The 144,179-nt window shown below is 42.3% G+C and overlaps 2 protein-coding genes across 12 annotated transcripts; both read left to right on the forward strand.

Annotated features, from left to right (window-relative positions):
- The first annotated feature begins 6,504 nt into the window (after window positions 1–6,504).
- BAZ1A (bromodomain adjacent to zinc finger domain 1A) lies at window positions 6,505–109,981 on the forward strand. 10 transcript variants are annotated; one of them, XM_025181948.3, is made up of 28 exons: window positions 6,505–6,663; window positions 7,319–7,467; window positions 15,089–15,367; window positions 28,785–28,928; window positions 37,375–37,476; window positions 40,472–40,559; window positions 42,323–42,457; window positions 43,102–43,204; window positions 49,376–49,542; window positions 53,666–53,761; window positions 57,033–57,171; window positions 57,627–57,773; window positions 61,925–62,020; window positions 62,165–62,389; window positions 68,908–69,073; window positions 69,385–69,498; window positions 71,136–71,260; window positions 72,682–73,293; window positions 75,866–76,032; window positions 76,215–76,369; window positions 83,584–83,732; window positions 88,724–88,804; window positions 91,114–91,361; window positions 91,451–91,677; window positions 92,808–93,292; window positions 105,113–105,267; window positions 108,435–108,522; window positions 108,995–109,981. In XM_025181948.3, exons 2-28 carry the CDS (start codon window positions 7,355–7,357, stop codon window positions 109,183–109,185), a joined length of 4,797 nt encoding a protein of 1,598 aa, XP_025037733.3. In that variant the 5' UTR covers window positions 6,505–6,663; window positions 7,319–7,354; the 3' UTR covers window positions 109,186–109,981. The 10 variants fall into 10 exon arrangements, with proteins under 10 accessions (XP_025037733.3, XP_025037734.3, XP_075783052.2 ...); XM_025181949.3 differs by having other exon boundaries at window positions 105,113–105,258; XM_075926936.2 differs by having other exon boundaries at window positions 6,510–6,667.
- Window positions 109,982–132,107: 22,126 nt separating this feature from the next.
- Window positions 132,108–137,395, forward strand: CFL2 (cofilin 2). Of its 2 annotated transcripts, none has more exons than XM_006117673.5 (4): window positions 132,108–132,379; window positions 133,956–134,263; window positions 134,356–134,432; window positions 134,520–137,395. In XM_006117673.5, exons 1-4 carry the CDS (start codon window positions 132,377–132,379, stop codon window positions 134,630–134,632), a joined length of 501 nt encoding a protein of 166 aa, XP_006117735.1. In that variant the 5' UTR covers window positions 132,108–132,376; the 3' UTR covers window positions 134,633–137,395. The 2 variants fall into 2 exon arrangements, with proteins under 2 accessions (XP_006117735.1, XP_006117736.1); XM_006117674.5 differs by lacking the exon at window positions 132,108–132,379 and adding an exon at window positions 132,617–133,070.
- Window positions 137,396–144,179: the final 6,784 nt, after the last annotated feature.

A 144,179-nucleotide genomic window follows, 5' to 3' on the forward strand; every position in this document is an offset into this window, starting at 1 on the left:
TCTGTCAAATCTGCAGTCAAAGTGTTCTTAAAATGAACATGTGGTGAGTCATCATCCAAAATTCTACATGAAATATATGGTACAATGCAGGTAAAAAAGAGCTAGAGACATAGAATTCTCTCCAAAGAGTTCAGTCAGAATTTTAATTAACACAACAATTTTTTTAACAACTGTCATCATCATGGAAGCATGTCCTCTGAGATGGTGGCTGAAGCATGAAGGGGCATATAAATGCTTAGCATATATGGCATGTACATACCTTGCAATGCCTTCTACAAAAGTCCCATGCAAACGCCTGTTCTCATTTTCTGGTGATATCAATAAAAAGTGGGCAGCATTATCTCCCATAAATGTAAACAAACTTGATTGTCTTAGTGATTGGCTGAACAAGAAGTAGGACTGAATGGACTTATAGGCTCTAAAGTTTTGCATTGTTTTGTTTTTGAGTGCAGTTACGTAACAAAAAACCTATGTTTGTAAAGTTGCACTTTCATGATAAAGAGATTGCACTACAGTATTTGTATAAGGTGAGTTGAAAAACATTTTTAAATCATTTCGAAGTTCAAATATTTGTAATGAAAAATATAAGTTAAAGTGAGGAGTGTACACTTTGTATTCAGTGTTGTAACTGAAATCAGTATATCTGAAAATGTAGAAAAGCATCCACAATATTTAATAAATCTAAATTGGTATTCTACTGGTAACAATAAAATTGATCAAAATTTTTATAACAATTAATTTGTTTGAGATAATCACGAGTTAACCGCAATTAATCAACAGCCCTAATTTTTATGTCTGTTTTTGTAAGCAAGTAGTTTCTAAGTGATGTGAAACTTGAGGATACACAAGAAAAATCAGGCCTTATCTACATCAGTCTACATAAGCTATGCAAAAGTCGACATACTCTCTGTGTCACCTTGCATGCAGTAAGGTCAGCAGGGAATGCTCAGAGATTGATTTATGGTGTCTGACTAGATGCAATAAATCCATAGCTGGTGGACTGATGCTGCAGCATCAATACACCTGGTAGTGTAAACAAGGCCTCAGATTCCTAAAAGGGTACAGTAGTCTGGAAAGGTTGAAATACACTGAGTTAGGGTCTGGCTGCATTAAAAAAGCTACAAAAGTGCAGCTGCACCCACTGCAGCACATCAGAGTAGACTACATTACCCAGCACTAACAGGAAGGATTCTTCCATCAGTAAGTAAACTACCTCCCTGAGAGGTGGTAGCTAAGTTGATGGAAAAATTCTTTGGTTGACCTAGCACTGTGTACACCAATGTAAGATCTATATATCTACACTTCGTAGGGAGGTGCAGTTGGATTTTTCACCCCCCTGAGAGTTATAGTCTGAGGGGTTGCCATGTTAGTCTATATCTATAAAAACAAGGAATCCTATAGCACAGTGGTTTCCAACCTTTTAAATCACAATATCACTTTTTCAATATAAGTGTAATGTAAGATCTACCTCAAACCCAAATACCCTTGCCCCCCTTCCTTCCTGCCCCTTTTCTGAGGCCCTGCCCCTATTCACCCCTTCTCCGAGGCCTCACCCTGCTCACTCCATCCCCTTTCCTCCCAAAACTCATTCACTTTCACCAGGCTGGGGTAGCGGGTTGGGGTGCAGGCTCTGGTCTCGGACCAAGGGGTTTTGAGTGTGGGAGGGGCTCTGGACTTAGCCCAGGGTGTGGGATTGGGGTCCAGAGGGGTTTCAGGGTACAAGCTCTGGGAAGGAGTTTGGGTGCAGGGGGACGCACATCTGGGGCAGGAGGTTGGGTGTAGGAGGAGGTTCAGGGCTGGAACAGGGGTTCAGGAAGCAGGCTCTGTCTGGGCACTGTTTAACTGAGACAGTTTCTGGGTGGTGGAGCAATGAGGTTAAGGCAGGCTTATTCCTGCCCTGGCCCTGCAACACTCCTGAAAGCAGCTGGCATGTACAGCAATGGCTCCATGGTGCCATGTGCTGCCCCTCATCTACAGGCCCTGAGCCCACACATTCTACTGGCCATTACTGATCAGTGGGAGCTACAGGAGCACTGTCTGCAGGCAAGGACAGCATGTGGAGACCCCCTGCTCTGCCTTTCTCAGGGGCTGCAGGGACATGCCAGCTACTTCCATAAGCAACAATTACCACAGGGAGAATTACTCCAGCTGCTATAGGTTAGGCATTTTAGAACTCAGTACTGAAAGAATTAAATTTAAGTGTAAGAGAGAAATTAAAATTATGAAATGCACAGATCAGTCAAAAACCAAAATAACAGACTTTGCAAGCAGTACAAGAAGTAACAACAACTCCCCCCCCCCCAAGTTTGTGCTGGATTGGGAGATGAGCATAAAGGACAGGGCATGTTTGTGAGAATGACAAACACACACAGTGTGTGAGAGTGTCAGAGATTTTCATTGCCAACCTCCCTCCATCCCCTTCTTTTTGTAGAGATGGGGTACAGAAGTGGGGGGAGAACATCAGCATTCCCTGTTTTCTCCCTCCCACCCCCTGCACAGCAAGTAGGAGGCTCCCAAGGTGGCAGCTCCAAGGCAAAGGGCAGGAGTAGCATGAGGTGTAGGGACAGCATTTGATAGCATCCTAACCAAATCAGTCAGGATCACCTGTCAGAGGCTCCAAGATCTATCAGTCTATTCCAATCCACTGGTTGGTGACCATTTCTGTAGCACCTTAAAGACTAACTGTTTTATTTGGACATTAGCTTTCGTGGGTAGAAAAACACTTCATCAGATGCAACAAATAAATCTGTTAGTCTTTAAGGTGCCACAGGACTCCTAGCTACACCAGACTAACACGGCTACATTTCTATCACTATTCTACACAGGGTATGTGATTTATAGCACAAGGTAATGGGATTAGCTGCTGATGAGTTGTAATTTGGGTTGTTGCATTCCCACAGTACTACCAGCTAATGCACCAGGATCACAGGAGGGAGCTTCAACTAACCCCTTCTTGAGTTTAAAGCACCATTTAATCTGACCTACAGTTTTTTGTGTGGGGACATAGATGAGTTAGGTGTAACATTCCAACTAACTGTGTTAAGAAATCACAACCTGGCTGAGTTAAGTCTATTGAGATAAATAGAGAGAAGTTCACACCTCTCCAAACTTTTGTTTCATGCTCTTAACGGATAGATGTTATTTCATCAGCTACACTAAGACAATGTCTACACTGGAAGAGGTAAAGGGATGGCTCAAAAGTGAAAATGCAGAGTATTGTGACCACACTTGCACTGGCTTTCAGAGCGCTGCACTGTGGACAACTATCCCACAGAGCACCCCCTCCTCTTCTGCAGCTCAGGGCCGGATTAAGGGGGGGGCTAGCCAGGTAGCTGCCTGGGGCGCCAACCTATGGGGGATGCCTGATGGCAGCTGTAAGGGGCACCATGCACCGCCCCTTAGAGCTGCCATCAGACACCACACGCCCAATTGCAGTTGTAAGGTGCACAGCGCGCTGGGGCTGCGCATGCACCGTGCATTCATCACGCACCCGCTGCCCGGGGCGCAGGAATGGCTCAAGCCAGCCCTGCTTCTGCTGCTGACTTTTATGGGAAGGCAAAAGGAGACCAGGGTCATCCTAAATCATTTCACGTCCCAGCAGCCCATGTGCTTCTGTCTGTATTTGGCCCCATCTTTGAACAGCTTTTGTGCTGTGTGCTCTGCCTCCTTGGTCTGTGGGAAAGGATCCCCAGCTGTTGAAGAAAATGCTGATAGGTCTCACTAACACGGTAACAAATGACACCAGAATGTTGCAAATAACCAAACAACATGCTTTAAAGGCAGGTGGGATTTTTTAAAAGATTTAAAGAAAAAATGTGCAAGTATTTTAAGACGATTCCAGAACCTCAGCACAGTGCATCTATGATTAACCTGTATCTGCAACCCCCATAATTTCATATTGCCATAACCCCTATTCTTTCTTTCCATTACCCCTTTCATTGCCCTCATTTATTATGTTAAGTCTTAGATTGGATGATTCACCGCAAAATAGAGAAATAAAGGAACAAAACCTCACTGTTACCATCTTTCCTTTTCATGCTTGTCCCCACCTTCTACCTGCCTGGCTCTCCCCAGTGGGAGTCCTATTCTGCCCTCCCTCCCTGAAGTCCCATGCACATTTCTACCTCCAAGGCCAATTCCATCCCTCTCTTCCCAGCCTCCCCGTGCTTTGTTGCCAGACTTGCCCAACTCCCTTTTCACCCCAGCTCACTCACATGGAGAGAAAGTTTTGTTCATAGTGCCAGCCCCACAATCTCTGGCAGGAGGAGACTCCGCTTCTCTCCAGATGGTGGTGGTCCAGGCTGCTGCACCCTCAGTGACAGTCTGTGTGACTACACGCTCCTGGGGTGGAGGGTCCAGGGTGGAGATGGAGCCCTTAGCTGCCTGGCTGAAGAGTGAATGGGTGACAGGGAAGGGCTGAAAAGCCCACTGGCCAGGCACTGGGGAGGGCCAGAGGAGTCTGTACTGTGGGCAAAAAAGTGAAGTCCCACCACAGCCAGCAAGGGGAAGCTCTAAAATCTTGGCTTTGTAAAAGCAGAAATAGTTCAAAACTCAAAGCTAAATATACCATCCAACAGCTTCACTGTATCCTGAATAAATGCAAACAGCACCTCTGATACCACAACCCTACTACTCAACCCTCACAGGGGAACAGCTGAGAGAATAAATGAGAGGGAGGAACAAAGAGGAGGGAAAGAGAACGAGAGAGAGAGAGGGCAAAGGAGACAGGGAAAGGGAATCCGTTTTTGATGTCATAATTCTATCAGATCATGAATTTTTCATGGGTGCCAACTAGTTATAAAATAATGCAGTACTGACAACCTTAAATGTTCAAAAATCATAGTATAACTCCAGAATAATGGAATTTTAATAAGTTATTAATATAGGGCTTATTTTATTTCCTTCTGTCTTTTCAGTTTTCAGGGTGTTAATTTTCCAGCTTTTGTCTGCAGCCCTCAGTGGTAGAAACTTTTTCTTAAATTAAAGCTGAGATTCCCATCTAATTGTGTCTCCAGGAGTTAGAACTTTAAGAAAAATGTGATATATTGCAAAAGTTGCCATGAAATCACAAGAACTAGCAAAGCTGAATGCCATTCCCACAGTATTTGTTTTTGAAACACTAAGATTTTGCTGCAAAACAGACAAAAACATGATTTCAGTTGTGCTTATTAAATACTTTTTAAAAAATTGTTTGCAATCACATCTCTGCCCTCTACTACAAATTAATTTAAAATGGTAAACGAAGGCCAATGGCAAATGGGGAAAATAAATGGGTAGAATTGGAGCTGACTTGTGGGCATCCTATTAATAGTTTAAGCTAAACATTTTATAAACTAAATGCAAGGAATGAACATAACTTAAAATGTCAATGACCAAAATCAGATTTTCTACCCATAACAAAAATTCAAATTCTATGATTCTATATAATGGCAACTTTCATTTAGGCTTTTATCCTGCAATTACACTAGTGCAGACCACTACACTTGCATGAAATGTCAGTGAAATTAGGGATTCTTGATAAGTACAGGAACTGCACAAGTACACCTATTGCAGGAACAGGACTTTAGATTGTATATTCCTATTTGGGAACTAGCCCTTCAAATACTTATGAATGTGACTGATTTACTGAGTAAATAAAGTTATTAATGTGTTTTGCAGGACTGGAACCTTAGATGTTAAGATCATCAGGGTATGGCATCTGGCAAACCTGAGTGTTTAATCAATGTTTAAAATACATGTATTGAAATAAAAATCAATTTAAGAATAACAATAGGGTGTGCTTTGGTAGGGTAGTACCTAGCTATTCTTAGACCAGCTGAGCTGAAGGTAGCAGGTCATGTTTTGTGGCCCAGAGACCCCTAAACTGTGTATAGGAGTTACACTTGAGATAATTTTAACCACAGTATTCTTGAACACAGTTCCACCTGAACTCCTCTGGAAATGTATCATTTTGGTCTTAAGTAATGGAAGAGAGACATTTCTCCACAATTGTGCTAGCCAACACTAAAGCCTTTGAGATTGCAATTTATAGGAAAGAGATTTTTATAAAGTACTGATATTTCTATCCCTGATGAATTGAGTATGCAATGGGGCCAGTGACTTTTCCAAGGTTAAGAAGTAATGAGATTTTGTGTGAATGCACAGAGAGAATTTTTGAAGTAGCAGCCGTAATTTCTGAAAGGAGAAATGTGCTACTGTGTCTGAAACGTCTTTATTCCTGTCTTTGAATACGAATTCCCCTTATCAGCAGCTTTTCCTCGTATCCAAGTGGCTTGTCATTTAAAACCCAACCTGCTTGGGTACCAAGCAGTGAGGAGGATCCAGGTCGTTGCCCCCGATCGGTCACCCCCTCACGCTATAGATCTTTAGGCTGATAATTCAAAAATGGAGGATGAGTCCTCTCAGCCATTAATTAATAATGTAGCTCTCTGTCTTCCTGTGTGACACACACGAGAAGGCACTGAGCGGCCAATAAAGATGTAGGGTAGAGAAGTGAAAAGCTCCTCCCAGCAGCTCTTCCTCATTGAGCTGAAGTAGATCAAAAACTTCCCAGGAGCTGAGGGGGAAAGACAGCAGAGCAAGAGGAGGAAAATAAGCAAGGAGGAGGAGATCTCCGTACCCCCCACCCAGGCAAAAAGGGGTCGGGACCCTATTAAACAGACGGTAGGTAAGAGGAGGAAGACCTCTTTATATACCACTCCGACGGGCGGACAAGGAAGTTCCCATTACGCACCCGCCGGGAACGAGAAGGGTGACCCCACTATGCCCCTCCCGGCCGGCAGAGACGCGGACGTGGGGGAGTCCCACTGGCCACTAGCCCGGCAGGAAGCGAAGGAGGAAGAGAAGTGATCACCGCTCCCCTCCCCCCCGGTTTGCTGAGTAGGGGTTGGGAGGAGGCGGCGAAGGGGGAGTGGAAGTTGGTGTCCGACCCGGCGTGTGCAGGTCAGAGGCGGGGAAGGGGGTGACCCCGTGGCCGGGGAACCGGTGGAGACAAAGCGCGATCGCAGCAGCCGGGGTATCCCCGAGCCGAGCACGTTGTGTGACTCCAGGGGGAGGGGGCCGCCTCCGCCTGCTGCTCGGCGTCATGGCCCCATTGTGAGGCAGGAGGAGGAGGCGGGGGAGGAAGGATCCGTAGCTCCCTCCTCGCAGTCCCAGGCAGGCAGCGGCGTGTCAAGCACACAAAAGGCTGCCGCCGCCGCCGGATTCCCAGTAGCGCCGCGACCCGAGCTGCTCCCCTGGGGGGAGGGACACGCCGGGCCCCGCTCCCTCCTCCCGGGCCGCCGCTCGCACTCACTCTCCTTTTCCCTCCAATTTGAAGCGGGCCGGGGCAGGAAGGAGCGCGCGGAGCGGGGCGATGCCGCTGCTGCACCGAAAGCCCTTCGTGAGGGAGAAGCCCCCCGCCGACCTGCGGCCCGACGAGCGCGTCTTCTACTGCAGGGTCACCAACGAGATCTTTAGGGACTACGAGTAAGAGACGACCCCCCCCCTCCTGGTCCGCTTCCCCTTCCCCGGGCGGGCCGGGCAGTTTAACCTCCCGAACGGCTGACATCTGGGGTGGGAGGGGATTCCCTGCCCGGCGTCCCGGAGACACTCCGCTGGGAGCGCTGTGGGCGGCGAGCCCTGCTTCTCCCCGGCTGGGGAGGGCGCCCCGCGGAGACCGGGATCCCCTCCCCGAACCCGCCTCACCCCCGGGGTCCCGTGAGGCCCCACGGGGAGGCCAGTCGCCACCCTGGCTCCTGGGGCGGCGGGGAAGCAGCGGGCGAGCTGCCTAGCGTGCGGTGTCACTATCCGGGCGCCCCGGCCGCGGGCCGCCAGAGGCAGCCGGGAAGTGAAAGTTGAGCGGGAGGCAGTAAGTGCCTGGCCCGGCCCCCAGCTCCTTCAGGGGCGCCCGAGCCGCATGTCGGCAGCTACTAGGCCTCGCTGCGTGCGCCAGCCCCGCCCACAGCCCCCAGAGAAGGGGCACAACGGTCACCGGGCCGCTGGCGCTGAACAGCCGCGCGCCTAACTCGGGCTCGGCGGCGGCCGGGCCGCGGTTTAAATAGCGCCGTGGGGGAGCGGCGGCCCCTGAGTGCGGGTCGAGCAGCCTGACATGTGCTGCTGCCTCACTATTGTTGTCGTAGCAGCCGGGCCGGGGTTGTGGGGGGCGCACCACGCGGAGCCATTTCAGCCCCCACCCTCTCATTAACCCTTTCCTTGTTCTCGCCCGGGGTTGCCGCGCTCCTGCCGCGCCGCCAGCCTCGCCCCCGTCAGCTCCAATGCACTGCCGGGTTGAGAGTTGCTGAGTGACCGTTTGAACTCCCTCCCAGCTCCTGGTCTTGAACGTGCCCTGTCTCGGCGCTTGCATCAAGCAATAGTTGGGGGGTTCTTTCATCAGCTTTGCAGCCCTGACACTCGTCCTTTGAGACTGAGGAGGAGGATTGCTGGGGGCGAGGATGTTGTATCTGTCCCTAAGGGCATTAATGTCAGGGTATTATAGTAGCATCTTTAATTCCACTTTGCAGGCTTTCTGCTCACAGCAGCCTCTTAAGGTAACTGAGATTTTCCGTGTCAGAGGAACGCCAATTTAATGCAGTAAAAATCACCCAAAACAAACCCAACGCAGTTTCCAGTAGTGTGCAAAGCCGCAGGTTTCCCCACCAATATTTATAGCTTGACAGCCATTTTTCTATTAGAATGTATTTCCCCTGTTCTTGTGTAAAAGACCAACAGAGATTGTGAAACAGTGTTGTCAAATGTACAAGACCTATGCAAAAAGCAGGAAAAATTATATTTCTCTGTTCTCACTCACTTATGCTGATTATGATTATTTTGTAGCAGCAGTGGGTAAAAATCTTTAGAAAGATAAGATTTTGTTTTAAAGCTGACTCTTTTAACTTTACAATCTGATCCAACATTACTTATAAGATATGAATGTTAATTAATCACTTCCACCCACCCACAAAATGTTCCCAAAAATCAAATTTTGTCTTACGTTTTTTTTTTAAAATAAATACTTTCTTTTGCAGTATGTGAAATTAGAGCACATGTAAATTTTACCATGCTTGGACTTGTTTTTGCTACTCAAATAGACTTCACCAAATAATATCTTAAGAGGAGTTGGATTGAATAATTTTGAAAGGGTCCTTGTGTTTCCTAAATTGTAGTGGAGGAGAGAATTAAAAAAAAAAAAGCCCGTAAAGAAAGTTTATTAAGTGTAGTTCAGAAGTGTCTGCAATAACATATCAAGGATATAAAAGGCAGGAACATAAGGACCTACGTTTTTCTACAGAATATAAGATTTCTCTTAATTCCACTATTTTGAAAATGTCTTTCATAAATAAAATTAGGGTGCATTTACACCACACCTAAACTTGAAATAAGATACGCAATTTGCACAGTGTAAATTGTGTATCTTATTTCAATTCTAATTTGAAATTTGGTACATCTGCACAGCGCCAAATTTTGAAAAAACCCGCACTATTTTGAGACCTCTCTTAACCCTTGTGGAACAAGAGTTACAGGGATGTTGAAATAGTGTACCCGTTATTTTGAAAAATATTTCAAAATAACAGGCGGCTTGTTAAGATGCGGAGTAGCTATTTTGGGATACTTCTGGTATCCCAAAATAGCCATGCTGTCTAGACGTACCCTTATTGTTATCACAGTATTATAACTGACTCTCATTAACAACCCAAATTAAAATCAAGTGTATATGTGTAGTTTAGAAAGACACTCAACAGAATGAAGCTTTAGTACCTCTTTCATAACTGCATGGAAGAGTTGTAAAGATTAAAAAAAAAAAAAAAAGTCCTTCAGTATTTGGAAAGGGCCGAATTCCATGTTTTAATCTGGTTCCTAGGCTGGCTGGATCTAGAAATACATACTACACTCAGTTCTCAATTACTCTTTGCTCAGATCTGATGGCAGCTTGCAAGGATTAAATATGGCCTTCATGTACTAACTAAACTTTTAGTTACTATTTGTCATATTAGATATCACTCAGTGGGAAAATACTCTTTCACTTTCTGGACCATTGCTATATCTGCACTCACCTACTCTATTTCTTTTCCCTTTCCTTGATCTTTGATGGTTAGGCTGAGAAAAGGGAGTACAGCAATTCCTCATTTAACACGTGCCAGCTTAACACGTTTTTGTGATAGCATGATTTTTTTTTTTAAGGGAACATTTTTTTAATTACATGACTGTCCCCGGAATAACACCATTTCCCCAGGCGGCCCGTCGCTGGCGGCTACGCAGGGCTTTCCCTGCCTCCCTGCAAAGCGGCAGAGGGTTTGCCGCTCGCCATGCCGTTCCCCGGCGACTTCCTCCCCCCGTTCCCCTTCGCTGGATGCAGAGCAGGTCCTGGCAGACCCATCACAGGGGCATACTCCCAATCCAATCCCCCTCCCCTCTCCTCCCCTTCCCTTCCACACAGCCAAACACCTTCCCTCCCTGCTGTAACCCAGTCCCCTTTCTCCCCCAACCTTATGTCCCGGTCCCAACAGACATCACCACTTGAAACGCAACCCCCACTTTTTCCATTATTTTCAATGGGAAAATTGACCCCACATAACACGTTTTCACTTAACACGATCATTTTCTGAAACATATCTATAGTGTTAAATGAGGAATTACTGTATGTTTTTGTTTTAAATCAAGTGGGCAATGTGTTTTGAAATGTCATTTAACACCTTTTACTGTCATAGTTTAACACCTTTAAAATTGTGTTAGCTGGTTGTGATGTATTCTAACTGAGAACTGAAGATCACCATCCACTGTGTTTTTAAAGGTGGTAGAAATCTAGTCTCTACTAGGGATGCCAAAATTAGTTTATATTGGCAAACGTGTAACTGCTGACATTTTCAGTAGTTAAACGTTTACATGTGGGAAGGAGGTAGGTGACTCCATTCCCTTCCCCTGCGCTGCTGCCTCAGATACAGGCTCATTGGTTAATCATTTACATGTTTACACTATCATATCCCTAATCTCCACTAATTGTAAAGTGATATTTAAAAGTGCATTTAAAAGTGCATAAGCTAATACATTTGAAAAACTTTTTTTTTCACAACTGCACAATAAGCCAGTGGAACTCATTGATGCCAGATATTATTGATGCCAGTGGTTTAGCAGAATTCCAAAAATAGTTGTATGTGTAAATGGCATACATTATGGTGACAACTGATTTGCTGCATTCCAGCTCTGGGAGGAAGGGGACAGAGCATGAATCAGGCAATTCTTATGCTCCAAAAGTGCAGGGAGGAAGAGGGAAGAGCAGGGAAGTGCGGAGCTCCGGTCCCAGTGTGTGAGAGGCGCATGGGAGAAAAAGACAGCCAGAGGGTCTGCAGACTGTAGGTGGAGCCCCATTGGGCTGCATGCAGCCAGTGGAATGCAGTTTGCCCATCACTGTTTTAGAAGCGCATTTCCTTTTTTTGCAAATGATTTTTTTCTCCATTTTGATGTGTGAAAAAACTTGCACAAAATAAAAGTGAACTACAGTGAAAGAGGATACAAAAAGTGGTGTTGTAGAGTGACTGAAAAAAAAGTTTTCCTAAAAGCTGTTTCATTCATGATAATCTGAGCTTTTATGTGTAACAGATGTACTTGTAGATTTTACTTGAGAGGTGTGAGGTTTTTTTTTTTTTAAGTTAATAGTATTCATTTCAATAACATGTCTGTCCTTACAACTCCATTAGGAAAAGGTAGTAACCCTGAAAGGGAAGCTGTCACTTTGATTTTTGTTTCATGTGAATACATTTTTAATAGCTCCAGTTTCTGCATCTTTTAAACAGAATATCCTGAAACTTGTTTGTAATTTGTTTGAATATATTTTTTCTGATTTTCTGTTGATGATTTTTAAGAGTCTCCTGAACAGAGGAAGAATTAAGTGATAGGGAAATAGTGAAACTGTGCAGAAAGGCCTCCATCCTGCAAAGATTTAGTAAATATTAACTGTATGCATCAACAGTTACTTCTAGTTCATAAATTAAGCGCATACATAAGTCTTTTCAGAATTGGGGCCAAAGGTGCTGCTAAACACCCAAAGTAGAGATACTGATGTTCATTTAAGGAAATCTTCCGAATGTGTAGGAAGCCCCCATTTTGAAGGGGTGTGGCAGACTAGCTGGGAGACATGGTCAGACTTTCAATTGCCCTGTAGAGTCTCAGCTTTCATTACAGTAGTGTTTGTGTCTGGCTGTTATGGTTGCAGTGCAAACTTTGAGCAAGTAAAGCAAATGTAACAGATTCATGTGTGTCTCACTGAGTGTGTAAAGAGCCTGAAACAATAGCTGTCTGGTGTGAGCTACCCCATTCACTTCACTGGGTGCTAACTCTGATGATAATGATAATACTTTAAATGTCACCCATGTTAACCCAATTTCACTCATCGTCAAAGCATGCATACAAATGAATTGCATTATGAAGATGTGTAAAAAGTGTATCCCAAAGTATGGGGTGGCCATGATAGGCTAGCCTGGAATGACACAGACAATGTTACATTTGTCCTGTGTCTGAATTTATACAACACGGTGTAGGATTGAAGGGCAGAGGGGGAGAAGACTGATTGATTTAATTACGTGGAAGTGGCCTTCTACTCTTAAATGTTTAGGAAACACTGCATTCAGGAATAAGTATCACACTGTTAGTTGATCCACAATATGTAATATTTTAACATAACTATAATCTGCTAAGTGGCTTTGAGTCTGTTTACTTTTTAAAAAATCAACTATTCCATCTAGAAATGAATTTAACAAACCACTATTTTTGCCAGGTTCATCAAAATATTGTGATTAGCTCATCCTGCAAGAGCTGTTGAATAATCAATACTATAGATATTATGCTGGTGTACTAAACAGGAAGTAATCCAGTATAACCATGGTGCTTGCAATATTACTTGGAACACTGAAAGGGGGGGGGGGAATCAGCATTTGTGAAATTGAAAAGGGAGATGGGACTCTGCAGAAAAAATAAGTTAATGCTTTTATAAGAGCAATGCAAAGAGCAATGAACAAAAACTATTTAAAAGAAGTGTTTGGCATTATTTTTTTAACTTCCCTAATGATGCGCTAGAATACTCAAAAGCACTAAAGTGTTTTGACTGCTGAAAAGCAAACTGGAACTTAAATGAACTTAAACCGTTTTAAGAAGAAAAACTGAGACTATTATATGCTTGTGCAATTTTAAATGCTGATTTTGTAAGTATATATGTGGATGGCAGTGTTAAATTTATACCCATGATTAATCTCATTGAACTTAGTGGGACTGTTATTTAAGAATGGCCATATTGGGTCCATCTAGCCAAGTATCCTGTCTGCTGACAGTGGCCAATACCAGATGCCCCAGAGGGAGGGATCACAACAGGTAATCGTCACGTAATCCTTCCACTGTCATCCACCTCCAGAGAAACAAAGGCCTAGGGACACCATTTCTACCCATCCTGGCTAATAGCCATTGATGAACCTAATTTCCAGGAATTAATCTAGCTCTTTTTTTGAACCCAGTTAAAATCCTAGCCTTCACCACGTCTTCTGGCAAGGATTTCTAGAGATTGACTGTGTGCTGAGTGAAGAAAAACTTGCTTTTGTTTGTTTTAAACCTGCTGCCTATTAATTTCATTTGGTGACTCTAGTTCTTCTAATCTGGGAATAAGTAAATAACTTTTCCTTTTTCACTTTTTCCATACCAGTCATGATTTTATAAACCTCTATCATATCCCCCCTTAGTCTCCTCTTTTCTAAACTGAAAAGTCCAAGTCTTTTTAATCTCTTCATATGGGACCCGTTCCAACCCCTAGTCATTTTTGTTGCCCTTCTCTGAACCTTTTCCAATGTCAGTATCTCTCTTTTGAGATGAGGCAACCGTATCTGTACGTAGTATTCAAGATGTGGGCGTACCATGGTTTTATATAGAGGCAATAAGATATTTTCTGTCTTATTCTCTATTCCTTTTTTAATGATTCCTAACATTCTGTTTGCTTTTTTGACGGACTCTGCACACTGAATGGATGTTTTCAGAGATCTATCCACAATGACTCCAAGATGTCTCTCTTGAGTATTTGTAGCCAAGTTAGTCCCCATCATATTGTATGTATAGTTGGGATTATTTTTTCTAACGTGCATTACTTTATATTTATCAGCATTAAATTTCATTTGCCATTTTGTTGCTCAATTACTTAGTTTGGTGAGATCTTTTTGAAGCTCTTCACAGTCTGCTTTGGTCTTAACTATCTTGAGCATTTTGGTATCATCTGCAAATTTTGCCACCTCACTATTTACCCCTTTCTCTAGATCATTTATAAATAAGTTGAATAGGATGGGTCCCAGCACAGTCTCTTGGGGGACCCCACTAGTTACCTCTCTCCACTCTGAAAATTTACCATTTATTCCTACCCTTTGTTTCCTGTCTTTTAACCAATTATCAATCCACAAAAGGACCTTCCCTCTTATCCCATGACAACTTGCTTTACTTAAGAACCTTTGGTGAGGGACCTTAAAGTATACTATATATACACAATTACTCATGTATGTGGACTTATTTGCGGGTCCTAAAGACCTGACTTTGCCCAGTTAAAATCACTGGGAGTTTTGTTGCATGTAGACTGTAGTGAGCAGATTTTGACCCTACAACAGTAGATTTATCAAGTACTGAAAAATTAGGGTGAACAGAAGTGGCAAAATGACCCTTTGAGTATTCCGTAATGAAGTGAGAACCAATAATGATGTGTTTTAGGTAGGGATGTTAAAATGTGTTTAATTATGTAAATAGTATAATCACTGAAAATTTGAACGGTTATATGCAGGGGGCAGGCGGCTACAGGAGATCATACACGTGGGGAGATGGCTTAAAAGCTGGTTTCCTGCATTTACCAGCTCCCACTTGCCTCCCGCCCCCATGCTTCTGCCTTTGATACAAATGTAATGACTGTAATTTAATTCTGGCGATCGTATTACTATCCACAACTGGAACAGAAGTAGTGTAGTGTTTTACTTTTAGACTTGTAGTGTGTTTTTCGCTTAGTTGGGTGAAATCTTGTAACACTGTATTAATTTTGGCTAAACTATAGGGATTAGCTAGAGTTCTATTAACTTTTCCTTTTTTTTCTTCATTATAGTGACTTTTTTGAACGAACCATTCTGTGTAACAGCCTCGTATGGAGCTGTGCTGTCACAGGTAAACCTGGACTCACATATCAGGAAGCACTTGAATCCGAAAAGCGAGCCAGACTTAATCTCCAGAGTTTTCCAAAGGCACTCATAGTTCCAGTTTTGTATTTGGCCACTCTTACACATCGCTCACGACTTCATGAGATCTGTGATGAAATCTTTGCTTATGTCAAGGATCGATATTTTGTTGGCGAAACAGTGGAAGTAGTTAGAAATAATGGTGCAAGGTAAACAAATTTTCAGTGCATTATTAATGAAATGTGTTTATACTATACCTATTTTTATTATTGATTTTTACAAAATGTGGAGTTATCAGTTCTGTAACACATTATTTGTAGGACAAGTACAAATCTCTTGCTAACCATGGGTACGTCTAGACTACAGGCTTTTGTGGACAGAGGCTTTGTGGACAGATACTGTCGACAAAGCTTCTGTCAACAAAGAGCGTCTAGACTACATCCAGTTATGTCAACAAAGCAAGCTGCTTTGTTGACATGAGAGTGTAGACACAAAGGACAGTTTAGATGCTTACATCCCTAATTCCGATAGGGTTTTTAAACTTTCTGCTCATACAGTATATACAAACATGTTGGGAACTGATAACAGTGCTTCTTTTTTATCCTATCTTTGTATGAGTTACAGAAGTTTTTAGTTAAGGAAATGAGTGGTAAAGCCATTACTATTAAGGGTTTGGAGAAATCCTGAACTTTATTGTTCTCAAATGTGGTAACTTTTGTATTTGAATCCATTAGTTTATAGTTAGCTTAAGTCTGTTAGTTCGGTTGAATTTTCCCTTACATTATGTTGTTTCTCTGAAGGGTCTGGAAATGTTTAATTTCAAGTCATAAACTTTGCAAAGATTTCCACATGCTTAAAATTACATATTGAATAGTTCAATTGGTGGGACTACACACAGTGTAAATAATTTATTTTCTGGATTGGGCTTTTGTGCTGTTAGCCTCCCCAGACCATGAAGTAGTAAGATGGCATTACCCAGCATTAGATCCATGACAAAATCCTTAATATGTTAGAGGGGGCAGGGCCAGCATATTTATTGGAGGCCCACCCTTTCATATGGTTTCTGGTTTTTCCTTTTTTGCCTGGCAGTACAGATATAGAAATAGTTGTATTATGGAGTGAAAATAAGATTTTAATCAAATGATTAAAATATGCATTCAGGTGCTCAAATGCAATGTTGGTGAATTCAGATGTCTTTTGAATTTGCCAAATATGCTCCTGCATTTTGTCATCTTCTTGGACCTAGTCTGCACCCCTGACTGATGTAGCTATGCCAGCCTAACCTGTTATGTGAGTAGTTATGTTTATTGAAGAATGCTCGTATCTACACATTTCTTAGGAAGGTGATGTACCTGCTTGGTTCGAAAGCTCTCTTCTATGAATTTAGACTGCATCTGTGCTAGAGGTTTATGCTAGAACAGATAGGGCAGTTAGGGTGATGTAGCTAAGCCAGTGTAGTATAAGATATACTTCAGAGTCTCTACTTCAAATCACTTGTTTTAGTTGAGCACTAGTTTTGATGTTACACATTATTTAAGCTTGTTTTATACAGAATGGTGGTTGGTCTCTTCTGTTTGTTAGTTGTAGACTTCAGACTTGGCTGAGCTGGTGGTCAGAGATTTTTCACTCTGCCTTTTCTGGATGTGTGGCTCAAGACAGAGAGCAAGAATACAACTTCAGGAGGTGGTGTTGGTTCAAGAGAATGTCCTAACATTATTTCCTCATGGTTAGTCTTTTATAGTTTGTGTTACCCTGCTTTGCCTTGGGAACTACCTTTTGTTCAGTTAGGGGTCCTAACATGTTGACTATAGCTGATTGATATCTTGATCTGAAGTCGGCATGGAATATTCCAGTATGAAGTGGACGCTTTTTTGCAAAATGTTTGTGATCACTAACAATGTCCTTTTTGGAAATGGACTTGAGAGTCCCATGTGAGAAGAAATTGGCAGCACTTACTGTGTAATGGAATAAGACCCATTTTAACCTTACTAAATATAAGGTTAATCATCAATTACTCTTTCACACATGACCATTTGTTTCTTGTGACAGCTGTTAAGCATGATGAGGGAAAAGGAACTCAGAAGTAGGCCATGGTCAGCCTGAGTGCACGGACTGCAGTGCCCTTGCAGCTAAATTTAAAGCCACTTCAGCATTCCTTATTAATACTAAAGTTCATTTAGACATTGACCAAATATCATTAACTAGGCCCAAACTCAATCAGGACAATGTTCCATATAGCTGTGTGGTTTCATATTGAACTATAAACCTTTTATAGGGCAGGCCTTTTAGATCCGCTATGAAGAGGCTGACTTTTTCTGAGTGATCATCTATAAGGAAGTACTCATGGGTTTATAGGCTGAGGCAGTATTAAGCAAACATCTACCCTATCGACTGTCTTCTCCTTCCACACAATCACTGAGTCCCAGTTGGTAAAGTTGGGTAGAAAGAGTTTCTGCAGGATGGGAAAGAAGGGAGACTAAGTTGTTGCTTCCCTTACTCAAACTCCCACACGTATTGACTCCTTTGGTCATTGGTCTCCTCTAATCCACTGTTTCTCAAAGTGGGCTGTGGTCCTGCCTGGATAAGCCACTGGTGGGCCTTTGCCGTTTTGAAAGTATTTGTAGTGAAGTTCATTGTTTCCAGCCTAGGGGAACTGCAGGAAGTGGTGCCATGGGCCACACTGCCCACCCTTGTTCTATGCCCTATTAATAACTAGTGTGCAAGCCATTGAAAATGTGGATAGTGTTTTGCTTTTCTTTGAAAAATAGACTAATAGGAATTCTTGATTGGTCTGTCAAGGGGCCGGGACTGTATGATTAGATTCCATTTATCTCTCTGAAAATGTGCCTTTTCTATTAGTTAGTTGCAGACCCATCACCACCCCTCTGCAACTGTTATAGAGAGGGTTGCTCTAGAAATAACAGGTGCTGGTGCATTGGCCACAAAGCGGTTCCATGACTTAGGAGAAGAATGATATTATTGCCTGTGCCTAGCTATTGCAGAACTTTCACACATCTTATTTGCTGGGAAGAGTAATTGCATCCAAATTAGTGACTTCATTAAAATGTGAACAGATGTTTAATTTATGGTTTACAATTATTAGCTGCATGTCTCGAGGAACATAAAGTAGATAAATATGTATACCTTTCACAAAGTAATATTTGGAATGTGAATCCTTCATTCACTTTTGCTAAACGCAGAGATCATGTAAAAGAGTAGAACATTGCAGAATCTTGAGCTCTGGTTGTCTTAAAATATAAGCTGTTGTGTAACATGGCTGTTCCAGGTCCTAATTCAGCAAGCTACAGGTATTTGAAGCACCTGTAGATCTTGAAGTCCTTTGCTGCAATGGGAACTTAAACTCTTAAGGTATTTTATTTTGAAAGCTATGTTGCGAATAGATATAAAGTAGACAACCTCAAATATCTCTTCTAAACTGATTTAATAGAATTTACTGGAGATTCTCAGAAAATGAATTATGCATAAGAATAATTGTTATATGGAAGACGGAGCACTGCTCTTCTTTTCTAACTTACCTCCTCACTCTTTTTGTTCCATTTATCTTCTCACATGTTGCTCATGGAAGCTTTATGAGTTACCTATTAGACAGAGGATGCAGCTGTTGTAGCCAAAAATATATAAAATGAGTAAGCTGGACTATCCAGGTCAAAAGGCATTACCCTTTTCCTCTTGCCCTAACTTCTGGGAAGTGTGAGGATATGGGGAATCTTACCAGAGTACTGCACCTATATCCATATGGTGTTCCATATCTTATGACTGCTAGGGATGTCAGCATGTAGCCTTGGCTTATCAACTACATGCACTCCCTGCAGAGGCATCAGGGGGAGCAATAGCCAGTGCCCATGAGGAGCTGGCTTTAAGCAGGATCTACATGAGCAGTGTATCTGCCTCCCACCCCATCATCATCATGTGGAAGATGTACAGTGGCTGCAAGCTGGAGCCAGTACATGCGGGAAGCTTGCTTTTAGCTCTCTGTGCATGCCAGCTCCGCAGACCCGCCTTTCCCCCACCTGCTACCTCTGCAAGTGGGGGCAGGCAGAAGCTGATACTTGCCCTCCTTGCCCCCCACGCTGTTTCCTCTATCTCAGGCAGCAGTGGAAGGGTGGGGGAAGCTGCTGCGAAGCAGCATCTGTCCGTGGGAAGCGGAGCAGCCTCTGGCTACAGGGAGCTTGGACCCCTGCGAAGAGGGGCTGCTTTCACCCCATGCTGCCTCCTGCCTGCCACCCCATGCTGCTGCCTCTGAACCAGGAATGGAGCAGGAGTGCACTGGTTGCCATCCCTGCCCCCTGGGGACTATCGAATAGTCGTGTTACTGGTCAGTTTTCATGCAGTTACATGACTATTCAATTACACTATATCTAACACCCCTAATGTCTGCCTCTATGTAGCAATGGGTGTCTGATAATGAAATAGCCTCCTCTTTCTGCAACCCCTCTGGCTGCTGCAAGGAAGAAGCAGAATTCCTTCACTCTCCTGTTTTACCCTCATTCCATCCCAAAACCTCCTGGCTACTACTACATATGTGTGTGTCTTCTGTTCTTCTTTTTCACTACTTTTCATCTCCACAGCCTCCATTTTTATGTCCTCTGTCTAAATGAATAGGTCTAGTGCTTGCTTCTGGTGCTGTTCATAGTCTTATCAATCAGCAGCAGGTTGAGACTGACTTGTTATCAATGATTCACTGACAAAGTGGGAGGGTGTATTAGCACCAGGGTCAGTTCTGGATGTGGTAGTGTTCAGAATTTTCATTAATAACTTGGATAAGTCAATGGAAAATATCCTTATAAAATGTGAAGATAATACCAAAACCTGGGATGGATTGCAAGCACTTTGGAGAACAATAATTAGAATTCACAACAACCTTGACAAATTGGATAATTGGTCTAAAAGCAGTAAGATGAAATTCAATAAAGACAAGTGTAAAATTCCTTTGCTTAGGAAGGAAAAATCAAATGCACAGCTACAAAATGGGAAATAATTGGTTAGGTAGAAGAACTGCTGAAAAGGATAAGTGGGTCATAGAGAAGCACAAATTGATTGAGTCGTCAATGTAATGTAATTGAGAAAAAGGGTAATGTCATTCTGGAATATATTAACATGAGTGTTTTATGAAAGACAAAGTAGGTAATTGTCCTGCTGTGCTCAGCACAGGTGAGCAATGTTCCCTCTAATTTTGTCCATCCATATGAGGACTTTCTCATCCATGTGTGGAATAATTTTTTTATATATAGTGAGACATGTGCAGCACTAGTAGAAACAAAAAAACTAGCTGTAGTGTAGACGCTCTGTTAATCTGCTGTGCAGCATTTGAATCTCTCCTGAGTGGCTGCATAAGCACGCAGCTTAACAGGGAACACTTCTGGTGGAGTACCGGGGACAACTGGGAGTACCAGGAGGCAGCACCACATAGCTGGGTGCTGGGTGGGGACTTCTGCAGGCGTGTCTGCAGAGACGGCATGTGCAGAGAGCCAAAAGCTGCATCCTTGCACATATCGGCTCCAGCGTGCCCCTCTAACTCTCCACTCTGCTGCCTCTTTATCAGAGGCAGCAGCATGTGGGATCAGGGAGGGAGGCGGATCCAGAGCTTGTGGGGATCTTGTTTAAAGCTAGCTCCTCATGAGCACTGGCTCCTGCTCCTCACTCGCTCCATGTTCTGACTGTGGCGCTTCTATCTGTCTGTGTTGCAGTCAAAACACACTTGCCCTGTGTACCCCACTGCTCTTCTGCTTTTTATGGTCCATTTAGCCAAGTATCCGATCTTCCAACACCTGCCAATGCTGGGTGCTTCAGAGGGAATGGACAGAACAGCTAATCATAACCCATTCCCAGCTGTTTCCCTGCTGTACCTCTGCGTCCCCTGTCCCCATGGAGACAGTACTGGTGGGAATCGGCTTACCCCAGTACTGACTCCTGTTCTCCCTCTCCCCCTTCCCCCCCTTCCCCCCGTCTCCTTGCTGCTTCCCTGATAGAAGCAGAAAGGGAAGGAGAAGTGACTAGTCAAGTCACTACTTGACTATCCGATAAGCTTATGCTTATGGGGTAATTGAGAAGTCGCTTAGGGTATGTCTACACTACCACCCTAGTTCGAAGTAGGGTGGTTAATGTAGTCGTACGAACTTGCAAATGAAGCCCGGGATTTGAATTTCCCGGGCTTCATTTGCATGTTGCTGGGCACCGCCATTTTTAAATGTCTGCTAGTGCGGACTCCATGCCCGCGGCTAAACGCGACATGAACTAGGTAGTTTGGACTAGGCTTCCTATTCCGAACTATCTGTACACCTCGTTCCACTAGCGGACATTTAAAAATGGCGGCACCCGGCAACATGCAAATGAAGCCCTGGAAATTCAAATCCCGGGCTTCATTTGCAAGTTCATATGACTACATTAACCATCCTAGTTCGAACTAGGGTGGTAGTGTAGACATATCCCTACATTAGACAGCTGTTACTTAGTAATGATTTTTGGTTAGTGCTAGCCTGGATGGCAGTTTGAGTATATGTTCTTGCAAATGGTTTGTTTTTCTGCTTTACGAACAGGCTATTTTCTTACAAGGTGAATAAAAATCAACATGCAGGGCCCCTTTCAGCTCCTAATGTGGCCCTACATTCAGGAATCCGTGAAAGTCTGCTCATTGTGGCCAAGTCTACTTACTGTGGCACTGACTTTGGCACCACTGATGTCATCTTCATAGATATCCTTCCTGGCACCAAAGGCACCTCCTTTGGTACCAAAAGCTTTTCTGGCATTGGCCTTATCTCAGTTATTTTAGACTGCCTTCAATGGCCTTCATGTTTCAGTTGATACTCATGCAGCCAGAACTTCTGACCTTGGAATTAGCACCACTATGTTCGCAAAAGGAATGGGACATTTTAGATGAATAGGAAGAAACTCCTTCAAAGAAAATATTGATGAATATACAGACGTCACATCTCTATTGATGAATATACATTGATTAATAGACAGAGGTCACATCTCCTGAAAACTAAATTGGTGTTTTGTTGGTCTCTTCCCTGATTATAAACAGCAATTTCAAAAGCTTATGGGAGGAATACTAATACCATCCATCTCCGGACCAGGGATGTTAAATTTAGTTTAATCAGCTAGTCGATGGATTTTCCATTGACCAGTCAACAAGTGGGGAGCCGCAGTGGGGTTAACTCCCAGCCCAAGAGCTAACCCCACTCTGGCTCTGCCTTTAAAATGTATTAAGAGCCTGTCTGAGAGGCAGCAAGCGGGTGGAAGCAACTAGTCAAGCTTTTGCTTATCGGATAGTTGACTAGTCATTTACATCCCTACTCCAGATGAGAGTTCCAGCACCAGAAACATCTGATTTCATATTTGATATTATGGGATGAGGGGCAAAGGACAAAATTACATTCCCCACTATTTCAGATCTGCTAAGTCCAAGGACATCTGAAGTTCTCCCATTTCTTCACTGCTGATGTAGAAGGTAGTTTATCAGATGTACCAAGTAAAATTTAAGGGTCACAGATTTTTGCTACATTATTCAGTAGATTCTATAGTGGTCTCTGCAGACTAGGAAATTGGGTAGAACAGCAAGATATCCCTTTCTTTTCCCACAGGACTTGCCCGTACTTAAAGTGCTAAAGTGGTACAGACACACTGTGCTGCTGTAGTGCTTAGTGAAGATACTACCTACACCAATGGCAGAGCTTCTTCCATTAATGTAGGTACTCTACTTCCTCAAGAAATAATAGTTATGTTGATGGGAAAAAGTCTCCTCTCTCTATATTGCGCTGTCTGCACTGGGAGTTAGGTCGAGATAATGGTATTGCTCAGGGGTGCAGATTTTCCATGCCCCAAGAAGCGTAGTACAACTGACTTATGTTTGTAGTGCAGATCAGGGCTTAGAGGGCGAAGATTGCAAACTAGATGGTTTTGGGAGTAAAGTTTATACTTCCTCCTTATAGGTTTTCTATGTGGCAAACTACGTGTCTTGATACATCTAATTGTTTGGGACTTTACTAACCCTATTTTGCACTCCAAACTGGAGGAACAAAGGGAAACTATTAAAAAAAAGTTGTCACTGAGGGTGTCACATTAGTCAGTATTCATTGAGATTATCATGTGATACCACAGATATTGCTAGTGCTGTGATCACTAGCATAGTTATGAGGCAATATTATTGGCTTGGATCACTGACCTTGATCTGGAATCACAGAAAATAAGTGAAGAACTCCTTTGAAGGGTCAGTCTTTTTTTAGTAATAAAATGGATAAGTCTATAGACAGGATTAGAAGGGTCACCCCATTTTGTTCCCCTCAGTTCTTTATTTCTGCATGGCTTTCCCAGCTCTCCTCTGCCTCAAAGAGAATCTCCTTCTGTACAGTTTTCTGGTTCCATAGATGGTCTCCTTCACAGCAGCAGAACATTTGGTGTGGGAAAAGATTTCAGCTGTCTGCTTCATCCAAGGCTGTTTCTTCAAAAAGCCACAGCACAAATTCTGTTCATTCTTTTACGAAGCATTTTACTCCTTGAACTATGTGTCGTGTTTCAGTGTTTGATTTGGTAAAATCATAGAATATCTCACTCTGCCTTCTTCTCTTGGGGGCACCATTTTGAAACTGGAGTAAATCAAATTTTACAAAGGAAAGTGTCAGCAGAGTCCAAAGGGACAGTTCATATCTGGCTAGCACTGGGTAGATTAACACTCCGGTTTACTGCAAGTTAAATGAGCATGTTGACGAGCCTAAAACTTTTAGACTACGTCTACGCTGCAGAGTTATTTTGGAATAAGCTATTCTAGAATAGTTTTTCCAAAATAGCTTATTTCGAAATAGCATGTTTACACTGCAGGGAAGCCTCAAAATTAGTCTGAGGCAGGCTTCCCTAATGTAGATGTGTTATCTCTATTTAGAGCCCCAAGAGGAATAACTTAGAATGGCCCTGGTGGGGTGCTATTACGAAATAGCAGATGTGGAGCATCTCCACATGCCTTATTTTGAAATAGCTATTTTGGAATAGGCGTTATTCTTCATAGAGTGAGGCTTACAGAAGTTCCAATAAGCAGTCCATTATTTTGAAATTTTTGAAATAACCGAATTGCTGTGTAGATGCTTGCATAGTTATTTTGGAATAACGGCCGTTATTCTGAAATAACTTTGCTGTGTAGGCACACCCTTAGTATGTTCTTCTGCAGCAAGTTGTTTCTACATATACAGCTTGACTGGCCCTGATCCAAGTTTTCTGAAGGCAGAGGGTTTGAATTAGGCCTTCCATTTTCAGAGTTTGTAAAATACATGTTACTGAAGATCACACTAGAATTTTAAAAAGAAACCTAATTAACTCAAATAATTTGTGAGAATTTTTTATAACGTTTAATGAGTCTCGGTTAACCTAAGTTCTTCCTTACCTGGCTCATGTTGAAGTTATCCTTGTTAGAAAGAACTTTACAATTAGAGGGCTGTTTCTGAGAGCTTGCTGTTTTCCCTCTTAGTCAAAGAGGTATTTTGGTATTTATTTGGTATTCATCTGTTTTCTTTTATCTGCCTTATGACCTAAAATAAGATTGGTAACTAAGGGTACAGTTTTGGTACAGAAAATTTTAGTAAATTTCATGGCAGAGGTGAAAGAAAAAAATGAAAAGTCACAGAAAGATCTCCAAATGTTTTCATTTATAATGGATAAATACAGTGTAGTTGGATTATATAGTGGTTTTGCTGTAAGGTGAGACTCAAGAGGAGAAGAGGCATTGTTGGAGAGCAAAGCCCTCTTCATAGTTGTGGCTCCTGTTGTGTGGGACTGGAGTCTCTGTACTCCAGGCATTATGACCTGGCACATGTGGTCGCAGCACCAATCAAGTTTGGCACATCCATGCTCCTGTCTTCATCTTGGGGAGGGGAGGGAGGCTCTGGAAGAACTGCAAAACTGAGTGGAGCCTCTCCCACATTTTCCTTACATTTCCTGCTTGTGAACCTGACACCCTCTGGTGATAGATTCTGTTCGTCGCTTGTCCTGAGAAGTGCCACCACCACATTTTTTCGCAGTTAGTGGGTGGGGACCTGACTGCCAGCAAGCAGCCTGATTCAGAGTAGAACCTGGCCAGTACGCTGCATGATGACATGGATGCTGGCTGGTTCAGGTTGTGGCACATTTCCTTCCAGCCAGGTTTAACAGGCTGTGGGGCATGGTCCCTTTGATTCTCCTGTCTCCAGGATGTGTGAGGCTTGGTCCATTCCCATGGGACAGGAGTTGCTGCTGCTGGTTGTGTGTGGGAAGGGCATGTCACAGATTTTATTCAGATTCACTATTATTGTGAAAACTGTTATCACCATAATATGTAAACTGACTAACTAGTCTGACCTCTTGAATATAACAGGCTACAGAATGTCACCCACTTAGCCTTGTATTAAGTGCAATAGCTTGTTTAATTAAAACCTTTCATTCAGAAGGGCATCCAGTCTTAATTTGAACTCATCAAGAGATGGAGACTCCACCCCTTTCTCTGGTAGTTTGTTCAAATGATTAATCACCCTCACTGTGTTTGAAGGTTCTTGTTATTTCTCTGGATCAAGTTTATAGGGCATAACAGTTGAGCAGAGTCTCAGCTATTGTGGGAAGTGAGAGGATAGACAGTTTTTTTTTCTTCCCTTTGGACCTAGCAAATGGATAAAGAGGTAAATATATGTTGTGTTGAAATGCTCATTGATTAAATATTGGGCAGCTTCCAGGAAAGTTAACCATTTTCAGTTTTTAAATTATTTCAATTTGTGATGATGTATTGTAGAATTTAGTATGTTATGAAATTCAGTCTGTTCTACCTTAAACTTTCATGAGGCTCTTTTAATATTTTTTCAGTTTTAGCTCCCTCTTGTGGCTCTTTAAAAATTAAGCTAAAAATGATAGAATGAGGTTAATGGCTATGACTTCAGAACTGATTAGTGCTTTTAATAGTTTTCTAGTAGAAATTCATTTTAAAAAATGTTAGCCAAATTGAACTGGATAACATTTTCAGGGAAATTTATTTGTTTAGCATATAAAAAACCACTTTGAAACTATGTAGTGTAATTATTTAATAGATATGAAGAAGATAATGCATCTGTATACAGGCAGTTCTTTTAGTATTGAACTCTTCACTCTAAGACAGATGTATGTATTAAGGCACATTGGTTTTCTGAGTACATTAAATGCGAGTACATTTTGGGGTGGGGGAAAAAGGTGAAACACAATTCCCAATTTATTTTTCCTCCCTTGAAACATGTACTGTCTTCTTGCTAGTACAGTAGCAAGCTAATTGAGGACTGGATGAGCATAGATAAATCCATATAGTAACATTGAAACACCGTTATTACCCTGCTAGACTGAATCCTACTAGTCCAATTATCTTTAGAGTTGGCTTGGATAGTAGTTATAGGCCTTTGGGCATGTGTCTGGCAAATCTTGTTGGACCTTTGTCTTTGACAAGCACCCTGTTTCTTCTATTATATTGTAGTAATGTTAATGTGCATGTGAGAGATGATTTTGGGATTCCCTCTAAGGTGTCACTAGGTCTATTTGCACAACAAATATGGTATTAGCAGAAGTAGGGCAGACTTCTCTGAACTACTATGCCAGTGTGCCTGAACCCCTTGCAGGACTCTCTTAGAGGTATTGGAGTAGTTAAATCTTTGTGTGATCATGCTGAAATTGTATTAAAATGCCAATTTATGTTAATTGTAAATTGTAGTTTTTGTGGTTTGGACAGTTATCAACCACTGTACATTACATAGGTTAACCAGCAGCTGTGGAAGGGTAGTTTCCAGCTGTGATTATCATGTGAAGTATTTTAAACAGTGATCTAAAGATGAAGGTCTCTATCCCATTGCCAGTAACCTCAGCTGATAAGTGCCTCCTTTCTTTCCTTACCTCCAGATGATCCCTTTGAAATAGGGATGTAAAGGGATAACTGGTTAACCAGTTATCTGATAAGCATTGCCTTACTGGCCTGCTTATATGGTAACCAGTTAACTGGCACCTGGCCACAATGGGTGGGGGAACTGCTTCATCCCAGCCAGGCACACCACCCTGTGCCGCAGACAAACTGGAGCGGCCCCCACCCACAGCACGACATGTTGGGCTGGTTATCAGCTAAATATATACAGTATTTAGAAAAAATGGACTCTTCATTTCAAACAGTCTGTGTTTCATAAGTTAGTATTCTGTAGCCAAATGACCTCCTTTTGGAAATTGTCCATAAATTGATAATATCTTAGGACCAAGATAGGTTCAAATATTTTAGAAAGCGGGATGTATTAATGCTTAGCTTTCTTCCCCCATTTGGAGTTCTGAGTTTATGGAGGGAAGAGGATGGCATGAATAGCTCGCCCATTCTTTCTTTTACTAAAAGTCCTGCCACTAGTGGCCTCTTGAGGTCTCTTCCAGTTCTATGATTCTGTGAGATTGACAACACACTTAATTGCCTCAATTTTTCTCTTGTTTCCCCTCCTTTTTTTCTGCATGCTTATATATGAGGGAAAAGGGGATTAGTAGGAGGTTTTGTCCATTTTTTTGTTTGTGTTTGTTTCATTCCTTTGCCTTTGCAAGCATTTCCTGTTGTTTAGCTTTCCTTCCCCAGTGTTGGTTCTCTCCAGTTTATTTTCCTTCTTAAGTATTTCGTATCTTGGGTCTGTTGACTCTACATTCACAATGTCTGAAGTGGCTAAGAAAGGTTGGTTCAAGCCCTCTGCTTTGTGCAATTCTGTGATTTCCATTACAAATATTGATGCTCAGTTCCGCTAAAGAAGGTGGTTATCATGTATTTTTCCTTTGGCTACCCTTGCAATCAGAGGATTCAACTTCATTCATTGTCTGTGATGGATCATTTGCTTAGTGCAGACACATCTTTTAAGAGATTAAACTAAAAAACATGCACCCGGGGAAGGATGAACTCTAGTGGCGAAGAATTGTTTATTGTATGGCTATGCAATATATTGAGTGTCGATTAAGTATAGATTTTGAATAACACACTTAATTTTGTTTCTTTTGTAACTAGCACTTATGATAGCAAAGGAATGGATTTGCTTTGTCTGTCATTTCGATGTGTGCCAGATGGAGCCTTAATATGTGTGAGGAGATAAATGGGCCATTATTAAGATTAGATACACAATGATCATTTTATCCTTGTTTATTTGGGTCATGAACCGTACTAGAGGATGATCTTTTCTAGTATAAATACTTTGGCAATGCAAAATCCTTTTCTTTCTTCCTAGATTATTATGAAAATCACTGTAAAAGGTTTCTGTCTTGTTCTAAGTAACAAAGTTCATTTTATTTTTAAAGATAATTGTCATTTGGATAAAATAAGCACAAAAGCTCTTATTATTAAATGATTTCAAAATAAACAAAGTATACAGAAGTAAACAAAATAAAGTCAAGTGTGTATATATAACTAACACATTCAAATGACTTACTGGCCTGTTTAGTCAAGTTAGTATATGTTTAAGGAAGTGATTTAGTTAGAGTTGCAGATGCAGTAAGGTGAAACTCTTATGTAATATATAACCACAGTTTCTATTCTGGGATTACATTTGTCTCTTGAAATAATGGATTCAACAAATTTAAAGCTTTTGTTTTATCATGTTTATAAATGTCCTTCTTTTATTTCAGGTTGCAGTGTAAGATTTTGGAAGTAATAGCTCCACCACATCATAATGGAATGGCCAATGGCCACATCAACAGTACTGAAGAAGACACTATTGTCATCAGTGATAGTGATGATTCAGAAACACACAACAGTTCTGCACAAAATGGGTAAATGACAATTTTTCAGTGTATCAAATATTTTCATTAAATTTTGGAAAATGAGACTAAAGCAGAGTTAGTGGGGCTTCTTGTTATATTTGTCTCAAGAAAAGTGCAGAGGTTATGGTATCAGAATGTTTTACACACAGAATATGAAGTGTGCCGTGCTCCCTTTATAGTTATTTTTATTACAAATATTTGCTTCGTAAAAAACAAAAATAAATAATATTTTTCAATTTGCCTAATATAAGTAGTGTAGTTCAATCTCTTTATTATGAAAGTTGGACTTATAGATATAGCTGTATGTACAAAATATACTATTAAAAAAATAAAAAGTATGTAAAATGTTAGCGCCTAGAAAGTCCATTCAGTCCTACTTATTGTACAGCTTAATAAGTTTCTTTACATTTCCAGGAAATAACATTGTCTGGTTCTTGTTTATAATGTCACCTGAAAGTAAGAATAGGCATTCATATGACACTGTTATAGCCAGGGTCACAAAATATATATGTGCTAGATATGCTAAAGATTTGTGTGTCCCTCATGTGTCAACCATCTGTCCAGAGGACATGTATCCATGCTAATGACAGGTTCTGCCAGAAGTCCTCATTACTTTGGGTAGTTAAATACATGTTCATTTTCGTCATCTGGGTCAGATGCTACTAGCAGAAGGCTGATTTTTCTTTTTGGGAGGTTCGGTTCTCTAGTTTTCATATCAGAGTGTTGCACTTTTAAGATTTCTGAATGTATGCTCCACATTTTGTTCATCTTTGATTTTGGAAGGCACTGCAGATTCTTAAATCTTGGGTGGAGCTCTATAACTATTTTTAGAAATTTCACATTGAAACCTGCTTTGCATTTTGTCAAATCTGCAGTGAAAGAGTTTTTAAAATGAAAAACATGTGCTGGGTCATCATGTGAAACTGCTATAACATGGCAGAATTCAGGTATTCTTCCCCTAAGTGAGTTGAGTCATAAATTTGATCAATGCGTTAATTTTTCAATGAGCATCATCACCAGCATGGAAGCATGTCCTCTGAATGGTGGCTGACTCATGAGGAGCCATAAGAAAGTTCAGTACATCTGGCATGTAAGTATCTTGCAGTGCCCGCTAAAAGCGCCTTATGAATGCCTGTTCTGACATTCATGTGGCATTGTATATAAGAAGCAGGAAGCACGAACTCCTGTAAATAAACTTATTTCTCTTATCAATTGGCTGAACAAGAAGTAGACTTGTAGGCACTTAAGTTTTACATTGTTTTGTTTTTGAATGCAGTTACATAACTAAAAAAAATCTACATCTGTAAGTTGCACTTTCACCATAAATAGATTGCACTACAAAACATGCATGAGGTGAACTGAAAAATACTATTTGTTTTGTTTATCATTTTTACAGTGCAAATATTTGCAATATAAATAAACGAGGGAACTGCCTCCTGCTTGCTACACTTGCCAGTCTCCCCTTGCTCTCTGGCCACTTTCGCGGCCAGAGAACATGATGATGTCATTTTCATCGTGTGGCAGCATACATTTGTTTTTATATATAGAGAGAGAGAATCTCATGTGAATAAGCTGCGATTAATCAACACCCCAGTTACTGTTGATATCTTTTTAGTTTACAGAGTGCCTTATTCCACAGTTTTCTTAATGTATACATTAAGATACATTCGTATCTTAAAAATATGGTTAGGATTTTGTGTACTCTACATTTTGAGGTGTTTTTTTTTTCCCCCTAAACTTATTATATAATAATATATTATAGTTGTATCCAAAGGCCTCAAAAGTGGATAAGAAAGAGTTAAGATTTACTAAGAATGTTTTTATATGATGGACAAAGTCAGTGGACCAGATTGTGGCCTCAGTTGTACTGGTGTAAATTTGGAGTAACTTCATATTGGCAAGTCACTTAGCAAAATTGAGACACATAAACTACTTGTAAAATGAGGATAATTCACTCTTCTGTATAAAACATTGTGAGATCTCTGGAAGAAAAGTACTTTGGAGTTACAATTTATTAGACCTCAGTTTTGCAATTGACTATATGTAGTACTCGGAGCACTCCATTGACTTAATTTAGGCTATATACAGGTAGACTCCCTGCACGGATACAGCTACATCCACATCTGTATCTGCAAAAATGAGCTGTATTGACATCCGCAGATACTGATAATGTGCAGATACCTTTACATATACAGGGCTCTATATACAGGTGCAGCAGTTCATCTTTGTGCTGTCGGTTGCAGATTTATTTATTATTCAGTTGATCTCCGTTTGTAACAAGGTTGCTTCTTGTGTAACTAAACAAATAATGAAGGTAAACCTGTGGAATTTTATCCACTCTGAACGTTTCTAGTGTCATGTAAAGGAGTGTCTATATATTTATATTTATAGAGAATCCTTATGTCTTGAAAAAGATGTGCACTCTCCCTGTTACAGTAGTATGAAATTCAAAGGAGATTGTTTTTAAATTTAGGACAAACATGAGCTGCAGCCCTGAAATTGGCTTTGTGTGGGAAGACCCTAGTATTCAGCCAGTCCCATCAACTTCCATGCATGCAGAGTCAGCTGCAGAATTAGGGTTCATAACCTCACTTCATATTTATTTCTCTAGATTTGTTTTTTGGAGGGAGGGGAAAGAGGTGGAGAGAAATTTCTCACAAACTACATGCAAAGGCTTATTAAGGTTGTTTTGGCTTAATATAAACAATAACATTAATCCATTATAATTTTTGCAGCTGTTTTTATTGGTGGCAAACCTAATCAAAACTGTGTAGTATAAACATAAAGACCAAACAGTTTCTGTTACTAGAAGTTTAAAAATACAAAATTAAAATATTGTGAATTAGATGATTTACCTGGTGTTGCTTGAGTCCTTAACTCAATTTTTTATTTCATTGTATTTTCACACACACAAAAAGTATATGCTTCATTAAAATCATTGTTCTGGGTGGGGCTGGAGATGAGGGGTTCAGTATGCAGGCTGCCCAGGGAGTGAGGACAGCTCCAGCCCTCTCTCACTGCAGCAGCTAGGAACCCGGTGAGAAGTACCTTTCCATGGCCGCTGCTGGTCCAGTGGGCACAGCTGGGGGAAGGATGCTTGTCCCCTAGCTGGGGCAGGTCAAGGTTCATCTGTGTTCCCCAGCCACAGTGAGAAATGCAGCAAACTGTGCACTTTCCCTAAGGGGAATATTCAGCAATGTTCCCATACAAATCGTGGTTGGGGGGGAAATCTTCAGCCCCCTCCAGCCTCCCTAAAGCGTGCCTGGGAATGGGAGGCTTGGGGTTGGGGCTGTCTTGGAAGGGAGGGCAGCCAGCTAGCCCCTGTTACCTGCCTGGTGGTGATTTCGCTCTTCTATATGGTTTTCTGAGAAGCAGTCCCATTCCAAGTAAGGATGTTAACTAATGGGTAATTTACTAGTCAAGTAGTCAGTGGAATTTCCATCGACTATTTGATAGGCATTTCCGCATTCCTCCTTTGCAATATACATTCCAGGCAGGTGGCTTCCTGAGTACAGGCCAGGAGAAGGTGGTGGTTAGGGTTGCCAGATGGTTTCAACAAAAATACTGGACACACTTGACATTACATCACAATCTACATTACCTCTTATTTAGAAAATACTGGACATTTATATTTTCTCAATTTGTTTCCCGAACAGAAAGCTCAAATACTGGACTGTCCAGTTCAAAACTGGATACCTGGCAACCCTAGTGGTGGTTCCCCACTGGGCTCTGGAGTGCAGCGAGGAGCCTCTGCCACCACCTCTGCTGTCCCCTGGTTTGGCCCTGGTCCTCCTATGACTGCTGGAGGGGGCCCGAAAGACTGGGGCTGCGACCAGGGAGGAGGGTCGGGGCTGGGAGAGAGCCGGCAGTTCGAACCCCGTGCCGCGCGGCTACACGCGGCACGGAGTAGCTAGTTCGGATTAGGCACGGGGTTCGAACTGCCGGCATTTAAAAATGGCGCCGGCCGGCTTTATGCAAATGAAGCCCGGGAAATTCAAATCCCGGGCTTCATTTGCAATTGCGGTATGCCTACCTTACCCTCCTATTTCGAATTAGGAGGGTAGTGTAGACATACCCCTAGACTTCCCAAAGTGCACGGTGTGAGGCTGTTGTCCCAAACCATCCAATGGATAAACTCTGCAAGTTTATGCAAATAGAAATACCTAACATAATAGCTACCAAGAATGCAGTGAAACTTTGCTACTCCAGTTAAGGTATCTGATAGTGGATACTTCACTGTGTATAGTTCAGATCAAACAACGTATTAGGCATACTTTCCAACATAGCTTTTATGACTAGAGGAATTCTTACCACTGTACAGTGCAGAATTTGTGCACAGAATTTTCTTTTCCTCCTACAGAAATGGGCTGCTGAGCTGCTCACCACAACCAGAGGTTAATAGAACTAGCGGGCGGTGCGCCCTGCTTGCTACACTCGCCAACCCCCGTTAGGCTTCCTAATCCGAACTAGCTACTCCGTGCCGCGTGTAGCCGCGCGGCACGGGGTTCGAACTGCCGGCATTTAAAAATGGCGCCGGCCGGCTTTATGCAAATGAAGCCCGGGAAATTCAAATCCCGGGCTTCATTTGCAATTGCGGTATGCCTACATTACCCTCCTATTTCGAATTAGGAGGGTAGTGTAGACATACCCTAGGGGATTACAAGGGAGACCTGAGACTGACAGCAAGTCGGGTCTGCTCTGCATTCAGCAGTAGCAGTGGGAACTGTAGGCAATGGAGAAACCCAGCCCCATCTCCCAGCGAAGTTGCTCCTTCGTTGCAGTTGTGGGAAGTGGAGCACCTCAACCTCAGCCCACTCTTCTCTCCTGAGTAACATGGCTGGGAGCCAGGCTTTGCAGAGCTCAGGGGTCTGGGACAGAGTTGCTCCATTTCCTGCTATCACGTTGAATGGTGGTTGGGGAGGGGGGTTTCTGCTTACATCGTCAGGTCTACCACAGTTATTCCCTGGAATCATGTCTTCTACTCGTAAAATAATTTAGCTTTGTATGGGGCATGTGAATTTGGGATCTTGGTGGATGGAATTTAACCCCTGCAGGAGGGTCCACAAGGCTGCACTATAGTCTGTCAGTAGCTACAGTTTTAGTATATTGATTGCAGAAATGGATGCTACCCTTCTTTCTGCCAACTAGCTGGAAATTTGGCCCCAAAAGCCTTTATAGCAGGGTGGGGAACCTTTGGCTCCCTGCTTAATTTCATCCAATCTTCGGCATGTCCCTGCACTGCAGGGCAAAAGCCCTGAACCTTGATATCTCTTCCTCTTCCCCTCCCAACTCGTGGGCTGGCGCTGCACGCATCAGGCTCACAAGAGAAGACCCACATGCTGCCCTCACCTGCAGGTGCCATGCCCACAGCTCCCATTGGCTGGCAACCACAGGCCCACAGGAGCTGCAAGGGTTCTACCTGCAAGTGAGGGCAGTGCACTAGGCCTATTTGAAATCCCAGGGGCAACCTTAGGGACATGATAGCACCTTCCAGGAGCAGCATGGGCCAGGGAAGGCAGGCCCTGCTATATCACTGGGTGCTGCCTGAGGTAAGTGCCCCACATCCAAACTCCCTGCGTCCCAGTTCTGAACCTCCTTCCCATACTCTGCAGCTCTCATTTTTGGCCCCACCCTGAAGTCTAGGAGAAGGCCGGAAACTGTGCTGTCCGTTTTTGCCGACCACAGGGTTGTGTGTGGCCCACAACTGATTTCTAAGGGAGAAGTCAGTGGCCCCGATAGGAAAAAGATTTCTCACCTTTGCTTTATAGAATGTGCTGTGAAGAAGACCATGTATGGTCTCTTGATAGGAAAGTGATTCTTTCCCTATCAGATTAGCAAAAGATTTCCTTCTTTTCATTACAAATCAGAAGATCTGTTTTTTGTGTGTGTTTTTTTCCCCCTGACTTTACATGGGCTCTTCACAATTGTAAATTGGAAATCCAGCTCAACATGGATGTTACAAGCCTTTTTTCATACTGATAAAGTGTTCTATATAATATTATTTTGAATTAAATGGCAGGATACAGTAACTCTCAAAATTCAGAACTCTTCCATGTATAACAAAATAATAACTCCAAACCCTGCTCTTCTCCAGACAAGATTTAGTAATACATTAAGACCTGCAGATTCTAACTGGATAGTAGATTCTTTAGTCCTTTTATAAAAATACAGGGCTCTTCTGATGAGTCATTCTAGGGTCAGGTGTCAAAACCCTGCTTTAGGATTCAAGGTAATTACTGGTAATTTATGCCACCAGTTGTGCCTGGTTAACTCCAGACAGGCTGTAAAGGAAGTGTCTGTTTGGACTAGAGGAAGTTTAGGACTGGGGATATCTTAGAGGAAAATCCTAGGAACCCTTACACTTGAAGAGGAAGTTAAGGTTGAGAGTTTGCTGTGTTTTTTATTCTGAATTCCTACTAAAGCTGAACATCAGAAGGTGGTAAGATTGAAAACTAGCTCAGGGTTTTTCTGATCTATTGAGGACTGAGTAGGGATTCAGCCTTTTACACCTCAATATATATATATATATATATATTTTGGTGGAATAAATTTGTGAAATTGGCCTTTATTTCTTTGTGCCAGTCCTCTGACCCATGTTAATCATCTAGGAAAAACTATTCCTTTACTCTTAAGTTTTCAGTTACATTTGGTGTTGGGACTGTGAACCTATTTAAAATGGATTAAGAAGTTTGGAAAACACTCTGTTTATTTATATTGATTTTGTTTTCTACCTGAGTGTTAGACTGAGGGTTCCCATTTACTTGAGCCCATCTGAATGAATGGCAGCAAATATGGTGGGGGAAACTAGCTTATTTATAATTCATATATAGAAAACACTCTAATACAAATCTTTATTTTAGTTTTCTTACCTTCAGTTTATAGAGCAGTGGTCTTCTCCAACTTTTTTAAGCACAAGATCACTTTTTGAATTTAAATGCGATCCAGGATCTACTTCAAACCCAGATACCATTTCCCTCCCTCCTTTGTGCCCCTTCTCTGAGGTCCTGGTCTCTCTCACTTCATCCTCCCTCTCTCCTTTCTCCATTCTCCCTCCCTTTCATGAGGCAGAGGGTTGGGACACAGGCTCTAGTCTTGTGCTAATGGATTTGGAGTGGTGTTTACTAGCTGGTAACTCCTTCAGAAATCAGTTGCTTAACAAGGAGTGGTTTCTGGTCTTAAAAAAAAAAAGACACATCTTGTATCTGGGTAAGAGACTCTTGTTTCTCCTTTTTAGAGGATGCTTTTTGTATATAAATAGTGCCATATTCTGATAAAGTAGTGTCTAATTTTTAATAAAATCAAATAGTGTTAAAATATTGGCTTTGTGTTTTGGCGATGTTTAGCCTCACAAGCCCAGGCGTAGTAAAACATCACATTGGTGATAAAGAGGTATCCTAGTTTTCTGTAATAAGTCAAAACTCTTTCATTTAAGAAAAAATGCATTTTTCTACAATTAAAATGAATCTCAGAACTTTAGTTTCTCTAGACACAATAATATAGGCATCACTGAACACAGTTTTATTGGTGTACAGTAGAACCCCATTTATCCAAGACTCTATCTGGCTCTCTGTATTAATCGAACCACCAGCTACTTGGGACTAACAGTGGCTGAGCCTCCAACTATCAGCACTGCCTGCAGCTGAATGCCAGAGCCCCCTACTCATCTTAACATAAGGGTTAGAAAGCTCTTTACTGATTCACCCAATATTTGGTTATCCAATCTGGCCCTGGTTCTAATTGAATCATATGAAATGTAAAAACTAAAGGGTCTCTATAAAAATGCAATTTGCATTTTTCCACAGGAAGCTGGTTTTTTTTTTTTTTTTTTTTTTTTTTAAAGGATCCCTTGATGAAAAACATGTAAGCCTTCATAAGGAAAACAGTTCTGTACTGTGCTAATTTGTCATAGATGACAGAGTACATTCTAAGAAACAATCATGACTCTTTGTCCATCGATTTCTCTCCCTCCCCCCCCCCCCAAAAAAAAGCAAAATGTTCAGGAAGAAATGCATTATCTTATGAACCCTCTTGTTTTCAAAATGTTGTCAGAGTATTCATTCTTGTAGACTGGTCCTTTCAAGTGTTGCATTTTAGTTTTTACAGAAGTATAGTTGTTTACCCCTCTCCTTTGCTTGATTTATTTCAGCTGACGGTAACAGCATGAACTTTGTAGTAGGACTTAGTCTAATAAAGACAAATATTTTATATTTTATCTTGTTCTGTCCAGTTTTTAAAATTCATTGTAAGTACACATGTATATGTCTTTTTCATTTTGTTGAGAAGTCCATGAGTTGATTGGCATAAATGGAAGTTATGGGTGCCCTCTATGTGCTAATGTACTTTCCAGAGGCCTGTTTTGTTGGTAAATATAATTTACTTTTAAGATCTGTGTTCCAAAATATGTTCAGAAATGTAATTGTGTCTTCAAACTTGTTCATTTTATTTTACTTTTCAGGAAGAAAAAAGCATTAATTGATCCTTCCTTGTTCAAGTACAAAGTCCAGCCTATTAAAAAAGAACTATATGAATCTGTTACTGTAAAAGCATCTCAGATAAGGTAAAAATACTTTTGTCATATTGTCCTTTTACATTAATTAGAATTGTGCTAGAATTATGCACTGTATTGTCTTTACTATGAGCATATAGTGCATGGTAAGATTATGTTTGATCAATTTAATACTTAGTTTTGCTTCAGCTTTTTAGGTGAGTGTTAAATACATAGTAAAACCTTCTGTCTCTGCCCCATTAATCTTGTGTTTTATTTCTGTAATATTTATAAACTGTGTACATGTTAGCTATATTGACTTTAAATAGTTTGAAACTGGGGAGCTGAGTTCTGCTGTCATTTTTTTAACAGTTGGCATTTTAACAGGGTGTAACTGTTGCTTTCTAAAATGGAAGGTTTTTTTAATAGCCTCGTTCAAAACTGAGATGTTTAAAATAAAAAAATCTTTAAGAGTAAATTGTGCATCAGCTTTCATAGTGTGAAATCGCAGTTATTCTGTGGTTGGACTGCCCTGGTCCCGTGCCCTTGGGACCTGAGTGGTCCTGAAGGACGGATTTTGTCAGACCAGGGGAGGTGATTCCGGGCCCCCCCAGCCTGGTTCGATCCTGGCTCGCTCCCCAGCTGCCACCAGCCCTGGTCCTCTGCCACAGCAACTACTGGTCCTGCCACTGGGACTCTCAGCTCTGCTGTAACAAACTACTGCTCCACTGCCAGTGCTCCTGGCCCCGCCAGCCATGCTGTGACAGCACATTCTCCTCCAGCCTCCGCCCTCTCCCACTTCTCTCCCCTTCCGAACCATGGATGTTGCTGGACAAGGGTGTCCTGGTTGAAAGAGGTGCAGCCCGTAGTGATATTTGATCTGTTAACACAGACTCATTCTGGGACTAAATTATTTATACTGTAACCAATAATCAGAAATACATGTAATAAGAAAAATATTGAGGATGGAAGGGAAGGTCTTGTGGTTAAAACATTGGGCTGTCATTTGAGACACCTGGATTCAATTGCCAGTTGTCACAGACTTGTGTGACAATAGGCAAGCCATTTAATCTTTGTCCTTGACTCAGTAGTTTCTCTCTGTTCAACAAGCACTTGCTTAATTTTAAATGATAGATATAAACGTACTTTAAATGCTTTGCTGAATTAGGGCCTTTGTACCTTACTTTGCCATCTGTGAACTGAGACTACAAACATTTCTTTTGACTATCTCTTTAGTCTGGTTTAGGTTGTAAATAAATCTTCAAGTCAGGTGTTGTCTCTTGTTGACAAGAGTGTGTACAGTACATAGTACAGTGGGGCTCCCGTCTTGGGTGAGACCTCTAGAGCAGCGGTTCCCAACAGCCGGGCTGTGGCCACTGCTGGACTCTGGGGGCTGGGGCACACTGCTCTCTCCTTAGCAGTTGGGAGAGGCATGTCCTGCCCCGCCTCTCAACCAACCAGCGCTGAGCAGGGGCGGGGTCTCCTCCAGCCACAGAAAAGCACTCTTCTGTGTGGTAGGAGGGCTCTGTGCGGCCCTCCCGCTGCATAGGGATGCACTTTTCTGCAACTGGAGGAGTTCCGCCCCTGCACAGTGCTGGTTGTCTGAGAAGTGGGGCAGGACATGCCTCTCTCAACAGCTGTGGTGGGAGGGAAGGTGCTGGCTGTTGGCTCTGGGGGCCAGGGCACACTGCAACGCTGGCAACAGCCCCGGGCTATGTGAAAGGGGCGAGGCTAGTGCTGGGGGGCTCTGGAGGCTGAGGTAGTAGTGGGGGGGAGGGTGCTATGATGGCAGGGCTGGCACTGGGGGTGCTGTAGGGATGGGGGCTAATACTGGAGACTGGACTGAGGGGTCTCTGGCGGGGGTTGGGTGCACTGGTGCTCTAGAAATAGGAAGGTGATACTGGGGAGTCTGGTGGTGGTGGGGCTCTGAAAGGTGGAGGGCTGGCATTGAGTAGTTGGGAATGGGGGCTGCCACTGGGGGTCTCTGACGATGGGAGGCTGGCACTAGGGAGGGTTGGGTTCAGGGGACTTTGGGGTCAGTGGCTGTCGGTGGGGGAGGTAGTGGAAGGGTGGGGGACTTCAGGGCTTAGGGCTGGCACTAGGGATTCAGAGTAAGGATGTTAAATATCGACTAACTGACTGATCGAATAGTTGATGCACTTCAAAGGCGAAAGCACTGCGTGGAGCCTGGGCTCCATGTGGCACTGCCACTTTGAAATCCCTGGCTCCATTTGGCCCTGCTGCTTTGAAATGCTGGAAGGAGCCTGATTCCCCGTGGCATTTCAAAGTGGCAGTTCCGTGTGCAGCCCGGAGTCAGCGGGGGAGTCCCCCGTAGATCCTGAGCTCCATGGTGCGCTGCTGCTTTGAAACCTGCTGCTTTGAAACCCTAGCAGGCTCCGGGCTGCATGCAGCGTTTCAAAGCAGCAAGTGGGGGGGAAGCGACTGGTTGTCTAATGTGACTATCTGACTAGTCCTTCACATCCCCTAGTTCAGAGGGTTGGGCTTTTAGCAGATTGGTAACATTTTATTTGCATATTCATCATTTGCATAATGAACATGCAAATAAAATCTTACCAGTCTGCCAAAAGTTTGTGAATGGGTTTGCTGGTGTCCGGTGTCAAAAAGGTTGGGTACCACTGCTCTAGAGTCCATTGCAGAACAAATAACTTACATTATTTTTGTTTAATATTGGAAGGAAATCTGCAGGGCCAGTTATAGAAATGGTTTTTATGTGTAGATACAATTGCATGCAATCACTTGCTCTTTCTACCCACATTTTTAAACCAGAAAAATCATGCAATTTAAAACAAGTCAGAGCCTGGATATATTAAAAATATATATTTGGGTATAACTTAACATTTTTATGTGGAAATCTTGATTCTCATTACAACTGAGCACAGTAAGAATACTAATTTAAAACTTTACTGAGAAAATAACAGAAGGCAGAAATCATGAGACACTCTGTTCGTGTTTTTATCTGAAGTCTGATCTGTAAATTTACCTTAGTTATAAGTGAATGTAGATTTACGTGAGTTGGTAATGTTGCTTTTCTTTTTAAACATCATAGCCGGAGGAAACATCTCTTTTCTCGTGATAGACTTAAACTTTTTTTGAAGCAACACTGTGAACCACATGATGGAGTCATTAGAACTAAGGTAAACAAGTGGCTAAATTGTAGCAGAGAGAGTATTTATAATCTAAGGTATGACTATATGAACTCATCGTATTTCCTCTTCTCAGACTTTTACTGAAAGGAGGGTTAGCAGCTCTCATTATAAAGTCGTGGTGTTATAATAATTATAAATAGGTAAAAATTTTAGTAGGTTTGCTGCTTTCATCAGTCAAACTGCACAGCTGATCTGTTCTTTAAGCTATATAAGATTCAGCAAGACATCAGTTAGTATCACTCTGTTGTAATCGTGTTGCCAGTAGGGGAGTTAAGAAGTGGGTATTGCACTAATTGTATAGTCAATAGATTTTTTTTTTTTAATTACACGATTAGTCGAGAAGGGAAGGTGCTCAGTCCTGGTCATGCTGGGTCTGGGAGCTTCCCCTGCTGCAGCTCTGCAGTTGAAATGTAGTAAGAGCCAGCTGGGCAGGCAGCCCAGCTCCTACTACATTTAAATTGCCGAGCCGCAGGTGGGAGTAGCTCCCAGACATGAGGCGAGCTTGTTCAGTCCCAGCTTGCACTAGATCCAGCAGCCCCTGTGTGCGTGGTGTCCCAGTGTGAGGCTGGGGACCCCCCCCCCACGTCGGGCTGCTGCTGGAGCAGCCTCTGCCTGTGGCGAGCCTGGGCCTACCATGGGCAGAGGCTGCTTTACGACAATCTCCCTCATTCCCTCCCCTTCAGGCTGCTGCCTTTGATAGAGGCAGCAGTGTGGGGCAGGGGCAGGTGGCACGGTGTAGATGATGCTGGAAAGAATTGTCTTTTAAGCTGTCTCCCTCCCCTCCCCCTGAACTTGCTGCCTCTGATACAGCAGTAACCAGGTTGGGGGTGTGCGTGCGTGCACGCATGTGAATAGTCAATTACCTGATAAGCCTAGGCTTATCGGCTATTTGACTAGTCGACTGCTTGCTTACATCTCTAATTTCCGGTAGGGATGTTAAAATGTGTTTAATTATGTAACTGCTGAAAATTTCAGTGGTTACAAGGTTTTTTCAGAATTTTAAAGGTTTGTGGTGAGATTCTGTGCTGTGTCTCTTAGACATGCAACATGAAATTCACAATGTAGGGGTCTAGGTTACCTGCCAATCCTGTGCTCTTCTATGGCTGAAGAGGCCCTCTGTGTAATTAGGCATCCAGGGCTGTCTAAGTTATGGCAACTGTTTTCCTGCCCTTTTTCCTTCTTGTAGCACTACTCTGAACCTCTGCAGTACTGTGCTGATTTTACTCTGGATATATCCTTTTCAGCCCCACACATGCCTTTGTAAGCAAGAAGTCCTTGGAAGGTAGCCTAATAGCTGTTTCCCACTGTATGCTTGTGCTGGGTGAATCCTTTTCTGGACACATGTGGATCTAGGGCCTTTTTATGTGACGTAAAGGGACCAGAATGAGGGTTAGACTTATCTCTGAATTATAGTCTTGGCAGTGATAAAAGTGAAACACAAATTTGAAACACAAGTTAGTTCAAAATGAATTTATAGTTTTTAAAGTTTTCATGTACATTATGTTGAAGCCAAGTTCTCCTTTAGGCACATGTGCATTACATTTGGTAGAAGCTGCAAGAATAATTTGAGATCTCAATCTCTTACTCTGTATTTTTACCAAGTAATTCAGCATTTGAACCATTGTGGAAGAGAATTATTTTTCTTCAGTTAACAAATATTCATCTAATAACTTTTTGTCTTTCTGAAAGCATGGTTTCCTAATCACATAACTTCATAACAAATATCTATATTTTCGTATTCTTGTATTAAGGCAATGTCAGTTGCAAAATACAAGATAGCAGAACAAGATTTTTCCTACTTCTTCCCTGATGACCCACCCACATTTATCTTCAGTCCTGCAAACAAAAGGCGGGGGAGGCCTCCAAAGAGGGTATCTATTAGTTGTGTAAGTAATAATAAAAATGTTCTGTTAAGATACTTTCTTCCATTACAGATTAGACGGATTCCAAACACATTCTTGTTGAATATTGCAGCCCTGTAGAATCTTCTTTTCCTAACTTTTGGGGCAAAAATTTAAGATTTAAAATTGAACTACTTCTGTCTTGAAAATAAATTGGGGAAATGTATGACCTCTTGTATATCTGGAATAAAAGTAGATCTTGTCTTACATTTGGGGCCAAAAACAGAGTAAACATGATGATTAACCTTTTTAATTTCAGCAGTTGGTGGAAAAAGAAGTAAAGATAAATGGTTCTGCCATCCATGAATGTAGCAAAAAATTAGCTTTCCAATGTAATTAGAGCAGGGTGCAAGTAGTGTCTTGTACAATAAAACTATGTAGTTCTCAAGCACAGGTAATGTGTTCCTAATTACACAGGATTCTAAAACAACTTAAAATTCTTAATTTATTAATTATTAAACTGCAGCTAATATTCTTGGTCTTCCCCTTTATTAGACAAATACCTGAAAAATAGTGTGCTTCAGTGTGAAGAAGTGAAGTACAGTTACTGTTTGTTTATACAGCTCTTGAAAGAATGCGATGAACTGCAATGTATTTTTCCCACCATAGATGCTGTGCTCTTTTTCCAGGAGGACAAGATTGCTAATAAACAAAATACTCCAGGAAATAGAAGTAAAGTGGCACAGGAAAGGGCAAGATTCCAGAAACAGAAAGAAGAAATGCAGGCCATGGGTAAGTTCAGGCCTTCTATGATTATTAAAGCCAATTCCTGAAGACCCAAGAGCTGACTGTAATAATGGCATTTTGGATAGCTGTCTTTTTTAAATGAAAATTGTAATGACTTCCAGTGCCATTAAATAGGATTTGTTTCAATGATTGGGGTTGCTCCCAGCAATGTGATTCCCAAGGTGTCCACACTGGCAAGTCACTTAGTGTGCACTAATTTGCACTTGCTGTGCTGGAGGTAAACCACTTTGAGGAACATAGAGGTGCAGTACTAGCTTCAGCGACGAAGTGTCCCTCCATGTCTTCAGAAAAGGTGAATGCAAAGGCCAGAACATACCCGGCCAAATCCTTGCCTCCAACACCGAGTGCTTCTAGAGCTAGCACTGATAAGCCCAGCATCTCCAGCACCCTGCTGGCAAAGGATAGTGCATCACACAAATGTGTGCATTTCTAACCAAGGCACAAGTCCTTGGCACCGACATCAGCACCAGTACCTGATGCGGCAGTGAAGACCATGCCAAAACTGGAACCAAAGATGGCACTAAAGCCTCCCCATGCTGACATGCTGCCTCCGCGGGCACCAGCACTGCCCCTGGAAGTACTCAAAAGTGCACTGAGGCACTGACTGAACAAACGCAGACTGACACGTGGTGCTGCCTGCATCTTCAGCACATTGTCTATTCCCCCTGATTCCTGGCACCATCCATATGATTCAGTGAGGCAGTTATGAGATCAGAGTACATTTTCTTCCAAACACTCCTCCACAACTTTGAAATGCCCTCCCTGGGAATCGTGCTTGACCAGATCCACCTATGTGCCTCCTTCTCCACACTGGTATGGACATCATTGGCCATACTCCCCACCTCCACACCTGGGTCAATGGCCCCCATGGATGCATGGTTGACTTGCAGAAGTCACCACACTGCACCTTCAACTCCTGCAAAAAGGGCTGCTAAATCTCCTTCGCTCCAAAGTCGTGACACTGTGCCTGACTCCTCAGAACTACCTCAGTCAGAAGAGGAGCAGCCCATGTCTGAGAAGGATGACCAATCTCCCCCTCAACTCTTCTTCATCCCCGGATGAAGCGATCATTCCCACAACCCCAAACACTAAAGCAGTTTCAGGAGCTATTCAAACATGTGGCCAAAGTGTAGTAAATAGGTCTCCAGGAGGTGCATAAGAAACAGCATAGACTTTTCTGCATGTTATAGCCTCCCACATAATGTAAGATAGCATCAGCTGGGTCAAGTATGGCTTTGTCCATGAGGAGAGCTGTCTGGCAGACACCCAGGTCAGCTATGCCCATAAACAAAAGGGAAAATAGAAAATACTTTGTCCCTGCCAAGGGTATGGATTTTCTGTTCTCCCAGTACCTTGGTGGTGGGATGCTGTACATCATAGAGCCAAGTACCTGTAATTCCAATCCACACCCTAGCATAAGGACCATAAGTGTCTTGATATACTTGGCAGGAAGATTTGCGCTACCCGTGTGGTTAATTACTCAGCAGTCCTAGCCAACTATGAACACAAACTAATTGAAACTCCAGCACCTCATGCAATTCCTCACAGAGCAGAAATGCCCCTAGCTTCAGGCCATAATTCAGGAGGACCACACTGTTGCCTGCATGTCACTCCAGGCAGCTCTCAATGTGGCAGACACTGTGGCATTTAGCACTGCTACTGCAATTGTAATGCAGAAAGCTTCATGGCTCTAAGCCTCGGGTGTACTGAGGAAATTCCAACTAAAAGTAGATGATCTACTATTTGACAAGTCACCTCTCTTTGCCGGTAAAACCTGAGTTTTACACACTATGAAGAATTCGTGTACCACTCTCAGGACATTAGGGATGTATACTCTGCCAAACAAGCATCTGCGGTACAAGGCCCATATCCAAGGCCACGTGAGTTATACAGACCCTATGACTTTAGAGAGAGACAACAATAAATGCAGACCACAGTGACAACAATAATCTAACACTAACCATCCAAGCAGCAAACGTGAAGGTTTGGTCAGGTGCTTGAGCAATATCTCCATCATACCACCTTATATACCGTCCAACCTTCAATTCACCCACCAACTACGGCCCTTTTTCCAACTCTGGACTGAGATAACAACATCTGACCGGTGGGTTCCAGAGATTCTCAGTTTGGGTTATTCCACCCCTTTCGTGTCCATTCCCCCCACGGAATCACCCTTCCCTGTCCATTTTCAGGGACCCTTCTCACAAGAATCTTGTTACAACTGGAAGTTCAACATCTGCTACAAATGGGGGCCATAGAATCAGTCCTTTTGGCCTACCAAGGAAGAGAGTTCTATTCCAAATACTTCCTCGTGCAAAAGAAGTTGGTTGGTGTGGTTGAGACCCGTACTAAATCTCAGAAAACTCAACAAGTATGTAGCAAATTGAAAGTTCAAAATGGAACCATCATACTGGTGTTAAATACTGGAGATTGTTGCTCAGCCCTTGACCTCCAAGATGTTTACTTTCACATAACTCTCCATCCAGAACACAGATGACTCCTACTTTTTATGGTAGGCACCTAGCGATACCGTGTTCTCCTGTTTGGCTTATCAACAGTGCTGAGAGTCTTCTCCAAAACCTTGGAAGAAGCAGCGACACACTTCCACCGTGCAGGAGCGATAATTTTTCCCTACTGAAACGACTGTCTTATCAAGGGCATATCCTGCCATAATACACAGAATATAGTCAATACTTCCATTGCTCTCCTACTCAGCTTCGGGTTCCATATCAACTACCAAAAATTCACACTGCAGCCCATGCAGACTCTCGAATTTATAGGAGCTGGACTAGACTCCATCACAGCCAGAGCAACACTGCCCAAACACGGATTTGAGTCCCTCACCACCCTCAAATACAGTACAAGCTTCAACAGTTACAACAGTACACAGCTGTCTCCAAATACTTGGCAACATAGTGGCCACAACGTATGTTGTCACACTAGGCAAACTCCATATGAGGTGCCTCCAAGCATGGCTAGCCACCATTTACATCCCTTCCAGGGATTCCTTACCAAAAAATTATATATATATGTATGTATAGAGAGAGAGTCAGCATATCATACCATGTCCTTTCCTCACTACATTGGTGGACACTGCTGCACAACATAGTTGAGGGCATCCCATTTCAACAACCTTCCCCAACTATAACCACGGACGCCTCCTTTATGGGCTGGGAAGCACACCTGACTCCCATATAGTACAGTAAACTTCCGATAATCCGGCACCTTTAGGACCCAGGGGGTGCCGGATTATCAAATATGCCAGACTATCAGAAGGGGGGGCTATGAGGGGTCTGGAGTGGGGTGGGAGGGGATGCCACTCCAGACCCCTCATAGCCCCCCCCTTACGATAGTCAGGCTCTGCCCCAGGAGTCCCTGATTCAGCCGCTGCTGGTCAGTTTCAGCAGCAGCTGAATTGGGGATGCCTGCAATAGAGCAGCTGGGGTGCTGCCGGGTTGGTCCCACAGCGCCGAGGGGTGGCGCTATGGCACCAACTCAGCAGCACTGCAGCAGCTGAATGGAGGAAGCCTGTCCAGCTGCCCCAGCACTTGCGGGTTCCTGATGGTGCCGGACCATCAGGAGTCCCGGAGCATTGGATGCCGGACTAATGGAGTTTTACTGTACGGGCAAATGGTCCTACCAAGAAACCAAACTCCATGTCAACCTCCTAGAGTTAAGAGTGGTATGCTACACATGCCATCATTTTCTTCCGCGCATCAAGAACAAGATTATCTGCATCCCACCATACAATACATCATGCATGTATTATATCAACTGTCAATGAAGAGCACGGTCCAACTCGCTCTGTACTGAGGAAATTAAACTTTGGAACTGTTGCATTCGGCACCGGATTGCACCTATAGCAGTCTACCTACCGAGAGCACTCAATGTTACGGCAGACAAACTCAGCCATCTATTCTCAGAGCAACATGAGAGTGAACTGGATACAATAGCCCTCTAAAAAGTGTTCTGCAAGTGGAGTCAACCCAACATTGACCTCTTTGCCCCCTGGTCCAACCGTAAATGCCACTGACTTTGGTCCAGGGCAGGCCTGGGGAAGGGATCCCTAGGTGACGCATTTCTCCTGAAATGGGAAGCCTCACTCCTGTATGCATTCCCACTGCTACTCCTGATCCAGCAGGTTCATGAAGATCTGACAGGACAAAGCATGGGTCATCCTAGTAGTGCCATTGTGGTCCAGGCAGACCTGATTCCTGTACCTCAAACAACTGACAGTCTTCACTCCCTACACACTTCTGTCATGTTGCAACCTTCTAACCCAACATCACAGCTGTACTCTCCATCCAGACCTAGTAACACTTCATCTCAAGGACTGGCGCCATCATGGCTCCATGATGCCGAAACGTCCTGCTCTGACAGGATAAAACAAATACTAAATTGACAGTTGACAAGCCTTAACCCTTTTAAGGCTCTTTTAAAAAAGAGTGTCTAGACTACAATCAGTACTTTTGAAAAAGCAAGCTGCTTTTTCGAAAAAGAGCAACCAGGCAGTCTGGATGCTCTCTTTTGAGAAAGCACAGTTTGCATTACACAGCGCTTTTTTTTTTTTTTGAAAGAGCACTTTCGAAAAAAGGCGTTCTTCCTCATAAAACGAGGTTTTCCCTGGTCGAAAAAACTGCCGCGTTCTTTTGATTTACTTTCAAAAGAACGCAGCAGCAGTCTAGATGCAGGGGAAGGGTTTTTTTGGCTTTTTTGTTTTTTTCGAAAAGCCACTTTTTTTTGAAAAACCCTGTAGTCTAGACATACCCTCTGTGGGACATTGTGTCTTCTCCACTGTCTCTGGGACACAGCTCCAAAATCTGCATCCACAAGACGGACACTGCTCTTTAAACACCTAAAGTGGAGCACCAACGGGGACATCACTTGAAGAAGAAGAAAGAGTTAGCTTGTGAAATAACGAAGGTTATTCGAGATGTGTCCCCCTGTGGGTGCTGCACTCCCTCTCCACCTGTACTTTGGAACCTCCTTCAGGGCTATAACCAAGGCAGAGAAGGAATGGAGGTGTGCTGCATGTGCAATCAATGAACACTAATGGCGTGAGGGGACACTACTATACGAGTGGTGTGACAGGGCACTGCAATGCTAGAAAAGATCTCTGATCACCAGCGCAAGGACGCACTTAAACTGGAGCACCCACACTGACACACATCTCAAAGAACCCTTGTTACTACACAAGGTTAATCTCTTTATTGGGATTATTAAAACATTGTAGCAAGTTAACTGAATGAGCATAATTCCCATCCATAACAAAGTTTAAAAAATACAAAATATTTTTGAACAAAACATTTCATTTTGAAATCTACAACAATAGAAATTCATTATATTTATATAAATAAATAAACTGATTTATTTGGAAGTAGTATTTGCTGACCTGAAGAAATGTTGACATCTATAATGTTTACTATAAAGGTATGCTAATAGTGGCAACAATAGCAACAACAAAAATTACATTTGAAATTCAGTCTTTTCAATACAGATAAGATTATAAGGTCATAAGCAATATTGCATTTCCCAATGGGAGCCAGTTGGCAATATATACACTACAAAACCAGCTAAATGTATAAACCTTTTTAATGGATGATCAGAATTTTGATAGGAAAAACTCTGGACTTTTTAAAAGTATTTTTCAGTTTTCATTCCCTGCTTGCTATAGAAATAATGACTTCTGTCATTTTATTCTTTAACCTCCACTTCTAAGTCAGTCCATATTGCTTAAGCAAATTGAAGTGATGACTTTAATACCTGACATGCTTTCTTTCCCCATCATGTATTATCACTTGTGTTACTGTAATCAAAGCATTTGAGCTCATAGGTCCTCTTTGTATATTTGCTCTGTTCCCAACCCAAAGTTTTATCAACTAGGAGAGGCAAAGAACATTTACTATTTTTAAGGTGATGGGATTCTTGTAAACCAGGTATCACTATATTGCAAAGTGAAGTCTTAGGATTCTGATGTTTCAAACACTTGATTTTTCTAGCTGATATTCTTGCTGGTTGGTATAGAAACAATTTAATCTTCACAGCGATTAAATCTTTTCACTTGGTAGTTATCAGTCTACCCATTTAAAGCAGTTTTGTAAAAGTAACCTTATCTCAGTTTTGTAAAAGTAAAATAATTTAGATTTTTCTTCACAGCTTCTGAAAAAGCTAAATTAAAGAGAGAGAAGGCACATGCTATGGAAGCCAAGAAAAAAGAGAGAGAAGATAAGGAGAAAAAGAGAGAGGAACTGAAAAAGATTGTGGAAGAAGAAAGGATGAAGAAAAAAGAAGAGAAAGAAAGACTCAAGATGGAAAAAGAAAAGGTAATACAATTGCAGTATATGAAAGTTTGATGCAATACCTCTGAATCCCACAGATAGAAAGGCTAATGAGCATTTGTGCACTCAGGCAGTGTCAGATACATGTACCTGCAGAACATGTAGGAGAAGGAAAGCATCAAAAAAGTGAGGCTTACAGCTGAGCAGGAGGGGAGTTTCTCCTAGAGGAGAGTAGGGCCTACCAGTGAGTTTCAGGAGCAAGGGGAGCCCACCTCGGAGCAGTGTGGCTAGCCATCTTTCCAAATGCCTGGTAGGGGATGGATGGACTCTGCGGTTCTGATGTGGGCAAGAGGAGCTGCCGGCTAACAATCTGGGTAGCATCATCATGAACTAGAGGTAATTGGACTAAAAAAGGACACCCATGAATGAGCTGAACTCCTGCAGGGAACAGTGAGATTGTCCTGGAGTTGGGAGCTCTCATGGGGGACCCAAGGGTAAGAGATTGAAAGAGGCTATGGGTGAGCATAGTCTGAGGGTAATGTTATCACTGTATGATATGTAGGAAAAACATAGTGGTTTTCTATTTCCTAGGTTACTTGGTTTTTAATGATAGCTAAGTGTATAAAATTAACTTTATAAAGTATTTGGCCTCTTCCCACACAGAATTGTGGGGACAATTAGAGGTTAATTTAGAACTTGCTGTTAAAGGGTTTATCACAAAAATTTTGCTGCTGTTATTGCATGGTGGTATCTGAGATCAGAATTTCCTATTTCAATGAGAATTCATGGTATTTCAGATATCACAGTCTTACTTATTTATTTACAAATGTTGATTAGTTTGGGTTTTTATGGGAATTGCCATACGTCTTCCTGAATATGTCATTAGCCATCTTCTCATTGGATTACTCTGATAACTTAAAACGAGGCCTACGTTGAGAAAATTTTAGTATATTTTGCAAGAACTACTTCTTAATATAAGAACAAATGTGGCTGTGTTACCCATCTTACTATCTTCCCTTAAGGCAAAAGTTTTTTGTATTTTAAGGGTATGTCTTACTGTATTTTAAGGGTATGTCTAGACTACATGGCTCTAGTCTGGACGCTCTGCAGTCGACATCAAAGGCATTTGTCGACCACCCCGGTCAACCTCATCCCACGAGACATAACGGGGCAGTCGACAAATGCCTTTGATGTCAACCGTGGAGCGTCCAGACTAGCGCGCTGAGCTGACAAACAGCTGATTGGCTCGAGCAGCAGCCATTTTAATTTTTAAATGAAGCGGTGATTATTTAAATCGCCGCTTCATTTGGGTATGTCTAGTAAACTAATCTACATGGCTCTGGTGACAGAGCCATATAGTCTAGACATACCCTAAGTGTTGGAGTCCATGTCCTGATCCAGAGATTTATGTCAATAAGTATCACTTGGAAAATAATTATTTTGATGCAATATGTGCATTAAAAATTCAGAAGATACTTATCAACCTTTGTATTTTGGCTATTAGCTTCCACAAAAGATCTCTTATTATACATAGTCAGTAGCTTGATTCCTTTGTGGGGAAACAGAAGACCAATGCATCACTGTTTTTTGGTGTTTTTTTTTACTTTTAAAATTTTGGTTAAGAACCTCATTGTATGGAATGAAAACATACAGTAGATTTCTGATAATCCGGCACTTTTGGGATCCAGGTGGTGCCGGATTATCGGATATGCTGGACTATTGGGAGGTACTCTGGCGGGGGCACTGTGACGGGTCTGCTGGGACCTGCACTGCCTCTGGCAGAGGTGAAAGGGCGGGGACTCAGTGGGGAACAATGCGACGAGGGCCAAACCCTCTACCATTTTGCGGCAGCAGAGAGGGGGCGAGAGGTAGGCAGCTGCTTCAAGAAGTTGTTAGTCAATTACACTACCACCACTCTTTTGATCCTGGACTATCGGGAGTCTACTGGTAAAAGCAGCAGGGAGGGGAGAAGATCTCTTGTCAGTTTCAGCAGCTGCCTGTCACCTGCAGCTCCACCCGTTCTCGGCCCCCCTTCCCGCGCTGGAGGCAGTAGAGGAAAGATAAATTGCGAGCCTGTCACCTGCGGATCCAGCCGGCAGTAGTGTAATTGACTAACAACTTCTTGAAGCAGCTGCCTGCTTCTGGCCCCCTCTCTGCCGTCGCCATTCCGTTCCCCGCCCCGCCAAAGGCAGTAGAGGAAAGATAAATTGCAAGCCTGTCACCTGCAGATCCACCCAGCGGTAGTTTAATTGACTAACAACTTCTTGAAGCAGCTGCCAGAGCACTTCCAGGTTCCAGTTGGTGCCGGACTATTGGGAGTGCCGGACCACTGGATGCTGGACAATTGAAGTTTTACTATACTTTGCTCTGTCCTTACTGTTCTATCCTAAATACTTAGAATCATAGCAAAGTAGGACTGGAAGGAACCTCAAGAAATCAAGCCCAGCCTTCTGTGGTAGGATCTACTTCCTACATCATCCGTAGCAGTTGTTTGTCCAACCTTGTTTTTGAATGCTTCCAGTGATGTGGACTCCACATCTTTCCATAGAAGTTTATTCCAGAGCTTGCTTACTCTTACAAATATAAAGTTCCCCCTAATATAAGAATGGCCGTACTGGGTCAGGCCAGGGACACCATTTCTGTCCCCTGGCTAATAGCCTTTTATGGACCTAATTTCATGGAGGTTATCTAGCTTCTCTTTAAACTCTGTTATAGTTCTAGCCTTCACAGCCTCCTCGGGCAAGGAGTTCAACAGGTTGACTGTGTACTGTGTGAAGAACTTTCTTTTATTAGTTTTAAACCTGCTGCCCATTAATTTCATTTGGTATCCTCTAATTCTTATATTATGGGAACAAGTACATAACTTTTCTTTCTTCACCCTCTCCACACCACTCATGATTTTATATACCTCTATCATATCCCCCCTCAGTCTCCTCTTTTCTAAACTGAAAAGTCCCAGTCGCTTTAGCCTCTCTTCATATGGGACCCGTTCCAAACCCCTAATCATTTTAGTTGCCCTTTTCTGAACCCTTTCCAAGGCCAAAATATCTTTTTTGAGGTGAGGAGACCACATCTGTACACAGTATTCAAGATGTGGGCGTACCATAGTTTTATACAGGGGCAGTAAGATATTCTGGGTCTTATTTTCTGTCACTTTCTTAATAATTCCTAGCATCCTATTTGCCTCTTTGACCGCCGCTGCAGACTGTGTGGAAGTTTTCAGAGAACTATCAATGATAACGCCACAATCTCTTTCCTGATTTGTTGTAGCCAAATTAGCCCCCATCATACTGTACGTATAATTGGGGTTATTTTTTCCAATGTGTGTTGCCCAATCAATCAATATCTAACCTAAATCTCCCTTGTTGGAGATTAAGCCAATTCCTTCTCCTCTTACCTTCAGTTTACATGGATAACAATTGAGCGTGGTCCTGTTTGTAACAGCCCTTAACACATCAGAAGACTGTTAATCAGGTCACCCTTCAGTCTTATTTTCTCAAGAGTGAACATGCCCAGGTTTGTGGGGTGTTTTTTTTTTTTTTTTTTTTTCCTCCAACCTTCTTTCATAGATCAGGCTTTCCAAATTGTCCACCCTTCCTAAATTGCAGTGCCCAGAACTGGATGTGATATTCTAGCTGGAGTTTCACCAGTACCGAGTATAGTGGGACCGTTATCTACTGTGTTGTACATATAACACTCGTGTTAATGCACCCCAGAATTCTGTTGGCTTTTTTGCAGCAACATCACATTGATGACTTGTATTCAGTTTGTGGTTCACTGTAACCCCAGATCCCCTTCAGCAATGATACCAGATAGCCAGTTACTTCCCATTTTGTAATTGTGCATTTGATCTTTTCTTTTCTTAAGTGTAGTAATTTGGACTTGAATTTTATCTTGTTGAATTCAGATCAGTTCTCCAACCTGTCAAAGTAATTATGAATTTTAAACCTGCCCTTCAAAGTGCTTGTAATCCCTCTCAGTTTGGTGTCATCTGCAGCTTTTATAAGCATACTTTCTACTCCATTATCCAAGTCAATATTGAAAATTGAGTTACCTCTTTGAGTACCATTTTACTAAGTAATTAACTTTGGTCAGTTTCATTAAGATACAGAGAATAGTAATAAAATATAACTGATTTCATATCTAATTCTAAAGGTTTCAATTTCAGGAAAGAGAGAAATTACGTGAAGAAAAAAGGAAGTATCTGGAATACCTGAAACAGTGGAGTAAACCTAGAGAAGACATGGAATGTGATGATCTTAAGGTATAAAGTGATTGGTAATTTTAGGGTAACTTCTCTATGCAGCTCATGAACCACAATCCTGATCTGAAACAGCTTTTCTATTGAAATATTGCCTAACTTGTACTTACGGTGTGCGTACATGAAGTTGGAGGCCTGAACTTTTTTGTTTTGTTTTATGTTTTTTTTGTTTAAACTGAGATGTAAGTAGAGATTTGACTTCGGGTCTTCAGATGCAAAAGACTAGTGCACTTACCTTTTGGAACAACTCTCCCAGCTACTTCTGTTTTTCTGAAAATTGAATCTTGAGAAACTTGTCTGGCCATTTTATCCAGATTAGGTACAACACTTTGGTGGGAGTTCTTGCCATTTTTAATAGTTTTTCAAAGATAGGTGCTGAGATGTTAAAGTGCACTTGCTGTGTTCAAAGATACTCAGATTTGCCCATTCCCAATCTTACGAATGCTTTAGATACTGTGGAAAAAAACAGCAAGCAAATGGTCTGGTAGCACTTTATAGATTAATAAAACATGTAGATGGTCCCATTAGCTTTTGTGGGCACAGCCCACTTCACCACAGATGCTGTGGTTTTCTTGCCTATCACTTATTACAGGTCTCTGAATTATGTCTGATGGCTTTCTCTTCAGTTTGAAATGAACAACTGCTTAATAGCATTTATAGGCCAGAGTGGCTGAGTGGATCCTTACTAGACCTATCTGCTGAAACTGTTCAGCCATTGAAATGTTTGGAGGACTGTTCTGCTTGGGGAAAATAAGATATTTACCTAAGTTGGAAATCTATCCTTTATATTACATTTCTGCACAAGTGTTAATTTAACTGTAGGCCTTTAAGTTGAAGGATCCCTTCAATGTCAAGAGATTGTGTTGTGAACAGTTAAATAGCAAGGCTTCATTAAACAACTGGCAAACAGAAGAGCACTGAGAGGCACTTCTAAAAGCACTCTTAGGGCTTGTTTACACTATGAAATAAACTCGACTCTATTATGATCGAGTTCTGGGGCTCCCAATGTTGAGAAAGCAAAGGGCCATGTACCCACTATGGGCTGGATTCAAATGTTCTCCAAGATAGCGCATTCACATTGCCAGAGCCTACCTTGGACTCAGAGAGCAAGGAAGCACCATGGGGACTGTGGCAGGCCAGTCTATACTTCCAGTGTCCGCTGGGTTAAAAAAGCAGCTGCAGGTATGTACAGGGGCTCCTCTTGGCCACATCCCAAAAGGCACTCCTTTACTCCTTCCCCCCCTGCATGACATAAATGGGCTGCATTTGGCATACCTCTTTTTGTACCCTGGTTGTGTGTGTGAATACCAGAGCATGGAGTCTGAGCTGCTGCACAAAAGCTCATGGTTCTTGTGTTTTGCGTCATGGCACACAACTACCACAGTGCCCACATGTTGCTCCACCAGCAACAAGACCAGGAGCAGGAGGATGAGGAGGACAAGGAGGAGGATGAACCTTGGTGTGGCCTGCAGGCCCTGCTCAGGCAAGTCCTGACGCTTATACTGCTGTGCATGCCACTCAGTCCCTTGGACACAGTGGAACGCCGCTTCTGGCGTTGGGAGATGAGCTCAGATTGGTGGGACTGCATCATCATGCAGGGATGGAACGATCAACAATTGCTGCAGAATTTTTGCATGTGCAAGGCCGTGTTCCTGGAACTTTGCAAATGGCTTACCCCCTGGGATGACAGGATAGGATACCTGCATGAGACCCTTTCTCACCTTGCAGAAGTGCATGGCTGTTGCCCTCTGGAAGCTTGCCATGCCAGAGAGCTACTGCTCATTTGGAAATCAGTTTGGGGTGGGGAAATCCACTGTCGGGGCTGTGCTCATACATCCTGCTGTGGAGGATCATGGTTCTGGGGGACGTGGACAATAGTGTGGACTGTTTTGCCGCCATGGGCTTTCCTAACTGCAGGGGGCCATAGATGGAACACACATCCCCATCCTGGCTACCGAACGCTATGCTGCAGAGTATATCACCGCAAGGGGTACCTCTCCATGGTGCTGCAGGCGCTTATGGATCACAAGGGACACTTAACCAACATCAATGTGGGCTGACTGGGAAAAGTACACAATGGTGCATTTTTTGGAACTCCTGCTTCTTCCCAAAAAAAGCATGCTGGCACTTTTTTCCCAGACCGGACAATAAGAGTCTGAGAGGTGGACAAGTCCATTGTGATCCTAAGCGACCTAGCCTATTCCTTGCTCCTGTGGCTCATGAAGCCCTATGCAGGCAGCCTGGATCTCAGTAAGGATGTATTCAATAATAGTCTGAACAGCCGCAGAATGGTGGTGGAATGTGCATTTAGACATTCAAAGGGAAGGTTCAGGAGTCTCGTGACTCACCTAGACTTGAGCAAGTGCAACATCCCCTTCATGATGGCACCATGTCATATGCTCCAGAACCTGTGCAAAAATAAGTGAGGAAACCTTTGTGCCAAGGTGGGGAGTTGAGGCAGAGCACCTGGCCAGGGAGATTGAGCAGCCAGACACCAGCTTCACAGCAAGGAGAGCACAGCAAGGGGCAGTGCCAATCAGAGTGGCCTATCTGGGAAAGATCCACGACTGTTAAATATAAACGATTTTAAAAAAGGGGAGGGGACAGCATTTTTCTTCTGCATTGTAAAGTTTCAAAGTTGTGTTAGTTCGCTCAACTCTGAACTTTTGAAAGAACAACCATAATGTTTTGATAAGAGTTAAACAACCTCTATTTCTGGGTTTTCATAACTCTGAGGTTTAATTGTACGACAAATGCTGAACTCATACTAATTCACTACACTTGCCCTGGCCATTCTGCTTTGGTTTTATATGTTTTGTAAGTCTTACTGAGTATTCTAAGAGCGATATTTTTATTTTATTTTTTTTGTCGGTCTGGACAGTTTAGCAAATTGAACTGTTATAAAATCTTTGAGGACGGTTTGAAGGGGAGAAACTAGCAACTGGAGTTCTTGGAATAACTAATTCTTATTCACTCTCGAGTTTAGAACAAGAGACTAAAGTACACTCATATTCATTAGTTTAGCTAAGTTATACATTTAAGGGTTTACTTTTGAGCTATATACACATTTGATTGCTCTAACTTTTAACAACTATCCTATTACAGATCTTGCAGTACTCTAGTTATTACCAATATTTATGTCAGGTGTATAAAGGACTTACTGATGCCAAATTTATACCATGCACCTTAATGAGAACAAACTTTGTGTGTCTTAAGTACTTGCGTGGTCTGCTGAAATACAATTAAATATTCAGTTGTTTCCTTTGTGTTTCAGGAACTTCCGGTTCCAATTCCAGTTAAGACGAGACTGCCTCCTGAAATCTTTGGTGATGCTCTGATGGTCTTAGAATTCCTTCATGCCTTTGGGGAACTCTTTGATCTTCAAGATGAGTTTCCAGAAGGAGTTACTCTAGGCAAGTTATCATTTGGTGATATACTTTAATTCACACTGTTCTCCTATATGTCTCAGATGTGTGTATTGATGAAAGTTTCAGAATTTCAGTTTACATTTAAAATGAACTATTATTATGTGTCCCACTCTCCGTTTAGTTTTCACATTCATCTTGAAATGGGAGCTCTGAAACGCAGATGATTTCCAATACAGTAGGGTTTAGTCTGCTGTTTTATAAATAATATTTTTTGGAATTCTTAGATGTACACTTTTGTATTAATGTGAACAAATGGGCATTTTTTGTCAACACTTCCCTTCTCAAGCAACCCCTAAAATATATTCTTCTAACACAGTAATTTATTATAAACCTACTTGACCGTTTAAACCTACTATGGAACAAATGTTTTTAATTCTTCACTCCATATTTGGTCTTATAATACTGTGACAAAAGTGACACCTCTTAAATTTTACTCCCAGAAGTTTTAGAAGAAGCTCTTGCAGGAAATGACACTGAAGGCCCACTATGTGAATTGCTCTTTTTCTTTCTGACTGCCATTTTTCAAGCAATGGCTGAAGAGGAAGAAGAAGTGGCCAAAGATCAAATAGCTGATGCTGAGACCAAAGGTCAGACCTCAACTTTACTATTAAACTGAAATTCCAATATAATTAACCTTAAAACTAAATTGCATATACTTTGTTATATTAGCATTTCTTATTATGCATGGCAAGGTATAAAAGTATATTTTGTAGGGTTATGTGTGTGTGTGTGTTTTTTAATGCAACTATGGGGGGGGGGGGGAAAGGCAAGCTTTTCACATTATTATACCCAGCAAAGCACACTGGGTATTTAGCAATTTGTTTAGAAAATTTCAAGGTTTTCCTCTGTCTTCTTCTCCCCCCCCCCCCCCCCCCCGGCTCCTTCAGCAATGCTAGATAATTTTCCTTTGGGTTAGAACAATAGCCATTCTCTCCTGAGTCTTTTTACTAGACTTCATCTATAGTTGTGAGGTATCCTTGACACAATCCTGATTTCCTGCCCCGTCCCCCGTCCTCTCTCCCAAAATTAGAAAGCCAAATACTATTCTCTAGCTATAACTGGGAATTAGTATTCATTTTCTTTGACAGCAAGTCCTAAATATGCATGCATACGTCTGTATATAAAATGGCCACCATTTCCCTATTAGGAAGATACGTCATAGCTTGATTTAGCCACTGTTGTCTCTGGGCTCAACTCTCGGGTAGTAGCAGCAATCTTTAAAGAGGCATACAGTGTCCTTTGAAAATGTATCTTGTAACTACAGGCATCAGAACAAAGTTCTTGTTTTAAGCTGTCAACAAGTTCTATATACAAATTTTCATTTCTGAAAGTTTCAGTTTTGAATTTTCATGCACTGAAACAATGCTGTATGTTTGGGGACACTAAGATAGACTCTGTCCATCCTTGAATTCACAGAGAGGGCTTCCGAATCTGGACAGTCATGTGAATGTTACAATCTAATCAGACTGCTTTAATTTTTCTACCAGAGAGGTTTAAATTAAAACTGTTTTATGGGGATAAAAAAGAAGAATTAGACATATATTGACCATGTCCGTTTAATATTTGATAGTGCTATGTTATCATATTTTTTAAATGGCGAGATGAAGAAAATTGTAAAAGCTGCTTTGAAAGACGAAATAACTTCTAGTCTCTAAGGAATAGAGTTCTTTGCAGGGAAAGCATAACAAGGCTACATCTAAACTACAAAGATTTTTCGAAAGAGGATATGCAAGTTCCATGGGGATTTGCATATCTTCTTCCGATCGCATTTTCGAACCACGGAATTTGCATTATCCTCTTTCGAAAAATCTTTGTAGTTTAGACGTGCCCCAACACTCTGGGAATAATTCAGTTCACAGTAATTGCAAACTTGACACATTCTTTTCATTGTTGATATTTTATTACCAGTTATTGACCAATCTGCAGTATTACTCTTTCTCCCTCCCTGCACTCCTCTAAAGGGAAAAAAAATCAAAACCAAAACCCACAATTTAAAATAGAGTGCAATTTAGGGATTACATTTTGACAAAGCTCTTTTGAATTGCTACAATTTTATTAGTGGGTATTGGTGCTTCTAATTTTAGGAGGTTTTTTTTTTTTTGCATGTGTGGGTTTTTTTCTGGATCAGAAGCAGTTTTTCTCTTTAACTTTGGATGGATGGGATCAATAAGATTCCTTTTGCTGTAACAGAAAGAATCCCAAATGGTCCAAATTGTCAAATGACAAATTGCAGAAACCTGTATTACAGGGAGGAAAATCTCCTTGTATCTTCTTTGGTCCTGTAAGTTTTTTTTTTATTGACAAAACCTACAGTACTTGGTGTAGGATTTTAAAATAATAAACTGAAGTATTTATTGTGCTGTAAAACCCCCTTTTAACAGAGAACTCCTTCTAGTTTGTGAGCTTCCAGGAATGTGTTAATAGAAGACACCTGGATCAGTAAATCACCTGTAATGATACCAGCTACTGAAATGAGAGATCAGAGGTCCACTGCCACAGAAGGCACTGGGCCTCCCCAGAGCTTCTTAGTGTAGATGGGGAGAGCAACTATTGCCCTGCTCATGAAGCAGGATTCAGTATGTGTACTCCTTTTGGCCTTCCAAACTTATTGACTAATAGGGAGGAGAAACCATTGCCTTGCTTCCCCAGAGTTGGGTATTATTTTCTCTACTTAATTCTTTAGTACAAGTGAGAACAGTGACTGTGGGTACCCCTGGCTCCTATGCGTCAGATATAAGACGGAGAGGAAGACTGACTCTTACCCCTTGCTCGCCCATTCAACAAATCAGTTATAGTTTAGTCCTTAATATGTAGTCCTAGTCTGCCAAGTGACTGTATATTAAAAATGGCATAATCTGAAGAAATAGAGCGTGCTCCTTTTGTGTATTTAGAGTCTTGCAGCTGGTCTCTTATGGGTGTACAGAATCTAGCACATTTGGATGCTATTTTAATAAAACTAACTGCTTATTTTACTGAATAAACTGCATTTTTAACGCCTGGTAGCAATGTAGTGCCAACACATTTAAACATGAATGAGATGGATTCTGTTGTCTCCTGCATCAACAGAATACAGGCAGTCCCCGGGTTACGTACAAGATAGGGACTGTAGGTTTGTTCTTAAGTTGAATTTGTATGTAAGTCAGAACGGGTACATATTGTAAGGGAAACTCTAGCCAAACATTTCTCCAGAGCTCAGTTTTATTCTCCCACACTTCACTTCCCTCAGTCCTTTATTCTCAAGCTGAGGTGTCTGCTGAGAAAAGCCGCTCCGTGTCTCCCTGGTCTGCTGGGGGGGGGGGGCGCTAGCTTCGCGTCTCCCTGGTCTGCTGGGGGAAAGCAGCTAGTGCGGGGTTGCCTCACCCCGTTTGTAAGTAGGGATCCGATGTAAGTCGGATCCATGTAACCCGGGGACTGCCTGTAGTTAACTTTCATTATTGTTGATAATGTGTAAAATGGAAAGAATCCAACTTGAGATTGCAGTTGAGTTTTGCAGGGCTTGAATATTCGAAAATCATCATCTTACTTCTAGTTGGTCGCTCATTGTGGGACTGCAGATAGTGCTACTTTTTACTGCTACTTTCATTTGGAGGCTGTGGACTTTCATGTCTTGCTGCTCTTGTTCAGACAATTTCTCTTTCTTTCATGGAAAAATTAGATATTCTTATACAGTTTCTCCTCTGCTTTATTAGCCAGGCAGATTTTTAGCAGTACAGTTTGTTCCGGTTTTAAAAATGTGTTAAGAGTTGAAAAACAGGCAACTCTTAAAGAGAAAACATACAGGAAAAGTGGGTTTTTGTTTTCAAAATTGGAATTTTATGTAAGATATGCGAATGTGCAAAAGTGATCTCAATGTCCACTTTGCAATATCCAGATAAAACTTTCAGGCAACATTGATCATGATGCAAGAATGTTTATTATTTAATAATTGTAAACCCGCTATTTACATATTCTCATTCAGTTTGGACCTATAGCTCCTTTCCCTGTTAACTTGGTGGCCGTAACACTTCATAATGACTTGGACCTGAATAGGGTAAAGTTGTTGAAATAGTGTGCAAGACTGACCAAACTCTGTCAATCCTCTGGAGAACTACCTGTAAGTGCCAAGGAAACTTTGTTTAAGAAGAGGGAATTCAGTTTGCTTTCCAATGGATGAGCTGCTTTTGCTGCTGCTGTATAATATTTGTTTACATCTGGCTTGTTTTTATTTAATTACCACTCTTCTTATACTTGTGTGGAATGTGTAAGTTTTTATATAAAACTCAGATTTTAAAAAAAGATGATGAATGCTATCATCTCAAGTGCTTCAATTTTTTTTTTGGATAGTTATTCAGAAAGCCAAAATTGTAATAAAATAATTTAAATTGCAGGAATGTGGAGGGTAGGATGGAATTTGTGCATTTTTTGTCTTTCAAGTATATTCCCTGGTATTCCATTCCCTTCCCTGTGTCTGTGCATGTTTGCCTAGTGTCAGTGCTTTAGCAACTTTAGTCGTTTGTTGCATTGTGTGAGAACGGCTTTTAGTGAGTGTTGCATGTCCTTAGTGTCTATACTGCTTTGGTGGATGTAGGCAGTGTATATTATAACTTTGATAGCTGAACTAAATCTTGAATACAATGAAGCTTTTGTGAATGTCAAGCCATAGTCTTTGTGTCTGCACTGTTTTAAAAGGCCTTTTCTTTCTTCCCCTAAAAATCCAAGTTTTAATTTGCACTAGAATAAAGTGTTTATTTCCTTAAAGATTTAACAGAGGCTTTGGATGAAGATGCAGACCCCACAAAATCTGCACTGTTTGCAGTTGCAACTTTGGCAGCTGCATGGCCCCAGTTACATCAGGGTATGTGTGGGTTTTATTTTTTTGTTTTGTTTTGTTTCATTTATGTATTACCTTGCTCTGTATTTTTAAAAAAGCACATTTTTACATTACTTTGTATATTGTTGGTCTTGATGTAAAATAACTTCTTACTGTTATTAACTGTAGGCTGCAATTTGAAAAATTTGGATCTCGACAGCTGCACTCTTTCTGAGATTCTCAGACTTCACATCTTAGCATCAGGCGCTGACGTAACATCAGCAAATGCAAAGTACCGTTACCAAAAACGAGGAGGTTTTGATGCGACAGATGATGCTTGCATGGAGCTGAGATTGAGTAATCCTGGGCTGTTGAAGAAACTCTCAAGTACTTCGGTGTATGACTTATCACCAGGTAATAAACCAAAATGAATGCTGTGTTTTACGGTTCAAGCCAATCTCAAGGTGACCGATATCAAATTTAGTCCCATGGCCAAAAGTTATTTAATAACCATTTGTCCTGTGTAAAACAAATTGGCAGTCTCACTTCAGTTTGTCGATACCTACTACCTCAGCTGGAACCCTTATTGGTGCTCTCACTGAGAGGTCAAGGGTTGCATGGGTGTGGAAATAAAATTTCCTTTCCATTCCTACAGGTATTCCTTTCAGGTCAGAGTTCAGATGGGGACATGGCTGGGCAATTTATGTTGCTGCTGCCTATTGTAGAGGACTGTCCCCTCTGGGATTGTCACTTTTTACTTACAATGTCTATATTACTAGGTATTCAAACTTCATTGGCCCTAAACATTTTTTAAAGCTAACTTTTTTGTTTCTAAAACATCTCAGGATGTTGGACACATAGATAACCCTTTTCCTGCTGCTGGGCTCTGAAGGAATCTTTGCTTTGTTCGTGGTGATTTATGCAAATAAATCACTCAGCTTCCCAGTTAAACAATGGGGCACGTGATGAAGACTCAGTATTTGGTTTTTTTTCCACCAAATAAATTGAAGTTTTGCATTCTCTGTACTATATTTCTCAGCTGCAAGTTATTATTGACAATAATAGAAGTGCCTATTTCAAGAAATTCCTTTTTGTGTAGTGTCATTTGCCTCATTTTACATATTCTTTGTGCATTAATGCCCTCGCTTGGATGTAAATCTAAGTGTTTTTTGGCTGGGTCAGCTTATGTGTTTCAAAACCTCTTGCTCCTACCCTCTGCAGCATATAGCATTCTTTGGGAGACTGCATTAAGGGCATGGCTTTGTGGAGGAGAGAAATAAAAAGAATACAGTTGCTAAATAACTACAGTCCATCAAATGAACTCTATTCAGATTTGGAAGCAGCTTGATTTATTTGGCAGAAAGAGCTACTCATCCACCACTATACAGCTCCGGACAGTGAACTATGCTGCTGTGTTAGCAGTATACATTCAACATTTTTACACAAATGTCCACCTTTATTGACCACCTGCCTGACGACAAGAAAGAACAATACAAGGCCAATATAAAGAAGAGTTCCCTCCTCACCTGCACAGTGCTCCAAGCTGCCGTAGGTTCAGCAGATACTGCTGCATTCCATCTCCACAGCAGCGGTCATGCGTCGCACCTCTTAGACTTACTTACAGAGATTCAGGATGTGGTGGAAGATTTGCCTTTGGAAGGCTCCAAGCTCTTTGCATACTCCACAGATGCAGCTCTCCACACATTTACGGACTCAAGATCCACCTTAAAAACCTTGGGGATCTACATTCCTGCAACCAAGAGAAAACAAGACACACGATGAAGCCTGGAATCAATCAGTGATTCCATAATACTCCAGATACACAATCCCACAGATGTTACGATCATAGGCACAAACAGCACCAGACCAGGTGCAATCATCTAGTTCATAACCATCAACACATCCGGACAAATATTTTGAAGAGTTGGTCAAGGGACATATAGCCCCAAATTCTCCACTGCATCTTACCATCGCTTCTACCCCACTTGGAGACTACCTAGCTTTCTTCTATATGGTCTGGAACAGCATCACAACAGACAAATAGGTGTTGGAAATTGTGCAAAGAGGTACCTCATTTCTCCCTACTCGTCCCTCTTCAGGAATCCATCTCACAAACTGCCCTTATGCAGGAACTAAATCACATGCACTTAAGGGCAATGGACACGTATTACAACAACTGAGTTTTAATTACAGTACTTCCTCGTGGCCAAGAAAATGGGAGTGGAGACCCATCCAGGACTTATGCAAAATGAACAGATTCATTCACACACAGCATTTCAAGATGGTTACGCTGGCCACCATAATCCCTGAACTGGAGAAGGGAGATTGGCTATTAACCTTCAAACTCAAGATGTGTATTTTCATATCGCTGTACATCCCTCACACAGACGATACCTCCAATTTATAGTCAGCAACTACCATTTCCAGTACAGTGTTCTTTCTTTTGTCTGTCCCCTGGATCCTTTCCAAGATCCTTGCAGTCATGGTGGTGCATGTATACAAGTTGGGAATACTTATATTCTCCTACTCGGATGACTGCCTTCAAAAAAGACCATCAGACTGCACGAGCAGTTACCTTTACTGTGAACCTCGTCACCAATCTCAGCCTACAACTCAGCCTTTAAACGTGCACACGGACACTGACCCAACAGCTCAACTATATTGGAGCTCATTTTGACTGCACTAGGACCATGGCTCACTTCCTCATCAAAGGTTCTTTGAACTCCCAAACCTTGTTTCAGTGGCACAAAACAGCCCACAAGCAACTGTCAAACTGCCTGTAGTTACTCAGTCACATGGCAGCAGCTATGTTCATAGTCTGTCACACTCAACTTCACATGAGACCCTTACAGCCTGGCTAAGATCACTATACAGACCTCATTATCACCATATCAATAAACTGCTCGCTAGCCTAACCGAAATCATATTATCTCTGTGGTGGGGGACAGTTGGGACTGATGTCTACAGCCGAGTCACTATCCAATGCAACTTGCCAACCATAATGATCACTATGGATGCTTCTCTCATTGCTAGAGGGCCCATGTGGATTACCATACCGTTGGGGTGCACTGGTCTCTTAAAGAGTCCAAACTTCATATAAATCTCCTTGATCTCTAGGCTGTCTGCAATACATATCATCACTTTCTCCCTCTCACCCACAACAAAATGGTTCAGATCTTTACACACAATCTTACAACAGTGTCTTACATCAACTCTCTGGGCAGAGCCTTCTATTACCCATTACGCACAGAAGCAGCACAACACTGGGATTGGTGCATTCCCTGCAGCATAGACTTTATAGCAACCTACTTGCCAGGCACAGACAACACAGCAGACATTCTCAGCCAGCACTTGCCCTAAACTCACGAATGGGAAATCTGCACCAAGCTGCTTACCCCACTATTTAGGCACTGGAGTATCGCACAATAGATCATTTTGTGACCAAATGCCCTCAGTACTGCTCCTGCACAGGTCTTCATCCCTGTTCTTTAGGGGATGTTTTCATCTTCAAACAGGATGCACCTCTGCTCTACACCTTCCTACCTGTACCACTTCTTTACTGGACACTTCTGAAAGTTAAGCAGGACATGGCGAAAGCCATCCTGGTGGCTCCAAATTGTCCCATACAAACTGGCTTCCTCTACCTACACAAGTGACGACGTTTCTCTATATGGTGTCATGCCCACCATACTTCACCCGCGACTGCTTTGCTTCCTGTGATACTGGATTATCTATTCTCCCTAAAAGATACAGACCTTTCCCATTGCTCCTTAAAGGTGCACCTTGCTGCAATCACCACCTTCCATACTACTATTTCTCTATTTTTGTTTATCCCAACACCAGATGCTTTATTAAGGGAATACAAAATACATATTCCCCACCAAGTCTCCAGCACCGCCATGGGATCTCAACCTAGTGCTATGGGCACTCATGGGCAGGTCATTCAGACCTTTGGCCACTTGCTTGCTACTACATTTATCAATGAAAGTAGCTTTCTTTGTGGAAGTCACTTCAGCCAACATGGGTAGGGGAGTTGGGAGCCCTTATGATTGGATTCTCCCCCCCCCCCCCCACACACACGCAACTTTTTACAAAGACAAAGTAGTCCTTCAACCACCTCCAAAATTCCTTACTATGGTACCTTCTTCCATCCACTGCAACAAGCCAACATACGTATCTGTTGTTTTCCCAAAACCACATGGCATCAGCAGAGAGGTAGTTCTATGTAAGCTTGACTTACGCAGAGCACTTGAATTCTATATAGACAGGACTAAAATGTTCCACAAGTCTTTTAGACGTAGTTTATTCCACAGACAGGTCACGGGGCCAGACTATCTCTAAAAGCAATGGCTGTTCAAGTGGATTTTGGAGTGCATCCAACTCTGTTACCATAACAGTAACCAGCAACCTCTTAGTCCCGCACATATACTCCACCAGAGCATTAGCTACATCAACAGCCTTTCTGAAAAAAGTCCCCCTAAGTGACATATGCAAAACATCTATCTGGGCTTTGGTCCACACTTTCACCAAGCATTACGTATTAGAGAAACATTCAACCTCTGATGCACATTTTTAACACTGCGTTGTTTGCTATTCACTCCTAAACCCCTACGTCCCTTTCTCTGGTAACAGTCACTGCTCATTAGTCACCTAAAATGGAGCACCCTTGAAGAGAAGGTTACTGCCCTGTGCAGTATCTGAGGTCTTTGAGATTGTTGTCCCTATGTGTGCTCCATTACCTACTCTTCTCCCCTCTGCCTCAGAGCATTCTTTGGTCCTCTGCAGCAGAGAAGGCACTGAGGGAACAGTTGGCTGTGCATGTGAGATAGTGGCTCTAAACAGCGCATGCTGACTGTCCCGCATGCACAACCTACCAAGAGTATTGCTACCACAAATCTCTGATGAAGTGCAGGGATGCACAGACCTCTAAAGTGGAGCACCCACAGAGACAGTCATCGCCAAGAATCTGTTTCTGCACAGGTGAGTAACCTCTTACTGACTCTTCAGTAGAAAGTACTGAAACGATATCAGTGGTTGTTGTGTAGACATCCCAAGAGTGTATTCATATAGTGAATCCTCCTCATTGATCCACAGTTAGAGAGAAATTAGGAAGTTGAGTCAATCGATCACTGTGATATAATCTGCTATTTCTAGGTTGCTCTGTATATTTTGCACCCACACTGTACTTTCTGAGATGCCTTTTAGCCATAATGGCCAAGCCCATGTGTAATGCATGCCTGCTACCTTCAGATTAGTACTTTGTCATTGGTGTAGCCTGTGACTTTTTTTCTCCTGGGAGAAAGTGCTGTCTAGTTAATGTTCTTGCCAGATACTGCCACATGTACTCTGGGTCACAAGGTGAATGAACAAATGTTAGTTCAGAAATTATGTCACTGCACACATCAGCTTTAAGTTGGTATCCTCTCACTAGACTATTTTTATTTAATTTTTAATTAGTATTTCCTTTTATCTAGTATGAGACATAATATTTAAGACTTAAATTGCATTCTGATTGATAAATCATTTCCCAGGTGTCAAACATTTCAAACAAAGCTTTGATTTAAGGCAGGCATGTCAAACTCAAAGCCTACTGAGTGATGCATAAATTGATAGCTTTCAGGGCCACCAAAGAAAATGTACTTTATTACAAAGTCATAATTACTTATTATTATAGATTATGTTTTACATATATTTTTTCAGATCTTGTTTTAATATAATACAATAATTTGATGTGTAAAATTGTTGTTTGCTCATATAAAATAATTTTTAATTTAAATATAAATATAAGGTACTTTTTTATATGATACATAACTTGTTTGTTGAAATAATAAAAGCAAGTATAGACCATGGTTAATCAGATAGAACAGGCTTCTGTGAAAATTTCAGATACTTTGTAAGTTTGAGATTTTGCATAAACATATAATTTTTTGGAATTGCTCAAATAAATATATATTTATTGATATAAAATGAATATACATTTTGTGATTTTTATTTGGGAATAAATAAATAAACCAAAATATTAACAAAATAACCCTTCTCTCTTCTCCGGAGCCAGGCACTCCCATATCCCCCGTTCTAACCCAGTCTCCCTCCGCTCCCCCAGAGCTAGACCCCCCCGAACCTAATGCCTCACCCTTCACAGGCCCTCCCAGCCCCCCCCAACCTAATACCTGGATCCTGGAGTTGCCATTGCCGCCGCCACACATTTCTTCCTTAGGGGCAGCATTAGCATAGTGGCCAGCTGTGAGCATGTGCTGGGTGCAGTGCCCAGAGCAGCCCCAGCCGTGAGCAGTTGCTGCGGCACAGAGCAGCCTGGCTGGCTGTGATCTGCACTCTGCCATGTGCTCCAAGCGGCAGCGGGCCACCCTTTATTCCTTTATAAAAATGTAGTGGCGGTCTGCAAAAAATTTTGATCGGGCTGCATGCGGCCCGCCAAACACTGCTTTGACATGCCTGATTTAAGGTATGGCTTCTGTGTTTGAGAGAGTGTTTTTCATATTATCAGTGCTTCCCAGTGTGAACTTCAAATAGCAGGTGTCTGTCTTTCAAAACTGAATACTTTCTACCTCTTTATACTTCTAAAAAATACCTATGTAATATTTTTCTAGGATAGAATATAGATGAAAAATTCTCATTGGATATCCATTTGTACAATGATCATGGTTCTTAGTTTAGTAGACCACAGAAATAAAAAAGCATAATTTTAGGTACCACAAAGATTAAAACTGGTCTGGTTAGTTACCTCATAGCAAATCTGCCATCAAAAAAATGTAGCATTTCCTCTTAACTCTGCACACATTCTAACAATGTCTGCCTGATTTAATATGTAGTGTCCTCAGTAAGAAGCTATGTTGGGCCTGAAGCTCACTATGTAAAGAGTACTTCTGCATCTTTTATAATGAAACATAAACCATTAACATTAATTTTATCAGGCGAAAAGATGAAGATTCTTCATGCCCTCTGTGGGAAGCTTCTGACACTTGTCTCTACTCGAGATTTCATAGAGGACTCTGTTGATATATTACGACAGGCAAAACAAGAATTCCGAGAGTTAAAGGCAGAACAACATCGCAAAGAAAGAGAAGCTGCAGCAGCAAGGTAAGACGTGGTGAAACCAGGATTCCTTTGTCAAAAATGTAGCTGCTGGATTTGAAAAAATAACGATTACTGGATTTTTTAAAAAAATGTTTGTTTGTTTGTTTTTGTTTATTTAAATTCCAGCATATTAAGGCCTCAATCGGAATCGAAGCCCCATTGTGCTCTGCATTGTATAAAGATAAATCCCTACCCTTAAATTAGCATTTTCATCCCTGGCTCGTCTTATAAAGAAAAAAGACATAACAAAATTAAATTAGGCACTCTCTTTATATGTTAATTTTCATTTTGTATATTCTCACCCCTGTCTGTAGAATACGTAAGAGGAAAGAAGACAGATTAAAAGAGCAAGAACAAAAGATGAAGGAGAAACAGGAAAAGCTGAAGGAAGAGGAACAAAGGAATCCTGCTGCAGAAGTATCTGTTGGGTAGGATCAATTATTCTAATGTGATAAACACAATTTTGAGCCTGTTTTTAAATGGTTATTTTCAGTATATAGGACTAGAGTTTAAGACCGTGTAAGTCTTTTTTTATTTAAATGGAACTATGTCAGTTTCTATAATCTAACATTAAGGACCTATATAAACTATAGGGAAAATGATAGTATAAAATAACACCATTTTCTTATTAAAATAACAGAAAAGGATTATTTACTTCCTATAAGCAAGTAAAACCATGGTGTCTGATAGAAGCAGTTTGCGAAGTTAACAATTGTATTTGATTTTCTAATTTATTAGCTTGGGTGACTATAGGTCGTCATAGATTTTTAAGTCCAGAAGGGACCATTATGATGATTACTTAGATTTTCTACGTAACAGTGGTGAAAGTGCCTCATCCAGTAATTTCTGCCCATAACTTCTGTTTGTACTATAACATAAATATTTGATTCTTAATCAGCATGCATAGAACTGAGGTTTGTACACTGATAGAACGTGTATTTCCATAAATAAGACACTCACACATGCTGCTGCATGATTATGCCTTTCTTAGGCCCACTAATTGTATCCTTCAAGGTTCTAATCCTGCAAAAAATTATGTATATGCTTAACTTTAGATATGTTCATAGTCCAATGCTACTAAGGAAGTAAAATCACACTTAATTAGTTAACCGGTTAAACATGTAACATTAATTTACTGATTAAACAAAGGCCTGTCTCTGCTGGTTAACCGTAACCAGTAATCATCATCCAGTAAGGGTGATGCTTACTGGTTAATCATTCACATTCCTAATTGCTACTTTTGTGCTGTAAAGTTAAGCATGTTAAGTATTTGCAAAATTGGACTCAGACTGTGCAATAACCACCCTGTAAAAATAAGTGGTTAGTAATGGTATGAATTTGAATAGGGGAAATATATTTTCAGTTTTCAGAGGGAACTGTAAACCATGTAAAATAAAAACTAAAGGCATAGTCCTCAGATGGTGAAAATTCAGTAGAGCTATGCAGATGTATACCACATAGGGATCTGGTTTTAAAACTGTAAATGCCTTTAAATGTTTGGGATGATGTTTACAATATTTAAAGCCCTGGATTAGGCTTTAGTACAATATTTCTGTAGTTATGGTTCAATATTTTGGTTTCTTGTAAATGTTTCCTATATCTCTTTAACCCCAACCCCACACACGCATGTGTATTCCTACACGAGGATGTGAACTTCAATGATATGGAGTCATTTCTGTGGAATAGCCAAGTAGTACTGTATAGTAAAGGGAAAAAAGCATCTAAAAATTCTTCATGGGGCAACTTTTGATAATAAAATACTGATTGTAAAGCACATTCTGCAATGTACTGTATGTTCTTTGCCAGCTTCATTCAGTACTTTTACTATGGACTCTTGGGGTGTGTCTAGACTACAGAGTTTCTGTCGACAGAAGGTGTTATTGCATGTAAACTGTCCTTTGCGTCTACACTACCATGTTGACAAAGCAGCTTGCTTTGTCGACAGAACTGAATGTAGTGTAGACGCTCTTTGTCGACAGAAGTTTTGTCGACAGTATCTGTTGACAAAACTTCTGTAGACAAAAGCCTGTAGTCTAGACGTACCCTTGTTGTACCATTCCTTCAGGGAAGAGGAACGGGAAGACCTTGATACTAGTACAGAGAGCAAAGAAACTGAACGGAAGGAACAAGATTTGGATACAGTGACAGAGGATGAGGAAGAACTGGGACCAAACAAAAAAGGAAGAAGAGGTAAAAATTGTGTACTTGTTTGTATGTATGCATGAACCAACAACTGGGCCAAATTTTTACTTTTCCAGTAAACCTTTAAAAAGCATTAACTTTCATAGTAAATGTAAAGAAAGAAGACCTTGATCATAATGGGTTAATAAATGCATTGAGCTGGCTTGATACCTCATTTAACTTAGTCCTGTGTACTGTAGTTCTTCGGTTCGTCTTTGTCTTCTCTGGTTGCCATCTGGACTCTGTATGTGTGTGTCTGAAAGGCTGGAGATAATAGTCTGTGGTATTAGTACTCCACTTGAATGGCTCTACATGAATCTCTAATAGTGGCTAATTCATTTTTGAGGCATTACATCTTTTGTAGACTTTTTTAAGAAACCAATAATTTTTCCTTAGTGCTCTTTAGCTAGTATAAATCATCTTAACTAATTATCTCTATCAGTGGAAGAAGGTATGCTTCTTATGCACCAGTAAGGCCTGACACATCCAGGCCCAGCTTTATCCCCAGGCAGACAGCTTTAATCTTCCCCCTAGGACCTTCGGAGGAATTAATCTAGCAGATACTGCAAGTGAAATGCACTGAATCATGCAGCACTGTGGTTTATAGGCAGTCGAGGGGCCTCCAAGGGAAAAGAAGTTGTCTGACTTCTGTTCCTCTTGAATGGACTTTTTCTACTTCCATTCTACTTCCAATGACTTTTCTAAAATCCTTGGTGATTTTGGACCTCATTGATTCATGAAATAGGAATTCAGAGTCGTCTTATCATTCTCAGAGGGGTAGCCGTGTTAGTCTGAATCTGCAAAAGCGACGAGGAGTCCTGTGGCACCTTATAGACTAACTGCCACAGGACTCCTCGTCGTCTTATCATTCTGTAGTTCTTTCTATTGGATGTTCAGATACTATAATAATAAGCACAGGTGTTCACAAAAACTGTTTTTAGGTTGTTGTTTTTTTTTAACACAAATGTATTAAGCCTTAGAATGCCATTTTTGGCTATAAGGTAGGCAAATATTACTATCCTAATTTTACAAATAGAGGAAACTGAGGATAATAACACAAGAAGTCTACGTAAAAACCAGGAATAAAATGCCTTATTTCCTGTCCTTTGTTTCATAATGAATTTCTTTTTTCCAATTTCAACCTGTTTTGTTGGCAGCATCTTTGATTATTGCTAGCACCATCAAATTCTGGGTGAGATAAATAATAAAGAGCAATAAATAAAATTTGATCAAGGTTCTAGAAGGAGAAATTGCTACAAACAAGCTATTCCTTTCTGCATTCAAGTAGATTTTGTTCTTTTTTGTTCATTGCTACTGACCAGTAGTTATAACCTGATTGTTCCCAACACTTTTGTTAGAAACTGGGAAAATCTAAGCTAATGACAGAGGTTACAAATACAGTGATGTCAGTTTTCTTTCTTACTTTTTAGGTAGGAGGGGGCAAAATGGATTCAAGGACTTTACAAGACAAGATGAGACTTCTTGTGAAAAGAGTGAACCTCTTACTGCTGAGGAGGAAGAAGCTTTAAAACGGGAGCAACAAAAGAAAGAGAAGGAACTTTTAGAAAAGATTCAGAATGCTACAGCTTGCACCAATATCTCTCCCCTGGGTCGTGACCGCATGTATCGCCGCTACTGGATTTTCCCCTCAGTTCCTGGATTGTTTATAGAAGAGGACTATTCTGGTCTCACAGAGGACATGTTATTGCCTCGACCCTGTTCCTTTCAGAATAGCATTCAGTCTCACATCATAAATGAACTTCAGGTATCTACTAAAACTGGAGAGTCTTTGAAGTCATCTGAATCTACCTCCAATATTGACCAAGATTCATGTGCCAGTGTTGCTGCAGAGGTGCCAAGACCAGTATATAAGCCAAACCGCTGGTGCTTTTACAATTCTCGGGAACAACTGGATCAACTCTTAGAGGCTCTGAATTCCCGAGGATATAGGGAGAGTGCCTTAAAAGAAACTCTTTTACAAGAGAAAAATAGATTATATGAGCAACTAAACAATTTTCCTGTGGAAAAATTCCATATTCCAGGTAAAGTGCAAATTCTTCCAAATATATATTATCTTAATTTGCTTTCACAGTTGATTTCAGGGTAGTGTAATATAAACTTGTCATTCTTATTCAAATACCCTGCAGAATGATTAAATGATTCTGCCACGTGTTTTAGCAACTGAACTATTGGTTTTCCAGAAAAGAGATTTCTGTGTATTTTTGTGATGGATAATGTATTTTAGGCCTCTCAGTAGAAGGATAGTGGCTTCACTGTTTTTTGTTGTTTTTTTTTGTTTTTGTTTTTTTTGTTTTTTTTTTTTTTGGTGTATGTGGTTTTTTTTAAAATGTTGATTCATACATAAATCAGAGGTGCTGTTGTTGGTCTTTGAAGAAGTCATTAGCTCTGCCTACCTGGAAAGAAACAAACTACAACATATATATATATATATATATATATATATATATATATATATCTAGAAAAAGGCAAGGAAATCTTAAAATGAAAGTTGGATGAATACTAGATCATCCTGAACACTGGTATCTGACATGAACTCACTTTCAATATGCTAATGAGATCTCAATTTTTCTGTTCTGAAAGGAGACACAAAATGGTCTGCCTTTGGAGACAGAGGATACAAGGAGCGGCGATTAATTACTTTGACTTGTATGGGGCATGGCTTTTCACAGGATGATGATGCTTGATTGTTTTTTCCCAATAATTCGGCACTTTCTATGACATGTGCAGGCTTAATAGGGCAGAAGGTTTGAAACTTTTGTTGGCACATCCTCACTATAAGAGTAGCTTTATTCTGAAGAAATAACATTGCTTTTGTGTGTCAAAATTTGAAAGTTTGCTTGAAACTATTGAACTCTCTCTGTGACAAAAAAAAATGAAACATCCATATAGATATACTAACAGTAAGACAATTGCATATGTCATTAACATACGTGAAGGCTATGTCTTGTGTATATTTCACATGTATTTTGTGAATTTGTGAAGTTTTTTGCAGGAATCTTTTAACTGAAAAGGAAGTTTTATGATATCTTCAGTGTTTCATTTATGGCAAGTCTACACTACAGTGCTACATCAGTACAGCTGTGATGCTGTAGCACAGTGTTTCTCAGAGTGGTTGGTGACCACTGCTTTAGAGCAATGGAACACACAGTTATGTGACTCAGGAGCCACATTTGCAACCACCATTAATCAAAAGAGCCAGATGAGTACTGTGCCCCCTGCACACTACCACAACAAACACACGCTTACAATAATATTAAACAGGATAGATTGATTTAAATCATGATATAAATCACACAAAAATGTTTGTTTGTTTTTTAAGTTTCCCACTGATGCGACACACATTTCTTCAAACAGTGGTGCAAATCTGATTCCTAAAACATGTTAATTTACAACTCCGTACAGCATTTTACAACATTTCGGATGGTATACTTTGTGTACTTTTTTTTTTTAAAGATAACTTGATTTTTATTAATTTAGGAAATAGTATATAATAATTTTACCTGTGTCAAGCTGCAGTAGCAGCAGTACATTAGGAATGGTGAGAACTAAATCATCCACACAGACACAATAGAACTTATTAAACTAAATCTTAAATGTTGTTCTAGAAATGTATTACATTTGCAACTGCAGCAGTCTCTTGTGTTGCCCGCTGATAGCGGTCCTTAAATTTTCAAATTTTATAAACTCTTAAAGAAGAGTTTAACAGACAAGCCCAACCATGTTGGCACCCATTTTTCTGCCTGTCCCCCTTCCACTCTTGCTGCTTCTCCCCAGAGGAGCCAGTGCTCTCTGAGCACTGGTTTAAAAGCTGGCTCTCCCTCACCCCACCGGCTTCTCATTCTTCCCCTGCCCCAGAGGCAGGAGTGTGGTAGGACAGGTGGGAGCCAGTTCATGCAGAGAGTGGCAGATTTAAGATGGCACATGCTGCCTTATGTGGAGACACCTCCCCCTCAGCCTGCCACCCCTCACAGCTGTAGGCTCCTTTGGCCCCGCTGCCAGAACTGCTGCCCCAGCCTCTTTGTTGGCACAGAGGCATGCAACCCTGGCTCCTCAGCTGCGTCACCAGCCCCTTGCTGAGTAGCATGTGGTCCTGGCTGAGCTGCTGTGGTCCCAGTCAAGTTGCTGCGGCAGCACACTGCCCTGATTGGGCTGTTGGCCTGTCCCAGCCCCAGCTCTGCTGTAGCCACTGGACAGGCTTCCCCTGCTGGACTACTGCAGCCTGGCTGTGTCTTAAATGACTACTTAGTTTCAGAGACTTCTGGTTGTTACTTGTTCGTGGTAGGTAAAACATTTTAAGATAGGCATGTGATTTTTTTTTTATTTTTTTTTAAGTAAACAAAATCCCTTTAATCTACTTGCTTTGGGGAGGTCTGTATGTTAATCTCCCATTTTTCTTTAGGGATATAGATATTCAATCTGGTTTGGGTTAGATCCTACTATGTTCATATGGAAAATCTTAATACTGAGAGAATATTAGACAGTATTTTAAAAAACAATTCATTTTAGTTAATAATGATTATATTAATTGGAAGTATATTGTCTGGTCAGTTAAGAAATAGGGCGTCCTAACAAAAATGATGTTGGTTATTGCAGACAAACCTCAAAGTGACAACAAACCACCATCCTCAGGGCGAGGAAGAATAGTGAACGCACATGATACATCTCAAATGTCTGCAGAAAAGCAGCTTGAACTGAGGCTTAGAGATTTTCTTTTGGACATTGAAGACCGAATCTATCAAGGAACATTGGGGGCTATTAAGGTATTACATTATAGTCTTTCATGGAAAGTGGTGTTTCTAGTAACCAAACAGTGCTGCTGACTCTTTTGCCTGAACAAGAACTCAGCACCTGGTATTCTTATTTCATTTGAAATTTGAGTTAAATGTGTGCAGTTATTGGCACAAGTAGAAGCGTGCAGGCTCTCATTCATGTTTTGCTGTAGGTTACAGATAGGCAGTCTTGGAGAGCAGCCTTAGAAAATGGGCAGTACGAACTTCTGAATGAGGAAAATAAGGAAAATGGTATCATTAAAGCTGTGAATGAAGATGCTGAAGAAATGGAAACAGATGATCAAGCCAAGTTCATTGTAAAAGACAGGTAAGATCTGTGATTGAAATAGCAAATGTGTTTTCTTTACAGGTCTTGAAATGGTTATTCAGTTTTCTATGTCTTACGGGTGTTTTGTTCAGGTTAAGTTTTTGCATATCACTACCTTGCTAAACTAATTGCCATAGTTTTTGATAAATTCTATGAACCACAATTTTTAATATTGAAAATGTCAGTGGTTTCAAGCAGTGTATTTTTGTCCATGAGCTACTGAACATTGCTCTAGCATGTGCACGAAAGAGTCCATTACTTGGTACACCTAAATCAGGGGTGGCCCACCTGTTACAGGCAAAGAGCCAAAATAGTGCTGGATATAGCGCAAAGAGTCAAGAGCCGAGGGGAAAACAGTTGTTGAGCGCAAAGAAAAAAAAGGGGGGGGGGAGGCCCCACGGGGAGAGAACACTGCCTCTTTTTAAAAAAAAAAAACCCACACACTCCAGTTTGGCTTTTTGACCACATCAGGCTCCTGTCAGCCGGAGTCATTTTGCTTTGCTGTGCTGGACGGCTCCAATGCACCTGGTGAGCACAGGGAACCAGGAGTTGTTTCTAGGGGCATAGAGGTGGCTTCGCAAGCCATGGGGACAGCTTCACGAGCTGCACTTTAAGGGAGGGAAGAGCCTCATGCAGCTTGCGAGCCGTGGGTTGGCCACCCCTGGTCTAAATTAAATAGTTCAAGTACTATATTGTAAAAAATGTATGCATGCATTTTATATCTTACAATGTAAGAGGGCTGTTGTACATTTCAAAAGCAAAGCGCCACAGGGTCTGCAGGGGACTGTTTGACGCCTTGCTGTGACGTTTCTGGCCACAACTTGTGACTCTATTGCTCTGCAGGTGAACAGGAAAAGCCCTTAGAAAGTTTGAATTTAATTTCCCAGATAGCCATTTTGCAAGCACACCCCAGAGCAGGCAGCACGTGTGGCCATGACTTACACTCATGGAAGTCCCATGACCTCTAGTTCCCAGAGGTGCAAAAGAGCACCTACATGGAGTGTGCAGGAGACCTTGGACCTCATCCAGGCATGGGAAGAGGGTTCCATATTCTTGGAGCTCCGAAACAGCAAAAGAAATGCTGTAACTACACAAAGAGAGTGACATGCCTGGTGGAGAAATGATACTTCAGGGACACCAAGCAGTGCCGAAATTAAAATAAGGGAGCTGAGGCAGTCCTATCGCAAAACAAAGGAGGCAAATGGACAGTCTGGAGCATCACTGCAAACATGCTGCTTCTATAACTAGCTGCATGCGATCCTGGCATGACGGTGGAGGAGGGGAAGCTGATGAGCTTCCCAAGCCAGACTGTGGAATCTGCCCAGGACACTCAGGACAGCAGAGTGGAGGACAATGTGGTGATAGAGATAGAAGGAGATGAGGAAAATGGTCAGGAGGTGAGCAGTGAAAGCCAAGAACTTGTCATCACTTTGGAGTCAATCTCCTCCTCCCAGGACATCTCAGTCAAGCACTTGATCCCCAAGGAGGGCACTTCTGGTGAGTTCACAATATTTTTCTTGCTATAAATGGATTAAGGCAGTTGGGTGTGATGTGTGGCATATTCAGTGGCTTCACATCGCTGGGGACCCGGAACAGCTTCTTAATGTGTGGAGATGGAGCGGGAATCCTCCCTGTGTATCTCCATGAAGGAACTCTAGGTTTCTGGGGAGGTTATTCCATCCTCTATGGTAGGATACCTTCCCACGTCTGGCCAGCAGTAAGTGGTCTGGCATCATTGCAGCACAAAGCCCAGCATCAGCTCCTTATTGCTCTGTGTCATTCAAAGAAGACTGATATCTAACATGGCAACCTGGATGAAGATGAGGAATACACTCCTGGAGGAGATGCAAGCAGAGCAGCAGGAGAGGAGAGCATGTAGGAAATTGCAGGCAAGGCAACGGGAACATGTGTTTTTCCTCCCTGGTGGCTTTGATGGAGTGCCTGGTGGCATGCTTGGAGAAAACGCCCCCAAAACCTCTTACCCCATGCAAATTAATTTTCCCTCACCTAGTTCCAGAGCCTCCTCCCCCAAGGTATGGTGGGGGACCTCAAGGGCAGCCTCACACTCAACCTCAGGTCCCACCACAGACTCCTTTTTCTGTCCCTGTTGTGTTCCCTAAATAAAAACACATGGTCTCTGAACAACAGTCTCTTTATTGCTTGTATTGCAGGAGTGTGATGGGGGATTACAGGCAAACACACTGAATTCAGGGGCATCTTGTCTGAGACCAATGTGCGTGACTCTCAGAACTGGCCATTCATAAAATTTCTTTCAAAGTCTCTCGGATTTGTGCTGTCCCATGCTGCGCTCTCCTTGTCACCCTGGTGTCTGGCTGCTCAAAATCTCTGACTAGGTGCTCTGCCTCAGCCTGCCAAATAACTTCCTCTTTGCTTTCACAAATATTATGGAGCACACAGCAGGCTGCCTCCACAAAGGGAACGTTGTGTGAAATCTCAACTAGTCAGTAAACTCCTGAACCTTCCCTTTAAATGCTCAAAAGCACATTTAACCAAAATGCCCCAAAGCACATTCTGCACTTGTTGAGCCTGTAGTTGAACTGCTACTTACTGCAGTCCAGGCTGCTCATGTATGGCTTCATGAGCCACAGAAGCAAGGAGTGGGCTGGGTTGCCAAGGATCGCTATTGGTATTTCTACCTCTCTGATTCTAATTTTCCGGTCCGGGAAAAAAGTTCCAGCTTGCATGTTTCTGAATAGGCAGATGTTACTAAAGATCTGTATGCCATTCACCTTGCCCGACCATCCTACGTTGATGTTGGTGAAACAGCAATTGTGATCCATCAGCACCTGCTGGAGAAAACATAGAGAAGTACCCCCTTGTGATTTACTTACTCTTTGGAAAGGTGGTTGGATGCCAGGATGGGGATGTGCATTCCATCTATTGCCCCACCTCAGTTAGGGCACCCCATCACGGCAAAGTCCTCCACTATGGTATCCACATTTCCTGGAATCACTACCCTCTATAGTAGAATTCATAGAATACTAGGACTGGAAGGGACCTCGAGAGGTCATCGAGTCCAGTCCCCTGCGCTCATGGCAGGACCCAGTACTAGACCATCCCTGATAGACATTTATCTAACCTACTCTTAAGTATCTCTAGAGATGGAGATTCCACAATCACCATAAGCAATTTATTCCAGTGTTTAACCACCCTGACAGGAACTTTTCCTAATGTCCAACCTAAACCTCCCTTGCTGCAGTTTAAGCCCATTGCTTCTTGTTCTATCCTCAGAGGCCAGGAAGAACAAGTTTTCTTTCTCCTTCTTGTGATACCCTTTTAGATACCTGAAAACTGCTATCATGTCCCCTCTCAATATTCTCTTTTCCAAACTAAACAAGCCCAATTCTTTCAGTCTTCCTTCATAGGTCGTTCTCTAGACCTTTAATCATTCTTGTTGCTCTTCTCGGGACCCTCTCCAATTTCTCCACATCGTTCTTGAAATGTGGCACCCACAACTGGACACAATACTCCAACTGAGGCCTAATCAGCACAGAGTAGAGCGGAAAAATTACTTCTCGTGTCTTACTCACAATACACCTGTTACTGCATCCTAGAATCATGTTGGCTTTTTTGCAGCAGCAGCGTCACACTGTTGACTCATATTTAGCTTGTGGTCCACTATAACCCCTAGATCCCTTTCTGCCGTACTCCTTCCTAAACAGTTGTTTCCCAATTGTGTTGGTTGCTTTGACTACTTGCATAACAGTAGCACCCTCCCCAACCCCTGATAGATTTCCCTTCTCCAAGTTGATTCACAGCTGACCGGTAGCTGTCTGGCATTGCAAGCTTCACATGCATACTGTCTCAAAATATTTCACCATTAGGCATCAACATCACAATTGTTTGATGTAAAAGAGGATCCATGCTTGTGCTGCTATGGCATCTGCACAGGTATCCAGGGCCAAAAGGGATGTGAAAAGACTGTTTCCCATTATCTCAAGCAAGGGGGGAAAGCGTAGATGAGTGCATTATGGGGCACTGACAACATGAACCATCCACTGTACAGTTTTGTTCCCAGCATGCACTGGGAACATAATCCAGAATGCAAAGTGATACAGGTACTGTGGGATAGCTACCCCCAGTGCAGCGCTCCAAAGTCAACAGCAGTCTCCCCTAATGGGCACTCACTACTTTGAACTATGTTGAATTCTTGTGCACAGTGGGAACATGGACCTTCGACTTTGCAAAAGCAGGTGACCCAGAAATCAACCTTAATTGATTCAACCTTATCTCATAGTGTAGACATGGCCTTTGATGACTCCTCTACAGAATTATTTTTGTACTTGTACATTAATGGTTTAAGAAACATACCCTTTAATATATATTGTATGTCCTGAAATAACATGGATATTTATAACTTCATTCATTATATTTTATTGAACACCATACTTGTGTACAGATTCATAAAATACTGATCTGAACAGAACAGCTTTGCTCCCTCAGAACGATGTTATCTGTGGACAGCTTCCTGAATCCTGTTTTGAGGGTGGCAGCTATACATCATTGCAATTAGAACACTTTTTTTCCCCTTATTTGTTTATCTTTATAGCAAGTTGCTGAATTAGTACGCAGATTAAATAGGAATCCTATTTTAAAACCAATGTCCAGAATTGTATTTGTTCATCTCCTTTGTGCCTTTAATAGGATGTGGAGATTCTCTACCCTGGAATCCATAATATTGAACTATTCCATTCTTGTTTAATTCTCAAAAAAAAAAAAAAGTTTTAAGTACTGTACTCTCTATTGTCTACACTCAGTTTCATTCTATTATTGTAATCCATAATATTGACAATGTCCATTAAATATTCTGGTTTGTGCTCCTATAATAAGTCTTGCATATTTAAAATAGAAGCTTAAGGATTCTGAAGTCATGCAATGTAAACCTTTTGGTCATTCCATCCAACTCTGAGCAAATGACATTTTTTTAGGGCCAAAAAGGCTAACTAGAGCAAGATAAAGAAGCATATGGTCTCATTTATTCTTGTTTTCAAACTTCTTGTTATTTTTATTATTATGGTTATTTTTTGGGGGGTAGAGAAACAAAGTAGTAAAGGTACATATGACTGAAAAATATTGTTAGCAGCTTTTGAATATAAAAAACCCAGATATAATAAAGCTTGCTTTGCTCATTTATCAAGAAATAAGATTTTAGTTTATTCTTCATTAGTGATAGTTAATTCTGTAAGAACTGCTCTCTTGCATTCTATTGGAAACTGAGCAACTGACTTGCCTATATTTTTAAAAGAAAAATGAGAAACTGTTCGTTGTGCTTGAAATGTACTCTTATTTCTGAGTGGTGTTAAAATATCTTTCAAGCTTCTATATTTAGCCCGATTACAGAAATCACAATTTGGGGCAAGCCTGTTTTGAAGCTGCAGTATCCACTGTAGACAACAAATTTGGTACCCCTTGAGAGAAAATGTATGCTTTCACTTAAGCAAATTTGTTATGTTGATTCTCCATTTTGCTCTTTTTATCATCTGGGATTACTACAGCTTGCTTTTCTGTTTAAAACTGGCTTTAAAAATGTGAGGGGAGCTTGCAAGGCAAAAGAGTGTGTTTTTGAGCAAAAGGCAAGTGGGAAATTGGTTTTTAATTTGCTTTAAGATGACGATGATGATGATACTTCTGTCAAAGGTAGTTTTAAACACATTGGCTATGTCTACACTGCCCCTGTTTTGTGCAAAAAATATGCAAATGAGGCAAAGTGTGGAATATTGCTGTCTCGTTTACATAATGAATTAGGCTCCGTTTTTGCGCAAGCGACTTTTGCGCAAAAAACCTCTGTTGTGCAAGAGCCATTCTTCCTGAAAAAAATGCAGAAGAACGGCTCTTGCGCAAGACGGGGATTTTGCACAAAAAAGAGCCGTGTAAATGTTTGCAGTCATTACTGGTTAAGTGCAGGTGGGTTGTTTTTTGTTTTCCCCTGCTTCTAGGGTTCTCTTTTTGTCAGTCTGAACTTATATGCTTATAACAGATTTGGACTCCTGCTGCCATATAAATTCATAGTGGTATAGCTGACCATGGGAGGGTGGGGGGAGGTTGCAGGTTAACACCTAAAAGTTCTGTGAGATGCTAATTTAGATGCTCTTTGTAGAAACTTAAAGGTTCACTTTTGGCTATCATATCGTTTAGGGGAAAATCTGAGTTTTCTGCAGCGGGGGGTGAAATGGACTTTTCTGAGAATATTACAGTTTAACAGTGAATTTTAATGAGGTAGAATTGCAGATGGTTACACTTGATTCTGACTCAAATCTAGTAAAAGGCCGAATGCTCTTATTATGGAAACAACCTATCGTACCAAATTTAAGACATTTTCATTGTAATGCTAAGCCCCATCAACATGACATGTATGAGCTTTTCATGAAAATACATGCAGAATGAGTACTGACATGGTCTGTAAGTGACTCTGTACTCCATTTATAATCATTGCAATGTGTAATACTATGTCCCTTGAGACAGAAATGGACTTGGGGGATATTTTTAGGCTTTGTCTCTACTTTCAGTATGACCAGGCTATTTTTGCACATTGTAGCTTTAAAAAAAAAAAAAAAGTGAGGGGGAGGAGGGCTATATCTTGGGTATGGGTTTTTGTTGTTAATTTTCTGATTAGATGGGGTTGGGTGGCTATCCTGATATGTAGTATAAATGTAAATATATAGTGACGGTGAGCAATTTTATTTTCACCAGGTGGAATTTTTGAAAGTATCTCAGTGATTTAGTAGTGCAAGTCCCATAATACGTATTTGAAGGCATTTCTGAAATTTCACCCTGGTTTACCATACATGTTCTCATATTTAGTTCTTTCTACATTGCTATACTGCAGTCTTATAATAAATTGTACTATTTATTTTCATTTACATTTTCCTATAACTGTGATTAGTATTTCCCCCCCTCCCCCCAGATTTCAGAGGTAGCCGTATAAGTCTGTTTTCAGCAAAAACAACAAGGAGTTTGATAGCACCTTGATGAAGTGAGCTGAAACTCCAGGAAAGCTTATGCCATACTAAAATTGTTAGTCTTTAAAGTGCCAGCAGACTCCTAGTTCTCTTTTTACACTATTATATAATTCCTGGGATCAAACAATGCAAACAGATCTATAATTTTTTAAAATATTTTAATTGATATTAATTTCTCTTCTCAATGTTGGATATAAAATCCCATAAATCCTATTAACTTTTTAAAATTTTTAGACTTGTTGGATTAAAAACTGAAGCTCCAAGCACTGCATCAACAAACACGAGTACTCCTCAGCCAGTTAATAATGTGGTCCGTTACTTGGCATCTGCACTACTTCAAATAGAACAAGGCACTGAGCGCAGGTTCCTCAAAGCACCACTTGGTAAGCATTTAATCTTGATACCACATCTTCATTCCTGTATTAGACTTTTGAAGAAATGTAAAATTTATTTCATGAAGAGTTTTAAGATTTACTCAAAAAAACCCAGGAACACATAACTAACACTTTTTTCCGTGGACATTGTGAAAATAAAAATATTCAAGAAGTGGTTATTGCAAAGCTGTAATTGCTGTAAATCTGTGGGACTTGGGAATGTTCAAGTTCCCCAAATACTTTCTATGTTTTCTGCTCTTGGGCCATGTGTCCTTTAGTATTCATTCTCTGGAATTGAACCAAAAAACTTGTAAGTATAGAATAGCTTGGATAAGGCACTTCTTGAGACTTGGACCAAATTATGTGCCAGAGTAGCTTTTACTGAAAATACCAATATCAGGGTAGGCTGCAAAAGGAAGAGCGTATTCTCCCAAAACAGGTGGATAACACTGTACTTAGGCTTACTAGCTAATCTTGAACTGTACTTTTGATTGCCCGCACTGGTTATCAGGAATATAAGAAATTAAATCACACAATCCCTTTACTGCATTCCAGTTCTCTGGCTTCCAGTCTGCACTGAGACCACACAATGTTCTTCTGGATCAGGTCAAAGGGCCAGCCACGTTGCCAGATCAATATTAGGTTGGATATTTCCCAAAATACCACACCATTAGCCAATCCTATTAGCATCTAAAACTTAAAAGTTTATTATTTAAAAAAAAAAAGACTAAGAAGAAAGTTGTTAAATAATAAAGCACTCAGATACAGATAGAGACTTCAAAGTCCATATATCAGATTTCTAGCAGTATTGATGAGTTTACTGGTTTGATACTCCCTCTTGGGTACATTCAGTCCTTTGTTCGGAGTTTCAGGTTGTAGAAAAATTATTCCAGAGGTAAGAAGCAGGAGTGAAGACCAAAGAGGGAGATGCAGCTGCCTTTTAAAGTCTTTTTTCATGTTACTTGTACTTCATTTGTCCCACACACAAGCTGCCCAGCATATAGCATGGACAAGCCTCAGAGTTAATGTCCATAGGCATATCTCATACCTTGCTGACTTGTAGGGTATATTCCCTAGTTCCTTTCAGGGCATACATTGTACAGTTGATGACCATTGATGCGTCATTGAGCTGAATGGGATGCTAATGCCATTCTGTCTAAGAGTGTCACTCAGATGCACAGCACCTGTTTTTGAAATACAGATATACCATAGAACTGTAACTTCCCATACAAATGCGATACAAACATAAAAACAAGATTATCATACCTGGCAAATCGCAACATTTTCACAGATACCTTACATAGCATTTGTCAGATTCCTTGCCGTTGTATAATATCAGTACTGTATCTGTAATATTATAAATGGTTTCCCATACAGTATGCACTGTAAAAGTCAAGCATTTTTATTTTCCCTCTCTGATCTGCCTGAAAGTAACTAGGGGAACCCTCTCAACATCCCCTCCTTTTTTATTTTATTTTATTTTATTTGCTGCTTTATCATAGTATTATTTTCTTTCTTCATAGTATCCTTATTGCATGAATTTATTCTCTAAACTTGTTCCTTAGCTTTTTTTTTTCTAAAATTTCTAAATACTCAGTTACTGAAATTATTAAGCTAGAATACTTTGTAGTTCTGCAACCTTTATTATTTGTAAGGATTCTTTCCAATGACCAATATAATTTTGCTAATTGTTTTGGGTCAAACACCTCCATTCTTCTCAAACAAACAAAAAAGTTACAGTAGAATCCCTTAATTTTTGTCTTCCCTTTTGCCATTTCTTCCCCTGTTCTCTTGTTTTCCCTTTTGTTTTGGTTCCTGATCTCATTAGGAATGGGTCACATCTGAAAACGGTTTTTGGCATTGATTCTATTTCCACCTCTCCTACTTTTCCATCCATAGTGCTTTATGAGTAATGAGAACTTCAGAGTGACATTATGGTCACTGGCAGTTTTACTTAGAGTTGCCAGATGGTTTCAACAAAAATACCGGACACGCTTCACATTACATCACAATCTACATTATGTCTTATTTAGAAAATACCGGACATTTATATTTTCTCATTTATATTTTCTCAATGTTTCCTGAACAGAAAGCTCAGATACTGGACTGTCCCGTTCGAAACCGAACACCTGGCAAACCTAGTTTTACTTGTTGCAGCCCCCAAGTTATACAGTATATGGGAGAAATCTACAGCAGCAATTGAATGACCAGATACTTAGCTCTGTTACATTGTGTTCTATGTTTGTAGAGAGTTTTTAGATCAGTGGTGTGCATTCAACACAAAAATGAAGCAGCAGGGAGCAACTGATAAAGTAACACAATTCAAAGGGGAATTTAGAAAATACAGGATCTGTATGATCTGTTGGAGTACTTGGAAAATTGCTAATTAGTTGCTAATCTTTTAGTTTGGCAGTTAGATTAAATTGTTTTTGAAGCTACACTGTTACGCATTAACTGCTGTGCAGTAGAGGGATTCGTGCAAAAATTTGTTGGTCCATGATATGGACAAAATTAACCCAAGAATACTAAGGAGAAAACCAGCACCAAAAAAGGTGGCGGTCCCTTCTGTCGTACACAGTTGGACTTAAATTATATTAAATTATCTGAAAATGAAAGCTTTTATCTCTTTATCCTGGCAATAGGTCTTTTGATGGAACACGTGGGGTTGTTGGCTTCTTGGATACCTTTTAAAAAGCACTCATAGTTAGAAAGCACTATTAGATTCCCCAGAGCTTTACAAAGGAGGTGAATATCATTCCAATTTTTTAAATGGAAAAACTCCAACACAATGTGGTGAAATGATTTGCTCAGGTTCAGCCCAGGCCAGTGATAGATCCCACAATAGAAATCAGGTCTCATGAATCCCAGTCCAGTGTTGTGTCCACTGTGCCACCCTGTCTCTCACATGACTATAGAAAAACAGGACTATGTTAAAGACTAACAAGATGGCTTAAAAGGTCTTTGAAGCAGGATGCAGGTAATCAGGTCGTTGAGACAATGTCCTTTGTGGTTGAAATGGCAAGAAACTGTTTTTTCTTTGTGATCCAGTCTAATATCTGTTTTGTGGGCATTGATCTTTTGGCTCTGGGAGACAGACCCATAGTCTCCTATAGACAACCACCTAACCTCAAGATGATTCTTACCAACAGCCACAGGACATACACTAATACCAACCCTAGTACCTTCCCTTGCAACAAACCCCGTTGCCAGCTTTGTCCACATATTCACTCTGCTGATACCATTATTGGACCTAACCAAGTGAGTTATAAGATCAAGAACACATATTCCTGCGCATCCAGAAATATAATTTATGCTATCATGTGCCGAAAGTGTCCGTCTGCTATGTACATTGGACAGACGTCTCAGACACTTCGCCAAAGGATCAATGCCCACAAAACAGATATCAGACAGGATCACAAATAAAAAACAGTTTCTTGCCATTTCAACCAGAAAGGACATTGTCTCAACGACCTGATTACCTGCATCCTGCTTCAAAGACCTTTTAAGACTGCACTTGAAAGAGAATCCTCTGAACTGTCATTCATGCTTAAATTCGACACTTTACGCCTGAGTTTTAATAAAGAATCTAATTACCTTAACCATTACAAAGATAGCTTCCCCAATTATCACCTCTAATATCATTAGCTCACAGACATTTACCTTCTCTCCCTTCCCCCCTCCCCGCTTCTGTTCTGAAATTTGATTTCTCCTTTTCATATGTGTTCATTTTTTTTAATTGTATCCTTTGGTATATATGGTTGTGACAATTTTCTTCCACTATTTGATCTGAGGAAGTGGGTCTGGCCCACGAAAGCTCATCACCTAATAAACCATCTTGTTAGTCTTTAAAGTGCTACATAGTCCTGTTTTTTGATTCAGCTACACCAGACTAACATTGCTACATTTCTATCATTATGACTATAGAACTACCTCTCTCATACAATCTAATCATTATTTTTCTAAATTTGTATATGCAAGGTGTGACTAGTTTTGTGGCTCCCAACTTTTTATTTTTGTTGTTGAGGCCTCTTTATGGTTGGTGGATGGGAGCTTTTACCTCCCCTTAACTCTACACAATACATTTGTCGCAGTTCTATTTTTGTCCTCTTTCTCTATTCCCTCTCTTCTCCAACAGCACTTTTGTCTTATAAAAAATTCCTAGATTTTTTTTGACACTTCTGATTTTTTTGTTGTTCCCATTCCTTCAACACTCAATATACTGTACTGTTTTATACAGCCCTCCTCATTGTAATATCTGAGCATACCTTCATAGGTCAGGAAGTCACATGACTAGCATCTGTCACATGGTTTGTTCCCCTCCCCACTTCTCAAGGGAGAATTTGGTGTGCAGCCATAGCAGTTTTTGTCTCTCTAAATGTACAGCTTGCTTCTATGTGTGTTAAAATAGGCACGGTCAAAGAAGTATGTTTTGTAGTAGGGATGTAAATGTATACTCGTGTACAGGGTTAACTGATGAGCTTGGGCTTATCAGTTAACTCTCATGATTACAGGTAGCTCCCTATCCCCCCCGCCTCCTGTACTGCTGCATCTGTATTAGAGGCAACAGCGCAGGGGAGAGGCAGGAGCCAGTGCATGTGGTGAGCTAGCTCCTGCGGAGCTGCTGGTCCCCTCCCCTCCCCCCACGCCTACCTGCCTTGCAGGAGCACACAGGTGGGAGCCGGTACACATGGGGAGCTGGCTCCCATGGAGCTGTCTACCACATACTTCCTCCCTCTCCCCCCCTACACTGCTGCCTCCCACAGAGGCACTGTCTCCTGTCTCCACCCCCAACACACACATGTGTAACACATTTACAAAAACACATTTTAATATCCCTGTTTTGTACTTGGAACAGAAGCTTGTGAGGTTTTGTAAGGCTTCAGTCTCAAACTGACCCCTGAAAAAGTTCTGTCTGACAAGCTTTCCCTTTATGGTGTAACAGTCATTTTCAACACTTAATCAAAAAGTTGCTTGAAATAACTTTACAAATTTAACGTTAGGTGATGCAGAAGATAATAAAAGGAACGAAAGGGGGGATAAAAAAAGGAAGAGGGAGGAAGACCAGTCTAGTCAGAAAGATGGTAAATGTTTAAAAGTTCTGTATTTTTAAGAGTTACAAAATATTGAAATATTTTATTGTCTCGTGTTTTTTTTCTTGTTGATAAACTTGTAGTCACTTGCATAGAATGAGGGAGTAGAGCTCTGAAATCATAAGGCTATTTTTTACCTCAAGCACCTTTTAGATGTGCAGGAAGAAAGAAAAATAATTTTAAGGATAAAATGGGGTCTTTTTGTTTTTGTTTTTTACTTTTTTTTTGTCAGTCTCAGAAGAAATTGGACTTGACTTTGCAGATTTCTCTCAGAAGCTAAAACCTGTTTATTCTTTACTGTCTGCGTGACATAGCCATTATGTTGCAGATTTGTATGTCTAGACTACATCCCTCTTTCGAAATTCTAATCCCGGCTTTATTTGCAATTTTGATATGTCTAATTTACATCCCTCTTTTGAAAGAGGGATCTAGTTTAGACGTACCCAGTATGATTACATAAAAACCCTTCCTTGAAACTTTGAAATGCGTTTCTTGAACGCATTGTTACTGACACGACAACATAGATTTATCTAACAAGTTATGTACAGTAGGAGCTAATGGCCCCAACTGAGATTGGGATGTCTCACGCTAATTCTGTAAAGGCATGGAAAAAGACAATCCCTTCAGAGTTGACAATCTGAATAGATGAGAGGGAAAGAATTGGAGGAAAAAACATTATACTTCTGCACAAAGGGAATTCGGTTCTACAATAAAATGACTTAACTGTGATCACACAAGAAATCTGTGGCAGAGTTGTGAACTGAATCTTGTTTTGAGTCCTTTAACCCATGCTTTTAGCCATAAAACTTAACTTTCTACTCTGTTGAATTTGAAATAATAAATAGAGATTCAGGTTTGCCTAGTTTCCCTATCCTGAACTCTTTCTCTCTCTGGGTGGTGAGTGTCTTTATATATTTGTATAATCACTGCAGGGCTTTAGTCACTGCCTTTTCTCACAACCTCTGTCTAAACTGGAGCTGTGTGCCAGTTTGACACTAATATATGCAGTGCTAGAAGGAGCCACATTCTAGTACCAGATGCTGGGTGGGAAGAAAGAAAGGGCCTTGGATGAACATCACCTATTAAATGAGAGGTTAGGGTTGGGACTTCTCTTGCAGGGGAGAAGTTGCTTTACCAGCAGCTGAATTGCAGACCATTCCTGTACCCACTTCATGACTGGCAATGCAGATGACACAATAGTGACATACTGGCTTTCTTCAACAGTAGTGTCATACTGGCTTTCCTCTGCTTATACAGTTTTCCCAACTGCTTCTTTGAACACTCATGAGGAGCCTGCTTCTTTTTTAGCAGCAGCAGTTTTAATCTTCTACATAATTCTTCTACTAAAGTACTCATCTAGACAGATTCACTTATCTGTGTTTACACGACACCTTGTAACAATACAATAGCAGGTCACTTCTCAGTAGTTTGTTTGCATACATTTCCAGATAGCTTCTTGGTCATTGAAAATCTCAGGACCAGATTCAGACCTTCCTCTACTGCATCTATAGTGAAAAAGCAATCAAATAGGGTACAGGGGAATAACTTTTTTCTGACCCACACTGAACTCTTCCAAAAGCCACATCATTTTCCACAGAAATAGTTGTAAATTGGAACACAGAGGGGCTTGGAATCAGTGCTATATCTGGATATTTTTTTAAACCCAAGTGCAGTTTATCTGGCAGATTCTCTCTTTTTATAGCAGTACAGGACCATGCACCTTGTATTTACTAATTTTATTTTTTCAAATTTGGGGTGCATGATTTAGACTTTTTTTTTTTTTTTAAACTGAGAATACGATGTGGTACAAATATCAGTGCTGAGGAACTGCTGTCAAAAGAAGTAAAAATTATATGTAAATATGTAGCTTTTTAAAAAGTGTTCCTAGTTACTCTTTAATTATTTAGTACTTGTGTGTTAAAAGATTTTTTTTTTTTTATTTGTGGTTTAAGGAATATGTCCTGAATTTCAAAAGTGATAGCAAAGTAAGACACATTATGTTATTATTCATGTCATGTGTTGACATCATCTTGGTTTTAAGGGTAAAATCCAAACGTGAAACTTCATTTTTCACAGGTTTGCGCTAAGTTATTGTGCAAGGATGTAAACCTGGAAATCCCTAACACTGACAGGTTAAGAAATCATGTGGATGCTCTTTGGGTGCTTATTCCTATTTTATCGCAAGAAAAGTAACTTTACTCATGAGTGTTAGTTCAAATACACAGACTCTTCATTCTAGAATGAACTTGGATATTTGTGTAAGTAATGTAACTTCTGTTGTTTTCTTCCTATAATACAAGATGCCAATGATGGTGGACGTTCATACAAAACAGTCCTGGACCGCTGGAGAGAATCTCTTCTTTCTTCTGGCAGCCTCTCCCAAGTCTTTCTACATCTCTCCACATTGGATCGAAGCATTATCTGGTCTAAGTCCATTCTAAATGCTCGCTGTAAGATGTGCCGAAAGAAAGGTGATGCAGAAAGCATGGTGCTATGTGATGGCTGTGATCGAGGCTATCATATCTACTGTATCCGGCCCAAGCTCAAGGTGGCTAAAAGAAAAAGCTGTTGAAAATCCAGATTTCAGGTAAGGCTTAAGACATGGCACCTCACTAAAGCATATTTGTATATTACTAGGCCATTCCGGAAGGAGATTGGTTTTGTCCAGAGTGCCGACCAAAACAACGTTCTAGACGCCTCTCCTCTAGGCAGAGACCATCTATGGAAAGTGATGAAGAGGCTTCAGAACAGTTTGAAGAGGAGGAGGAAGAGACTTACTATGAGGAAGCAGGACAAAGTGAGGAAGAGGACTATGAGGAGGAACAAGAGGAAGAAGATGAATCTCAAGAGGAGGAGGAACTGAGGTAAGTTGGGGCCAGAAGAACTGTTATCTTTTTAACACCGTTCTACTTGATTAAATGTGCTTAGTGCTCTGCAAGTCAGAAGTCTTTATCTCAAAGAGCTCACCAACTGAAAGAGTTGAAGCCACTTAGGTAGGTTAATAGTGAATGTGGCCATCAGCATTTGGTTTATTGGAGTTACATGCATGATCCACTCCTAGGGATGAAAATACACCCTTATTAATGTGTATGTGCTAGAAGTCACTAACTATGAGGTGTCTGCTTATTCTTAAACCACAAAGATGTACTGTAGTGGTATTCTGTGGACATGCTGTTCAGAAAATAAATCCCCAAATCTCAAAATATTTGAGATTCAAAGGAGGTGAGGATTGAATAGCTAAAAAAAAACCACAAAGCTTTTTTTCCAAAGAGCATTTTCTATGGGTGTGGAGTAGGGTCAAAAATACATGCAGTTTGAAAAATCCAGTAAATTGATACATTTTTTTCCACAAATCAAGAATGCATTTTACAGGGAGCTTGTGTCCCAGGGAACACTTCTCCATAGTTATTAGTAGATGAGTATGAATTAGAGGAGTCCTGTCCCAAAAAGTCAGGATTTGAGAGACTATACATTGCCATGGGACTATCAACTGCCACTGATAATGTCCCTTGGACCTCCCTTCTCTAACCTTGATCTTTCCATGTGAGGGCATTTTGGCATTATTTTGCAGCCTCAAGGACTGGACAGGACTTCATTTTAGAACCTGCCATCTCTGCAACGTAAATTATATTTGTGATGAGGTTTCCTGCATATAACTAGCCATGACTCTTTACAAGGATCTAATTTAAAGAATAGAATGCAGGGGTCTTTTCAGACAGCATATTTCTAATGTCAAGCTGTTATACCGACTAGGATTTTCAGAACCTCTTTTTACTTAATGCTGCACAAAGTATTTGATTTTAGACAACTCCACAGAGCAGTACTGTATTTAAGAGGGCTAGTTGGATGTCATCTTCAGTAAAAGACAATTTTCTATTTTATCAAACAGAAATTAGGTACTGAATGAGAAACCTTGAGGAAAAGAGGGGGTAGAAGTCTAGATAGCTAGGAGGAGTGATTTGTACAATACTGCTATGTACTTACTCTTTTGCAGCCTATCAAAACAAGGAAGACCACAAGTCAAACTTCCGTTAAAAATGAGAGCAGCTAAACTTAACAACCCCTTTTCAAGTCAGAGCAGCCAGCGTCAGACCAGTGGAAGATACGCTTCTCGGAGTCAGCATAATACACCTAAGCAAAATGAGTCTTCGTCTAAAGTTACTGGAAGGGGAATAAGAAAGATAAAGTCAGCCCCTCCATCAGTAACAAAACCTTCTTTAAGACTGAACAGCCGTACTACTCGTCAGAGTCAAGCCTCGTTACAAGCAGATGTATTTGTGGAATTACTCAGTCCTCGACGACGGCGTAGAGGAAAGAATACTACTGATAGTACACCAGAAAACAGTCCTTCTCTTGGCTTTAGAATTGTTGCTACCACAGACTCACGTGAACGGGTTAGAAGATCTCCATTTTCTACGCAGAAGTTTTCTCTTCAGGATAATGAATCTAAAAGAAGAGGCAGGAAACGACAATCCACAGGTTAGAAAAGCTTTCCTAGGACAAAGTTAAAGCTACTTCCTTGCTAAAACATTTGGATGGTGGAGAGGGGAAAGATTAGGGCATTTAAGGTACTTGTCGACAAGTGGCTATATGGAAAAAAATTATGATCTACAACAAGATAGTTCCATTGAAAATTAATCTGTTGCCACATCAAGTTCCTCCCACTAATCCTTACATACTTTGAATTAACCTATCAAAATGAGTGATCAGAGCCACAATACAAGTGCTAATTTAGTGTGTTCACATAATGGGGGGGGGGAGGCTTTCTAGTTAGTAAACTATAAATCTGAAAGTAATCATAGACTTCTCATGTGTGTATTCCATACATAGTTACAAAAAAGGAAGTGTTTAAATCTTTATTATTAAGATTTGCTGGGGATGTTAGATAATCTGCAATTGAATAGTCTTGTAACCTCATCAGATTTTAGTGGTTATAAGGTTATTCAATAGTCTCCGGAGGTAGAGCCAGCAGCTAGTGCACTCTTGGCCCCACTCCCAGGGAGCCCCTACCACCCCATGCTGCTGCCTCTCTATCAGAAGGGGGGGCAGGCGAGTGTTGGGGAGGCTGCCATGAAGCAGCCTCTATCCATGGCAGGTCTGAGCTCTCAAAGCTTCCATTACCATCTCTCCCCTGCCCTGCTGCCTCTGATAAAGTCTGCAGCGGCTCCCCCCAGCACTGGCTCCTGCCTTCTGCCCATTCACCTGCAAGAGAGGCAGTGGGGAGGGGAGGAGACAGGGGGAGGCAGGTCTGCGGAGCCAGCATGTGCAGAGAGCCAACTTAAAAGCTACTTCCTGCATGTATCAGTTCCCACCTGCCCCCCTCACTCACCATGCTGCTGCCTCTCTATCAAGGGGAAGCAGGCAGATCTGGTGCCCTTGGGGAGCTGGCTTAAAGCTGACACAGAGGTAGCAAGGGGATGGGGGGGGGATCAGGCTTATCAGTTAATTGTGTAGTCATCTACACATTGATATCCCCAGGATTTGCTTTATTAATGAGCTAAACCAGGGGTGTCCAAACTTTTTTTAAAGAGAGCCAGATTTGATGAAGTGAACATGCGTGAGGGCCGACCATTTTGCCTGACATTCTTTGAACCATTAAAATTAAATGCAAATTAACTATTTTATGCAAAGTTTATTGCAAACAGCATACTTTTCATTTCGTCATATGGATGACAAATCTAAACAGGTGTTAAATCACTCTGCCTTTCATATCTGAAGGCCAGATGAAAAAAAAATCCAAGAAGCTGAAATATATGTCAGGAACATTGTAAAGTACATTACATATTATTGGTAATAAAGGTTGTCTGTCAACTTTTAAGTTCAAAAAATATGAACAGGAACATAACACCAAGTATACATGTTGTGTCCAAATATATTTATAACTGATTTAGACCAAATGACATTAACTGAGATTTTACAATGTATTCATCTCAATACATATGGATTCATTGGGGGCCATAAAAGATAGATATTGCCAAATTACCTGTGGGGCCGTATTAAACCGGAACACGGGCCGCAATTGGCCCGCGGGCCGGACTTTGGACATGCCTGAGCTAAACAGTAGAGGACAGAAATAGTGGGAAAATAAAGTTCGGAATATGGGTAACAAATAAAGAAATTCAGCCTAGAAAAATGTAAGATAGTATTTGGAGATATAATCCAAAACTCTCAGTGAGACAATATTTGGAAAGCCACAGTGCCACAAAATACCTAATATGTCACAGAACACTGCACATTAGCAAAAGAGTACTGCAGTGTGAGATTAAAAAATGATAATCTGTTGTGTTGCATTTTGTACCATTTCAAATCACCATCGTTAGGCATCTCTGCTTATCCTGTAGCTAACAGTTGCCAATACTCTTGCAAGTCTTTCCTGATCAGCAAGAGTAAGTGTTCTCTGAATTAGTTTTATTTGTAGGATGGAAAAAATGGTAGCTCACAAAGTAAGACAGAACTCTGCTGTAGTAGTACATTGAGCTGTTGTTTGGGTTTTTTAAGACTATTTTCTTATACACACATTTTAAAAGGTATATTTTATACAGGTCTTGCTAGATTCCTCTTTTATCCTAAAAGTGGTCTTCATTAGGTCACTGTACTGAGTTCGTACTGTACTTCAACAAGGCTGTACCACAGTTCAGATACATGGCCTGGATATACAGATGGGATTGAACCAAACTGTGTGAATTCTGTTTTGGGGCTACTGTATTGAAACTGGGTGTCCCAAAATGAAAGCTGGTGATCATGTTGCCAGGTATGACCTTGTGCAAATCAACAGTGATTACAACTCTGGGAATGAGGGTGAAAGTGGTATTCTCATCAGTCCTGCTGCTTCAGTATAGAGTTTTGGGCAGGGATGAATGGATCCTGGAGAAATCTTGGTGCACAGATTGTGTTGACAGGAGGATTTTGGCTTCTTTGACCATGGTGGAATGCTGTTAAGGTCCATTGCAGTCTAGGGATATAAAATGGGAGTCGAGTTGACTACTCACCTTAATCCTCTCTTCCCCCCCCCCCCGCTTTGCTGCCTCTATATCAGAGGCAGCAAGGGGGGGAAGCAGAAGCCAGTGCTGGGGGGAGATTACTTAAAAGCAAGCCTGGCTCAGTCCCAGCTCACATTGGGTCCAGGAGCTACCCGCATTGCGACTGCAGTTTAAATGTAGTAGGAGCTGGACTGCTTGTGTGCCCAGCTCTTACTACAGTTAAACTGCAGAGCTGCAGCGGGGGTAGCTCCTGAGCACCTTCCCTTATCAACTAATCATGTAGTCAGTACCAATTGGGTAATCTTGTAGTTGACACAGTTACCTGCCTCTTAACATCCTTATTGCGGTCTTCCTTCCCCAGTTTCTTCATCTGCTGAAGAAGGGGAAAAGCATCTTGACATGCTTACTCACTTCAGCTATGTCTAGACTACATTACTCTTTCAAAAGAGGAATGTAAATAAGGCAAATCGAAAGTGCAAATGAAGCACAGATTTAAATATCCCACACTTCATTTACATATTTGCGTCCAAGTCCTTTTTTTTGAAAAAGGGGTTTTTTGAAAGTGAAAGCGCAGTCCAGGCGTGGTTCTTTGTGGTTCTTTGGGGGGGAGGGGGAACCTTTTTTGAAAACCCATACTCTTCATTTTTTCAGGAATACAGGTTCTTTCGAAAAAGCTTTTTTTTTTTTTCTTTTTTCCCCAAAAGAACCGCGCCTAGACTGCGCTTACACTTTCGAAAAACCCTTTTTCAAAAAAGCGCTCAGACACGAATATGCAAACAAAGTACGGGATATTTAAATCCGTGCTTCATTTGCACTTTTGATTTGCCTTATTTACATTCCTCTTTTGAAAGAGGAATGTAGTTTAGACGTGCCCTTCCATAGTAAACAGGCTTTAAACTTGGTTTCAAAGGAGGCAGAGTGATGCAACCCCATAGGTAAGTATGAAAGGTGACCTTGACAGATGGTGGAAGTTGGGAGTGTGGATGGAAAATTGTAATAGATTCATGGCCTCAATAAGAGGGAAAATAGAGGAGGAATTTTGACATGTATGTATGTATGTATGTATGTATGTATACAAAAATAAGTATGGAGAATATAGAAAGAACTGAAAGCTTCATACATAAACAAAATCATAATGTAACCTGCATTACAGAGACTTGATGAGATAAATCTCATGACTGGAGTACTGATGTAAAGTAGAGGTTCTCAAACTGGAGGGTGAAATATATTCTGTGGGTGCACGAGAAGCTTTAGTAGGAAGAAATTACTGTGCAATACCCATTTTACCCAAATGAATAAATAATGAACAAAGCTGATTCCTCCAGACATATCAGGTCCTCAGATGGCACTGCATTTGACTCCAGATCAGTGATCCTCAAACTTTTCAGGGCCACGTCCCTTTTCTCCTAGGACTGAGAAAGGAGCCGCAGTCCAGAGTCACTGCTGGGCCACAGTTAGGGGCCAAGGCTGGAAGCAGAGCGTGGTGTGGGGCCACAACTGGGGGAAGAGCTGAAGCATAGCTGAGAGTGGAGCAGGACTGGCCTGCCCTTCTCACTCTTCCCTTTTCCCCCCCCCCCCCCACTGAACATTCCCTCCTCCTCCCCCCCCCCCCCCTTCAAAGATGTGCCCTGCAGTTTGGGGACTTCCGCTCTAGATGATATGTAGATGATGTTATGTATTTTGATGGGTTTCTGATAAGCTTCCATAGTGTTATACCAAGTTGTTGCAATCTGTACATAATCCCATTTTCTACAACACAATGTACACATTTAATTGTAAGCATTGATCACAATCACAGTTTTGCTTTTGCTCTTTTATAATGGATTCTTGGCTCTTTTTAGATCAGGGCCTTACAATTTTTAATATTTACTGAGAGTTGCATGTAACTGACAGAAGCTGGAGCTCTGACACCTAGGGCTCAGCCTGCTGAAACAAACAAACATGAAATCCATGACAGAATTGTAACCTTACTTATAGTGCATCATAATGGTCAGTCTGCTGCACCAGCTTACCCTCTTCTACCACATCCTGGAAATGAGCTCTGTTCTGCTGAGAGTCTGAATTCAGAATGAGAGAGTCATATTTAGCAAACATTACATGTTGGTTTGCTATTCTGAAATGAAGACTAGTGGAGGTTGGGAAAAGGATTTTCACAAGTCAGATGTCTGGATTCCTTGTATGTTGTTATGTAGGTCACTGGTTCTAAAACGTATTTGATTGTACCCCTCTTCTTGTCTCTAGTAGTCTATGCCACATACATACGTATAAAAAACCCAAATCAAAAACATGCAACCCTCACTAAATATTAAACTGTAAGGTACTGATTCAAACAGAGCCAAGAATCCATTATAAAAGAGCAAAAGCAAAACTGCAATTGTGATCAATGCTTACAATTAAATGTGCACACCGTATTGCAGAAAATGGATTAAATAAACAGGTTTCAGCAATCTGGTATAATGCTATGGAAGACCTTTTGATTGCCTGGCTCTGTTTTGGAGGAAAAACAGAGGATAAATTGCATAGCTTTAAGGACTCACACACCATACTTAAGATCCTAGGCCTTTACCTAAACTACCTCTTTCAAGACCATGGTTGCCTTCTGCACCCCAGCCTTGCCTCCTTCAGTCTCATGGTGTGGATACTTCATGGTTGAATCTGGAGAAGCAAGCCTACTCCAGAGAGGTGCAGCAAGTTCTTTTGGAGAGTAGGAAACCCCCCACTGGAATGACTTATCTGGTAAAATGAAAGAGGTTCTCCCACTGGATTTCTGAGCGTAACATATTCCCCAACATGTTCATCTATATAGGTCATCCAGTTTTACCTGCTCATATCAAAGAAGCAGGGCTTGGTGCTTTCCTCCATCAGTGTCCATCTAGCTGCCATCTCAGCTTTTCATCCACCGAGCAAGGTAGACTGGTGTTCTCGCATGAGTTGTCTATCTGGTTCCTGAAGGGTTTCAGAAGGCTATATCCACTCATGAAGGATCTTGTCCCTCAATGGGACCTTTATTCTGGTCCTCTTTAAACTCACAGGTCTCCCCTTTGAGCCCTTGGGCCTCTTGTCCCTTTTTCCACATATTGTGGAAGGTAATCTTCCTGGTGGCAGTTTTGTCAGCCAGGTGAGTGTCAGCCTAGGGCTGTTGCTACACTTCAAAGGCGAAAGCACTGTGGCGAGCACAGGGGCAGCGGGGCAGTCCCCCACTGGCCCCATGCTTCCTATGGCATTTCAAAGTGGCAACACCACATGAAGCCCAGGGTCAGCTGGGGACTCCCCTGCTGACCCTGGGTTCTGTGCAGTGCTGCCGCTTTGAAACGCCGCAAGGAGCCCAGCGTTAGGCTGCACGTGGTGTTTCAAAGTGGCAGCACCACATGGAGCCTAGGGTCTCGCCTCAGACTACATACAGCGCTGCTGCTTTGAAGTACCCCCTCCCTCCCTCTGGCTGCCTCTTTCTGATAGAGGCAGCAACGGGGGGAATCAGCTATTCAGCTCGACTATCCGATAAATATTTGCTTATTGGATAGTTGACTAGTCAGTCGCATCCCTAGTACTATCCTTGTAAGAGGCAAAGAGTACAGAATTTTTCTTTCCTTGTACCTCTCCTGCCTACAGCACTACTCATTCCCATTCCTTGGTGAAAAGATATTTTTGACGGGAGCTCAAGAGTTGTACACCATTTATGATTCCACTATTGCCTTACCCCCACATACTTTTCAGTGGTCATTTATTTAACACTGTTTCCACAACTGTATTGCCATAACAGTCAAGTGGATATTTTATATCTTCCATTACAAATATACAATAGAGTTTACGTCCCTACCTCCTCCAAAATCCCCATCTTTGTTCCTCTTTTGGGACCATTCTCACAAGGGAGCTCTCTAGCAAAAAGAGTGGAAACTTCTCTACTGAAGCAATAAACCACATACTACTTTAACACCAATGGACAGCTTTTTACTCTATGTAGATCCTAAAAGATGGGAGGTTGGAGACCTGTCCTCAAGCTCCATTATCTCTGTCAAGGCTGTTCCCCTCTCTGGCATGACAAATGCAGAAGTGGGGGCCCACAGAAGCACCCCAAAACCTTATCTACAGGCTTTGGTACAAAAACGTCCCCCCAAAATCCTAATACCCAGACTTTGAGGAATATCCGCTGCCACCACCCAGGTAATTCCATGAAAAATCAGGGAAACGATCACTTGGGAAATCTCATCCCTAAGGTAAAACTAGGACACCAAAATGAACCAATACCAGGTTGATTAGAAAAAAGAAAACAAACTTTTATTAACAAAACTACTGTTGCAAGCATAGTTGAGGTGGCTAGATGGTAAGAGCCACCAACTGATATACTCAGAGAAAATTCCCTGGGTTAGAAAACTTCATTACAATAGAGGAAAAAAAACCACTTTTAACACCAAAGACATCAGTTCCAAGTCCCCAAACCAGAAAACAATAAAGCCGAACAGGTTAACTAAACTTTGCCCTATTTACACCTTGTGGCTACGTCTACACTGGCCCCAAATTCCGGAAAAGTCATGCAAATCAGGTAAGTCAGAATAGGGAAATCCGCGGGGGATTTAAATATCCCCCGCGGATTTAAATAAACATGTCCACCGCTTTTTTTCCGGCTTGGGGAAAAGCCGGAAAAAAGCGTCTAGACTGGCGCGATCCTCCGGAATAAAGCCCTTTTCCGGAGGATCTCTTATTCCTTACTTTCCCCAAGCCGGAAAAAAAGCAGCGGACATGTTTATTTAAATCCCCCGTGGATTTCCCTATTCTGACTTACCTGCTTTGCATGACTTTTCCGGAATTTGGGGCCAGTGTAGACGTAGCCTGTGAAAAGACACTTTTGGGGGGGGAGGGGGGGACGGCCTCCCATCTCCCTGTTACTTGGAAGAAAACAGCTCTGACTCAGACAAAGGAGGGAAAAGATAAAAATTCCTTTATCCCCATTTGAAATCCCTTACCTGCATTGCTATTGGCTGACCAGATACCTGGCTAGGGACAGGAGACATAGTTAACCCCTTAGTCCCCAGGTGCTGTCAGCCCTCCTGGTTATGCTAATCTCCAGATTGCTTTATTCATAAACTGAGATATCACATGGCCATTCTGGCATCAATAATCCCATCCCTGGAAAAACAAAGTGATTTGCAGCTCTTGTGAAGGACAGTTCCCTTAGACTTCAGTCTATCTTGCCACACAGGCAAACTAGACTTTGTGACAGAATGTTTACTTATTCCAAAAATTACATTGCTTTTTAAGTTGCTTCCAGTCCTGAGAGACCAGTCACTTACTCCAGATCAATTAGTATGCTAAATCTTACCCCAAAGCAATGCAAGTAGCCAACTCTATGGTAAAATAACTAAAAGTTTATTAGCTAAGAAAAGGAAGTACTGTAAGCTATATTGGGAGGTTAAAGCATATTAAAAATAAAAAATAAAACATAGTCACAGTTCATAATCCCAAATGACCTGTCCATGACACTTACTAAAAATACCTGTGACTAAAATGTAGCATTACTTACAGCATCTTCATACCAAAAATAAGCTGAGAATGTCACTAACCAGGTGGACTTTTCCTTTGACACAGAATGAGAAATATGTTTTAGGCCTTTGACCTCCAATCATCACATACAAAGACTGCTTGCTTTGAAATGAGCATATGTGTTCATTTACACTCTGCAAGGCTCCTTTATCATTTTGATAGGTTATTTAGTTGCATCCTATACAGAATGTAAATGTTTCTTACGTGATAAGGGAATACAAATGAAAGCAATGCAAATAACATCCCACTTTAAACAGCAAAAGTGTACTTTTAACAATCACTTTAATCTATGCTAATATACAAATGAATTGGCCTTGGGCTCTGGCATGAACTGACACCTGGTCTATCAGTGTCATAATTTGCCAACCAAACACAGCATGAATATCATGGTAACAATTCTTTCCAAAATAACATCTTCCCTGATGCAGTGGAAGGATTCCTATCAAGCATTTGTGGGCTTCCCTTTCTTACCTTATGGTTTATAAAAACCTCTATTTGTCTGGAGAGTCCACATGGACAGTCCCATGGTGCAGAGCAATTGGATGTCTCACGAGATCAGGATGCACATCAACAACTGGAATGCCGGCAGTCTGAGAAGCTTGCAAGATTTTTCTCCAACTTTTACAATCCCATCATTTTCTGATTGTCATGACAACTGTCTTTTATATCCACAAACAGTTCTCTGGTTATGTAGAAGCAGTCACACTGTGGAGTTGGTGTATCAAGAATTGAATCACCCTGTTAGCAGCTTATATTTCAGGAACTCAGAATGGGTTTGCAGGCATCTTCAGCAGGCATTTCATCATCAATTGTGAGTGGAAATTGCATGATTCCACTATAAATAGCGTCTTCACTCAATGGAGACCACAACTAGGATCTATTCACCTCTAAACAAAAAGAAATGCAACATATATTTGGAACTCTAGAATGCTAGAACTAGGCTCTCAAGGTAATACTTTTTTCCCTCCCTTGTTGCTACTACCTCAGGTTTTACAGAAAATTCATTATTACAGGGCATAAGTCATCCTCATTACCCCACAGATGACCCAGACAGTTTTGGTGTCATCTTGTTCTCTGATCACCATCTAGTTCTTCCTTTTCTGATTTCTTGGTCTAGAAGGAAAGGATCAAGCATTTCAATCCTGAAGTGTTTTGCCTAATTAGTGGATTGATTTTTGGCATATTACTGCTCTGAAGATCTATAAATGATCCTTAACAGCAGAAAGGATTCCTTAGAAAATGCTGTTCAGACAAATATGAAACATTTTTCCATCTTGGCACAGAGAAGCATGTATCACTTGAGTCAGAAGATATTCCTTTCGTTTTGGACTACCTTCTTTCTCTCAAAACAATTGGCTTCCTCTCCGTTCTAGAAGAGTCGACCTGGCAACAATAAGTGCATACTATCTACCCGCTGATGGTTTTCAGTTTTTACTCCATGATTGACTTCCAGATTCTTAAAGGACCTAATCAAAAGTTTCCTACTCCTCAATGGAACTAAAATCTTGTGCTTTCAATACTCACTGAACTTCCTTTAGCACCATAAGCTATCATGTCAAATTTATCAATGGAAGCTGCATTCCTTATGGGTATTCCTTATGGGCATCACTTGAGCCAGAAGCATGGGTGTTAGCTAGGAGCTCTAATGACTGATCTGCTAGACACTATATTCTGTACCAGGGCTGGGCAATAATTTTTAATGAGGGCCACTCCAAGCCCTGCACTTGGGCTGCACTTTGTGGAGGGAGTGTGGGGTCTGGGATGGTGGGTGGGGTGTAGAGGGGAGTGTGGAATCTGAGAGGGCGTTTGGGTGAAGGAGAGGGTTATGATCTGGGGCAGGACTTGGGGTGCAGGGTCTAGGAGGGGTTATGGGTACAGGACAGGGTTTTGGCTTCGGGGAAGAGTATAGGAGAGGATGCTGGGTCTGGGAGGGAATTGTGACCTGGGAGAAGGAGGGGAAGAGGATGTAGATGGTTTAGGTGGTGGCCTGGAGTAGGGAGTTGGGAGGAGAAAGGGGGTGGGGTACCAGAGGAAGGGCCTGGCTGGGAGGTGCTTACCCAGGCAGCTTCTAGCCAGCAGCTCTGCAGACTCCCTGCTTTTGTTCTGGGTGGGCTGCTCTGCTTCAGCACAGGGAGGGAGGGACTAAGGAGGCTTCATTTGCTGACCCTGCCTTCAGCAAAATTTCTCAGCTCCTATTGTCTGGAAACTAGCCAGTAGGAGCTAGGTCATTTTGCTAGGGGGTGGGAACAACACACAGAGCTTTCTCCTCCCTGCCCAGATTGCACTGTAATTAGGAGCCTGCTGTTTAAAGTAGCTGCCACTGCTCTGTAGTAAGGGTGCTGACGAGGCAGCTGTGGGCTGGGTGCAGTGGCTTGGCAGGCTGGATCCGGTCCACTAGCTGTCTCTTGCCCACCCCTGTTCTATAATGACCAGTTCTCTTTATGACTTTCTCTGAAATTCACCCCCAAAGTACTTCAGTTTCACATGAGCCAATCAGAGGAGGAGGAGGGCATGTTGTAGAACACAGGCACCACACTTCTCTAAGAAACCCCAGTTACTTGCAAGTAACCTTTTCTCCTTTGAGAGCTGGTTCCTATGTATATTCTACTCTAGAGTGAAAGCAGCATAATAAGGACATCGGATTTCAAAAAAGCAGACTTGAACCAGCTCAGAGAACTGGTAGGTAAAGTCCCATAGGAAAAAAGAGTTAATGAGAGTTGGCATTTTCTTAGACAATATTAAAGGCACATGAGCAAACTATCCTAGTGCAAAGGAAGATAGGAAGAATAGTAAGAGGCCAGTACAATTCCACAAAGAGCTCTTTATTGCCCTGAAATTCAAAAATTAATCTTACAAAATGGGGGGAAATGGACAAAATTGCTAAGGAATACAAAATAGCAAAAGTATGTAGGGACAAAATCAGGCTAAGGCACAAAGTGGATTACATCTAGTATGGAGCATAAAAGGTGATGTGAATTGGTTCTACAAATAAGTAAATTATTTCTATCTATAAAGATAGTTAAGTACTGGAATTGGGATCCCAAGGAAGGTTGTAGATTCCCATCATTGGAGGTTTTTAAGAAGAGGTGAGACAACTAACTGTTAGTCAGGAATGGTGCAAATTGGTCCTACTTCAGCGTGAAAGATGGGCTAAATGACCTTTCAAGGTCCTTTCCAGCCTTACGTTTATGTTTCAACATGATGTACAGAACCTTCACTATCAACCTGCTGTTTATTTTTGTTGTGAACAGACACACACATTGACTCCCAAAATGAGTGAGTAGCTATACTGTGTGTGAGAGAGAGAGAGAACCTCTAAATGCTTCAGTTTTTTATCGCTCTAATCTGCCACTCCTCCAAAGAAGTGAAGCAGAGTCCCATTTCTTTTCTTTATACTCTGGAAAGGGAAAGTAAGCAGTTAAATCATAAGAATTTCTGCGTCCTTGTTTGCCAAAATTGATTTCCACCCCCACTTACCCCATCCTGTAGACCTTATTCACAATATCTGGACAAAATAAAACTTAGATGTGCTACTAGTACACCTGAATTTAAAACATTATTGGACTCCGTCAGGAAAAAATTCCCACCTCTTTGCTGAACAGACCAGACTGTAAGAGAGACCTGCCTGATCTTGTACCTTCCTGACTACCCTACATTCCATTAGCTCTGTTAAACATTAGGTATGTTAAACATCCAATGTTGTTGTGTTTTATTAAAGACTTAATATTGGTGTGTCATTTTCTTGCTTTTTTTGTTAGAAGTTCAGTGATCTGTTTTTCAGATTCGTCTCCTCAAACCTCACTGAATAGGAGGAGTTCGGGTCGTCAGGGTGGAGTTCATGAACTATCAGCTTTTGAACAACTTGTAGTGGAACTAGTACGACATGATGACAGCTGGCCTTTCATGAAACTGGTTTCCAAAATCCAGGTAATTGAGGTGCATATATATTTTAGCAACATTTTGGGGATGATGTTAACTGTCAGATTCTGCTTCATTAGCTAGACCTAGGAGGGCAATACCACTAAGCCTGATTCAGAGAATTCTTGCAATGTAACTTGAGTCCTATGATCAGGGCATGGATCTGGACCTTTTAGCCCTGGACTCTCGTGTTGGCCAATGGGAATGTATTTCTCCACCTTCCCAGACCAGACCCTTTGGAAGGCCAGGGTCTTAGTCTCAAATGGCACTAAGTCCACTATGATGACCCACTTCTGCTCCTTGTTGGCCATGACTATGTCAGGGCATAACAGGATGTCCATTCCAGGAATGGCAGAGTCGATGGAAATCACAGAATACTAGAATTGGAAGGGATCTCAAGAGGTCATCAAGTCCAGTCCCCTGCCCTCACAGCAGGACCAAGCACCATCTAGATCATCCCTGATATATGGCTATCCAACTCTTAAATATCTCCAGTGATGGAGATTCCACAACCTCCCTAGGCAATTTATTCCAGCATTTAACCACCCATACTACAACAAAATACTGCAAATACTTAGAAGGTATTAAGGTGATAGGAAACAGCCAGCATGGATTTGTAAAGAACAAATCATGTCAAACCAATCTGATAGCTTTCTTTGATAGGATAACGAGTCTTGTGGATAAGGAAGAAGCAGTGGACATGGTACACCTAGACTTTAGTAAGGCATTTGATACGGTCTTGCATGATATTCTTATCAATAAACTAGGCAAATACAACTTAGATGGGGCTACTAGAAGGTGAGTGCATTGCTGGCTGGATAACCGTACTCAGAGAGTAGTTATTAATGGTTCTCAATCCTGCTGGAAAGGTATAACAATTGGGGTTCTGCAGGGGTCTGTTTTTGGGACCGGTTCTGTTCAATATCTTCATTAACGATTAAGATATTGGCATAGAAAGTACATTTATTAAGTTTGCAGGTGATACCAAGCTGGAAGAGGTTGCGACTGCTTTGGAGGATAGGGTCATAATTCAAAATGATCTGGATGAATTGGAGAAATGGTCTGAGGTAACCAGGATGAAGTTTAATAAAGACAAATGCAAAGTGCTCCACTTAGGAAGGAACAATCAGTTTCACACATACAGAATGGGAAGCGACTGTGTAGGAAGGAGTACGGCAGAAAGGGATCTAGGGGTTATAGTGGACCACGAGCTGAATATGAGTCAGCAATGATGCTGTTGCAAAAAAAGCAAACATGATTCTGGGATGCATTAACAGATGTGTTGTAAGCAAGACACGAGAAGTCATTCTTCCGTTCTACTCTGCGCTGGTTAGGCCTCAGTTGGAGTATTGTGTCCAGTTCTGGGCACTGCATTTCAAGGAAGATGTGGAGAAATTGGAGAGGGTCCAGAGAAGAACAACAAGAATGATTAAAGGTCTAGAGAACATAACCTATGAAGGAAGGCTGAAAGAATTGGGTTTGTTTAGTTTAGAAAACAGAAGATTGAGGGGGGACATGATAGCGGTTTTCAGGTATCTAAAAGGGTGTCATGAGGAGGAGGGAGAAAACTTGTTCATCTTGGCCTCTGAGGATAGAACGAGAAGCAATGGGCTTAAACTTCAGCAAGGGAGGTTTAGGTTAGACATTAGGAAAAACTTCCTAACTGTCAGGGTGGTCAAACACTGGAATAAATTGCACAGGGAGGTTGTGGAATCTCCATCTCTGGAGATATTTAAGAGTAGGTTAGATAAATGTCTATCAGGGATGGTCTAGTCAGTACTTGGTCCTGCCATGGGGGCAGAGGACTGGATTCGATGACCTCTCGAGGTCCCTTCCAGTCCTAGTATTCTATGAGTGAAAATGAGGAGTTTGAAGTAGGGATGTAAAATGCTGTTTAATCAATTAACCCAGGGGTGGGAAACCTTTTTTGGGTTGGGGAGCGGGGCCACTGACCCACAGAAAAATCAGTTGGGAGCTGCACACAAGTAAGAGTGAGAAGCTCTTAACTGAGGAGGAGAAAGACACTCCTCACGTTGCCCTTGCACACCAGACCCTAGGTGGCCCAGGGTAATGGATTTTGTGTGCTCCGGTCCTGCGGGTGGGTGATTCGAGCACCAGTGTGGGCTTCCCAATGCTAAGCCTTGGAAACCGGATTCAGACCGCATTTGGCCCCAGGCTTGAGGTTCCCCACCCCTGAGTTAACTGGTTCAACGTTAAGTGGGATCCCATGCAGGTGACAGCGCTAGCCCAGCTAAAGCAGCCCCCAACCTACAGAGCTGCTAGCTATGTGTTGGCTGCCTGGTGCTCAACACAGTGGGTCTATTGGAGTTGGAGGAGCCTGGGCATCAATTAACCATTACCTGTTCACATCCCTAGTTTGAAGATACCTTAGAACCATAGAAGGGGTCCCCTGCACAGAGGCAGGATTAAGAGGACCATATCATACCAGTGTTTGTCCAAGCTGTTTTTTAAAAAATCTCCAATATTTGGGATTCTACAGTCTCCCTTAGAAGCTAGTATAGTATTATACAATATGAATTCCAGTATAGTGTTGTACAATATGTAATATTATATATTATAAATTACTTTTGCATTGTAACAAGTTAGAACAGCTCTACTTATACATGAAACTACTTTTGTTTTAAAAATTCCTCTGCCAGATATTTATGTTTGGGGTTCTTTGCTCAATTTCTTTCACATCTGTCAATAAGTTTCTGATTTGTTTTATATTTTGTAGTCTCTTGCTTGAACATCTTTAAAATTAGGTCAAGAAACTAACAGCTGAATTTCAGAAAATGCATGTTGTCAATAAGGGGCCTGTTCTGTTACAAGTCTTTCTGCTCTAACAGTAGAAAATCCGAGGACATGTGCAGCTTTCTCTGTAGGGGTCTGGCAGGAGGGAGTTATATTGCAGAAGGTGGGAGTGAGGGGAAGCAATAAGGTGACAGGTATAACCCCATTGGGCCAGCATGGGGCAGGAGTGGAGAAAGGGATAGCTATTTGCTATATATTTGAGAGTTTCTATTTGTGTGTCTGTCTGTGTGTCTGTCTGCCTCCCAGCTGGGGGACAAGCACACCTTTTCCCCCACCTTGGCTGTGCCCCTCTGTATCTGCAGTGCCGGGTAAATCGTCTAGTGTAAAAATATACATAGTGAACTTTTTTTTTTTTTTTTTTTTTTGGGCAGGTACCAGACTACTATGATATTATCAAAAAACCTATTGCCTTAAATATAATCCGTGAAAAGGTGAATAAATGTGAATACAAGTTAGCATGTAAGTACTATTTACTAAAATAATCTTGTGATCTGAGCTGAACAGTTAGAGATCTCATCCTCTTAAAGAAGCAGAGCTGGAGGGGAAGGATTTGAAAAACTGGTATTTCTTCAAATACATTCTGAGAAATGTATGAATGCTTTTTCAGCGTAGCCATTGTGTTAATAGTTGTACTACTAATGCGGGTGAAGTATAGCTAAAATGAATGCTATTGGCGTGTCAATTACCATCTCTAAGGCTTGAGAAGTTACCTGTTAAACAGGGTTGTGGCACTTCATGAGATATATCAGAAAAGCATCCACTGAAGTTTGAGACAGAGGACTCTAATTGGAGGGTTGTAAATTTGTCAGTATACATATGCACTAAGTTCACCCCATTTATTGATGAAGATCTCTGTCAGCAACTGTCTTACTGTTATCTATGGTAACCTGGCAAATGCACTAAACTCAGTTCTTTAATTTTTATTTACCAGCTGAATTCATTGAAGACATTGAACTGATGTTTTCGAACTGTTTTGAGTACAACCCTCGTAATACAAGTGAAGCAAAAGCTGGAATTAGACTTCAGGCTTTTTTCCACGTTCAGGCTCAAAAGCTTGGACTCCCTATTGCATCTGGTAATGTGGACCACGCTGCCCCAGCTGCAAAGAAGTCAAGAATTTAACCTCTACCTTCCAAAGGATATTTTTGAGGGAACCTTTATATTCATGAAAATGAAACATTAAATCATGCAGTCATTGTATCTGTATAAAGCAATAACACCAGTTTAACCACCTTGAAGTGTGGCCTGCACTATATTCTCAATTTAATATTAAGCACTCAGGAGAATGTAGGAAAGATTACCTTTGCTACAGTTTTATTCAGTGTCTGATAACTTTGATAGATTTATTGGATACAGTACTGGTTTACAGAGGTTTTGTACATTTTTAAGACATTCATGTGTCCAAATATCTTCCAGAAATATTTTTTCTGCACCATATGACCTTGTTTTATCCTCTAGATTTTCTAGGAGCTGTGGTATTGTGAGGACTTTATCAACTCAAAATCTTCTACTGTATCACAGTTAAAAACTGTGTAAATGTCTGAAATTCTGAGTACACCTTTTCAACACTACACATGAATGAGTACAATTGCATATCCTTTAAAGTACTGTGCCAGTGCTGGCTGGAGGTATTCAGTCTGAGTTTATTAAGTAGATATTTATTTAGCATTCAAAGTAATTTGTGAATTTGTTTTGTATTTATAAAATTTGTATGTGGGGGGGGATAAGAGTTCCTTAACTTTTTTTTTTTTTTAATTTTTTCCTGTGTTTTGTTTATTCCTCTAATCCTGATGATGGGTTGATAAAATAATACCTTCTCCTCCTCCTGGCAGTTCTTCTAGCAACTTCAGGACTGTATTATAAGTTTCTACGTACAACTTTCTAAGTGTACAAATAAAATGATACATTTTTCAAAGTATTCTGAGCTTCTGGAGTTACTGTAGTTTGCCATCCTTACACAGTCCATGGTCCCAATAAATTCAGGTGGGAAGTTACCTGTGTGAGAACAGTAGGATTTGGCTCTAATGGAAAATATACCTTAATAACATAACAATCTTAAGTTATTCTGAAATATTTCCCACAGTCTTGAACATAAGAAATCCTACTGTTGTCCTGTATACTATTCTGCACCAAATTATTGATACAAATGCCCTGAGAATATGGGTAGAACTATTTGATACTCTGATTTATTAGCTTTTTATTCTCTCTTAAATAATGTAAAACTTTCTAATATTTAATTAGCTAAAAACTTCTTTAGAACAATATTGAAATCCTTTTGCTTATTCTCTAATAGTTTCATTTTTCCCCTACATTTGCAATCTACTATATATTTGAGAGAGTTTGTACATTTGTCTGTGTCCATCCCTCATACCCAGCCCCCATCTCAAGAGCGATGGTTTAAATGAAGAAAAAACAAACTTATTTGAGTTAGACCTGAGCAATGTTGAGTAAATCTGTTAGTTAAATATAGACTTGAACTGGGTTAGTGATTTTAAACATTGACATAAACCATAAAGGAGTTTTGAAAGCAAGCTGAGGGTACATCACATGAGTCAGGCAAGGCATGAGGCAGAGAAGAGCAGTTGGGTAGATCTTGAATCATGCAGGTTTTCCCTATAACATCTATACCAGGGGTGAGCCAAGCGGGTGGATCCGGCCCACAGAGGCCCTGCTGCTCCCCTGCCCCCAGGCTAATTAGGACCTAGGGGTGGGGGAGTGCTGGAAGCCTTCTCTGCTCTACCCCTGCCCTGCAAGCAACACGCAGCACTTTGAAGCGCCATGTGCTGCTCGCAGGGCGGGGGCAGAGTGGATAAGGCTTCACACGTTCCCCCACCCCCAGGTCTTAATTGTCCTGGGGGCGAGGGAGCGCGCACACTCGACACTCGCAGGGGAGGGGTGGAGGAGGCTTTGCATGCTCCCCGGGCTTGGTGGAGCTTCCTTTGCTCTGCCCCGGCTCTGCAAGTAGTCCGCAGCACTTCAAAGTGCCATGTGCTCCTCACAGGGCGGGAGGAGGCTTCCCGCGCTCCCCCACCCCCAGGCCCTGATTGGCCTGGGGATGGGGGAGCATTCCAACTCTTTTCCAGGGCATGGGTGCCTAGTGGGAAGAGGGGGCAAAGGGGCTCCCCCACCCTTTCCCATTTAAGCCCCTCCCCTTCTGGGGTGGCCTGAGGCCACTTCAAAAATTTTTGAAGTGGCCCCCAGGCAAAAATTATTGCCCACCCCTGATCTACACCCACTGAAAACATGCATTTGTGGCTCCAGATAAAGCAGTGTGGATGGTTCTTTGGAGGCTGCACTCCTTCCCTCCCTGTTGTGGTCTCTATAATTTAGTTAGCAATTCTTCATATAGCTGTAGGCTCAGACAGCAATTAATCATTCCAAATTATTTTTTTCTGCTTTTATGGTGCTTGGTTCCACTGTGGATGTCATTAATGGCACCCTACTTTCCCCTAGATCAACACGTAGCCTTCTAGGGAAGGGTGGCAGGAGGGAGTGACCACCTATGGGGTGGAGATATGATTCCCCTCAGCAGCAGAGCAAAAAATGGGGATTGAGGGTTAGGAATGTAAACAACTAGTTGACTTAGCTGATAAGCAAATTCTTATTGGGTAGTCAAGTAGCAACTCGACTAGTCGCTTCTTCTCTCCCCCCTTCCCCCCCCCCACACGCACACACCTTGCTGCCTCTATCAGAGAGAGACAGAAAGGAGGGGGAGCACGAGCCGGTAATGGGGGGAACTGGCTTAAAAGCTGGTCCCTCCTTCCCCTTCCCTCCCCGCACCATCTCCATGGGGGCAAGGGAAGCAGGGAGCATCAGAGAAATGGCGCGAGCGGAGATTGAAACACTCCCGCTTGCACTGGTCCCACTGCTCCTCTCCCTTTGGAATGTAGAAGAGCCTCCTGCAGCTCTTGTCATTTCAAAGGAAGAGGCACAGAGGGGAACCTGTGCCCACGGGGACTGCTTTAGTCCCCTTCTGGCGTGGGTTCCTGCTGTGCCTCCTTCCTTTTGAAATGTAGAGGAGCTGCTGCAGCTCTTGTACATTTCAAAGGCAGAGCACTAAGGGAGGCTCCTGTACATTTCAAAGAGAGAGAGGCAGAGGGATAGTGAGTGCCCCCCTTACTGACTCATCGAATAGTTGAAGGAAATTCCATCGTCCGCTCAATTAACCGATTAATTAAAAATTTAACATCCCTACTGAGAGTAGGAGAAAGCATTCCCCAAGACCAAGGGAGTCGTGTTTGCCTGTCCATCCCAATCACAGCTAAACAGTAACGTCGCAAATGTTTATCCATGGAAGGAGACTTACACAAAAGATAATTATTTTTCCAATCCTACCACAGAGAAACGGCTTATTTAAAAGACAAATATTAAATAGGCATCCTACTTCAATGTCATTGTGCTCCTTTGGACTGGTATTGAGCCGAACACACGTTGTGAAAGGTCTTGTCTACACTACCAAGTTTTGGTGACAAAACTGTGAAAGCATACATACTGCAATGTGATTTTGCTGGGAAAAACTCAATTTCAATGACAAAAAGCTTCCACCCCTAACAGACTTTTCTTTTCCTCTGCCTTTATTGTTGACGAAGAGCCAGTGTAGACACTGCTGTTTGCTTCTGTTGACAGAACAGGCTTCCATCAATGTCCCACCATGGCTGCCCTGATTGCACTTTCAGTGTTTTGAGCTCTGCTGCCCTGTAGGATGGAGAAATCCTAGAGCTACTTATGATACCTCTCCTAGCAGCTGATACAGTACTAAAGATAAAGCACTAGGGAATTTTACAGAGATTACTCATTACAGTATATATAAGAGAGTCCTGAAACCCCCTGATTTTTGGATAACTACATAAAACTCAAAATTGCTAAAATAAACCACACATCCCCCAAAGTGAAATACACTATAAAACAGCTCATTTATACCCTAAACATACTCTGCACTTCAACTACATCTTACCAGAGGTTTTGTCTCCAAAAAGCAAAAATATCATTTTTCTGGACTTCAAATATAAATTGCTTGATGACTGAAGGAGAGGATATCTATCACGAATTTCAGTGAAGCTTTGCACAAAGCATCATAGATGGTAATGTTGTTAAGCACTGTAATAGGTACAGTCATCATATTCTTCATCAGAAGGGAGAGTGTCCAACAAGCACAAATACTCAATGGTTCCAGCCTTCATGGTTACACTGAGACTATGTCTCCAGCTGTTAGAATCACTTGCTCTTCATGGTAGAAATGTTTTATTGGGCCAGATTTCAGACAAGGCTGTTACATTGCAGCATACTCGCTGAAGCAATAGCGGCTTCCTGGACAGGATCAATTTCCATTTATTCTTTCCTTGTCTCGAGCTTCTCTCCATGGGTGCGTTTTATCAAAAAACCTGAACAGAAGGATGGTTCGTTAATGCTACTGGCTGAGTTTTATTGCTATAATGCCATGTCAGCAGCCTAGTATTCACAATATATAATGTACAATGTATAATTATAAGTGTGTGTACAGTCTGCTTTGAATGATGCAGGAGCTAAGGGTCATGATCTGTTGTTTGCAGTGTAATTTTCCACTGGATTTGTAATATTTTGGATTTGCTTTGATGACATGGAGCATTACTGATTTTGATAGGTAATACACAAACACATGAATTGTATAGATATGCTAGCATTATATTAATTTAAAACCATTCTCTATACAGTTCAGTTTTTATATATTATCTTATTTGCATTTCGTATACACCATTCTCAGATGAGTAATTAAACTAATTTATGCTTAATTTTGAAAAACTAACATTTTTCTTGCTTTTCCATGCAGAATACCTTATGTTCTCTATTTTAATTTTGAGAGAGAGGGAAGAAATTTTAAGAGGCTGTGATGCAGTGAAACCTCATTGTCAACTACAAAGGACTAAAAAAGCCCATTAGTCTCACTACACTTGTCTGTAATTGATTAGGTGTTTCTAAGCCAGACTGAGTGGACTAAAAGGCATCAGGTGATAAAAATGTAATGGATACGTGAGTCTTCTAAAAAGCTGGGAGAGTTCAGTCTATGGAAGGAACTTGAGAACACGGTGATTTTTGGGAAGGGGCTAGAACCAGCCTGTAGGAGAAGAAACAGCTAAGGATGACACTGTCTGAGGGTCCAGTGCTCAATACTGAAGCCGGGGGGAGAAGACATCAGAGCACCCCGGAAAGAGGAATGCAGACAGAACCCAGACACAGAGTTGATAAAACAAATATCCAAAGTGTCTCAAACTTTTTTTTTTAACCTCAAGGGATCTGAACAGCATGCCTCTGTCAGAAGGCTGAACTGTGCACGAAGGCAGATGGCTTATAGAAGGCATACAGGCAAGAACTCCTGTAGAGTGATGCTCTGATGATAGGGGTGCTACAGCAGAGTTTAACCACCTACAACTGACAACTATATTTTGACTGGGTTCCTATTAATTGTACAAGTGCAGTATCAGAATGTGACTGGGGATGCTGAACTCATTTCAAAATTGAGCCTCAACTTCTACTTTCATTAGACTCTGTGTGGTTCCACTCCTCCACTGATTGCAGGAGGAGGCTTTATATTTTTCCATGGACAATCTTCTATACGTCCTGACAATCAGAATCACATGATGGGCTCTGCAGTCCTTGAACCATTCTAGAGCAATATAACCATTAGGGACATGTTCACACTGATCATGAAGTTAATGATCTAACAGCTACAAAAGGTTTCATATTCTAACCATTCTGAGTCCTCTCATTCCACCAGTGGAAGTGATCTCAGACCCATCTATTAATTTTTGGTATGTGATTTTTGAGAGCTTATCTTAAATTCCAATAGCTAATATTTTATTTTTAGATATTATTTGTTTACATCATTTTAAATTGGAGTGTAAGAGTAAAAGAACGGTTACTTACCTGTAACTGTTGTTCTTCGAGATGTGTTGCTCATGTCCATTCGAAGTAGGTGTGCGCACCGCGTTTTCCTTAGCGGTACCTATAGCGCCGGCAGGGCGCCCCCTGGAGTGGCGCCTCCATGGCAGGGCATAAGTACCCCTGCTGGCGCTGCCCCACCTCAGTTCCTTCTTGCTGGACATTCCGATGAAGGGGAGGTAGGGCGGGAGTCGAATGGACATGAGCAACACATCTCGAAGAACAAGAGTTACAGGTAAGTAACCGTTCTTTTCTTCTTCGAGTGGTTGCTCATGTCCATTCGAAGTAGGTGACTTCCAAGCCAACCCCACATACAGAGGAGGGGTCGGAGCATTCAGACAACAAGAGTCAAGCAAGCGTTGAATAAACCCAACAAATTTATTTAACCAGGTAAATACAGAAACAAGTGCCAAGAACAGTGATAACCAAACATTTATACCACAGAGTTGAGGACTGCAGAGCCCACCCCTGCGTCCTCCCTGGCCTGTTGTGCTAGCGCATAGTGCGCAGTAAAAGTATGGAGGGACGACCATGTGGCCACCCTGCAAATCTCAGTAATTGGTATCTGAGCCCCAAACGCTACCAAGGACGCCTGTGCCCTGGTAGAGTGCGCCATAACCCGGGGTAGAGTCTTACCGGCCAGTACATAACACTCCCTGATACAGTCTGCGACCCAGTTTGACAACCTCTGGATCGAAATAGGTAACCCCTTTACCCTGTCCCCAAAAGCAATGAACAGCTGTTGGGATCTGCGAAAGGGCTTGGTCCTATCAATATAGAACACGAGCGCTCGCCTAGCATCCAGGGAATGGAGCACCTGCTCCTTGGGGGAGGCATGGGGTTTCGGGAAGAAAATCGGGAGGTAAATTTCCGGAGACAAGTGGAACGGTGACACCACCTTGGGAAGAAAAGCCGGGTGAGGACGTAGCCTCACATTATTATCTGAAAACAGTAGGTAGGGCGGATCTATAGTCAACGCCCTTAGTTCAGAAACCCTACGAGCCGATGTAATGGCTACAAGGAAAGCGACCTTCCAGGAGAGGTGCTTCAGGGAACACATAGCCAACTGCTCAAAAGGGGGCGACATAAATTTGCGTAACATCAGGTTGAGGTCCCAGGTGGGGAGCGGGGCCCTAACCGAAGGGTACAATTTTTCCAGACCCGTAAGGAATCTTTTAACCACTGGGTCAGAGAAGAGAGAAACTCCTGCCATACCCACATGGAAGGCGGAGAGAGATGCCATATGGACTTTAATAGAAGAGATAGAAAGGCCACTAGACCGAAGGTCGAAAAGATAGTCCAAAATGGTTGGGACTGGGGCACAGGATGGGCGCACTCCCTTTCAGGACACCCAAGACGAGAAGTGCCGCCGCTTGGCAGCGTACGACTGCCTGGTAGAGGGTTTCCTACTACTGAGGAGTACCATCTGAACCTGCTGGGAACATTCCCTTTCCAGTTGGTTCAGCCATGGATAAACCAGGCTGTTAGGTGAAGAGACCTGAGATTTGGGTGAACCATGGTCCCCCCGTCCCATGGTTGAGTCAGAAGGTCTCGGATTGGGGGGGAGCATTATAGGCTCCTTGGTGAGCATGTCCACCAGGATGGGGAACCAGAACTGCCTGGGCCACCTGGGGGCTATGAGAATGATCGTGGATCAAAAGATACTTGCCCTGGTCCGAAACCTGGAAATTAGCGGGAAAGGCATAAAGGATGCCCTCCGGCCACGTGGCCGTCATGGCATCCCCCCAGGAGTGTTTCCCCAGCCCCAGCAAGGAACAGTAGCTCTGACACTTGGTATTTTGTGCCGAGGCAAACAGATCTAAAAGGGGACAACCCCACCTGTGGAAAAGTTGGTGAAGGACCGAGTCCTTGAGTGACCACTCGTTGGCTCCAAAGGATCTGCTCAGAGTATCTGCCAGCAGATTCTTGCACCCTGGCAGGTACTCCGCCTGCAGGGTAATATTGTGATCCACACACAGGTGCCACAGGAGCAGGGCCTCTCGGCAGAGGGGAAGTGATCGGGCTCCCCCCTGCTTGTTGAGGTAGAACAGCCGCTGTATTGTCTAAACGAACCAGGACCGAGTGGTGGGAGAGTCTTGACAGGAAGGTTTCGCAGGCTCTCCTCACCGCTCGTAGTTCCCGGACGTTTATATGAAGGGTCTGCTCCATAGAGGACCATAGACCCTGAGTCCTGTGCCTTCCCAGGTGTGCCCCCCAGCCCAGGTTGGAGGCATCTGTGACCAGTGTAAGCGAGGGGGGAGGGGTGTTGAACGGCACCCCGCTGCACACCACTGCCTCCTGGGTCCACCACTGAAGGGAGGCTAGGGCATCTGGGGGCACTGTGAGAATCGAGTCCCAAAGACCCTGGGACTGATTGAAAACCTTTGCCAACCAGGCCTGTAGAGGCCTCATCCTCATTCGGGCGTGGCGCACTGTGTATGTACACGCCGCCATATGACCCAGGAGCCTCGAACAAACCCGAGGAGTCGTGATCGGGGACCGGGTTAACCCGGAAATCAGGTCCACTATGGAGAGGAACCTGCTTCTGGGGAGGAAAGCTTTTGCTACCCTGGCGTCGAGGAGGGCACCCACGAATTCAAGATGCTGAGAGGGGGTCAGGGATGACTTTTCCTCGTTCAGCATGAGCCCAAGTTTGACAAGAGGGCCCTCGTGAATGACACATGAGCCTTCACCTGCTCATAGCAGCGACCCCGGATTAGCCAGTCGTCGAGGTACGGAAACACGTGCACCCCTTGCTTGCGGAGGAACGCTGCGACAACTGCCATGCACTTGGTGAACACTTTGGGTGCCGTTGATAGGCCAAAAGGGAGCACCGTAAACTGAAAATGGTGCTGGGCAACAGTAAATCTGAGAAACCTCCTGTGGCTGGTTCTTATTGCCACGTGAAAGTATGCGTCCTTGAGGTCAAGAGTTGCGTACCAGTCTCCTAACTGTAGCACTGGGATGACAAAGGCTAACGTTACCATTCTGAATTTGTTTCACGACCGTCTTGTTTAGATCTCTGAGGTCCAAGATGGGACGGACTCCTCCCTTTGGTTTGGGGACAATAAAATATCGGGAATACAATCCCCGCCCCCGCAGATGTGGGGAAACCTCCTCTACCGCTCACTTTGCAAGGAGCGTCGACACCTCCTGACACAGGGTGTGTTCGTGAGGGGTGTCCCTGAAAAGGGACGGGGAATGGGGGTTGGAAGGGGGCCGGCCCAAAAAGGGGATGGTATAGCCACCATTGACTATTCTCAAGACCCAGGCATCTGTCGTGATTTGTGCCCAAGCATGGGAAAAGTGGGATAGCCTGGCCCCAAACGGGGGGCCAGGGTGGGAGACTGGTGCACAACTCTTCAACAGCGCATCAAAATTGGTGCTTGGCCTGACGGGAAGAGTCCTGGGACGCTCCCCGCTGGTTGTCTGCCCTAGGGCGACGGCGGCGGCCCCTAGCGCTCTGAGGAGGCGCAGCTGCTCCGGAACCTCCACCGGAGGCCCGAGAGCGGCACCTCCAGTAATCCTCACAGGGGGTCTGGGGCTGCGCTCTTCCCTGTTGCCTCTAGGGCAGCTGGCGACGCTGAGGGGCAGGCGTGTGAATCCCCAAGGACCTAAGGGTAGACCTTGTGTCCTTCAGCGTATGGAGCCTAGAGTCCGTGTGCTCCGAGAACAAGGCTTTCCCATCAAAGGGTAAGTCCTGGATAGTGTTGTGGACGTCAGGGGGAATTCCAGAAACCTGCAGCCATGCACCACGGCACATGACAACACCTGACGCCATGGTGCGGGCTGCAGAGTTGACTGCATCCAGGGAAGCTTGGAGGGCCGTCCGGGCAGTAACCTTCCCCTCTGAGGTCATGGCCGCGAACTCCTGACGGTCCTCGGCAGACAGTCTATCTTTGAATTTTTCCACGGCCTGCCAAGTGTTGAAAGCGTAACGGCTCAACATTGCCTGTTGGTTTGCGATGCGGAGTTGCACCGCACCTGTGGCATAGATCTTACGGCCCATCAAGTCCAGGCATTTGGGTTCTCTCGCCTTTGGAGACGGACCCAGCTGGGGGAACCTTTCCTTTTGGGCCACAGCCTGTACGACCAAGGATCCCGGGGTGGGCTGGGAGTATAGATGTTCGTGTCCCAGCTGGGGAACGTAATAGCGCCTCTCGACACCCTTTAAGGTAGGGGTCAAAGTCGCCGGTGTCTGCCACAGGGCATTAGCAATTTTGGCCACTGTTTTATTCAGCGGCAAAGCCAAACGGGCAGGCGCGTCGTCAGACAGGATATCCACCATAGGATCCGTATCCTCTACGAAAGGTTCCACCGGAACAGCTAGATTGGAGGCCAGCCTGCGGAGCAGCTCCAGATGCGTGCAGGCATCCATAGTAGGTAGACTCGGTGCCGGGTCTGCAAGGGCCTCGTCAGGAGACGACGACGACGACTCCTGTATCGGAGCTGGGTCTACAACAGGAACCAATTGCGGTACCAGGAGGACATATGACACCGCCTGCGGGCACGGTTCTGGTATCGGGCCCTCTGCAGCCAGATCGGACTGCGGTGGCCTCTGCGGGGAGGAAGGAGGCCGAGACAGTGACGCCGACGGCTGCGTTCGGCGACCCAAAGCATCCGACACCAGAGAAGGGGGCATGGGCCCCTTCCATTGGTGGTAAGCCCAGGGAATCCAGAAAGGCCACTGCGGATGCGGGGGCCAGGTCTGCTGCACCTGCAAATGGTCCCGCCAGTGCCGGGAACGGGATCTACGGGTCGAGGACGCTCCTGAGGACCCTGATAGGAGGGACGTTGCGTCTGAATCGGATGAATAGTCGGACTCGGGCCAGGGCGGTGCCGACGAAGGGCGTGGGGCAAACCTGGCCATGGATTCGGGCTTGACAGCATGTACATTGCGGGGGCACACCTGTTGCGGCACCGGGGGACCCAGACCCGGTGCCGAGAGAGTTATTGACAGTTGCAGCACCGGGGGACCCAGGCCCGGTGCCGAGAGAGTTACCGACGGTTGCGGCACCGGGGGACCCAGGCCCGGTGCCGAAAGAGCTGTAGTCGACGCCTGCGGCACCGGGAGACCCAGGCCTGGTGCCGAGAGAGCTGTAGTCGACGCCTGCGGCACCAGGGGACCCAGGCCCGGTGCCGGGAGAGTTACTGCTGGCGCCTGCGGTACTGGGAGACCCAGGCCCGGTACCGGAAGAGGCGTTGGAAAAGCCTCCGAAAAACTTGAACTCGGTGTCGAGTGAGCCGTTGGTGTAACCATCGACTGGGGCACTGGCAAGGTCCACGTAGTCGGTGCCGGTGCTTGCGACGGTGTGGAGACGAGCGCCCGTCCCAGAGAGCTAGATGCCTGGGAAGACAACGGTGCCGCAGAGCGTGCCACATGGCTGTGAGGGTACGGCACCGGTGCAGCCAAGCGAGGAGCCAGGAGAGAGCTCAGCACCGATGGGGGTCGGGTATGGCCGGATGCTGTACCCGGCTGACTTGGTCTTTCTAGAGAGGGATCTTCCTTGAGACTTCTTTACCCTCTTGGACGCCGGAGAGTGAGACCAGTGCCGGGATCTCGACACCGAGGCCCGGGCCCGACGCAGAACATCACGTGTGGATGCCAGCGCGCTGCGCACCGTAGGATGGTCCATCGGTACCGGCTGTAAAGCCGTCTCCATGAGGAGAAGCTTTAGGCGGGAAACCCTCTCCCTCTTCATGCGCGGTTTGAAAGACTTGCAGATCTTACAGGCGTCTGCGAGATGGCCCTCACCCAGACACTTCAGACAGCTGTTGTGTGGGTCGCCTCTGGGCATAAACTTTCCGCAGACAGTGCACGCCTTAAAGCATTGCGGCCCTGGCATTCCTCACCCCCGAAGGGGGAGAAGAAAAACAAAGAACTACTAACTACCTAACTATAAGAACTATTTACAATGAAATGAAGAAGAAACAGGAACCATTAACTAACTCAGTAAGAGAGACAGAGACGCTCCAGTCTGACCATCACGGGCGGTAAGAAGGAACTGAGGTGGGGCAGCGCCGGCAGGGGTACTTATGCCCCGCCATGGAGGCGCCACTCCAGGATGCGCCCTGCCTGCGCTATGGGTACCGCTAGGGAAAACGCTCTGGAAGACGTGGTGCACACAGTGCGCACACCTACTTCGAATGGACATGAGCAACCACTCGAAGAAGAAGATTTAGTTTTGCTTGAAGACAGTTCTCTGAAGCCAGCAATATGCTTTATGAAAAAAAAACAAAATTTTCCTCAAAATATCTGGTAATGTGTCTCAAGCAGACTTAGCCTGTGCAGCCTTGGTTCTCAGTGCAAGAAGTGAGAGGGAAGGAAAGGTGCCTCAAGGTACTTGGACAAAAATATGTCTGCATTGCCTTCTGTATATAAGGTCTCAGAGTTATCCAAAACCTTGAGAACCATCTCTGAATAAGAAGGGAAAGCTTCAGGTTCAGTAGCAATTTGTGAGTAAGTTGTACCCTCGTCCGGCTCTCCACTAGGGATGTGAATTGTTAACTGGTGAGTTGAAGCCTTAGGCTGGGAGCACTCCTGCCTGGCTGAAGCAGCCCCCTCGCCCGCAACCAGTTAAACATAAAGGCTACGTCTAGACTGGCATGATTTTCCGGAAATGCTTTTAACGGAAAAGTTTTCCGTTAAAAGCATTTTTGGAAAATCGTGTCTAGATTGGCAGGACGCTTTTCCGCAAAAGCACTTTTTGCGGAAAAGCGTCCGTGGCCAATCTAGATGTGCTTTTCCACAAAAAAGCCCCGATCGCCATTTTTGCAATTGGGGTTTTTTTGCAGAAAACAAATCTCTGCTGGCCCTTTTGCACAAAAGCTTTTCGGAAAAAGACTTTTGCCTGAATGGGAGCAGCATAGTATTTCCGCAAAAGCACTGACAATCTTACATGAGATCGTCATTGCTTTTGCGGAAATTCAAGCGGCCAGTGTAGACAGCTGGCAAGTTTTTCCGGAAAAGCGGCTGATTTTCTGGAAAAACTGGCCAGTCTAGACACAGCCAAACTGATTCACCAGGATTTTACATTTCTACTATCCACTTATATTTAATAAAAAAGGACGTTGCTTAAAAATACACTGAAGGCAGAGGTCTCTAAAGGTTGTGCTAAATTTAGCACATGCACTTGATCTTACCATTGTATAGAAGATACTCTGGATCTAGCCTTCTCCCATAACTTCAACCCATAACTTCTAGATCACGCATGCAGTCTTTTGGTTGCCGGGTGCACTCATTTGCTCATTAGTATGGGATTCGCAGTCTATCTGTACCACAAGGAAGTGAAGTTTGTAACAGGAGCTTTCTTTGGTTTTGCTTGGTAGCTTTATCCACCAAATGGAAGTTTTGCGGGTAGGGAAAGGTTTATTGAGCAAGTCTCTGGAGTTAACACTCATCAAGACAGGACTCTGTGGCTCCAACTCGGGCTTTTGGATTCTAGGGCCAAAGACCAGTTATTCAAAATTAAGACTCCTCTAAGGATCTGTCCTATCTATCTAGAGTTTTTTCAGCACCAGTAGAATCTCAGACAGTGGGGTCCCCCAAGGATTTGTACTGGGACCAATTCCAGTCAACCTATTCATACATGATCTGAGAAAAGCAGTAAACAGAGAGGTGGCACAGTTTCCAGACAATACTAAATTACTCAAGATTGCTCTCAGCATTGGACCTAATTAAGAGTTACAAAGACTTCACAAAATGGCATACAGGGCAACAAAATAACAGACGAAATTCAATGGTGGTAAATGCTATATAATGCACATTGAAATATATAATCCCAACTATACATACAAAAAGATGGGGTCCAAATTAGCTGTTACTGCTCAGAATAAGACATCTTGGATACATTTTAGATGGCTGTCTGAAAACTGCTCTATGTGCAATGGCACTCAAAAAACTCTAGAAATGATAAGAACTATTTGTAAAAGATTAGACAATAACACAGAAAATATAACAGCAGCACTCTATAAACCCATACTTTAAATATCTGTCTGTTGCTAATCCATACCTTGAATACCTGTCTGCTGTTCTGGTTGGTCCATGTAAAAAAAGATGCATTAGAATTAGGGTTGTCAATCACAGTTAACTCAAAAAATTAACTGATTAAAAAAATAATTAATTGCAGTTTATTGCACTGTTAAACGATATAATGCCAATTGAAATTTATAATGTTACATTTTCTACATTTTCAAATATATTTATTTCTATTACAACACAGAATACAAAGTGTATGTATAGTGCCCACTTTAATTACAAATATTTGCAGTGTAAAATTGAAATATTTTTCAATTCACCCCAAACTAGCACTGTAATATAATATCTTTAATGTGAAAGTACAACTCACAAATCTAGATTATGTAACTGTACTCAAAAGCAAAACAATGTAAGACTTCAGAGCCTACACATCCACTCAGTCCTGTTTCTTGTTTAGCCAATCACAAAGAAAAACAAGTTAGTTTACTTGTATGGGAAATAATGCTGCTCACATATTGACAATATCTGCTGCAAGTGAGAACAGGCATTCCCGTGGCACTTTTGTAGCTGGCATTGCCAGGTATTTACGTGCCAGATATGTTAAACATTCATACACTCCTTCATGACATGGCTGTCATTTTGGAGGACATGCTTCCATGCTAATGAGCAAAGGTGAATGTAGGCCTGTAAGATGTTGCTGTTGGTACTAGCCTGTCAGAGCCTTCCCATTCATAGGACACGTCAGGGCAACCATCCCATAGGGCCCAGGACAACCGAAGGTACTAGTGGGGGGCCTGGCACCGGCAGCAAGGGTCAGGCCCTCCCCCACACTTACCAACAGCAGCAGGAAGTGGAGCAACCCAGACCCAGCCTGCTCCACTCTGACTGTTCCCTGCCACGTTGCTCTGGGAAGGGAGTCTGGGGGGAAGAGCCGGAACTGCACCTGCACTCATTGGTGATGGGAAGCAGAGTGATGCAGCTGGGAACCGGCAGAGCACGCTGATACAAGGTCGCTCCACTTTCTTCTGCCATTGCTGCTGGTAAGTGCCGGCGCCAGGCCTCCCGTTAATCCCACTACCACCAAATGGCACAGCCCAGGCAGTACACACTACATTAATGAAGGACTGACTGGGGGAGGCCGGCCCTCAGCTCTGCAGGTAAGATTATTAAATTGCTTTCCCCCCCTTGATATTAGTTAAAAAATGTGTTAATTAAATTTGTGACTGAACTCCTTGGGGGAGAACTGTATGTGTCGGGCTCTGTTTTACCCACATATATATGGCATTTGCCATATATTTCATGTTATAGCAGTCTCAGATGATGAGCCAGCACATGTTGTTTAAGAACATTTTCATTGTGGATCTAACAAAACACAAAGAAGGCATCAGTGTGAGATTTCTAAAGATCTAGTACTTACTCAAAGGTTTTAGAACCTGAAGTGCCTTCCAAAATCTGAGAGGGATGAGATGTGGAGCATGCTTTCAAAAGTCTTAAACGAGCAACACCTCACCGTGTTCTCTGGAATGGTGGTTGAAATCTGAAAGAACACAAGACTCTTTAGAGCATCTAGCACATAAATATCTTGCAATACCAGTTACAATGCCATGAAAAAAACTATTCTCACTTTCAGGTGAAATTATAAATAAGAAGCAAGCAGCATTATCTCCTGCAAATGTAAACAAACCTGGTTGACTGAGCAATTTGGCTGAACAAGAAGTAGGACTGAGTGGACTTGTCAGCTCTAAAGTTTTACATTAGGTACCAAAAGTTTATTAAATATTGGTTAAATATCAGTTAATTGAATAGTTGATTAATCTCATTAATTCTTTATCAGTTAGTTGACTATTCTATAGTCTCTGGGGGTGGGACTGGTAGCCAGTGCATTCTGGCCCCACTTCCAGGTTGCCCCCCCCCCCACTCTGTGCTGCTGCCTATCAGAAGCAGCAGCATGGGGTGCCAGATGGGAGCTGGTCTGCGAGGGGATCCAGTTTAAAAAACAGCTTCCCGCACAGACTGGCTGCCTGTTGCCCCACGCTGCTGCCTCTGATAGAGACGCAGCAGCGAGGGATAGCAGGGAGCACTCAGAGTGGGGCCAGTGTGAGCCAGAGCTGAGCCAGGCTGCCTGCCTGCCTGGCTCCTAATACACTTGAAATGCAGAGCCGCAGTGGCGGTAGGTCTAGGACCACCGTAGCACAAGCTGGGACTGACCAGGGCTTCTGGCCAGACTGCTAAAAAAATTACTGGCAAGGTGGGTGGGAGGAGAAATGTATGTAGTCTACGGCATTAACCTATAAGTTTATGCTTATTGATTAATCAACTATATTATTATATCCCTACTTGTTTCACTGGAAAATACTGACAGAAAATAGCAAGTCTATTAGTGGAATCTACTCTACATTACATATGTGTGTCTTTGCAGCAAGGAGCACAAGGCTGCTGAACTCTTGCACAAATGTGAGTCTTATGTGTGAGGTTAAGTAAGATTTAGCACACTGATTCATACGATACTAAGTCTCAAGCCTCCTGGAATGTGTCTAAGAAACAGAGACTTAGGTATGATCCCCCATCATGGAAATTAGTTGTTTAGTTACATACATGCTTTGGCCTCACTTGTGGTATTAGGCAGAACTAACTTTGGCTTCCAGCAAGGCTCGTTAATTTTGGATCAAGATTCCCAAATTCCTTATTTTCATCACTTTTTACCTTACTCTTGTACATGCAGATCTGTGTAGAGTCAAGCACTAAAAGCACTAGATAGACTGGCATGATTTTCCGCAAATGCTTTTAACGGAAAAGTTTTCCGTTAAAAGCATTGCGGAAAAGAGTGTCTAGATTGGCACGGACGCTTTTCCACAAAAGCAGTTTTAGTGGAAAAGCGTCTATGCCAATCTAGACGCGCTTTTGCGCAAAACAAATCTGAGCTGTCTATACTAGCCCTTTTGTGCAAAAGCTTTTGCGCAAAAGGACTTTTGCCCGAACGGGAGCAGCATAGTATTTCTGCAAGAAGCACTGATTTCTTACAAGAGATCGTCAGTGTTCCTATGGAAATTCAAGCGGCCAGTGTAGACAGCTGGCAAGTTTTTCCGCAAAAGCAGCTGCTTCTGCGGAAAAACTTGCCAGTCTAGACACAGCCAAAGTGTCTTATGCAAGAAGAATAAAAGATTTCAAACAAAAAGAAGTGCTATTTGGCTAAACTAAATCATAAAGGATTGGTTTTTTCACAGTTTTTGTGAATTTTCCATTTAAGAGCCCTGCACTTTTTAAGCTGTTGCAGGGTTTGTTACACCTTGCCCCTTTTATGAGAAAAAGGTTAATAATGTTGCATGTGCAATGAGAACACACGCTGGATGATCCAAATGAGGTGACTGTGAAAGCAGCTTAATGTTATGGTCCATTTATTCAGAAGAGACTGGAAATTTTCCCTGATACAGTAGAAGTTTTCTAAAGGTCCTTTTGATTCCCTTATTTCCATTTTGGTGTCATAAGGGTCATTCTGTATATGCTAATTATTACTGTACCACCAGTTCATTTTCAGCAACCCCCGCTATCTTGAGTGGATCCAGTTTTGTTACTAAAGCCACCTCATGTTCACTTCACCTGGAACTGGAGAATATATACATTGGCATTTAAAATATGATAAAGCAGGTTACTATATACCTAAAACAATGTGTATAGAAATGTGTATATATGTATAAAACTGTCAACATCACAGTAAAGTCCACGGGAATCCTAGACTGGGAAGATCCAGTGCCAGGATGAAACTGCTACAGAACAGTGTGGTGAGGGAAGGTTTTGTTTTGTCTTGGGCTTTAGAGATTGAATTCTAAGAAAAGGACTTGAGCTACACACTCCACAGTTACTAACAAAGAAGAATGTTCTTGTGTTCAAAACACAGAACTGGAGTCTGGAGCTATTCTTGGTGCTGATACAGACTTCCTCTAAGACCTGGGGCAAGTCACCCAACCTCTCTGGGGATAGTAATACCTAATATGCAGAGATGCTTGGGTTAATTAATATTAATAAAGAGCTTTCAGACATTTAAATAAGAGGTGGCATAGAACTGCAAACTGCACTTTTATTTTATATAGCTCTACAATCAGATGAAATATACATAAAGAAAGCGGTAAAAATTCCTGGACCCACTAACTGCTAGAAATACTGTGGGAACTAATCCTACAAAACTCTTAATTACTCGGGGCTAGATTCAGCATTTCTCAGCCTTAAATAAAGGGCAGTGTGTAGCTGCACCTGCCCAGGAGGAGCCTTAGGGCTTATCAGGTGATCGATGCTCATGAGCAGCAGGTTTGTAGAAATTTTTGTAGTGCTCAGAATGCTCTAAGCTCGCAGCCTGCCTATGGCTCTGGGAGGTAGTTTGGGTGCAGACTCTGGGCTGAGACAGGGATTTGGGATGCAGGTAGAGATGAAGGCTCAGGGAGGGAGGGAACTTGGATGCAGGAGAGGGTCTGGAGTGCAGACTCTGGGATGGAGTTTGGGCTGGGTACAGGCTCTGGGGATTGGGGTGCAGGCTCTCTGAGGGCATCTGGATGCAGGAGAGACTGTGTGGCACAGGTTCTGTGAGGGAATTGGGTGTGAGAACGGATCTGGGGTGCAGGCACTAGGCTGGGGAAAGGGGTGCAGGAAGGGGTGAGGGGTGCAGGCTCTGGGATGGGAGGCAGTTTGAGGGAGGACATGGGGGGAAAGGATGTAGGCACTGGGAAGGAATGGGATGTGCAACAGCATGTCAGGTGCCACACTTACTGGGGGGCATTCCCCTTTGGCAGCAGCTCCTGGGGTCAGAGGGCTCTGCATGCTTCCCCCTCCCTATGCATTTCCTGGTCCTATATGCTGAACCTGGTGATTTAAAATGGCCTGGGGATTCTCCCACCAGTAGTACAGCAGAGGAGAGGGTGTCCATGTGCTCCTGGGAGCAGCACAGGGAGACACACATACTCTGGTTTGCAGGCAGCCACATGGTGCAAGCGGGCAGGAAACGGCTCTAGTCCTGCTATGCTGCTGGTGGTCATGGAGGAATGGGGCCATTTTAAATCACTCAGGGGCAGTAGGTGGGGCTGGGACATGTAGTGGGGGAAGGAGCACACGGGTGGGAGGCAGGATTGGGAAAGACCCAGCCTCAAGCTTTGGCGGAATCCAGCCCTTAGCCAGGAATATTCCTGGTGCCTGGGTACCATGGGCCCATATAACTCACCATCTATGTCCACATTGTGGCAATTGATCCACACTGCAGCTAAATCAACCACAGATCGCTCTCTCATCTACTTCAATAATTTACCAGAACAAGAAGCATAAGGTAAGTCAAAGGGAGAGTTTCCCCCATCGACCCAATGAGGTATAGATGCCACAGTAAGTCAGCCTAAGCTACAATGATTCCAGCTGCATAATTCACATAGCTGGAATAGCGTAACTTAGGTCGATTTAACCCTGTAGTGAAAACCTACCCTTAGAAACTGCTCCTGTGAAGAAGTGCAGTAGAAGCTCAAAATTGCAAACTGATTGGTCAACCACACACCTCATTTGGAACTAGAAGTACGCAATCAGGAGCAGTAGAGACCAAAAATATAGTAAATATGGTACAGTATTGTGTTAAATGTAAAAACTAAAAAAAGGGGGAAAATTTAAAGAATATTTGACAAGGAAACATTTAAATTCACTGTGATTGTTTCATTTAACTTATGACTAATAGCACTTTACTTCCAGTTTCAAAGCTCTATTATGTCAATCTTCAGCTGTAAACTTTTGAAAGAATATCCATAACATTTTGTTGTTCATCACCTCAGAGTTATGAACAAGATATAGTTCCTTAAGTGTCTATATCTTTGATGTTCTACTGTAATCTATTGTAGGCCTGTAATGGATACAACTTAGTTCCCAACTCATGCCAGCTCCATTATGAAGGGACCATGCTGCATACCTGACCAGGATCCAAGGTCCAGGAAGATCTCAATCTCCCATGTAGGATGGAGAACCTTATTCTGCTGCATGGCTGAATGATAAGTCAAAAGCACAATTCATCCATATATGGCCCATGTGCAACTAGTCACACTGAAATCAGTGGGCTTCTCCACTTAAGTACAGACAGGGAGGGGAACCTGCTGCTCTCCAGCTGCATGCAGCTCTTTGCTTAAAAAAATGTGGCTCTTGCTAGTTCTGCACATGCACTGCAGCGCCTGGAGGGAGAAGCACACGGCGGCGGCTCTGGGACCCAGACATTGGGTTAGAGCTGGGGGCGGGGCTGGCAGTGTCTGACTCTGGGGGAAGGGAGGAGGGTTAGGTTAGAGCATGGGGAGGGGGAGTCTGGGGATGCCTGGATCTGGGGGAGGGGGAGAATCGGGGAAGAGCAGGGGGCTGAGGGTGCCTGGCTCTGGGGAAGAGGTGGGGTATTGGGTTGGAGCAGGAGGGCTGAAGCACCTTAAATTCAAAGTCTTCATGGATGCAGAATAAGGCAGCCAACACATATGTCATATTTAAATTCCAGGGCAAATAAATAAATAAATAAATAAATTAGCATGTCCCTGGTTTACACTGTGTTTCTTTAAAGAAAATTCAAAGGCTATTGTTTGCCAGGTTGAAGGAATTATTCTGATAGGAGTCTCTCCCTTATAGTTTTTTGAACCTCTCATATTTGCAATCTGAGACCAACCTGATTTTTTTAGAACAATAAAAAAACCATAATCTTAAGTATAACCCCCCTCCCCCCCCAAAAAAAAACCATACCAGAGAACAACAAGCTGGAATGAAGCAGGCACTTCAAATTGTGCTAATTTACTTCTCAGTTGATCTTAATTTTAAAAAACGCACAGGACATAATAAGGCAGTAGTGTTAATACATGGTGGGGATGGTTTTGGTTTTTTTTAAGTGTGAGACTATTATTGTACCTTTAAAGGTTTGGTTGTTTAATTTGATGTTTGTTCCTTGTCAAGTTCTCTGAAGATCTGTGGACTGGCCATGAATTTTAAGTGACTAGAGACTTTATTGGTTTTGGTCCAAAATGTCCTGTAATGTTGTTTTATCACTACATTTTGTGTACTATAGCTATCTATAGATGAATAAAAATAAATATATAATACATGGCTCTTTGCACTCTATCCACAGCTATTTTGGCTCTTTGTCCCTAACTGGTTGGCCACCCCAGGTATAGACTATTCATGTGAGCATGGATTTACAGGATTGGTGCATTTTACTAGGCACACAATCATTAATAAAGGATACTAGAGTAAAAAATGGTTAGTACAGTTCTGAATCGCCAAGCATCATTCATACTGAAGAGGATGTTTTGCTTTTCTATACTGGCTATTAAGTATAGGGTTAAATGTTGCCCCTTTATCTGATGCTGGTTTCTAAGTTTCTTAAATATGTATTTTCTATTTTTTTATTGTTTAAATAAACACCTTAACTACCTAGTTGCTTTGTTACAATTGTTTATCCATTTACATTACTTGCAAGTATTTGTCTTACAAAGAAAGCAATACACTCTAAAAGAGAAATTCAGGAAGGGTAGTGGGGAATTCCATTTTATTCTGAAAAATAAGAACTGGTTGATGGTAGCACTGTACATCAAGTAAAAAAAACTCTTCAATATACATGTTACACACAGATCTTGCTTTTTCTGCAGAGGTACTTCATAATAACTACAAACATTAACTGAAGACACATAGTCCTCCCCCAAGACATACACTACAAAACAAACATCGAATTAATTTCATCAGTGGCAGTGCTGCACAGATTTCTTGGGGAAATGTCTAGATCAGGGCTACTCAACTTTGGAAGCCCAAGGGGTCACAATGATACTCCCAGCACAACTTAAGTGTGGTTGCATATATCTGCAAATAGCTTCTTTCACACTGATGGGCATGAATACAAAGATTAAGCCACAGCACTGGACCCAAACATGGCCAGTGTGAGCTAGTCGGTACCTCTCAGGCTCTGCCCACAAGACTAAGCAGCCAGAACTTCCCACAATGCAAGGGTGCTCTGGCACCTCCTCTCTGGGGGTTTGAAATGTCAACACCCTGTACCCGTCTGTTCCAGCCAGCCTATCTGCTTGCATCTTTTGATACTCACCCCACCTGGGAAGTGCCTTGTCCTTGTGGAGCGTGTTCCCAGTGGAGGCCATGTTCAAAGGATCCCACCCATGGACCAAGTGTTGAGTTCTGCCAAAACCCAAACTGCACCACGGTCCGCAAACAAATGGGCTGCATGTTGAGTAGCCCTGGTCTAGACAGCAAGTGCTTGCTAGCTCCCAACCTCAAGCACAGTTTGTTTCCAGATACCTGATGGAAAACCAGTATTAGAGTGGGATCCAAGCTAGACCGTATACACTACTGCGTGTTGTCCTCTTAGTCGTCCAAACTCCTGGTATTTCCCTACTATTAGGCAAATCTTGTCCTTAAGTGTTGTTAGTTATTAAAAATCCAACGGTGCAACACTCCTTTTAGCTTTAACTAGTAACAGCCACAAGGACAGGAGCTAGGACTTTCCAGTCACTCCACAGGGGTTACTCGCAACTGCCCAGAGGGGTAGCGGGAACCCAATTGAACAAAAGAATGAAAAAACCCTTCAAAGTTAATTTCCGTTTTCATCAAAGATGTCCAACCGGCTTTACGCAGAACTTCCAGCTAACGATGGGGCCTGAGCTCCAACAGCACCGCGGGGGGGAGAAACGCAGCAAGCCCTCTCCAGCCCGGCCACGGCTGTCACCTGCTCCGCTGCCCGCGCGCTCTGAGGGTTAGTTCGTGTTTGCACAGCCCCGTGCTGAGCCTTGGCTTCACCGGCAAACCACTGCCACAGGCAAGGCTCTGCTGCAGTCCCCGGGCCAGCTTTCCCCGGGCTCCGCCAGCTGAGGGGGAACGCGGCGCAGCGTGTGCGGGGGAAGGGCGGGGAGGGTGTCTACGGGCGGCGCGGAGTCACACGGCTGAGCGATACCCCACAAGGGGGTCGGGATGACACGATCCCCATGGAAGATGTGGCGGGAGCACATGGGAAAGGGCTGTGTGATAGCTGCCCCCCCCCACGGAACTGGCTGGTGGGGGAGGCAATGCTATGGGGAGGGGGAGCGAGGCGAGGTGTGGAGATGCCTCCCTCGGCCTGGACCCTGGGAGGCGAACGCCGGGCGGGAGGCTGGGTGTGGAGGTGCTGCCCCGGCTGCTGGGCTGGGGGTGCCTCTAGCGGCCCGGGTAGGGAGGGGCCCCAGGGCGTGGGGGTGGCAGAGACGCTGCTGCCCTGGCTCGGGCCGCGCGCGTAGGGGCCCAGCCCCCCTTGCGGAGCGGGCTGGGAGGGTCGCCGCGGCACGTGGTGGCGAAGGCCGCGCCCATGTGACTCGTCCCCGCCCGCCTCGCCCCAGCCCCGCGCTCGCTGCATCCCAGCCGTGCAGGCAGCCGCCGCCGCCACAGGGACCCGGCACCATGGTAAGGGCAGGGCGCGCAGCCCGGCGCCCGCAGAGGGAGGCCCGGCGGGGGAGAGGCCGAGCGGACCCACGCGCCGTTCAGGCCCCGAGGCCTCCGGCGGCCATTTTAATCTAATTTTAGTGCGGGGGCTGCGGGCTCGGCCCGTGGGGGCTGCTGCCTGCGGGCGCCGGCCGGGGGCTGCTCCCAGCCTGAGTCCACCGAGGGGAGCGCACCCCCGGGGCGAGCGGCTGCGAGGCTGCTCACCGGGGCACAGCCCCCGGGCCGCTGGGGCCGGGATGTGCCCCTTGGGTGCGGCTGGCGGCCGGGATTGGGCGGGAGGTGGAGGCTCAGGGCGCCGCTCTCCGGGGAGGACGCGGCGTTGACCCTGCTGCTGCGGAGCCTCGGGCCGCGGCCCTGCCTCCTTCACGTCCCCGCCGCACGGGGAATGTGCTGCCCAACAGCGTGTGGCGGGGCTGGGGGCTGAGAAACCGCGTATTTAACGGGAGTCGGGCGTGTTCCAGGAGCAGTCAGCCCTGACTCAGCTGCAGTTCCCGCAGGAGCCTGGCGCTCCTTCCACAGGGGAAGAGCGGGCAGCGGAGCCGCATTGTCTGTCTCCCCTTTCGGTAGGGAATGGAGAGGAGCCGTCTTGAGCTGTCAGTGCACCCGCAGTTACTCTGACGCTTTTTTAAAGGTTTACATAACCAGCTTTCGGGTAAGAGGAATTCTGCAAGGAAATCAGAGTGAATAGTGGAAATGGGCTAGGAGAGCATTCATGTCTTCAAACAAAATGTGTTTTCTATAGTTAAACTAAGGAAAAGGTACAGATTCTATTCCAAAAGAGCCAGGGTTGTAAACACAATTATGTACTTTGGAAACTGGTGTGTTTAAATAAAGAATGTAGTGAATTGAAACCAAGGGCCATATGGATGCCTTTAGCTATCTTGCAAATTACAAGCTAAAATTTTTGTGAGTTTGCGATCAGCTTTCTGTTGTTGTCCTTATTTTAGTTTAGGGTTCTGAATGGTTTGGAAGTACTGTAGTATGTTGTACGTGTTGTGTTTTCCTTATGTAGAAACTGCAATAACATTTTTTTAAATTAATCAGCAGTAAGTAAAATCAAGGCGTTTTAAAAACAACACTGAAGTTAACACAAGTCAGAAGGCATTTCTACTGCTTCTAGAGCCTTGCATCACTCAACAAAACTAGAATCATGACAGTACTGGATATGAATTGCTGGTATTATATTTGTTCCAACTAAAAAAAACCCATCAAACAAAGGAAAAAGCCACCCTTGGCTGAGCCAAATATATGATAAACTAATTTATATGTGCTGGGATAATCCAGTTAGTTAGAACTGATATCTCAAAAGGAGACGATGCTGAGATTTTAAAAATGAATAAATTAGGGACAAATTTTGGACAGTGTTTTTGCTTGGGTACAACCCCACTTACATAGTTTAAGTTTCTAGAGTGTTCAGTTTTAGTGTAAATTTTTTTATTTTTTGTAGATTTTTCTGTAGTATCCTCTATTATCGTCCCTCTAGTCAATGTTAGTCTTTTTTTCATTTAAGTAATTATTTCCTTCATCTCGTTTACAGGCTTCTGGAGTGGCAGTGAATGATGAAGTTATAAAGGTTTTTAATGACATGAAAGTAAGGAAATCTTCAACCTCAGAAGAGATTAAAAAAAGAAAGAAAGCAGTTCTTTTCTGCTTAAGTGATGACAAAAAACAGATAATTGTAGAGGAAGCAAAGCAGATATTAGTTGGTGATATTGGTGATACTGTGGAGGACCCCTACACATCCTTTGTGAAGTTGTTACCTTTAAATGATTGCCGATATGCTTTGTATGATGCCACATATGAGACAAAGGAGTCTAAGAAAGAAGACCTGGTATTTATATTCTGGTGTGTGAAACCAGCTTGCTATTAAAATTGAAAATTCTTTACTTTTTCCTTCTAATATCAGTGTGTTGAATAATTACTTTTTACCTTTACAGGGCTCCAGAAAGTGCACCTTTAAAAAGCAAGATGATCTACGCAAGCTCTAAAGATGCCATTAAAAAAAAATTTACAGGTACAGGCATCTGATATTCCACAAAGCAATTGTAGTTCTTAATGTTGAGGACCTGAACAAATGTATTTGTATTCATTTGTCTTTCAGGTATTAAACATGAGTGGCAAGTAAATGGTTTGGACGATATTAAGGACCGTTCAACGCTTGGAGAGAAATTGGGAGGCAATGTGGTAGTTTCACTTGAAGGAAAACCCTTATAGAAAGACAGACAAGTGCCATCTTGGATCTAAGGAGCTTCCATTTTTGCAGCTCGTTCAATTGGAATAGTATAACTCCTGTTCCTCCCCCCACCCCCTCCAAAAAAAAATTCACCTTTCTACAGACCTGAAGGAGATGTCATTAAATTAAACTGTCTACCAGTGATTGCCATTAGATTCTTTAATCCTGGTAGTTTTATATAGACCCCAAGGAATGCCTTCATGTCACACTCTTAGCCAAAACTGACATTGCGTGCATTCCTTGCAACTTGTCCAATGAATGTGATAGTTAATGTGAATAGTCTAGCAAACAGCAAAGGGTAAGCTAATTAAATGCCTTGAAAGTATTGTCCACTGGTCAGATGGTAGACTCTATTCAGTATTACTTACAGTTGCACTTGATTGCAGTTCCATGAGGCTCTTGTGCATTCATACACCTCACCTGCCTTGACAAGCCTATTTTTGTGACATGGCAGCACACAACACTATGCATTTAAAGCACTTTTTTTGTAATATTTTTCCCCCCTCCCCCCAAGAAATGCCAATTAAGTTGCTTGTACCTGTGTCATCAACTGGTTGTAGTACCTCGGTTTTCATTCCTGTTACATGCATATCTTTATAAATGAAATAACTGTTCTGATGCCTTTTGTTTTCCGTTGAATGTATGCTACTGAACAGGAGTAGGAGTTATGTTTAGCACGTCAGTCTTGGAACACTAAAGTTGTTTTGTAAAACATCAGTCATGATGGCAGTTACTGTGTAAAAAAAGAGCCTTAAATGGAACACTGTTTTTGAGATATAAAAAAAATGGCCACGTTGCAATAAAACTTGTGGCTTATTACAGAATGTTGCCTTGTTTTCATTGGAAAATGTAGTTTGAAGTATGTTTAAATTAAGCATATTTTGAATAACTTAACTTCTGTGGAAAGTATTGTAAAGGTAAACAATCATTAATCTTAGCTTCAGTAACAGTTTTTCTGCCCTAGTCATAATGTAGACATTGCTTTACAGTAATTTAACTGTTGTGTCCTATTGGATAAAGGACCTTATCCAAGTTTATAACTATTTAATAAACAAGCTGCCATTGTTAGGGAGTGTTTGATCCATATCTCATTTGTGTCTGAAGTTTACAATATAGGACTTTGTTATCCATGCAGTGTGTTTATTTACCTGAATTCTCCTACAGTTCTACATGCCAGAAACATGCGGTTGTTAAAATTGTTTCCAATCTGATGTGTAATGGCAGGGAGACCTTACCTTCACAGAAGTGAATTACAGCATTTAAATAGTTAAATCTTTGATTCTGAAAATGGTGCAGGAAAACTGTCTCTGTGAAAGAAATATCCCAAATGAATGGTTCTACTTGTTAACTTCTGTGCAAAAAGAACTGGAAAGTGTTTTCCACTACTAAATCTTGCGTCAGGAACATGATTTGGCAAAAAGCCAAATACTGCTCTCCTTATAGAGAATTTGATCTGCTCAGTGTGAGCAATCCTCCCTTAGCCAGAGCTATTTATGGCTAACGCATGCTTTTGGATCTTGTCATCGTTATCCACAAATGGCAAAACTGGACATGATTTTACTGGTATGCTCAAAGGAACTTTGTTAGGCAGCCAATCACAGCTAAAATGTACATGCTACTAGAAGAAATACTTTTATCATTACCTTATTTTAAAAAGTCAGAATTTTTAAATGTTGAGTATTTATTTTCAGTCTCAAAAGCAGAACAAATAATGGCAAACACCTTTGTAAACTGAATAACCAAGCAATGCTGTAGTCTGGATCTTCTGTACTGTACAACTTTAAAACTTTGTCAGCTTTCCAGCTGACCCTATAACTTACACATTTCATGTATGCTAAATTCTACTACAGTGCAGTTTAACAAAGCATGCTGACCGTTGACTTGTTAAATGAGTTAATGAATTTAATTTTTTGTACTACAAAACACTCAAGTATCTTTCACTGAAGTTGGAAAAAAACCTAATCTACATGGGAGTTGTCTACAACGATCTTTGTTGATTTCTTAAATCTTGTGCATGGAGCCTAGCTAATATTAGAATCTAATTTGTGCTTAAAATACAGTACTGTAATGAACATTGCAACACCATGTTCTATGCCACAAATTATTTATATATTGTAATCAAATCCATTTATATAAGCAACTTAGACATCTTCAAAACAATTCATAATTATGTTATATTTTAATTGAAATTCCTTTTTAGCCAGCAATTTAAAGAAGTACTCTGTCTAAATTTACATTATCCTCTGCTACTCAATGTCTCTAGAGTTTGCAAATAGTCTTGGAAGAATGTCTATGGCTTCTTCTAAATGGAATATTAGGGGATATAGGTTTTTTAAAGCAAACTAAAATACATATAAAATCTAAGTGTTTATATAAAGTCCAGAGCCCTGAACTAAAATAACTTTTGTATTAAAGATGTTAATTAGTTCTTGAAACAGTACTGAACGATGTGAAATCCAAATTAGCATATAGATACCCTGCCTTTAAAAACAGTGCTACAGAACCACTGCTGATTGAATTCTAAAACAAATGAAAGACAACTGGCATCTGTTCCAGACTTGTTTGTCAGCTGTTGTTTTCTGTCACAGTTCAAAATGGGAAAGGCCTCATTGTGATTTAGAAGTGAAGGAAAAGCCTCTCAATCTAAATATCTTCTGTATCTCTCTGGTCTATGTGACTTTTGGGTATCTTGGCTTTGGTTAATTTATTGATAAAGGAATGTTAAATAAAAGTTTTCGAGAGTAGCTTTTGCAGAAATGGCATCTTTTCTTTAAAAATCACTTGTCCCACTAAATCTGATGATGCTTTTAAATTGTTTCAGGCGGGCTTGGAGACATACCATAAGGGTTAACTTCTCTGAAAGGAGAGAGTCAACGTGGAATTAGAGTAGGTGAAGTTATGTCCATGGCAGCTGCTAAAGTATGCGTAAGAAATGGGGTGTTATTATGTAAAACTCTAAGCTGACATCAGATGCAATTTGACAGTTTTAAAATCCATTTGGGCTGAAATGGCACAGAGAACCTGGGTTCTTCAAGTGTAAAAAAAGCATTTTTCTTCTCAGTAACTTGTTCAAAATAAGCAGTGGTGTTCTGTAAAAAAATTATTGCTGAATTGCCCCATCTTTGCATTGAGTGGCCACCTTACGACAATTCTAAGTAAAAAGCTTAGTATTCATGCCCATTAGTTCTTGACTTGACTTCTCAGGTCTCTCTAGTTCATAGTTGAACTTTAATGGATGTTTATTGAAAAGAAATTTGTGCTAGTGCTTCCTGAGAGCTGTTAGTAGTCCCTCTCTTAACCACCAAATTAACTTTTTAAAATACCAGATTCAGAAAACCTGGAAAAAATAAAGCTAATTAAAAATAGTTGCAGTGGTATTCTGTTTATTTGTATTACAGGGAGTACCTAGACTCTGATCAAAATGTGGGCTTCATTGCGCTAGGTGCTATACAAAGATAATAGAAGACAGCATGCAAGCTAAATACACTGAAACGTAGGAATTACCACATAATATCAAACCTGAGGTCTAGCAGTGGCCAGTGCAATATGCTTCAGCAGCAGGTGTAAAAACTCTATAGTAGGTGAAAGGTGGATAACCTGTTCCCTACATTGTCATCCATTAGAGAGGAGAATGAGGCCTAAGGCTTAAAGCAGGGGTCTCAAATTCAATTTACGTTAGGGCCAATGCCAGTGGGGGTTGTCTCCATGCACCTCCTAACCTTACCTGCCCACCTGCTGCCTCTGGGCAATTTAGTGGAGTTTAGTAAAGTAGAGAGACTGGGCTAGCTGGAGAGATGGTGGCAGAGTGGAATAGAGGCTGCTGTATCACTCCACTTTCCCACGACTCCTGCTGCTGCAGTGAGTGCAAGGGGGCCATCCCCCTTTGTCACCCCATGCCAGGCATCCCAATAATCCCAAAGGTTGTGTCCCTGGGAGGAGGGAGCTTGAGGGAAGGAGTGCAATGTGGGGGAGAATGTGAAGCACAGGGTTTGGAAGAGGCAGGATGAGAGGAACAGTTGCTCAGCTAGGGGGAAGGTTATGTACCCCCCAGCCCCACCCGCTTGCCACAGGGACTCATGGTGGCAGTCACACACTGGATTGTGGAACTGCTCAGGCTGTAGATGGCCCACGGGCTGTGAGTTGTATTACCAGGACACCTATATTGGTGGTGTTAATGGCATTTTTACTATTATATCATCTAAACTAGCTCAGAGCAAGTCTTGATGATGCAGAGGTAAAATTGCTGACATACCTGAGTATTCTCTGAACTAGCACTCCAACTATTGCTACCACAAGTGGAAGTGCAATAGTGAGATATTTCCCAAAACAATCTATTGTAAACTAGACATAAGCTTCATAATAATGTAAGTACTCATGCCTTTTGACTGCAATGGTTTCTGTAGGTGCCTATAACAGTTACAAGGATTAACATGATATATGTAATTTTAGAGAGCATCCATCTGTGAGTCTGTTTTTTCAAGAACTTGTGAACAGTAAGAGTTAGGGCCATCCAATTTGGTATGCAGCTTCCTCGTTTCCTAATTTAAAGCAAAGTTGAAGTTTGGTTGTGCCAGGAGAACTGGAAGCCCCAAGAAAAGGACAGTTTTCCCTAAAATGCCAAGGGAGGGACTCTTGTTCTGAGGGATGTGATATGAGAGTGTCCACTGGGGGCAGCAAGCTCACAAGGGAGAGCTGTCCTGCAGAATATCTACTGGGGGACAGCTGTACCACCAAGGGACTGACCAGCAGGGCTGGGGCTCCACCATCTTGCCTGCCAGCACACCAGTAAGTAGCCCCTCTGCCCTGAACCATTTCCCATCCTCCTGGCCCTTGGCCACAACACCAGGGGGAGGGGAGAAGAATAGGCCCCTGGTTGATGGGTGGGATACCTGGAGGGAAAGAACAGGCCCCAAACATCTGAGTGGATGGCTGGGAGGGAAGAACAGACCCCAGGTGGGCTGGAGGGAATGGGTGAGAGGGGGAACAGGTCCCAGTTGGGCTGGGGGGATGGCCAGAGAGAGCAGGCCATAGCTCTGGTTCCTAGCCTCTGGCAGTCCCACCATTCCCAAAGCCCTGCCCTGAGGAACCTGGGCAATGCCAGGTAAGTCTGATAGATAATATATATTTTGAAACCCCAGTTTAACAAGATCAGTATTGATTAAAGATTCTATCAAATGGTCTCTACCTGTTGTCTGCAGACTGCTGGGGGGTTGCAGATTGAGACTTCCAGTGGGGTATGCACTAAGGATGTAAAATCCTGTTTCACTGTTTAAACAGGATGTTTAACTGGTTAACCAATTAAAAGGGAGGGGACCTGGGGGTGTGGCTGAAGCAGCCCCTGCTTGCGGTGCGACCTTTGCAGACAGGCTGCGAGCATCCCTGTCTGCATCAGGCCCTGCGGGACTGGAGCATCCCCCTGCCCACGGTGGTTGGAAAGTTGCTCCAGCCCCCATGGGTTAACCAGAACCAGTAAGCATCACACATTAAGGGTGATTCTTATGAGTTAACCTTTCACATCCCTAGTGTGACCCTCCATTTGGAAACTTGTATAGGTCTGCAAATGAAAACAGGTTGCAAACTACTGATCTAAGTCTATTACAATAGCAGATGGATATTTAAAAAATGGAAGAAAATATATTAGGGTTAATGAATTTTAGGTTCCCTTTGGCTGACAGCATTAAACCTGAAACTTTCCCTATTTTATTTTACTTTATTTTATTGTTTAAAAATGGTGATGGTAAGAAACATTAACTTTGTAACCACAAAGCTGAGAAAATAATTGTATTCCCTTTTCTTGTATCAACAATTTCACCAAAAGCATAAGAATTTTTTAAAAAGCATTTTGCAGTACTAACGTGAAGTTTAACAAACATTTTTGTGCTGCAGTGTGCAGTAAACATGAAATTGAAGGCATATTAAGTGCATATTTAGCATAAAGCTACTGGCTTTTTAAGTGCACTGTTTTTCACTAGTTTTCAAAAGCTTTTTGTTTTATGTATTGTCACTCAGCATTTGTATCACACTGTAGTCTAATTATAGATTGGACTAGACTGCTTTCAAAGGAAGGAGTTTTATAACCATGCTGAATCTTTTTGATGATTCCAGAAAATTATTTTACTTCTTGACACCTAGATATAATTCCCACTCCACTCAGAATGCTTGCCAGTTTAAAATTTGTGCTGTTTTTTCTTATTAATGCTAGAAGAAGCTTTGTAGCCAAAGCAGTTGCTTCCTTTAGGAATTTTAATGCAAAATGCCTCAAATAACATTGTTTGGGGGCGTACATTGTAATATTCAACTATTTAAAGTCAATTAAATGGAAAAATAGCTTGTGAGATAATGAAGAAGACTTAGCCATACAAATACTGCATTCTCGAAGAACAAGACCATATGAACAAGCTGGAAAATAAACAACTTTCAATTATAGGTCTTGGTTTTGTTTTTCAATGGAGATATAATATACAGTGACTTTTAAAAGCCTAATTCCCTTTTTTCCATATCTTTGATTAGGGTGTAGAATAATTGAAATATGTAAAATTGTACTTCTCAAAGCATTACATTATTGTAGGAAAAAATATATTGTATATTTGACCCAGTTTTATTGAGACATTTAATTCCTAATGCAGGATTAAATGCAATCGGTTAAGGAAAATGGAAAAATGGATTTGCTGGGACTGTTTAGGAACACTGAGTGGGAGTGGGATTATTAATACTTGTAGCTCTTAATCCTGACATAATCATAGACCACCTCATCACCCCTTCACTGGCATTTGTGAAAGATGAATATTGTAAATACTGGCATCCGTATGAGATCACTTTCCATTATTATGAACCTTGAGCCCTACAGATAAATATAGAATATTTATAAATGTGATGAGTACTTTGTTGCTTTCATAACTGACTCAGGTATGACTCCTGGACAGTTCCATTCAGGAGTGGGTTTTTTATTATATTATTTAAAATCTGTGGTTACCCTGCATGGAGACTATATGTTATTCCATATAACAATAATTCCACTTTTTTCTTCAGGGATTAGTTTCATTTAATCAGTCTGTCTTTTCCTGCTGATGGATATGGGTGAAAGGTTGTAAAAATGACAGGATTTATGGTTCTAGCATGTCTTTTGCCCCCATGTCAGGTAAGTTTAGTGGGTTAATGAAGTTACTGGACCTGATTCTCCTCTGCTTTGCATGTTGCCAATTCACACCTATGTAAAAGGAATGCAAAGTTTTACAAAATCAGAATTCTATGCTCACATTGATGGTAGCATTTATACCTACTTTGAACAGATGTAAGATTTCAATTGTCGTTCTTTCCAATTTCTTCCAAAAGAAAATTAACACACTGTGATGTGACCTTCCCCTTCCATTTGGCTTGTCTTCTTTTTTCCTTCAACTCTCTCCTGCTTCCTTGTCCCAGACACAATTTTTTCAAATACTTTCCTCTTTTAACTCTTCCACTTGCCCTCTATGACCCTGTCCCATCTGCTTGATGTCCTTCACAACCACTCTCATACCCTCCTTTACTCTTCTCTTTAATCTCTCCCTTCTCTGGCTCTTTGCCCTCATAAAACAACTATGCTTTAATCACATCTTAAAACAACCCACCCTTTACCCAATTTGCCTCTTCAACTTTTGCCCCATCTCCATCTAATCTTTGCTCTGTGGAGTTCCTTTCCTCCAATTCCATCCTGGACCCTCTCCAATCCAGCTTCCACCTCCACTGAAACTGCTCTCACCAAACTTTCTAACAAACTCTTCCCACCTCATTCTTCTTAACCTCCCAACCATCTTTAACACTATCTACTATGAAATCATCTTGATACCTTGTTCTCCCTTGTCTTTTGTAACTCTGGTTAGATATTAGAAAAAACTTTCCAACTATAGGGATAATTGACTATTTGAATAGATTATTAGGAAGGCTGTAGACCAGGGCTACTCAACACGTGGCCCGTGGGCTGCATGCGGCCCACAGCCCGTTTGCGGCCCGCACTGCGGTTTGGATTTACGTGGGGCTCAACATGTGGCCCGCAGGTGGGAGCCAGAACAAAAAAGTAGTCAATATAATGGTCTTCTGTTGATATGCGTTTTAGTAGTTAAATTCCTGTACTGTCATTGCTCATTAAAAGTGCTGTCATATGGGTGGAAATTGGGTAAATACTGCATTTTATTAATATCAGGAGAATTGAGTTAAATGGGGCCTGCATGTTGTGTAGTCTTGCCTTAATCTTTGTATTCATGCCTGTCAGTGTGAAATAAGCTATTTGCATATATATTTGCCTGTACATGCAACCACACTTAAATTGCGGCCCTCAGCAAGTGCTGAGAGTATAAGGTGGCCCCCAGGCGTCCAAAGTTGAGTAGCCCTGCTGTAGACTCCTCATCATTGGAGATTTTTAAGAGCAGGTTAGACAAAACACGTGTCAGAGTCTGTCTATGATTACTAGGTCCTGTCTCAGCAGGGAAGGATAAACTAGATGACCTCTTGGAGGTCCCTTCTCCCACTATATTTCTACTATTCTGTGAAAACCTCCAATCTGCCTTTCTCTCTGACCCACAAGCTCTTCAACTCAAATGTCACTAGAGGTAGTCACATCCAAGCTATGTCTAAATCATGTTGGGTCTCTCTCTACATCACATCTCTAAGACACAGCCTTTCCTATTCATTTACATAGCTAAAACTCTTGTCCAGACTTTCATCATCTCATAACTTGATTACTGCAACATTTTTTCACTATAGTCTTGTCCCATTCATATTCATATAGATATAGAATGGCTATAACCTGTCACTTCAACAATGACTCCCCTCACTTTGTATCACTCCCACTAGCTCCCTCTACTTACACTGTCACATCAAACATAAGTTTGCTTGTCTTCATTTTTGAGGATCTTTATGGCCTATCCATATCCTACCTATTATTTCACACAAAAAATTCCTTTTCCATGAGACATTCCATGCACTCCAATAAAGACTGTAACAGAAAAGTCCCTGCTGTGTTACAAAATTCACCCCTTCTGACAGAATTTTGCTCCTGAATCTAAGCTTTCAGAATAGATTTGTATAAATCAATGCAGAGGTTCTCAGCTGAGTCTGAGAACAACATGAAACTTTAGTTAGTGAAACACTAGTCTGAGGTACGAACTAGCCTATTCAGCTCACAGGAAGTTAACTATAAAACCCATATATGACTATTTAAATGTCAAATTGTTAACTATTTCACTGTTGGGCATTTTAGCAGGAACATCAAGCTGGAGTGCTTCTCCTATAGTTTTGAATTACCTTTTATCACTTCTTGAGTGACATAAGCCTTAGCTATTCCCTACCCACCCATCAAACCCTGCAGCTTGTCCCCTGTTAACTTCTGCAGTGCAGTTGTATTGTCAGTAGGAAAATCTGCAGCATTTAAAAACTGAAAATGTAGAGTCAGTATAAAATAAAATACTCAAGGGTCATCTGTTCTAATAGTGTGATTCATCTTCACATCTAATTCAATAAAAACCTCCCTATTTTAAAATTTAAATGAAGCTG

The sequence above is a fragment of the Pelodiscus sinensis genome, chromosome 5, assembly GCF_052426305.1.
Source record: "Pelodiscus sinensis isolate ZL-2025 chromosome 5, ASM5242630v1, whole genome shotgun sequence".
Taxonomy (NCBI): Eukaryota; Metazoa; Chordata; order Testudines; family Trionychidae; genus Pelodiscus; species Pelodiscus sinensis.

What these genes read in the sequence shown, in the direction of transcription:
- CFL2 (XM_006117673.5), top strand. An exon ending in GACCTGGTATTTATATTCTG is followed by an intron (nt 134,264 to 134,355) that starts GTGTGTGAAACC and finishes TTACCTTTACAG; the next exon opens with GGCTCCAGAAAGTGCACCTT. An exon ending in CATTAAAAAAAAATTTACAG is followed by an intron (nt 134,433 to 134,519) that starts GTACAGGCATCT and finishes TTTGTCTTTCAG; the next exon opens with GTATTAAACATGAGTGGCAA.
- BAZ1A (XM_025181948.3), top strand. Translation starts at nt 7,355, where the DNA reads ATGCCGCTGCTGCACCGAAAGCCCTTCGTGAGGGAGAAGCCCCCCGCC. An exon ending in CAAGAGGAGGAGGAACTGAG is followed by an intron (nt 91,678 to 92,807) that starts GTAAGTTGGGGC and finishes ACTCTTTTGCAG; the next exon opens with CCTATCAAAACAAGGAAGAC. An exon ending in ATGTGAATACAAGTTAGCAT is followed by an intron (nt 108,523 to 108,994) that starts GTAAGTACTATT and finishes TTTATTTACCAG; the next exon opens with CTGAATTCATTGAAGACATT.